The sequence below is a fragment of the Scomber japonicus genome, chromosome 3, assembly GCF_027409825.1.
Source record: "Scomber japonicus isolate fScoJap1 chromosome 3, fScoJap1.pri, whole genome shotgun sequence".
Lineage (NCBI taxonomy): Eukaryota > Metazoa > Chordata > Actinopteri > Scombriformes > Scombridae > Scomber > Scomber japonicus.
Window position 1 is genome coordinate 22131400 of NC_070580.1, and position 140090 is coordinate 22271489.

The 140090-nt window shown below is 39.5% G+C and overlaps 2 protein-coding genes across 3 annotated transcripts; both read right to left on the reverse strand.

The window, feature by feature from the left end:
* Positions 1-503: 503 nt before the first annotated feature.
* On the reverse strand, positions 504-91103 carry kaznb (kazrin, periplakin interacting protein b). Of its 2 annotated transcripts, none has more exons than XM_053315286.1 (10): positions 91086-91103; positions 90819-90976; positions 58650-58857; positions 20934-21041; positions 6479-6670; positions 4876-5012; positions 4406-4576; positions 2780-2960; positions 2488-2621; positions 504-2121 (listed from the first exon to the last, which is right to left on the reverse strand). In XM_053315286.1, exons 2-10 carry the CDS (start codon positions 90930-90932, stop codon positions 1951-1953), a joined length of 1416 nt encoding a protein of 471 aa, XP_053171261.1. In that variant the 5' UTR covers positions 90933-90976; positions 91086-91103; the 3' UTR covers positions 504-1950. The 2 variants fall into 2 exon arrangements, with proteins under 2 accessions (XP_053171261.1, XP_053171262.1); XM_053315287.1 differs by having other exon boundaries at positions 1943-2121; positions 2460-2621.
* A 28273-nt stretch (positions 91104-119376) lies between these two features.
* Positions 119377-133440, reverse strand: prdm2b (PR domain containing 2, with ZNF domain b). The gene is made up of 7 exons (XM_053315547.1): positions 133326-133440; positions 132015-132118; positions 131554-131706; positions 130112-130238; positions 127338-127442; positions 121553-126096; positions 119377-121101 (listed from the first exon to the last, which is right to left on the reverse strand). The coding sequence occupies exons 1-7, from the start codon at positions 133438-133440 to the stop codon at positions 121084-121086; spliced, it is 5166 nt and encodes a 1721-aa protein (XP_053171522.1). The 3' UTR covers positions 119377-121083.
* Between the last annotated feature and the right edge of the window lie 6650 nt (positions 133441-140090).

Sequence of the window (140090 nt, forward strand, 5' to 3'; positions counted from 1 at the left end):
TAGATGTTTTGTTAATTCTAAACTACAGTACTATGTTTAGTGAAGGTGTTAAAATGCCTCAGTAACTATCAGATGATCATGAGGGGACTTAAGACCATTAGGATAATGTTTAGAGACACAGGGATTATTCATAAAACATCATGCTCCTGCCCATTAACGGTCCGTCTCAACACACAGGAAAACACTGATTCATACTGAACCAACAAATCCAGGATGAACTTGTGTGTTTACCTGATTCGTCCCCGCATGCTGACAAAAGTACTTCATGCAAAGTCCACCATCTTTCAAAACAGTTTCCACATAATATAAGTTTTCCAATGGACCTGAGTGATATGAATAATCCCCAAAGTGCAGAAACAGACAGCTGGTAATCACAGATGAGGAGTTACTCACTGGCAGGAGAAATGCCATTAGAAATGGCAGGAGAGGGAAAGACACATTAGACTGGGACACAAGAACAAGATTACTCATGGAACAGAAACGGCCACATAGTATGTATTCAGTTACTAGTTTTATTTTTAAAATAAGATTTCATTTCAATTATATTCATTTTGAAAATGCTAAAACCTCCTTGACATCTGGCTGCAACAACTGCAGCAGATAAATATTTGAAGTTACCTCTGGTTTGTCGTTTTTTAAATAAAATACTTCAATAGATTTAATCTTTTACGCAACATCTCCTAAATAACAAAGCATTTAACAAATAACTATTAGAGCCACATTTGCAAGAAGTGAGGAGGGCTTCTACACAATGCAAAACAAAAAGAGCAAAAGGAAAAAAGGGGGACCGTGCATTCATAATGCAAGGAAAAATAACTTGGTAAAGTGACAGGGCAACACGGGAGCAACAGAGGATTGTGGAGATTATTAATTCAATTGGCAATGAATGGACATCTAACCAAAGCAACACATAGGGATCATGCAGGTGTTTAATGCACATTCCTTCGTCTCATATTGGCACATGTTAGATAGCTCTCTGTAAGAGATGAGTCAGACACAAACAATGTTACGAAGCTAGCGCTAACATTGACAGAGTGATGCGCAGAATTTTCAAAGATGAATGTTTAACCTTTGGCACTTGCACATGGTTTTACAGCAGACAAGAGGTGTGCTGGGAAATGCATTACTGTTTATTTTTGTTTGTGTATTCAAGTCAGTGTAAGTCATTTTTTTAAGAAAGACTGACTCTAAAACACTTGTTGGCAATTATTTCCATCATAAAATTGATCCTTGCCGTCCACATTGTGATATGTTGCAAATGAAAGAAACCTCAAAGTCTAACTGTACCACAGTCAGGTCTAAATATAAAGTGTGCATGTTTAAAACAATCAAATTTGGTGAATTAAACTGTGAAATATCCATTTCTTTCCAAGCCAATCAGGCAATGCCTCCTCTGTCATAATAGGAAATAGGCCAGTTAAGTTTGGGAATAAGAAGAAACTTAGAAATCAATGAAAAGCATGATAAAAGCAACTGTAACGTAACAAAAGCCAAATGACATTGACAGTAAAAACACTAATTTCACAATAACTCCTATTTACATATGAACAGCAGTCCTTCAAGTCTCCAGTTATAAAAAAAACAAAAACAAACATAAAACATTGAGACATTTCGAAGATAATACAGCATAAACATGTCTACACATTATAATAACCCCATGTATATATTTATATGCATGTAAACATATATACAGATGCATACATGTACATCTATAAATATATATCTAATTTACAAACATACAATTTGAGGGTAATATACTGTACATTTATGATAGCAGTCTCTTTTAGGCTTTTCTTTTAAAATTTACACCCCCCCCCCCCCCCCCCCCCCAATCAACCCCACGCACAAAACGCTCTGTACACATAGTTAAAGCTAGGTGGATATCCACACATATTCATACTTCAAAACAAGCACACACACACACACACACACACACACACACACTCAGTATCACCAATCGGCATCCTCCTCTATATAATAATCAGGTGTGGCTGTACCATCAAACAGGCCGGGGTCCAGTGATTTGCGCTGCTTGCCCCGAGCGAACACCCGTGACAGAGATCCCAGAGTCATCTTCTCCTTCTTCTTCTTACGCTTCTGGTCCTCCAGGTCCTCCATGGACTAAACCGGGCAGAAGGGACAGAAAACTAAGGTTAGTAAGGCAAGAGATAATCCTCTCATATGGCTGAGGTAAAGCATTTTGGGAAATACAGTTATTCACTTTCTTGCTGAAAAGATCGATACCCCTCTCTAATATGATAGCAGTATCAATCTTCTCATCAAACTCTGGAAAAGAAAGCGAATGAGCTTATCTCCCAAAATGTCAAACTTGTTTTAAAGTGAGTTAAATGCAAAATAACACCACCACCACCAAGCAGGCAGGCTGACACCCAGCAGGACGACAGGACAGAGGGACAGACACAAACAGGAGAAGACAAAGAGGAGGGAGGTGTGATTACTTGGTCGAGGGGGCCAGGCAGCTCTTACATTGCAGAGGGAGTGGGTCCGATGACGAGGTGAGTTGATGTCACTTGGCGTGGATGAGCGGTCCCCATCGGCCATAGAAGCATCAGAGATGACGGAGGGCTGGCGAGAGTGGCAGGGGCTGATCCTGACCACAGCTGAAGGTGCCACATACACACATATGTACATACACACACACACATATTCACACCCGCAGTTAGTATTAGAAACTTCCAGGAAACCCTCTATTAGTATATTGAGCCTTTAAAAGCAACACCACGCAGCATAGAGAGGCAGAGCAGATGAGAGAGCCTACCCTGTCTGTCAGTTGTGTGTCCGTGATAGAGGGTCTGTTGACTCTGTCGGATGGCAGCCGTCAGTGGCAGATCGGCCTGCATCACCCACTCCTGACTGCCATTCACCACAGGCTCTGTAGGCATGGCCAATGAGTGGCGCTTCGGTACATCTTTTGTCAGGGTGGCCAGAGACTGCTTGGCCTGAGATACACAAGAGAAACAGAAAACAGGCATGAGCTAAAGTTAAAGACAATGTACAATTCACTAATCTGTTACCACCTAAACTTTGTCTGCTTGGGGATATAGAACAGAATTCATAATTGACATGTCTTTAAAATGTCTTTCAGTCATTCATTCAATCTTATGAACCAACTATCCTGAAACACGATTTGTTAATTCTGGAAAGTTGTGATGTATTATTTGCTTCACATTGTTGATGTTTTTCTCAAAAAGAAAAATAACTGAGGAAAATGTTACCACTACAACTACTACAACTTATGAAACAAACACTTCCAACTGCACAGAGAAGCTGCTCTAACACTGATACAGGCTTGTATAACAAAAAGAAATTGTGTTACTAAATACACTGAGAAAAGCCAAACTGAACATTACAGTAATCACAGAAATCACAGAGGAAAGACAACAATGTTCTGTAGTCTGGCAACAAATACATAAATAAACTGAACTAAAACTGTGAGTCGGCTGATAATAACAAAATGGGTCATGAATTATATAGTTTTATTGTTTCGTTTGTTGAGGAACTTGCAAATAGTTTTAAAAATCACAGTTTTAAAAATGAAACTAAACACCTCCTTGTAAAAATAAAAAATAAACATTACAATGAATAAATGGAATAAATTAATTGTGGGCATCAGGATACCAGCCAGAATGATTTTAAGCTGCTGGAAAAATACATTAGCTCCACAAATAAATCACAACAAATACACCAACTCATATCGGGACACAAATTATTTTAATCGTCTTTAAGTTAATACAAAGTATGTTTCTTTGCTTTTATTTTGTTTTTAAATGTCTAATACTGCCTTTATTTTTTCTCCATGCATTCCAGACAAAAAAAGATTGTCCAAGTTACTTTTTTTGTGGGTTGTAAATGAACTTGGGTTGTCTTAAATAAACCAACATAAACACTGATCACATGAGTGTCTACACAAACATTAAAAACAGTAAGATTTTAAATAGAGAGAAATAAGAAGGAAAAAGACGGTTGAATGATATTTTGGAGCTGGGTTGCTTGACAGTGATGTAGCTCTGGCACTGATGTGCCAACAAATCTGATCTGTGATGCAGCTTGATGTGAGGATCTGTGGGTGGTTGTGACTTGCCGAGGGAGGAGAGAGAGATTAATGACACACAGACTGACAACTGTACCTCTGAGACACCGAGACACAGCAACACAGAAAGGAGGCATGAAGTTCTTCCTCAGAAATGCTTTGAGAGAAGGGAGGGATGAGGATATATTGCAGAGGAGCTCACTGCATGTGTTTGAGCTGATAGGAATGCACTGACAGGATTGCAAGCCCACAACTTGTTTGCATTTATGTCATACACACCAGACAATGACACTTAGGCAGCAGACGTGCCCTAGTTAATTCAGAAAAGTTGTGTCTGTGTGCAGGGTGACTCACCATGGTTAGCTCAGCCTCCAGTTCTTTGACCCTGTTCTCCTTCATATCCATCTGAGTACGAAGAATGTTGGCCTGCTCTGTGGCTTCTTTGGTCTGCCTCCTCAGGTCCCACTTCTCCCTCTCAAGCATATCCTTCTCTTTAGCCAGGGCCTTCACTGCATCCTCACTCTCCTCCACAACACAGACACACACACACAAACATGGTTAATCCCCACCAATCTCACTCTGAATGATAAAACAGAGCTCTGAATTTGAGTCAAGAAGCATATCACAGTTATAGTTTCTGTCATAATCTCTTTCAAAACTTTTACTTTTTTCTCCAAACTTGACTGAGGAGTAAAAAACAGTGGATCCATGATGGACTATTTTACTGATGTCACTGCAATAACAGATCAATTGTTGTCAATTAAGTTATAGCCAAACTGGTACTGGATTTTTTTAGACAATAAATAAGCTAATAAATGTGTTACCTTTCGGTGTTGGTCGTAGTTGCGTATGAATTCTCGCAGCTGGTCTTCTCTGCTCTCCAGTGTTGTGTACAGCTGCTGCATCTGGCTCACCAAGTCTCCCTTTTCCGCTTTTAAACGCTTACGGTCAGTTTTCATAGCTACAACACACAAATAAATACATTCACACACCTGGCAGCACCTACATGTGGATATCAATGGGTAATTTAAAAGCCAATTTTACTGTAAAACCTAAAAAAATACTTTCAATATTTCCTTTATATTTTCCTTTAAGCCAAAAGACAAAGCTTGCAACTGCAGCCATGAGCCACTAGGTGACACTGTGTCTTCTGTTAATGGGGGGGCTGCAGCTCATATTTTTTGTTTTGTTCAGAGAGAAATGGCCCAGAGAAAATGATGTAATCTTCTCAAAAGATAAGTGGCACAGTAGCACTTACACATTCATAAATGAGACTGTTTCAGCTGGCATGTGGATACCCTGTTGGAGAGAACACCAACTGGACACCATTTCTTTTAAATTCTCTTACCAAAAACAACTCAACAGTGATGACGCAACTGGTGGGGCTCTTTGCATACAAACATAATAATGATGCTCCCCTGAGGGTCTGTGCTCAACAGAAAGGCAGGACTGAAACCAGTACTTTTCATAACTGAACACATTTGTCACTCAGGAAGCATTCCTCCTGTCAATGTTCACCATCTTCATATTTAACACTTGACATCCAAACCTGTTTTACAGCAGTTACACAACACAGCGTACAAACATGCAGCTCACTCCATTTGATTCTCTGCGCAGAGGTGAGAGCAATGCAAAGTAGTAGTGCTCAATTCAGCTAAATCAACAACATTTTATTTTCATTGAAGCAATCATCCTTGATGCAGAACTGACATATTTTTACTCGTCTCGTGAAGATGGGAAATGTTGGACGGCATAATAGTTGGATTTGTTTTCATACAAGAAATAAAAGCAATCTCATGCTACATAATCAGCATTGCATTTCAGTCTTAATCAATACCACATTAACATTTAAAAGTTAAGCTTCTTTGTCATGATTGATGCATCCTAATTAAAATGAAGTGAACCTGGAGTATACTTGGCTGCTTTTCTGGGGCGACACCCACATCTGAATTATGTTGAAAGACGTATGTTTATAACGCTGTCAGCTGTGCAGACCCTCCCAAAAATAAAATCTAAACATAACAATAACATGTTTATCTCTGAAAATGTCATTTGTGTGCACATACTTCATATGTTTGGCACAATCAAGATGAAATTCAGATAATATCTGATGATCAGAGATGAAACCTAAACAGATTTTGTAGACATTTTTCCACAGTAACATCCTTTTATTGGCCCAACTTTTCTTTTTGTTTGCTTAGGGTAAAGAACAGTAGGTCATCAAATGGCATATAAAATCAACCAAAACTAAAACTATGGATTAATGGCAGATGTCTAGTTATTTTTTGCTTTAGATGTAGCTTCCAGTTACTTCTAACAACTTCCAATTTCCAGGTCTGTATTTGCAGCTGTATTTGCAAGTTAGCTGTTGGAGAGAAATGACTCTGGGTTAGTTGAGCCGACAAGATGGCTTTGTTGGCTCCTGACCTTGTAAGGCCTCCTTGGCACGGTCCAGCTCCTGCTCCTTGTCTCCCAGCTGAACACGGAGCTCCGTGGCGGAGAGTAGATTGGCTGTGCAGCCTCCCTGGGTTTCTTCCAGGTCCTTACTTAACATGTCCTTCATTTGCCTCAGCAGGTGGACCTCTTCTTGAAGCTGGGCCACTTCCTCACGCAACAATACTGGGGAGAAAAACACAAGGTTTTGGGAATCTAGAGAATGCAGAAGAGGAATGAGGAAGGTAAGAGTGGGGGACTGAGGGAGAAAGTAAAGAAGTAGGAGGGAGACTGAGGAAAAGTAATGTAAAGATCAAAATGGTCAAAAGAAAAACAAATGGATACAAGAAAAATCAGAGGGAGGTAAAAAATAGAAAATGTACAAATAGCAGGAAACTGAGGAAGTCGTACTAAGCTGCTGAAATTAGAGAGGGGGTGTGTGATTATGAGGCTCATGATAGAATATAGGCTCAAATCGATACACATCAAGTCTCACAGCTCCCCCCTGAGCTGAGGCCACAGGTGTTTTAGAAATTCAGTTAAATGCTGAGTGACAGACTTGGGACTGAACCTGGCAAGGGTGGTGGGTAAACGAGAGACAACAGACTGATAAGACTTAATAAAATATCAGCAACACATGCTTGAGACGTGCTCCTGAGTGCTGTGTTTTCCATATGCTCATCTGCTGTGAAACGCCCTCCCAACCCTCAGGGAAAACAGGCAAGCAAACAACAATGCAGAATGAACTAACAGACAGGAGCTGGCGGACACATCTGTAGAACAAGATGACTGAAAAGATGAAAAAGAGGAGTTCTTTCACCGCATAGTGAATAACTGAATTTTAGTCCAGTTAGGGAAATCCATACAGGTGGGGGGGGGGGGGAAATAATTTATATAATGTATCATTTATAATGCACACAAATAGGTAAAAGGTCTGTTACAGAACAAAGAAGAAGCAGCTTGGATAATGCTGATATGATTAGCTGATTAAAAATAAAATAGTATCAGTGAAAAAGTAACTAGTAACTATTTTGATATATAATTTAAGGCATTTATTAACTTCTTAAATATGTGCATTTGCTGCTCTTCATGATTATAAATGCAATATATCTTTGAGTTTTGAATTGTTTTGAGACAAAAGAAGAAGTTAGGAGTGGATAACTTGGGAATGGGTGTTTTCCACTGTATTGTGGCACTTAATTGACAAACAAAAATTCACAAAAAAAAAAAAAATCATCAGATGACTCACTCATGAAAGTAATCATCGATGAAGTTGCATCCCTAAACGTGATGACTTATACTTGTAAAATTGTATATGTTTTATTTTGTATGTTAATGTTGCGCCCATAGTGCAAAGTGTTACTGTGCAGAGGAAAGTATCAGAAGTCTTTTTTAGTCATACATAAACATTCACTTACATATAATGTATAATAAAACAAAGTGCAACTGAGGATATCATTGACTTTGCAGGCAACATTTTGGCCTGATGATGGGGCTAGATGAAAATCAGGGGATCACTGAAGTGTTTAGGATTCATCCTCTGGGGATCATGTATTGCTCTACAATACATCCACTAGTAGCTGAGATATTTCAGTCTGGACTGAAGTGGTGGACCGACAGACTGACAGACATTGCCACCCCAGAAGCCACGCTGCTAGAGTGGCTGAAAAATAGTAAAAAAGCAGCGTGTGGCCTTAATTCTATGCAAATGACTATAAGACTTTAAGTTAGACTGTGTAATGTTCAAGTGCAAATGTGCATGCAAGGACGTATATAAGTGTGTATTTAATTCCACGTGTGTCTGACATGGAGAAAACAAAAAGGGAGAAGGTCTCTGCAGGCCTGCAGCCAGACGTTGTGGGGCTGCAGCAGCTCCGATAAGAGAGGAAGGGACAGTCCATCAGTCTCTGTCGACTCAGTTCTATGGAAACATGGGGCTGCTCTGTGCTGCATGTGACAAAAAGAGTTTGTTTCCCTGAGAGAGCAATCTTTCACGCCCTTCTTGTAGCCTAAATCCGCTTATTCATCTGTTTACCTACAGGCTCTCTCCTATATTTGTCGCCGGGAGCCCAGCTGCTGCTTTTCATGCCGCTGGACAGAAGTGTGCATTTTTGAGGTGCTCTGTTGTGCTCAGCTTAATCTTTATCTCCAAACAGGCTGAATAAATTATCATGTGCACTCGCTGTGATGTGAAGGTTAGTCTGCTTTTGTTGTTAGCTGTAACTTAGCACACGCAGTTATGTTTAGCTTTATTTCTCATATTAGTTCTCAACTTAGGCAATCTGAATCTGAATCTCACTTTTTGCACTCAACATGTCTGAATAGTTATGCAGCTCAATATTACATTACATTACACATATATATGTCATGTAAATGTGTTTAGAATGTATTACTAGGGGTATTTACAGTATATTTTGTGTGAACCTGATAATAAACACAGATCCACACATTACTGAGGAGCTTTTCCTTTTCCTCTTTCAAGTTTCCTGTCTCAAATTGGGGGTGAAATCAAAACACAACATTTCCCAGGATCTTCTACACCTCCCCAGATATGTAGCCATTTCTCATTTAAGAGATGTGTGAAGGGACAACAAAGTTTCTTCATTGCACACCAACCTGTGCATCAAGGGCACTGACGAGCCATCTACCTACAGATAACTTTCCTCCGTATACACTGTTTCATGCCATCTTAAAAGCAATTTAAAATGGCAGGAGTAACATAAACACAGCAGCCTATATAGTGTTATCACGGGGGCTCTCTCATGTCTGACCCTTGAGTGGTTGTGCGGAGTGCCTGGCCAAGCTATTAGAGCCCTCCGACAGAAGAGGAGCAGCCCACTCTTCTTCCTACTAAGCAGTGGCCCATTCAATTAACTTCTCATCCAAGCCTCCCATTAGAGTGTCCATCAAAGCCAGCCAGGACCAGGCCATCACTCCCCGTCCCTTTCTCTTCCATAACAGAACTGTCACAAGCCAACCGACAAATACACACACACACACACACACACACACACACACACACACAGAGCTGAGGAGAGAGCGGGCATAGCGGCTCATGATTAGGCTTGAGAGAAAGCAGAGGCAGGTTTTTCTGATTGGAAAGTTGAAGTGGGGACTTGAAATTTGCGGATTGGTGGCCAAAGACCTGAACTAGTCTCCTGTGAACCGTATGCAGGATTAAAGCCCTATTTATATACATGAATTATCAAAGATGTTTAATGTGAGCCATGCTGAATTTTGAGTTTAAAGAGGTTTAATGCAAAGCCCTATTCTATTTTAAAAGCAGTTTCAGACCAACTAATCTCAGTGCCTTAAAATTGGACCCGTCATTAAACAATTCCTTTCCTATCAGGCGATTTTACAGCAAGTGAACCGACAAACTCTTGGAAAGATCCAGTAAGCAGGTTTGCCGGATATTAACCAACAATTTAGATTCTGGCAATCTGATCTAGCAATTTAGAGTATATAGAGTAAATAATACGTATCCAGCAAGACAGCCTTTTTATTTGCCCAATGCTGAGATTTTTGAGATTTCTGACAACAACCGGCACCATCTCTTACAAGGAACTCGAGATAATCCACGAATCTCACTGTAAAAAGTTGTATTTTTATTTTTAATTAAGAAAAGTAATGAATTGAATAGAATTTAATGAAAACTTTTGTCAGTGAGGTCTATGGGATTACAGAATAACCGGGACAGTGTTTCTGGAAAGACACATTGCTGTTGAATTTCAATTATTCAATTATTCTTTGAGAAGCACAAGCATCAGTGAGCTCATAGACAGATAATCACAAAAATCTGGACAAATAAAACTATCTGCAGGGCTATATACCACTAATGCTATGTGATAAAACACGTTTTAGGTTTCATGGACCATAAAAGCAAAATCATGAAAATAACAGGACCATACAACAACCAACTGCTCTGCCCTGGGGAGTTTTGCTGTGCGTGGCTGTCGCTTCTCCAACTTGGTCCCTGACAAGTCAAATCTATGTAATTTTAGTTAGTACAGTGGTTCTGCTTGGCTATTTCTGTCCACGACAAAGCCAGGGGCGATGGTGGTGCTTTCCCTTCCTCCCGAATCTCTCAGGTACAGTAAACGTCAGTTGCATAACATGGTCAGACACAATTGCACATCTTTTGTATGTACTGTATATACAGTGATGTCATAACTGTCATCTTAAGGCTAGGTTTTCAGCAGAAGACTCCTGATATTCAAGGACTTAAGGGCGTAAAAATGTCTAACCTGCTTTCAATAGATTTATCTTCACCTGTTTCATTTACCTTGAAACATCTGATGAACGTTCATACAAATATGAATAGAAAGAGGCTTTCACAAATCGCAGGTGCTTTCCTAACCTTGGTCTAATGTTATTTTGCAGTTGTATCGACCTTGTAAATGACTATACAGCATAACATTGCCACTTACACACACTGCAGGGCCCCAGCAACTGTGTGACAGGCAGATCAGATCTGTTTGTCTCCTCAGTCTGGTTTAACAACTTTAGCCTCAATGAAACAATCATATTAGCAAGTCGCTGCTCAAGTTATGACAGTGATAACTGCTTCAATCTCCTGGGACTCACAGAAGAATACATGTTCAAAGCATTGCCATGTTTTATCTCCATAAGCTTTCATTAAACCGTATTACAACTATTGGACAGTAGACAAACAGCAGAGAGATTTTATTCTGGAGCATTAGAATTGAATGCAATTATAATCACTAGGATTAGTCTTTCATTGTCAGTTTTCACAATAATGTGGTAAACAGAGCCCAGAGTTTTGGTAGAATTTTCACTTTTTTCTTTTTCCCTGTTGGCTCCTGTCGTGTTGGTGCACAGCTATAATATGCTATCTATAAGGTGGATGGTGGTTGTGTGTGTTTGTGTGTATGTGAGAGAGAGGGTTGTGTTTAAGGGAATTGGAGCCAAAGGATGAAAACAGTAATGAGTTTCTACAGAAAGTGCTGAGATATTTTCTACTATAACATTGCAGGGGGGAGGGTAACAGCTATTACAGCAGGACCAAAGGATCAAAGCAACATAATTTAATAGCACATTTCTCACACAAATTACTATGCAGCAAAAAATAAATTAATCAGTAAACACAAGGGCACCTATATCAAAGTTTCCTTTAAACAAAATTATAAGCAATATGACAAAAATACACTGGGGATACAGAGGAGGCTAAAAAAACAGCAAAACAACAAAAGCTTTTCTGTAACTTGCTGATACAGTAGGAGCAGAGCTGTTTCAAACAACCTGAAAAGTCTTTAAAAGGCTGCATCAAAGCCTTCTCATAAGCTATTCTTTCATAAGCTCCTCTTCTTGATAAACTTCACCTAGAACGAACCAATAAAAACATCAAAAACTATTTTCCCAGGACAGCGTCCTACTCGGAGGCTTTCTTTGAAATGGGAAACATTACGTAAGTGTGTACCTGCATTGCAGGTGATTGTGTTGACTCAAACTGTCAGCCTCCCCGAGGGAGTGAGAGCTGTAGCACCACGTCTCTGTAACAACTATGAGTCGATTTGATGACCACTGGATTAAATGAGCTTCATGACACAATAAATCACATACTCAGTGACTACTGTAACTCTCTAGAACATGGTTGCCTTTGAGATTCTTGCAAACACAAGTTATTAAGTCATAACCAGAGTATTTCAATAAAAAACACTATAAACATTACATTGATGTAAGCCCTGCACAATGAAACCATGAAACCAGAAATAAAGAAGGTACCTGGTGATTTTTTTTAAATACCAAGAACTGAGAGAAAGACTCTTAATTATTTATAAGCTATACAAGCATGCTGCACTTAGTGTCAATTAAAAAGTATATGAATAACTGAAGGCAACAGAGGACCCGTAGATAAAGAATATGTGCTTCTTTTACCTGCATGGTTGATCTACATTGAATAAGACATACAATCCCTCTGCAATATTTAATCTGCAAAACGATCACACTATTGCTGGATTAGTTAAATGTCTAGTACAGTTTAAACCTAATCAAGGTTAAGGTTAAACATATTAAAATTAATCAAGCATTCATGAAATGGAGTGGATGATGCAGGCATGAAAAGTCAATTAATTTCACTGCAAAGTCACAGTGCAGTTTAGAAAATGAACACCAGAAGGCAAAACAGCAGCTTCGGCATCACTGACTGTATAAAATATTATCTAAGCAGTTATTAGGACATTCTCATCATTATATTAATCTATGTAGTCAAGTGTCTTCCACTGTTGCTGCTGGATTACTTGATTTGTGTTTGTGTGAGCCTGCATGTGTGCTCACAGCTGGCGATTTCTGCACTGTATTATGAAAGGAACATATGTCTGCTGAGCTCTGGCCTCCACTAATTACAGTATAAAGATCAGATGAGATTGCCCTGGGAGAAGACAGCAGTCTGCTCCAGCTCTTGATTAAACCCATCATCCAGGTAACACAGTAGCCTTGACAGGCAGAAGAGACAGTCTGGGTGGACTGAAATAACCCATACAAGTTATGTGTTGACGAGTGTGCGATAAGCTTCATCGTATTTATAATCTCAGTTGCTTTTATGTGCTTCCTCATATGACACTCTGCCTGTCTCAAGAGATTTACGCTGTACAGGAGAGAATATGTTTAATATTATATGGATAACACTAGTCACCACTGTCTTTTTCAAGGTACATCCTTATGATTCACTCCTCATCCATTATTTCTTCTTCAAAATCTGGCAGCTAACAAACAAAAACAAAAATAGAATCCCCTGTAGTTCAACTCCTCAAAACTTTGTGAAACTCCATACAAAACCTCATATTGGAAAAATGTCTGTTCAGGGTTGGCCCTAGATGAAATATTCTGTAATCTGTAAGGGTCTATATTTACAACTCGAGACAAAAAGGATAGCCCAAATACTTTGAAAGACTAGCATCAAATCTGCACAAAACCCAGACCTGACAGGAAGACAGAAAGAAAGGGAAGGGAGCGAAAAAAAAGAGACAGTGGCTTCACAAACAAAGCACATTCACTCTGTTAGCAGCTCCCTGCTGAGTCTCAATTTACTTGGTAGTTGGATGAGTGGGTGGCAGAGCAGCAGCATACTCAGGTAGGCTGCAACAATTAGGGGCCTTTTGAAAATCATCAACAGGACTTTATTTAGCATTTGTATTGCTAATTTGTCCCATAGTTGAGGGAAGCATTTTTGCAGTAGTGGAATACAGGTTACATACACCAGTCTGGGATGTATAGTCAGATATGACATGCATAAGCTCATACGAAAGGAGATCGGAAAGTACCTGGAGAAAACACTTTATTCCCAATGCCACACCACACCAAGACTCCCAGCGCTGTACTTCTTGAATCCTGAAAAGGCCCTGCATGTAAGGGTCAGCTCCATTTCCCACTCAGGGTTTTACACCACCTCTCTATAATACATATGGGCATAAATAATGCATGCAGCTGGCTCTCAAACCCACCTGACCAGAGTATTCAACACTTAATGGTAATTCATCATGGTCTGCAGACGGAAATATGATAATCTAGTTCAGAACATCTATGAAAATGTACATGCTCTCCTTGAAAACAAATAACATGCTAATATAGTCTCTGAAGTAGATCAAAATAAATTGACCCTTCATTTTGTTGCATATATGTGCGTCTCTGTTGATGTGTGTGCATATTTGTGAGTGTGACCCGTGCAACAGTATATCTGTGGGAGTATACAGTATCTATGAGAACAGCTTACATTAATTAATTGCTTGTTGGTTTACAGTACAACTGGGGTCAGTGCAAGGATGTCATGTGAGGATAGCTGTAATTGATTTACACATCTATTATTCGCAGATTAGGCATGCCGCCAAGGACGTGCCACCAGAAGAGCACTGAGAACTTGGAAAAGGCTATTTAGATTTCATGAGCTGCATTTTGTAAGAAACGCCCTCACTGTCACTTGACACTAGTATTATTCTCTGTGCATGGGTTTAGTTTACATGAAGTGAATTAGCCACAGTTAACCAGGCCATCTTATGGCGGCTCTGGAGAGGAAACCGGAGGTCTTTGATTTATGCTGGCAAACATGCGACATAGAGGTAGTGAAGCACAATAATAGCTGTCCCTCTCAAACTCCACCCTCTTATTTCCTCCAGTTCTCATAGGTGAGCAGCCAATCAATACGCTCATGTTGTTTTGATTCAAACATTTAGTCTGTTTCAGTGCCCCGACTAAGCCCACAAGCTGACACAATTGGCAATTTAACACTTTATCAATTAAATTACAGTGTCATTAACTTGATCGTTAGAACTTGGCTGATGTGAAGTCTCCATAGTTTTAAGTGGAAAGTCTTAGAGGTTTCAAAAAACTGTTTCCCAGTTGTAGTGACGACTTGAATGTTTAAATGGACGCTATTTACAAAGTGGGGAAGACTTCAATTGATGTAACCTTAGAGCTCCAAACATGGTATGAGTCATTTATGTATGTATTTATTATGTTTCATGTTAAGTTGGGAGACTCACAAAAGACAGATTTTTTTTGAATGGCCAAAATGGTCAAAGATGCTGAGATATTATGACTTTTAGTTCCTTGTATGGGTCACGCTCCAAAAACAGTGGCTCAACATCCAACAACAATATTTCATTTGATCTTCCTCTGCCTGGCAATTCTATTTTAAACTCTATGCCCCCAGTTTGTAACTCAGGCTTACTGAGATTCCCCCAATGACATCAGTAGGTTTTGAAAGCTCCAACCAAAGAAAAGACAAGAGATTATGCAACTTTTGTCACATTACTCATTATAAGTGACCTGTAGTGTTATAAGTGTTTGCTCACATAATCATAAGATAAAAATGTACACATGCATAAAGCTGGTTAGTGACGTGTGTTTACACTTACAGTAAAAAGAACGTTTCCTGCCAACATCTTCTGAGTTTTGTTTTTTTCTTTTTTATACAATGCTGATTTCACCATCATCTAAATGTTATGCATGATGTGTTACTCCATTAAAAGCTGCATCCCAAATACACACTCAGCACATTGTATTAATTTGACTATACTTGATTTAGTCTGTTTTAAGTATGAACGCACTACATGCTCACAATCTGCTTAGATTTCATATGTAGAATGAATTTGAGACATTGAGATTCCAGCTTGTGGAAAGTGTGAATAAATGACTCAAACACTTTCCCATTTCCCAGTTTGGAGCTCTCTTGAACTTAACAGAAACCAGTCTCAAAGAGTGTCTATATTCAGTGTCTACGTCTGCTAGACCTGCATGACCAGAGCAACCAGGGGTGGGGTCGACCAACTTGTAAAGTCCACTGAGGAACAAAATGCCACAGGGCCTAGTGTCCCTGTTTTCAAGTCTGCAGTTGGGACTAAACATCTGTCAGAAACAGCAGGATCTGGTCTGCAGAGAACTGGAAATCTTGATGATTAGATACACGACCTCCCTCATGTCCTGGGGCAACAAAGAATAATCCCACAAGCTGCATAAGGTGCCTGCTCTGCAGCTGGAGCTGCTACAGAAGCTTGTGTATGAAACTTTAAAAGCCTTAGTAAGGAATTGTAAAACAAGGCAATAAAACCTGGTCTGTGCTCATCATTATTCAGTGTTACTCTTGTGGAGGTGATGAGAGTAATAATGGTGTCTGATTAGCTCATACAGAGCCTGAAAAGAAATGATGCTTAAAAAAGAAACCAAAACAAAAGAAAACAACTTAGTATATGGAGATGTGCCATATGTTGTCTCTAGTGGTTTTGGTGAAAGAGTACAACAACAAAACTGTGAGTCTGACGCTGAGAGTGATGGTACCATCTGTCTCGTGGAGCACAATCGGTCAAACTCATTATCTTCTGCAATTTTGAGTGGTGACCTCAGGGTGCAAAGTAGATCAGCTGCGGCAGTCATTGTCACGCAAAACACAGTGGGATCAAACTCATCTATATCCATTCATAAACTGCCATGAGCACAGCCAAGAGCGCAAATAAATGTATGGACACACACAGATACACACAAATATTAAAAAACGTAAACATAATTTCTCAAATGCTCTTCAATATAATCTAATATCTATCTATGTGTAACCCTAACCCTAACCCTCTATGAACATATTCAATAATCCATAATGCCTCTTCATATTCTGCCTGGTTCATACATTAATCCAAACATAAGAGTCAATGTAAATTATGCGAGCTTTAGTATGTCTGCTGAGCTACTAAAGTCTATAATACTGCACCATATCTGACCATATATCACTCTATTTATGTACAATGCTTATACAGTAGAAGATTAACAGATTACCATGTTATCCATAGGAACACATTATATCTAGGTCAGCATTTAGATCTTAAGTGAAACAATAATTAAAACTGGGATATGGAATAGATTTGAACACATTTACACTTAAAGGGTAGCATCAGAGGAATAACTCTGAGTGAGAACATATTTAACATGATGAAAGGAGTGCTCAGATTCATTCAGTAGAGTAACACATTGTTAAAAAATACTACATTAAAATGCTGTATTCAGGAGAAATACTTTTAGCAACATACTGTTTATTTAAAGTATCAAAACTGAAAATTATCATTATGTAGAATGGACCCCCTCAAATGTAATATTCTTATATGCTATATTACTTAATATTATTGTTTTTCTTAAATTATTGAGGCATTCAGCAACATTTTAATGTTGCAGCTGCTAGAGGTTAATTGGGTTAATTTGGACTAGTTTACAAACAATGTTTGGGTAGTTTAGTAATTAACAATGTATGATGTTTCATGAAGTGATGATGTGTTTTGAATGAAAACTTTTAATCTGCAAAATAACTAATAATGAACCAAACCAATAAAATAACCTGACAGATAAATGTAGAATAATAAATTGATTATTTCTACCTGAAATTTAGTAGAGTAATAGTGTAAAGTTGAAAAAAATGTAGAGCTACAGCAATTAGTTGATGTATAAAAAAAATATAATATAAAATAAAAAAATATCGACAACTATTTTGATAATCAACTAATCCTAATTAATTTATTGTTCAAAAAATAATGCCAGCTCCTTGTGTTCAGCCTCTTAAAGAATAAGTAAATTGTGCTATAGGAAATTGAAACTGACAGATCAAACAACTGGATTAATTGACAAAGTGTCAGATTAATCAATACTGAAAAGAATTAAAGCTCTTTTATGTCTGAACGTTAGTTTCAGGCATAATAAATTAACATATTAGTACCTCAAAATTGTACTTAAATTAATTCTATGACAAACATGGGGAGGGTTAGGGTTTTACAAATGAAGCAGTTTTGTTGTGATACGCAAATACCTCCCATACAATAAGTGTTTCACACACACATGAACTTGAGCCCACTCACATACCACTGACTCAAGCAGTTTCATGGCCTACACTATACCTCCAACACACACAGATGTCCTCGCCCCTGTTTCTCTTTTCCTATCTGTCTCCACTCTGTCACTCACCAGCCTTCCCCTCCTCCTTCTCGGACCTCATGTCCTCCTCAGCACAGACTCCGCTTGGCTCCACTGTCATCTGTGGTTTGAGCTCTCATAGCAGGTAAAAAAAAAAAAAGAGGAAAACACGCACACGTATACGTACAGACCAGTGCACACACCATTCAAACCAACACACACAATGCACCACTAAAGCTACCCGCTCCCAGCCCTGCTCGCTGAGGCTCCACCCAGACAGGTTACTAGGAAGTCGTCCGTCCCCTGAGAGTCACTCAGCTACATTTCCTGTTCCATTTCTTTCATTCTTTATTCCATTCTCTACTCTGTATGCGTCTTTCTTTCTCTACTACTTTCAACGTACATGATTTGGGACACACCTAGAAGGAGCTTTGACAACTTTCACACCGTCCACTCCCACTTTTCACCCCCCTCTGCCCCCCTTCCCACCACCACCCTCCTTGTACACACAAGGTGGAGGGGGAGGGGAAGACAAACTGTACCTTAGGCCTCAGGTAATGAACCAGGTGAGTCAGTGGACCTCTCACTCCACCTGATGGCCAAAAGCTAGCAGAGGACAGAGTGTGCAATTACACCCACCGACTAAACAGAGAACAATACACCCCTCTGTGTTTAAGCCATGCACTCCCTCTGAGCCCACAATGCTTTTGTAGCCTACATGAGTTTACATTACTCACTTCCTGAATGTGAATGTGTGTTTTGACCAGAGGAGGTAGGAATGTAAACTCTGAATAAAAATGCTGTGTGTGTAAACTCCAATAGAAACGGCTAAAAATAAAATGGGTCATGACAGCGCTGAAGTGATATGAAGTTCACGCTTCTAACCAAATTTCCTTTCAAAAAAACTTTGAGTTTTAGTGGTTTACTCTACACACCAAGATTGGATTATTAACATGAGCTCTCCCATGGTATCTTTAACTCTCCAGGGAGTTACAGTGCACTGCTCTCTTGCTTGTTGCTGAGTAAGGACATTGTGTCACACTGGGAAGATGGGAACTTGGATGTGTGTGGACACGATTACAGAGTAAATAAGGTTAAGTCTAGTCCAGCTTGCCTCACAGGGCTCTTTAGGCCTGACAGCCTAAGGCAGGAACAGGTGGCATGAGGAAAAAACAGATAGGGCTGCACCTGAATTAATTCTGCCTACAGAGCTTAGTCAGATATAAACTTATAATGGATTTTTTGGTTTATGAGCACTTGAGTAACATAAGCAGCATACTAAAGCATGAGTGAGTAAGCATAGTGTGTGTGTGTGTGTGTGTTTGCCTACAAGAAGAAGCTCAGTTAAACTCTTGCATTTAAGGACGTGACAGCAGTTCACATACACAGCAAGCGTGCCATTTGTCCTGCCTGTCAGAGGTTGACATTCAGCGTTTTAGCTCTGTCCAAACATCAGATGTGCTCTAACCAGATACTTGTCACACGAGGCAATGGATCTGTCAATCACACACTGACACCTCAAGGATTACTGTTGGGCTCATTCTCTCTGACTGATCAGGGCTGAGACATACGATTGCATAAATAACTCTTCTATAGTGGATATAATTAGTTCCTCATTAGAAACCCATGCATATATTGCAAGTACACAGCAGCTATAATATTCCATCACTATTATTACAGCTGTTAGAGTTCATAGAGGATAATTAATAGAGCTTTTACACATGCTAATTACACTCACTGATGCATTTTACTTGTCTTTTATATGAATAAGACATTTTTGACCAAATGTAACACTTCATAATACCAAGGTCATGCTGCAGCTCGCCTCTCAGCTACACTGAATCTTATTCACGGCATTGCTTTTATCCTGACAGTTCTTCAGTCTGAAATTTTCCACTCCTCAGTGTCCTTATTCTTCAGCTTAACTCCCTGTATCACTATGTCATTCATTTGCTTTGCTCACATTAAAGCCAGAAGAAATCCTAAAAGCCTTCTTTTTCTACCCTCTGCTCTCCTCGACTGTATTGCTCTTCTCTTCTCTCAGCTGCACACGGTTGACCTGTCAGTCTGCATTATCAGAGCTGGGGAGTGTTGATAGAGAGTTGGGACAGAGAGGCATTAAAATATTAGCTAGCCTTGAGAGAGAAGAGGAGGTGAAAAAAAAGAAAAAGGAGGTGGGAGAGTGACAGCATTGATGGGCACTGAGAGGAGGAGAATGAGTGACTTAGGTCACCACTTTCACTGCCCATTGTTGATGGAAATTACTTGAGGCTTGTCTAATAGTTGCTGAGCGTGCTCTGCCAGCTTCAAGGGACTAGATTGGATGAAAAGATTGGAATTACAATTACGGCGCAGACTTCCTGGTTTGGTATCAGTGCGAGAACAAGAGAGAATAATAGCAGCCATTATGATGAGAAAAAGAGGTGGACAAAGGCTTATAGATTAAGCAACAATACATATGTGATCAATAGCCTTTATGATCAATACCTTTTGTGGAGCGTATTATTACAGACTGGTCAGTTTGATTACCACACACAAGAGATGGAGAGTGACTATTATCTTGAGCTACACAGGCCTCCCTATAAAACATTTTATTCCTCAAACTGATGACAATGATTGGAGAAAATAAGTGGCCTTGCTGCGATGCAATAATTGCACATTACAATACAACTGCAGTGCAATGAACTTCAATAAAGCTCCATTCAGATTAAAGCAATTTGTAAAGTAAAATACTTTTCTCTGGCAAGAAGTCAATCAAGTTTCACAGTCTTATGCCAGCACCTCTACGCTCTGTGTCGGGTGACAGAACATGTTCTTTAGCCGCTGTAAATCAAAAGCCTGCAGTGAACGGTAAGGCCCTCGTGGCTGGGCACCAAGAGCTGTTATCCGATTGTTCTTACATTCTTAGCCTGGGCAGGCCTTTGCTCCAGAGTTAACCTCTCAGTCAAGCTGACAGCTCGGTGTCTTTTAACTGCCAGGATAAATCACTGTGCACACTTCCTACTGTCACCAAGGCAACACCTTGTATTTTCGAGCAATGCCATACCTTTGCCTAGCGAGCAGTCTGGAGTGCCAAAGTCCATCAAGCTGGATATCTCCGTTGGGTAGCACATGTCTGTCACTACTGTCTTCTGTCTGTGATGCACCGATGGATCTGCAGGGGAAATAAATTAAGAGTAAATGAGTCAGTTGAATACATTTTTTATTCACTCATCCAAACTTCTTATTCATCGTCATGCAGCCAAGTTGTTCTAATATCTCAATAACACTGTGTGTGTGTGTGTTTGTGTAGCGTATGTGTGTACAGCCGTGGAATCAGATGATTCATTCTGACACAATGTCAATTCAGCACACGCTTCTGAGCTTTCAGACATTGCAAATATGAATCTTTCCTACATATCCCTGGAGTTGCGATCATCATTTCAAAGCAACAAGACACAAACTGTATTAGTACTGATGCACACTTGTTCCATTATGACACAATGCACAGCTTACTTTTCCATTTTCTTTCAGTTTAGTCTTTTTTTTCTTTGTCTTTTCTATCTTCTAATAAAATCCATCCATTTATGTGATTCCATTATATCCCGCTGACCTATTTTTGTGCTCTATACTAATGACACTGAAGGACTCCTTGGGCTCATCTACTCATCATTTTCCCTCCTTTCATTTAGTTTTTCAAGAAGAAAATGTAAGTGAAAGATCGCTTTCGAAAATCATCAAGGTCTCCCTGTCCACCGCTATTCCACCACCTCATTTTCTAAATGGTTCACCCCCATGTGTAAAGTATGAAATGCTATAAAAGATGACAGTGGTTATTGAAGGCTACAATATCCTCGCTGTGCCAGGGACTGATTTTTGTTGAGTAGACACACCGTAGCATTATAATGGAAATGATTTCCTCCTGAAGTGGACTTTAGATCCTGCTATATTGATCTGAAATCTCCAAACTTCAAGTAATTCTGCTGACCTTGTACATCCTTATGAGGCTATAAATGTTGGATTTCGTGCCAGTTAAAAGGCATGACCACACCTCTGGAATAAGTGCAAATGCATTATGTAAATTAAACACGTTTTCTCGTTTAATCACAAATCTTGTTCATGAGTACAGCGACAGGCGTCTATACCCTGAGGGGTCTTCGGAGCTTTACCATCTGCACAACTACTCTTCCTCAACAATGATCTCATTCTTCTCTTCTAATCTGCATATTTTGACAGTTTCAATTCCATGGCTGCATAGTATTTATCAAGATGATGACCTTCCTCTCTTTTTCACCTCCTCTGTTCTCCTGACCTGTCTACTATTCAGGTGTCGTTATGCTGACCTTTTCTTCTATCTAATATGGAGATTGGAGAGCAGTAAGGCTCACGCTTGGCCGCTTTAAGGCTGCTTTACTTAACTCAAACAATAATTAGAGGGAGATGGAGAGGTGGAGGCTGCTGGCAGTGGGACAAATTCACAGTCAATCTATCTTAGCACTTAGTTGAGGGTGTCAGCTCTTTGTACATTTCGAAATAAGAATGTCAATACATACATTTACGGTCGTAACAACAACGACAGCCACTTTTAACCATAACGAACAATGCATTTTGGATATGTGAGCCTTCTCCATACATGTGTTTCATATGCTTCACCTTGGTACTCACTTGAGCTTTTCACCAGCTTAAATGGCCTCCCACTCCCAAAGGGTTTTGATTAGCTGGGTTCCATTGTATTTTTCAAGAGGAAAACACCCTGTCATTGTGTCTGTGTCGTTGCTGTAAGTATGCGAATGTGCACGGGACAGAATAGGTATATCCCAAGGGGTGAGCTGTATATCAAGCACCTCATTTATGCCTGACTGAACCTTTGCTGTGAGAGGTTAAAGGTTATAGAAATGATGAGGCCTAACTGTGCTGAACTGTCTGTAACCCAACTAACCAGTTCAGGCTGCGCCAGGCTATAGACCAATTTCAGCTAATGCTAAAACAACTTTATGTCTCTTATTATGCTTCATCTCTCAACAAAATTATCTGTTTGGACAATTAAGTCCATTGACTGATATGCTGATATCAAATGAAATTCACTATTAAAGTCAGCTGAAATGAGAAAACTGGTGACCAATTTATTGTTTACATTTTTAATGTCTGAAAGAAAGATAGAAATGTTTTGGCTGATGCTGTATTTCCTAAAATGTCCCTTTAGCCCCCAAGCCTCTGCAGGGTGAAGTTGTTTTGTGTGTTTGACTGACAGTTGCATGTGGTCTGATATTTTGAACTGCTCTCTCGCACTGGAATAAAAGGGCTTTAAATTGAAGCATCTCATTCTTATGGCGAATATACTGTAGATGACAATCAACTACCAAATCTACTTAAAAATATCAATGTGACTTTATGATCTAGTATGTTATGACATGATGAACTCCATCAGACCGAGAACCCTGCATACACACACAGGTGTTTTCACTTACATGAAATCACCAAACCTTAAGGTCTGTGTAAAGTAAGAATAAATATGTGTTCTGAGTTTGACATACCACAGAAAAGTGTGTTGTTAACCACCCTGCCAAATTTGAATGATTAAAAAAATCGCCAAATATATGAAATTAAGCTTCAAAGTTGTGTAAAAATCAGTCTCTTTCTCTGCTCCCAAACGCTGTGGGCGTGCCCACCGAGTTCGCTGAAACCCCCGCCCCCTACCTATCAAAGTCACCACCTCTACCAGAAACATGGATGCTACGTCTGAGCGCTTTCTCACTCAGCTGCTAGGTCGGCGGCTAACTCGGCAGCTAACTGGCTAACTGCAGACTGTAGTAGTAGTAGTGTGCATTGAATGTATTTATACCTCTACAGCAGCAGGGGCGGGTTTATGCCATTTATGACCTATTTAATGTGTTTAGAAGAAAATGTCTGAATTCCCTTTACACGGTTTTTAACAAACTTGAAAGAATAATAGGTGCAACAAATCTGATAGAAAGTTCAGATGTCAATCAAGCAAAGTCTGTTATTACCCACACAGTCCTTAGAGGAGGCCTAACCAGGTATAATAAGTGAAACACCTGTGTTGGTGTGCCATCAGAGTGTAGGACCTAATACTGGTAGTCCATTTTGTTCTGTATTGATTTCATTTTATCAGCTCTGAAGCAAGTTCATGCTGCAGTACTGATAGTCCAATTTCCCAATTGTGTTGTCTCCCATCAGACTGAATAATCTGCAATTTTTAAACATTTTGCAGTTCAATTTAATAAATGACTATTGGCTAACAGAATTAGATACCTCACTTAAAATACTTGTATTCCACCAGTGGTTCATCTTGAGATAGAAGCTGAAATTGAATAGCATATAGAGATGCTGAGTTAACAAACTTGTTATTGGTGACTGTTGCTTGTGAGTCTGGCTATCAGTCAGTGTCACAGTCATGCTGATGGAAGGACAATGACAGGACCACTTTGTACAAACATTTTGATTGGATATATATGTATATAAATATGCAAATAAGGTCTCCATTTATAGAGATGGATTCACAATGGCACGCCTACTTCAGTACAGTCAGAGGGCACCTTAGAAAGACCAGCAATATTAAAGGTGAGTTTTTCTCTTTTTTGATCATCCCTCTCAAGATATGCCCTTGAGAGGGAAGATATTATTTTACCAAACAAAAAAATAAGCAGTTTCACTTGGACTTCAGGGTTGTTGTTTTTTTTATAAATCTATTTTCTTTGTATTTGTGCTAGATAAAATAAGACAGATAAAGTAGGTGCACAACAGACAAACAGGAGATCTCTAAAAAGTGACGAGACTTCATTGCAAACAACAAGGGAAAAACATTACCCTGGTAGCTTCAAAAGGGGAAACAGCCACTAGTTATTAATGAGAATGTTGGGAATGTGTGACTGCAGAAACACCCCCAGGTGGGGTAGGAAGTCAAGAAAGGCTTCATCTGACACAAATTCCCCTCCTAGATAACAGTTAGATGAGGGATGCAGACAACACAGGACATGATAGAGAGGAGACAAAAACTCAGTGGGAGTCAGAGTGGGTATTCAAGCAGAAATAGGAGGCAACTATCATTGGTGTGCAGACAGCTCATCCTTGCCCACCCTCAGCCAACCTTTAATTAGTCTGGCATTCAATCTGTCAGCAGACACATTAATTTCTGTATCAGTCACTGCACCAGGAAAACATCACCACGCCGCTGTGTAGTCACAACACGCTGAAATGCAGTCCTGCTGACTGCAATGACATGGCTGCATGTATCACTCTGAGGGACTGAGACAAGCCTATACAGGAACCAATTGCAATAATTTTCAGTGACTGGAAATACAATGCCAGGCCATCCACTGTGTGTAAAAGAGCAGGCTAGGTTTGAGTGAGTGTTGATTAGTCCAGAATAGTCCCTCTGAAACAGTTGTCATAATGTTCATTGTTTTCCACATATTCTCAAACACTAAAATGTTTTATATTTGCAAAATATTGAAACTCAGTCTTTTTTGTTCCGCAATCATATATTTTATGAATTTAGCAGAGAGATTAGATGATAAAAGAAAGTATCACAACAAAATCATCTTTAAATGATAATTACAGTGGAACAAAAAAAAACTTGAGAGGTTTTATGGGTAAAATTATTCTGTCACAATCTTTAAATGTAAAGCCCTGAAGAAATTAACCATTTTTGTGATGCACAGTAATTATTCCCCATTGGCATGACAATAACCATAGTGTTCAAATTTCTATTATTTCCTCTCATGCATTTAAATTGACACAATGTAATGTGAGAAGAATTTGAAACACTATCTAGATGGAATTTCACAGCAGTGCCGGCAGTGAATAAATTAGCAATTGATGTGAAGCCTCTGGTTTCTAACCTGTGGCGCAAGACAGAGCCAGAAAGCCTCGGCTGGTTACATAAGACAATGAAATTGAGTTCGGTTGAGATATTTAGTGTTTGAATATTTCACAAGGGAGACTTCTCATCCCTGACCCTGACACTCACAGGTCCTTTCTGGTATTATCAGGCAGAGACACACAGAGCTCATCCAAATCCCAGTGAAAAGAGCGATTACATGGCACTCCCACAGCACTATGCTTCTGTACTGGTGGGTTTCATTAACAGCTTTTGACATAATTGACAGTGATAAATTGATAATAAATCTTTCCATATCTGGAGAAAGATATGAAATCAGGAAATTGTTCCAAAAATACTTTGTAAAGCCAGAAATTGACACATTGAAGCCTCCATAAACACTGGCTGTAAACATGTCAAATAATTATTTAACATCAGCAGTGAAATACTTTGGGGGAAAATTGAGTTAGTATTCAACACACTCATTAGCCCATAAGAGAGGCAACAGATAAATTTCTCCTTGGGGACAGATTAAAAGTGAAACCATATACTATATATCCAAGGTCGCCCTGTCCCGTCTCTATTATGCAAACCAAACGTGCAGCCAAAACACCGCAGCAAAATGTCATTCCTCTAACATTTTATTTTGCCTGGAGCTGAAAACTTACAGTCTATTAATCTGTGTTTATAATCATACGTGACACAGTGAATCAATACTCCCTGCGCTCACAGAACATTAGGCCTGAAAGGCTGCTCTGATCCATAGCCTCTGGATGCTGTCTCCATTAAGAGCACAACAGCAGCCTACCCTGAAGAAACATGTGCCAAAAAAAGAAAAAAAAGAAAAGCCCCTTCAGGGACACATCCATTACATCAATGAGGAGAAATTGCTGGAGGAAGATGAGTGTCCAGGGTTACCGGTGTTATGGATGGTGTTGCTCAGCTCAGCAGTAGGTGGTTTTATTGATGTCTAATGATGTCTGAATGAATGGAGGATTTGAAAAAGCAACATATTAAAAGGTGGAGGATTCTGAAATGCACTCACGAACTTTCATCTTTTTCAGTATTTTTTACCTGTAGCTGCAAAAATGTTCAATATACCAGCATTTTAATGTCTTATTAAATGTAGTAAAAATAGAATGGAGAGATTCATGTGGATCATATCAACTGAAGGATTGTGAGCTTTACGTACACATAATTTGAGTCAGTATTCAACGTGAGTAGACAAAGGCATTTTAGAAAAGAGTATCCTAGGAGTCACTAATTCAGAATCACATTCCTGACACTGCCACACCTGTTCAAAACAAGCATGGCTCAACTGTGTGGTTTAAAGACGCTCTGTCGTTATGATAAAACCAAAACATCTGGAGGGCTCAAGAGAGAGCAAACTGCCTAAGTTGATTATTCATAACAATAACATCAGAAAGACAAAGTTCCATAATTGATGTCTAACCTTGGCACCACTATGAGATGTTATAGTTATGCATCATCTGACTGACTCACACTGACTGGTATCATGATGTATGTTTGTTGATGAATAATCAGAGTGGGGCTGACCTGCCAAACAGGAATAGTAAGACACTGGAGCTTGACAATAAGTGATCTATGTACAGTGATTAAAAAAATGTACCCTTCATGCTGGCTATATCCAACAGATGTAAATATATGATAGATATAGGACACTCCATTGAGCATTTGTAATCATTATCATTGTGGCTCAACCAGTGAAAAATTGGAATCCATTATGGCCTAGATAATAAATGTTTCTATGACCCTGGAGGATTATCTACTGTTGGTCATACACTAGTTAATCCAACACAGCCTCCTCAAAAAGCACCATAGTGAGCTCAAGGTTTGGTTGGACCAGGCAGCATCTAACATGGACCTGTCCTCTGCCACAGTGGTGGATAACAACTGCATAACTTTGTGTTTTTTTTCTCCTTTTCACTAGCAGCTATGGTTTTGTCCTCAGAGACACCAGACTGAGAGGCTGTTGCAGCAAATACCATACATTTTTATATTATAGCAATCATATTTCCAAATGCATAAGCCAAGCGCAATGTACTATAGTGTTGCTTTGGGAAAGTGAGACTGACATTTAAAAATAAAATAAGGGGAACAAATTAAAGGAGAAAGATTAAAGTCTGTGTAAAGTAAGAATAAATATGTGTTCTGAGTTTGACATACCACAGAAAATGTGTTGTTAACCACCCTGCTAAATTTGAATGATTAAAAAAAAAAAAAAAAAAGTCACGCTCTTACTCAAAACACACACATTCAAATACATACATTTTAGTTTGTACACAAACACACACACACACACACACACACACACACACACACACACACACACACACACACACACACACACACACACACACACACACACACACACACACACACACACACACACACACACACACACACACAGACTTTATGACTCATGTGGTTGATAGTGTGGGTCACAGCTGGTCATGGCAGGGCATCATCTGGCCTGCCGTAACCCAAAGGCTTTGCCGGACTAGGAAGGCTACATGAGAGCGGATTTAAAGTGAAGATTAAGCAGGAAAATCTGCTTGGAAGAAATCCAGCACCGACACAACATAAAAAAAAAATTCCTCCAGCTCCTTGTGCCAAAGCTTCTCCTGCCTTTGGTAAAAGCTATGATGATGGCAACAGCTGTCCTGGCTTGGGTTTAAAAAAAAATGTCAGAGTATGCAGGAACATTTAGAAAATGTGAGATGTTTTAGCTGACCTCTATCCCTTTAAAAGTCCTTGGAATTGATTAGTGTTCTTTTCACACATGCCAATCCCTCCACGCCCATCCCAGCTGCCACTGCAGGTTCCAAAAGAGACCCTTTCTCTCTGGACTGAGGACAGACTGGGCATGATCCACCCTATCCTGAGATGCAAGAAGAGGGGGGTTGACTTGACTAAGCTTTTTGAAACTGCCCCTTGTACTTCTACATCAGTCTTCACAACCACAAGGTTAATTAACAGTTTGTTACTGAGATAAAAGGTGTTTGCATGGAGTTAAAGGGTTCCAAAATATCATCATAATGAAAGACTGAAGGGTTCCTGTGGGAAAGCAGAGCCCTGTCTCCCAGGAAAACCATCACTACTCATCAAGCTGAATAATACAACACAGTAACATAGCCCTTGGTGTCAGTGGTGCGCATAACACACAGAGCGCAGAGAATTTTCTGTTGGGGCTGCTACAGTATAATAGTTGTAGTAGCATGTGAGGCATAGTTTGAAGTGCTGACCAAGAAGCAACCTGGGTAAAGTTGTGAATAATAGAACTAAGCAAGTCACTGTTATAATAATGATGTTTTGTAATGTGACAATGCTGTGGTTATAGTCTGGTTAGGTTTAGGCACAAAAACCACTTGGTTAGGGAAAGATCATGGTGTGGGTTAAAGTGATCACTTCAAACATGATGTGGGTTAAAGTGATTGATTCCTTAAAGTCGGTAACCTCTATTGTCTTGGCAACACTAAACACTATCGCAGTCGTAGTCACAGTTTTTAAAAAGCTGTCCCGACTAGGGGTTGGAAAAATGAGGCAAACCACCTCATATTATGGAAATATGTTACCTTATACTGTCACTCAAACATAACTATAGGTCGATTTTTGCCGGTTGAATTTTCTTATAGTACAGGCGGGATCTAAAACTAGATATTTGCTGGACAAGTCAGCTATTGACAGAAAGATGGGAATCACCTATGCAGGAACCCACACTGCTAGCTCTAGCAGCCAGCACACTGACTTCAAACAGAAATGAATATCATCTGCCGTGTACAACAATTCAATACAGCAAAACTCAACTCAAGTCTCACAAGTATATCTCTGTTGGAGCGAAAAAGATCAGTCAAATCAGATGGCAACATGATACATGATTTTAAAAGTAGCTATTGTAGTGTGACATATCATGCTCTTGTTATAAACTGCTTTTGCCTGCTAGAGTTGCCACTTCTGTCTGTTACAGTTGCTAATTGCAGGAGAAAAGCAGAGGGAAAACAAAAGCCATGCTGTGCTGCTGGCATAGAGCATAATACAAAAAATAGCCACAAGTGCTCTTCTGATATCTTGGAGCCAACACAGTCTGGAGCTATTAGTCAAAATTTGTTCTTTTGCTGTAATAATCCTCAAACTGGCAGGCACACAATGATCTTAAGGGTCTATGAGATGGGATAAAAATATGATACACAAATTTACTAGGCTATTTTTCTCTATGTCAAATGATATATTTTCTAGTAAAGCAAAATATTTAAAATGAGTAATTAAACTGAATCTTATCTTATTTGGTATTAAAACTTAACAGCTTGCATATGGGTCAATGATGTGACGCCTACATTTTCAGTCCGACTGCATTTTATTCCGTTAGAAAAAGATTTAAATGGATAAAAAATACCATATGTAGTGGCTTTCCTTTATATGTACTCACTTTAAGTTTTCAAAAAGCACAAGTTATTAGTAATTTTTCTGTTATTTAAAGTGACAAAGTATCATGTGGTGCGACCGTCTGGCCATGAAACTTATTTGAAATTACTCCAAATCTATTCAAATTTATTTTCTGCCCTGTTTGGCATGTTTTTCAGAGTGTTTTATAATACTGTACAAAATTACAAACCATTTGTATTTATTTTTCTGTCATAACATATAAACAAACATTGTCTGACGATGATGATTTTATGAAATATCATGTGGTGCGACCATCAAGAAACAACCACTCTGGGACTTTTATGATGAAAATCATTCAAGGGCAGGATGCTGCATCATACACTAGTTTGCCAAGGACCCATGGATGCAACAAGCAGGTTTGTAACTCTTTCTAAAATGTTACATTTTTTTAGCTTTTTAATGGCTGGTATGTAGTTGCCATATTTGGATATCATGTGATATGACCTCAAGAAAACAATAGTTATTTCTACAAATATATATTTTGATTATACATTCCATAGTGACCTTTTGTGGCAAGCTAGCTTGTTTTGTTAAGGTGGTCAATTCTGTGCCTGTAAATTTTGACTGAACTTGAAAATATCATGTGGTGTGACCATTGCAGAGTGTTTTCAATGATAGATATGTCCAAAATTAGACACTTTTATATTCAGTCAATGATTTTTTACATTAATTCCTTTATTTTAGTATTATTTGGAATATATTTGCATGCAATTTGAGTCATTTTTTCTAAGTTCCCGTTTTGTGACTATTACAGCTTCCACTCCACTCTGACAGTGGAATATCTAGCAGGGAACACATTTCACAAACTGACATACCAAGCTTGAATTCATTGAACTCTTCAGAGCAACTCATTCTTTCACAAATGTGTGCAAATGCAGACTGCATGGCTAGATGCTTGATTTTATACACCTGAGGCAATAGGTCTGAATGAAACACCTGAATTCAATGATTAAGAGGTGTATCTCAATACTTTTGTCGATAAAATATATCAATAGTCCAAAGTAAAATAGACTATACACCATAGATTTATGGCATGACTGCATTTCTGTCTCAGCTATGAAGAAAACTGTAGGGAAAGATTCAATATATAAAATTAAGTCAGCTTGATGATGACTAGATAATAAATATTTCTGATCTAAATTATTCAATAATCAAAATGGACTTATTCCATTGTCAAGTTAAATGACAAGTTTGTTCATGACAAAACCATGAATGTGTGCTGCACTTATGTTTTAAAAAATGTTTATGAAATGTTTCAGTTTATAAAAATTCTGCGAAACTATAATAAAACCACTGAATTAATTCTATTTTGTATTAAAGCCATGCTTATTTATTTATTTCAATAGATTTTTAATGATATGAGATCTTTATGTCATTTGGTGCGACCATTCATCATGTGGTGCGACCAACAATACCAATAGCTGTATTAAATTCAGACTAAAATATCACTTTTCTGTGGCAGTAATATTAATCACTGATACAGGATGTTTAACTGAATTGTATTTTAAAATGTTTCAAATCATTTTTAAGCAATTTACAGGAAAAATAAGTCTTACATACATTTAAGAAGGCAACTGTGACATAAATATGAGACTATTATTTACAAAAAATCAAAAGACATGCAAAAAATTTGTTTCTAAACAAATTCTGTTTTGTCTTCTGTCTTCTGTTTTATATTACTCAAAACTTGTAAAGAATATATTTAAGCATGTTAAGGAAATTCATCTATTTTAAGATCATGGTCGCACCACATGACCTTTTTAAGGTCAGTTCTAATTCATTGAGATGAAAAAACACATAAAACACCTAATTTACTATTTTGATGTGAATTTATATGTATTCTACATTCTTAATGTTTGAACTACTGCAATATATATTCCCATTTTTATCATTTAAAAATGTACCTGTTGAAAATCCTTATACAGTACGTCATTGACCCATATACATCAGTGCATGTCATAGCCTTGTTAATCATACTCTGTTGTTAAGATTGAACTTGCTATAGCAATGCAGTGCTGTTGCAACTGGTCAAACAAGCCTTCAAAGTCAATGAGATTAATGCAGGAATCCTTTACAACCAGTGCAGTCCCACTGGTCATTACTCATAGTAATAAACTCAAATTCACAATAAGCTTTAATAGAGAAGGAATGTACTGTCTGAGTGTATGAAATACAAAAAGTCACTGTTATCCTTGGAGGAAGAAATACAGTACATCAACCTGAATTTCATTCCACCAGTGAAGTGATGAATTACCCATTGTGGTAGTGGAGTTTTACAATAATGGTGAAACATTCAGCAAATGAAAAATGACCCACTGAGCCATCCACACCATGACTTCTGCTACGAGCTAGTGTTACAATAGATGCTAAAGTCTTTAAGGTCATTGCCTTCTACCGCATTGCAATACCTTACAGTTCTATAAGAACCTGAATCAGCTTTTCGCACAGCAGTATGCACCGCTCAGAATGACTAATGTCCCAGTGTGAAAGCCCAATCTCGAGAAGGGAGTTGACCACTTATTCCTCTCCTATCGCATCACAGAGCAGTGAAGAGATGAGCTCCAGTGTAGTCCAGCGTCCACACTTACAATCTAAACATCCTCCCTGTTTCATTGCTGCAGCCAACATGAGAATGTAATTAGTGGGATGTCAGTGGAAGTGAAAATTAGCATCTCAGCTAGGTTTTACTAACTCACAGTCATACACACACCACAACACAAACTAGGTCTCTCTTCTTGGCACAATGCACTTTATACATCTACTGCACTAATTACTGAAGATGCCCATGCAGCTATTAACACTTAATTATTATTTACAATGATGACCTCTATTTGGGTTTGTTGAAAGAAATAATGTTCTTTTTGTTCTTGAGCATCTCAACCTGTTTTCAAATTTAATTAATATGGCAGATGTCCAGCATTTATGCAATTATCCTAACTTTAAAAAACACAGACTGGAGCAGCTTGGTCAACTAATTTGTGGAACAAATCATTTTCAGAATGGTAATGCCTGATTACTGCAAAACAACTCCCGAAAAATATAAACACTTTTCCTTTTAGTCTGAAGCAACCATGTCAGACATTAGTGATTAATAGAGGAGACTTTATATTGAATCCACTATTGAACTTTAACCTGATTCTCGTGAATCAATATACCATACAACTTTATATACTTTATGCTTGTATATCAGTACTTTCAGGGAGGCTGTCCACTATTCGGAAGGTTGGTGGTTCTATCCCCGGCTCCTCCAGACCACATGTTCACAAGTGTCCTTGGACAAGATACTGAACCCCAAATTGGTCCTGATGGCTGAGCCAGCAGTGTATGAGTGTGTGTGATTGTGCATTAGATTAAATCTTGATGAGCAGGTTGGCATCTTATATGGCAGCCTCTGTCATCACTGTGTGAATGTGTGTGTGGATGGGTGAATGTGTTTGGAGTGGTTCTAAGACTAGTAAGGCACTATATAGATGCAGTCCATTTATCATTTATTTGTGCTGAATACCTCAGGGTAGAAGGTCCTGTTTGCAGTGAGATTGTCATCTCACTTAAGTAAGGCAGTTTTCTAGTGTTGCTAACTTATGGTATCAGCTACTGTACTTTTGGAAAACTATATTGCTAGTGGAGATGGAGGAAGGATATTTGGAGTTTGGGTGACACAATAATCAAAAAGTGGCTGATGGTACACCACTCAAGTTTAAGTGTCACTTGCCAATCCTGAATCATCTGCCATTTTGACTGGTGTTGCGTTGCTGCTGTTTTAACAACAAACTGTTATTTACTGGCTATTACATGGTTTGTTCTACTCCAGCATGATGTAACTGTGCTTCAAATCCAAATACATTTAACTTTGGAACAAAACCTGCAGGGATACATGTCCCACTTTTTGCATTACTTTTCTAGAGGTCCTGCCTCAGTTGGCTTTCTCACACATTCTTCCCACACTATGCCACTAGTTCGTATGCAGATTCACAGATAACTAATCATTTAATACTTGCTCATTAACATAGTGCAGTATCTAGCAATATGGTCTCATGTATCTTAAAATTTCGCAAGTTAGGAATGTATGTGTTTTATTGTAATAAAGTGTTAACATAATGGGATTGAATAGCATCTCAAGCACAAGCAGGGAGCACCAGTTTCATGTTGGCTAATATAATTTAGCCAATTACCGTGTGGAAACAGAAATCTCATTAGGGAGAAAAGCCAAACTGGAAAATTAAGCTAATGTTCACTAACAGCAGTGTAATGTGAGGAGGGAAGCAATTTACAAACCCAGTATAGGTCATCTAATGTGAAACTTGTATGTCCAAGTTGAAAGGACTCTTGTCTGATGAAACTATGTCCTGGGGAAGATGGCAAAACTTCCTCTGCAGCTGTCAGGACAACTGTCTGATGCAAGCTGGAATTTCTGTTCAAAAACCCCATATAAAACTTCCTTATTCAACATTTATAAAATACGGGAAATATGGTCTGTAAGGATCATTGTGCTGTTTTATCATCACCTTGTTGCCATTCATTTGATTTACCACATTACAGACATTGTCCTTTACATCCTCACTCTACTGTATGTACTTCTGCTACAGGATTTGATGATAATTACTGATAGAAAGCAGGATAAGTGGGCAACAATCCAAAAAGCTCCTCCACCTGTACAGGAAGCTGACCTTTTGTGTGATACTGTATATCGAAAGTGCAGCCAATAGCCCACAAGCTTAGTGGTCCACCGAATGATTGATGTCATCTCATTAGCTATAGGAGTTGAAACTGCTGAGAGGCGAGGTAGGCACTCTTTCTCCATATGTCAGTGTGTACACTCTTTATCCGTCCTGTCTTTTCATGTGTCGTCGCCAACACTGCAATTGTGCAGCTTCTCCTCTCCCTCACTGCCCTCTCTTCCTCCATCATCAATCAACCTCTTCTCAGAGGTTTAAAACCCCCAAATCCCTCAACTCATCTAGTTCTTTCTCTCTTAGGATTTTTTCCTCATGATTATTAAGATTCCTCTCTTGTCCCTGTACTGTAACTCCTGCAGCGATAGATATTCTCTCTCTCTCTTGCTGTCACTGTTTCTCTCTCTGTCTTTACTCCCCCTCCACTACCTCCCCACGGTTGGTTCTGCGTCACTGATCACCATTCGTTCGATCCGCTGAGGCTTCTTCCCAGGAGAGTAACTGCAGTAATAAGAGCAGAGAGGCTCTGAGATGCATACTGTCGGCACCCTGCAGGGAAGTCAGTAACAGAGAGCCATGAAGTCAGAGACACTTAAACATAGTCAAACAGGGAGAGCAGAATGAAAATGAGAAAGTCTACGAGAGAAGAAGGCAAATTCTCAATGCTACAACCTCAAACATCCATTTCTGTTTTCCACATATTATGATGACACCGGCATTCACTCTGTCACACCACTGCAGAGTATCAGTATGGCATTGTAAGTCATTGTGGTTGTCGTCAGAATCAGACACACTGACACAAGAGTTTTGTGCTCCTGTTTCTACCCGAGGCCGTGCATTCTCTAGGGACAGGACAGGATCGACTGGAGACCTTCGCCGGTTCCCTCTTCCCCAACCGTGTTTTCTGGTTAATTAATAAGAAGTCAGCTCATATTCTTGAGGCACCATTTTCTGCACTAAATTTCTGTAGGCAGACCTCTGAAGACACTGCTGAGCCTCTGGCCAACCTCGTACTATAACCTTTTTTTTCCTCTCTTTGAAGAGCCAAAGAAAACCGCTATTTCAACACCAGAGATCAATTTACCATGAAAGTTACAGTGTGAGATTTGTCTGGGGAGGAGTATGCTTACTCTTGTGCGGAGCGGAAGATTACTTCAGAATTCACAGACAGGAAAATGTGTCTTAACTGCCCCGAGGAAATAGCGTAACATATCTCACTGAATTATCTGAAATGTAATTTTATGGGTCAGTGCTGCCTCTGTCTCATCACATCTTAAAAGTATCTCTATAAAAGGAGCCAGTAGTGCTTATGAAAACATTTTACCCACCGATTTTATAAGTAATCCTAAATCTTCTCAAGATTCAATTCAGCTTTTATTTACTCTCAGGACAAAACACTGAGAAACAAGAGCCCTCTTCTATCAATGTCCTAAGCTTAGAATTAAATACAAAAAACCCCACAGAAACAAATGCTCAAACACACAAAGAATAAAATATCTGTAAAATGGAACTTTAGTGAAAGTTCAGTCGGGAAATCTTTTGCATGTTCATGCCTGTACTTTTATTTCCACCGTAATTTTCTTGCTGTCAGTTGAGATGTCAGCTGAGGCCTATCCTGAAGATTTTGAATCTTGATACCTGAAGTATCATCAAGCTTCAAAATCTGTCTTCACCAAGAGCTACAAAATCATGTGATAATGAGTAAATGTTTTTATAAATGCCCACTCCACAAAGCCATCTGGCATGAAAAAGGTGGAAAAAATACAAAATCCCTCTATTTTAATTTAAATTTTGGCTTAAAGATGGTCACATTTAACAATACTGACTCTAGATATGCCAGAATCTGCCTTGCAAAACACTCATTTTGTTTTGTTTGTGTAATGTAAACTTCTCCCTGGGTTGTTAAAGCCACCACATTGCCAGAGACAATACCAACAACATGTCCTTTAGCTACTGTGCTGGTTGCAAATTATCTCAGGAGGCTGGAGCAGCATATCTGAAAGCAAACTGCAGCATATTTACTGTTGGAAACCGTAGCTGAAGCCAGTCTGCAGAACGAGTTTAATAAGCTCCAGACCTCCTTAGAGGTAGATAACAAAAGATAAAAAGGTAATTTATTTAGAAGATCTGAATTAACAAGCGACAGTGATGTTTTATTAATAGGAGGACAGTACACATTTTGATAGAGAGAGAAGCAGTATGTATTAGATCAGCAACTAGTATTGATTCATTTCTGGATAATTTTATCGAATGGTCAATTAGTCCATTAAATGACGAAAAGTTGTGCAATATGCATCTCACAAATTCTGAGGCCAATTTACAGTCACAGAAATAAAAGAAAAGCAGCCCGTCCTCCCATTGGAGCGGGCAAGTTACTTGAAAAATGTGATTTAAACATGACATATTACTTGTTAAAAAATAATTCAATTACTCAACAGCAAAGTAATTAGTTACATATTACTTTACTTTTGTCACTCAGTCCTGCGTCAAACCTCAAAGCCTCCTCACCCACATTTTACATAATTTGCATTTAATGTGTGTAGAAAAAGAAGATGACAGGTTATGGTTTAACGAGCAGTCAAACCTACAGTGTTTACTGACCATCAGCAGCTTGCTTAACAGTGACTGCATGAAGTCTTAATTTCTCAGTGTAGCTACATTGTTCTTCTTAACTGGCTTGCTAACGTTTATTGGTTTATGCCATTTTGAATTACTAATCCATTTGTCTTCAGTGTTTTCATGTCACCTATTATTGTTTATTCTCTTTTGGTGGCAGTTAACCACACACCCCAATTTAGCACACATAGACTAAAGTGATATCAACCATCCATCACACTATCGGTAAGATAGCAAACAAGACAGCTCCTAACCTGTCAAGGTCACGATAACGTAATTTAAGTGATTAATCAATTATAAAAAATGTTAATATTAGTCAATTAATTATTTCACCTTCCATATGTATAGGACTAAACTATGGAAAATGTCAGTTCTTTCATGTTAAATTTGGTTTAAAGTTAATTTCATCCTGTACATCATACTGATACTGACATAGCAATGTAAACTGTATCACAGATTCTAAAAGTAGTGCTTTTTTGCCTCCGAATGATTGAAAGCAACTAAGCAACCAAACAGAACTTCACATCCATTGTTTCTCTTTGGCATACCGTCCTACTGGGGTTGCTAAGTAACAGTTGTTCAGGCAACCTTTGGCTTAAACTTTAATTCTCTCGCTAAAGCATGACTGATGAGTAAAGGGTGGAAGGGGAAGTCACCAAACGATTGATGTAAAGTATTAAAAGTCAAAACTCTTCATGAGTCCTGTTTCGAAACCTCACAGTCACCTCACTCAACTCCCAACTCTCATTATCCTACACAAACAGTCTGAGTTCTCCGCTGCTGCCCTCATTGTGACACTGAAGCTCTCAGAACTAGCTTTGCAAAATCACTCTCTAGATGATTAAAGAAAAACATTTTCTATGGTACAAAATATTTATATACTCACTTCCTCTGCATTTATTGTTTGAAATTTTCTGAGCTTTTACAAGGAGTAGTTTTATAACAAACATTTTTATTTACAGAATATGTCACATTAAACCTAATTGTTTGACGGAAAGCAGTGAATCTAATGAATTGAAGAAAACAAAACATTATTTATGTAAAGTATATAGTACTTACCCACCACTTTCAAAACTAAAATCAAAGGTCATCTTTATAATATAATTAATGATAATTATAAAATATAAACACATAAGGCAAAATGTTGGTTGTCTAATTATCTTATTCTGCCAGCAGTGGCAGATGTGGTAGTGGGCAAATAGCTGCCAGTGGGCCAAATCCAGCCCCACAGCAAATACACTTAAATATATATACCTTCAACTTTTACATACATTTTCACAAATCTATGGTAGATCACCATATCACATACCATCACATACCAATGAATTAAAACTGGTGAATTCTAATACTACCCACAGACAATAAGAGACATTAAAACTGTAGTGGTGCCAATGCTATTTGAACAGTGCATGGTGCAGAAATTAAGTCTAATTAACTTGCCAGACATGACATTTACAAGTGGGAATTCCAGCTGTTTTAACACACCATGACAGATTTGTTCTGAACAATCACATGTAAGGTATAACAAAAACAGTAGATGGTAGAAATGTCTGATGTAATTTTTGACATCTGTTATCATTATATTATATTCTGAGATTAACTAAACAATGCAAATAAGATAAATGAGATTCATTCAAAGATATACAAAATATGTGCCAGATAGTGGCCCTAAAATGAAAAACAAAAAAAGTGGCCTATAGTTGAACCTAATTACTGACCCCTGTTGTATAGCAAGACCACTGGCTCTTGTTTTACAATAGAGTAGCAAAATAAAAAAAGCAGAAGACATCATATAGCCACATCTATAGTTAATTTTCAAAAGTAATTATAAAGAGATAAAACGGATTTTGCTTAAGCTCCTCAGGCGAGTCTTTCCAGCACCTAAGTGCACTGAAATAACGAAGTCAGTGGGTGGTTGGCCTTTCTTAAATTAACCACCTTTCATCTCCCTACCTGATCCTGGTCTAGAAATGTCAAAGCAGCTGGCTGCTGTTGGATCAGCAGGACTGGAGCTAAACAGGCTAATTTGGTGCTTAAGAATGTCAGAAAATGGCATGGCTCTATGGCAAAAGTACAATTTCAATTTCAACACATCTACAGTAGCTAGCTCATTATAACAGTGCAACAGAAATAACAAGATCAAGATAGTTGATAGTGTGAGATTAGCTAATTGCTGGGTTGCTTAGTCAAGAAGCCATCGCATCCACAGAAATAAGAGGTACAAAGAAGGAACTAAAGCCTTAGATGACTCCACATTCACATCCAGTAGCATTGAGCAGCTCTGCATAATGATTCACATTCATCCACTTTCTGTTTCATGATATGTCTGTGCCCCCCAGTGACGCAGGCTTAATTAAATTGAAATGTATCATCCACGCATGTGCATTCACTCATGCACAAACTTACACATACACACAGGCTTTGTCACTTAGAATGGAAAAGAGGCCTTCAGTATCAGATGTCAATGCATTGCAGATCACTAAGTTAAATGATACCATGGTATGTGCACATCTATGCATATTTTCTTTCAAGGCTGTAGAAACACAACCTCATAAATCATAAGTTACTGCACTGCAGCTGCATGACACTCATAGAGGTCAGAGGTGGAGGAGACATGATAGCAGCCGGTGCTGCCTGCATGTTGAGCATCGCTGCATTTCTAACCCTGCTATAAAAGTAATGCATAACTGCTTTACCTTCTCCATTCATCACAGGTTCATGGAGTTCCCATGGTATACAGCTGGGCCGCAACATCTTCACAGCCTTTAAAACAAGAAAAAATCCATATCTGTCCTTCCTCCTTTGCGTTTTCTCTTTCACTCTTAATCTTCTCACTGTTGCAGCATCCGCTTACTGCACCAAGGACCCCAGATGAGGGATGGGACACAGATTATCATGGGAATCAGTCCACGCCCTCCCTTTTTTCCCCCATCTCTCATCAACTGTACTTATTGACTATAGCAAAGGTTACCCTGTACCACCCTGCAATGGTCTTCCCCACCCCCTGCTGGTCTCACCAACCCCACCCCACCCCAATATCTCTCACAATTCTGCTCCACCAGCAATCCCAGCACAGCAGATGGGACATTCCAGTACAGGCCAAAGGCACACATACACTGCTGGCTTACAGTTCTTAAACTAGGACTATCACCCTCCAGCTGTGTAATCAGACAGCTGAAATACACAATATTAGAAAGCTAATACCTTGATAGTGACACAGAGACATATGTAAGGCAAAAGACAATCGTGGTTATCGTATTACAGGATCGCATCCACTCCACTTGGAGCACACAGTTCGGCAGCAACAATGTCCTCACCTTCTCTAATATTTGAACATTAAAAGGAAACACAGTCTGCATTTTAACAGCCACTTCAGTATCTCAGACCCAAGAAATTAAATGACGTCAATACATTGTGTCCCCTAAGAGTACTTAAGCCCGCACTGTTCAACTGCAGAAATCACATAAATCAACATAATGTGTGCTAAAAACACTGTGAGAGATATTGTTTGTTTGTGTATTTACAGTACAAGCACACTGAGCGGTACAACAATAATAATAATAATGATTAATAGTGTGCTCACTTTCCATGATGCACACACGTTCTTGTATTTATGTCATTGAAATTAATTCACTTTTTCATGACAGTTCAACTGCTTTCAACACTTACGTGTTAAATTTCATTTGATATCCTTCTTTTGAACTTTTGTTTAAACATTTGGTTCAGCTGACAGTTCCCACTGTTCACATGCTTACACTTCAGTTCACACTTCAAATGACAGGTCAGATGACATCTCTTTTTACTTTACAAACTGGAATTCATTTCTTTCAGGATTCCCACTTCATCTGAAACTTTCAGCTCAATTTATCATCTACATGACACTTCAACTTTTCTCAACACTTTCAGTCCCATCGAGGTTATTGCCATTTTGACTTCTTTCAGAAATTGTCTTCCAGTCAGGTCACTATTTCAAAAGTTTCAACTGTAAAATTTCAGCAGCAAGCATACGCTCAAATAAGAATTAGAAATACTGCCTTGTGGTTGTGTGCCGCCATAAACCAATCAAGCTTACCTCTATGTCTGTCCAGACTAATATAACATTTGTAGTGAAGACTTTGAAGGATCTGAATAAAATCACTACAGTTCCGAAGTGGGCACCCAAGATTCGTGTCACCAATTCAATATCTGACCAAATATGAAATATGGTCACAATCTGCTGTTCTGTTCCTGGTTACAGCTTTGAGTAATGGCTAGAAAAGTGCTTTTGCAGAACATTATAATGTCAGAGTGAAGTTGACCTTTGACCTTTTGGATATATAATGTCATCACTTAATCATTTGATCCTATTAGGCATTTGTGTAAAACTTTTGCCATAACTTGTGAATGAATTTGTGAGTTATGGCCAAAAATATGTTTTGTGAGGTCACAGTGATCATCTTGACCTTTGACCTTTGACTATCAAAATCATATCAGTTAATGCTTGAGTCCAGGAGGACATTTGTGCGAAATGTGAAGAAATTCTCTCAAGGCGTTGATGAAAAACTGCGTTCATGTGAATGGGATGGACAGACGTACGGACGTGGACAACCAGAAAACAATGTCTCTGGCCACAGTTGTCACCAGCCCAGAGGCATAAAAATCGATGACATTTGAGTATACATAGAGCACAGTCTGTTTCTGAATGTGAGCACATTTTTGAAACAATCAGATATCTGATCGACACAGCTTTAGGTTTGTAGCAACCCACTCAGCCAACCACATGTAAGGTTTCTGTCAGATACTGTACATTAGGATAGACAGGAGCCATGTCTGGAGGAGAGAACCAATTAGTTCTCTTTCAATGCCTTGTCACCTGACAGTCAGCTCATCCACAGCCTGATGGGGGAGCCTCTCCAGCCTGCTCATTCAAACCAATTAAGGTCTGGAGGTGTATTACCGCACACTCATTACCTGTCTCTCACAGTGCTCTGCTCCTCTCAGCATTGCGGCTCATTGGTCCATTGAAAGTCTCAGGGTTTTAACCTTTTATATCATGCTATCTGTTTCATATTGTCTGTCTTTCCGGTTTTCTTAGTGGTGCTCTGTTTCCGTTCCACTATCTATTTGTCTCTTTCTTTTTCTCTCTCTCAGTAGTAGAAGGAAATACAGACGGCAGCCAAAAATATTCTCCCATCAGCAGACCTACAGAGAATAGCATCTGTGCCTGTAAATGATTATGAATCAGTTTGGAAATATGTTACAGTTTAACTTATCATCAGCACAAAGAAAAGAAGAATTAAAGATCGTTCATCAACTTGTGATAATTAGAAATAAGGGAATTCCCCACAGTGCCAAATAAAAACAAAGCAGGGACATCAAAAAATACATAAATGCACAAACACTGAGAAAAGGGGTCTGTGTACCCTCCATCCAAAGCTGTGTTCAAACTGTTTGATAAAAGGATAAATATACAATACATTATTTTGTTTTGCTGTTTTTCATGTGAATTAAAACAAATGGAAATCCACATGCTTTTCCCATTTTCATCTATCCATCTATCTATCTATCTATGTCAAAAGGCTTTGCTTCTAAACATTTTCTCTTCTCTATAGCACACAGAACAATAAAATAAAACACTCAGATGATAGAGTACAAGGGCTGGACTCATGTCACAGGCAACGTGTGTGTATGGCCTTGCTTAAACTGTCTAAACAGTTTATCTGTGTGAGATGGATGACATCTGGAACGATCCAAATTCACAAATTTCCTCTTGCAAAACACACTGCAATCCAAGTAACCATAAACCTCCCAGAAATTAGCTGTAATATCAGAGCACATTTTGACTCAGCACCCAGATGGTTGGAATTCCTCTCCATACATAAGTGGCACTGGAAAGAATACGTTTTAACCAGAGAAAGCCAGTATGACATTATAAGGGAACAAGAGTGAGCAAAAAAAGAGTTTCACAAGAGCTCCTTATGATTAGTTCTTTTTAAGCAGAAGACATAATCAGCATCACATACTGCTGTAGGTCTATGAAGTGAAACCAGCCTCAACATAATACTGTACCACTCTCTGCTCAAGGTACTTACGTATGCCTTTTCATTTATTCATAAAGGCAGCACAGTGTGGCTAGAGCCCATTGAAATCCCCACTGGGCCTGTGTAAACTTGTTAAAAGGTCAAAACACGACTAATAAGGAAAAGTTGCATCGATTAACAGGTATTAATGGTCACTTGAGCTCAACAGTGAATATCAGGACCTCTAATTGAGCCCAGATGGAGCAGCCAAAGAGTCCATATACAGCAAAGCAGGGCCTGTAGAGGGACTTATTGGTCCTGCTTATATAGGGCCCTTTTAATTTGATTTATCTTGTTCAGCTAAGAACATCATATTGTAGCCATATGGTGTGAGCCAGAGAACGATAACACCTTGTTTGTTTGCTTCCTTCTCTTTGGATGGATTTACACTGTGATGGTGTAAATCTTTCACACCAGCCAATTACATATGTAGTTTAATGCATCGGAGCTCATGTGACAGCATACATGCAGAAAATAAGAATATGAAAATGACAAAAGAGCAACTCACACTGTTCATGTAATCTCTGAAGGTAATTAGCTAAAAGCAGCAGGACAAAAGTGGTATGACCACCACTTCAGCTATTTCTCTCTTTCTACAACAACAGTCGTGTTTAACACACCTGTAAATTACTCCCACAGCCCTGCCAGCCTCCCCTTTCTGTCAGCCCCCCCACCCCCTGCTCTAATAACACCATAATGATGCCACTGTTAGTACAGTGCTGAGGCAGTGTGCTTTATGGACTGACCTCAAAATCAATTCAGCAGCACACAGGGTCTATTAATGGAGCTTGGTTTGAAACTCCACTCCTCTCCTCTCCTGTCTTCTCTGCTCTCCCCTTTTCTCATAACCTCTAATATTTATCTCCTTGCCTCACCTCTTCCTTTCTGGTTTTGCTTCAGGATTTCACTGTGGACAGTAAATTACACACCCGACTCTTCTCACTCAGACCGGTCCTTTGACTAAGCAGCAGACATACTGCAGCCCTGTGGCACACATTACCCTCATAAAGGGAAAGTAATAGAGCCTGCCTCAGCTGACACACAACAGCCATGACAAAATGTATCTTAACGTCAGTACATTCTTTCGACTAGGCCCACAGGTAAAATTGAGTCAGTAAAACATGCAGGTATGGCTAATAACTTATATCCTTCCATAGCAGACAAATAATGCTGGTCTTGTTAGAGTCTCCGTTGTAGATTTGGAAATAAGGAACGATTGCAGCAGGGATGGAACTGAGGCATACTTGGGGGTTTGGGAGCACATTCCTGGACAGAGAAAGTAGCCGAGTCTCTTGCAGTGGTTAATTAGGGGAGTCTGTGGGAAACCCCTGAATCTGACCCCCCTGAAAAAAACCATACCACATCAAGTAATGGTGGCCATGTTGAATGGAACTCATTGTTCAGATGCCAGGATGGAAGATTCCACTGCTTGCGTCCAGTCGTCGGAGCTGTCATCCTAACTGCAGTATGAGAGGGCCAATGCCACAGTAATAATAACAAGCCACAGAGGAGGAACAAGTAGAACGATGATAGCAGTTAAAGCATCAGTGGCAAATCACAGATTTTAAAGATCAAAGTAAGTTATAGTTATAAGGAGTAGTCAGGCTCTGAATGAGCTTTGTCATGTCTAAAAAACAACCCTTATGCTATCATTAAGGTTATCTTGGATTGGCATCAACAAAGTTATAACAGAAAGCCTGCAATACAAACTGAGGGCTAGTTTGAAAGTCATAGGTGCAGGCCCTGGAAAGAGGCTCCTCTGCAAGCCTGCATGTGTAACTTACAGTTACCCAACCATAGCACCCTTCCCAGTGTAGACCAGAAAAGGTGTTTATTTGTCTTTCTGTGTTATCCTTGGATGCTATTATCCTGCCTCACATTTGCTGTGTGTTGGTTTGTGGTGATTTGATTAAAAACATTTCCAAACACTTACTGCCACACAGCAAAGCCGGGGTTTGTGAGGTCTGAGGCCTTGGGGCGGTTGCCCACTTTGTCTAGTTGAGGCAGGGAGTGCTGGTGTAGCATCCATTGTTTTTTGGTGCTTGACCCATACTAGCAACTCAGAGTCAGGGTATCTCAGCCTCTACTGCCTCAATACTAAACCATCCTATGAAGTTTTGAATGTTAGGTGGGTCCAAAAATAATTGAGAGCATCTAAAAAGCTTGAGATACACTGCCTGACCAAAAAAAAAGTTGCCACCAAAAAAAAGGTCACACACTCTAATATTTCGTTGGACCGCCTTTAGCTTTGATTACGGCACGCATTCACTGTGACATTGTTTCGATAAGCTTCTGCAATGTCACAAGACATTGCATTAAGTGTTGCATTAATTTTTCACCAAGATCTTGTATTGATGATGGGAGAGTCGGACCACTGTGCAAAGCTTTCTCCAGCACATCCCAATGATTCTCAATGGGGTTAAGGACTGGACTCTGTGGTGGCCAATCCATATGTGAAAATGAAAATGTACTATGTTTAATAGTGAAAGTAAGAGCATTTCGGAATTGAGACTGAACAGCTGTGCAGCCTTAAGAAACCCACTAATCAGTGAGGCTAATCGGAAAAAAAAGCTTCAATTTGGTAGGGAGCATAAAGATTGGACTCTGGAGCAATGGAAGAAGGTCATGTGGTCTGATGAGTCCAGATTTACGCTGTTCCAGAGTGATGGGCGCATCAGGGTAAGAAGAGATGCAGATGAAGTGATGCACCCATCATGCCTAGTGCCAACTGTACAAGCCTGTGGGGGCAGTGCTACGATCTGGAGTTGCTGCAGTTGGTCAGGTCTAGGTTCATCAACATTATATGCCCAAAGAATGAGGTCAGCTGACTACCTGAATATACTGAATGACCAGGCTATTCCATCAATGGATTTTTTCTTCCCTGATGGCACAGGCATATTCCAAGATGACAATGCCAGGATCCATCGGGCTCAAATTGTGAAAGAGTGGCTCAAGGAGCATGAGACATCATTTTCACACATGGATTGTCCACCACAGAGTCCAGACCTTAACCCCATTGAGAATCTTTGAGATGTGCTGGAGACAGCTTTGCGCAGTGGTCCGACTCTTTTTTGGTGGCGACTTTTTTTTTGGCTAGGCAGTGTATACACTGTGCTAGTGAGGTGAAAGGATGTTAATTCATGTACAAGGAACACCGACAAAGGTGACCTAACTGTAAAGTCCACCCAAGGCCATTACAAGCATATCATATTGTGGGGTCTAAAATAGGATCTAAAGAACATTTTAATCAAAATATCACATTTGAGAATGATCCATCAGATCAGAACGTTGCATGCTATTGAATCAATAAAGTGAAACTGTGAATCTCAGTGGAGTGTGAAGCTATAGAGATGAAACTGTCTTATTACTATGCAAGACAGCTGAGATGATATTGATACAAATGATGAGTCTAGCTCAGCAGTAGCCTGCTGGGAATAGTAACACTGATTTTTATATTCTTGCTATTAGTCATAATGGAACCAAGATACTGTAAAGATAGGGGGAATATGCTGAAGAGAGTAAAAGCTGCTGGTGATTTAATTCCTTTTTTTTTTTTTTTGCAATTCACATAATTCTGGATCAAATGGCTCATGGCGATTTCATTGAGATGCCTCTGCACAGATCTATAGTCAATGTAGAATTATTCTTCCATTGATTGAAATAGATTTGCAGGTTTGTTTTTGGTGTTTATGTTTGTTTTTTATGAAGGATACAGATGTGTCGTCATAAAAGGAAAGAATGATTGCAATTAATCGGTGTATATTGGAGGCAAACATGTGGTACGTAATCAGATCTTTTTGTGTGGGAAAAGTGAGGTTGAAAATAGAAACTATTCAGAGGAAGAAAGCAATCTCTCTGATCATTGATCTGACTGCCCACTTGCTGTGAGCAACTTTAAGAGGCCTAGTGATAAAGACGGCTCTTTACATTGGCTCCTCTGAAATAGGAACACACAAACATGCTTCCAACACCACACGTAGAAGCCCTGTCTCCTGGGAGATACTGGTGCCGTACATCTGGTTTGAGGTAAAATTTAGCCAGATACTTATCGCAAACAATAAACACATTTACTGGAATGCATATACACAACCTTCTCAACAGAGGCACAGTGTGTTTGTGTCTATATGCCTGAGAACACCGGGTACAGTAATTGGCGACCTGATAAATATTTGTGTAGAACCTCAGCAGGAGAAAACAGAGACATGCTTTCAACATTAATGCCTTCAGGCTGCAGACCAAAAATAATTCAGGGATGGAGCCCACTTACATGCTTGATGTCAACGTTTCAGGGGGCCTGGGGAGTTGGTGATGATGCGTTAACACAAACATTAAAATGCAATGTTGTGCTGTTTTGTAATAACTCGCTGAGGGTTTTACTTAAAAGGGACCATTAAAAAATAAATGACAAGTAAAGGAGAATTTTGTACAAAAAACAACTTAAATCAAAACAATTAAAGAGGAGTTCGGATCAGCAAAGTGCGATACTGATAAAGTTACCAGCAAAAACAGATCAAGTTTAGTCAGATCCTTTTTAACTTCAATGTCATGCTTTGCCAGGGGGAGGTAATCTCATTTGTGAGAGCCATGTTTTCCCTAATGATGAATTCAAACACTAAATTGATTCATTTTAAAGTAATTGGAAACAACCTGAGCAGCAGCGCTCAGTGGAAAGCCTCTACAAAGTAAACAGTGAGGAGTGTTGCAGCATGAGCCATATGTTGTCTGGAAGAAGCACTGTGGATATATAAGGTGCAAACACACTAAAAATACAAAGCAGTATGAAAATTCATTCACAAATGTATACCAGAATGCTTTTGGCAGACTTGTATTTTGCAATTTTTTATTCATTATCTTTTTGATTCAATATTCAATATATAATTGTTTAATCTAGAATGCAAAATGACAATAGTGAGACTCAGCTTTTTAGAATTTCCAAGGCCCAAACTAACAAATTGCTTGTTTTTTTGGAAAATCAATATACAGTAGCATCAAATAAAGATTGGATTTTAAAGAGCTCTTTATTACACATCTAAAGAGGATCTCCAGTTTAACAATTACAAAGGACATCACCTATTTAAAAGCATTATTGAAGAGGAAAAAATCTTAAATTGGAAAAACCAGATCCAATTAATTGTTTGCATTTGATGTAAGTAATGACTTGAGTATCATGATGTTTATCAGTTAACAATCAGTCACATCTGTTAATTGTTTGAGCACTAATTCTGACAGAACTCTATGCGATGACTTGCACACTGCAATGTAAATTGGCAAACATACTTGATGACTTGATATAAATTAAATTAAATTAACAAAATTATTATATTATAAGGTTTGAAGGGTGGAGCTACCCGAGGGCAATGGAAGGAAATGTACCAAATATGTTGTTCAGGATGTCTTTAGCCCATCAATCTTGTATGGAGCCTGCATGAACCAGATGATCCGGAGAGGCAGCAAAGTGTTCTGCTTATCCTCTCCTCTGCTGGAATGTCATGCTTTGCATCCTTTGGATACAGGGGGGGTGTTCTGCTCTTCAAAACTCATTTTCCTCCATGCCTAGTCCATTCTCTTCTGCGAATGGATTTAAACTACAGCCAAGGCAACAATATGTACGAGCCACAATAAAAAGTCTCCACTGCTAAAGCAATGAGCCATTTTAATAGGATGAGCTGAGACTGTTGTGAAGGCAACCAGGCTTCTCTCCCTCACTGTCTGTCTCATCCTCTCTTTCTGAGAGTTACACCGTTTGAAGTTTGGACTCAATGGGGATTTGGATGATTTAAGGTGAAAACGAAGGTTTAGATGTGTAGAGTGGAGGCATGGGGGAGACAAGGAAGCTGGGTTCTTAAAGTCTGATCATTATCTACGCCTCCTGTTGTGAAGCGGGCACCACAACACCCAGGCAGTGGCCTTGAATCACCCCACTTGGGAGAATTATACTAAACACTGTCAGAACTCATTTTTTTGTCTCAACGCAGACATGCAGTAAATCTTTTTCATTCATTGGCCCAGTGTGTATCATTAATGGAGACATACATCCTCCTTCACATGAGAGTTTCCTGTGTCAGTCTTCACTCAGACACTCGTCTTATCATCGGACCTCAACTGTAGCTCCGTCTCAGAATTTTTTACTACATCAGTAGCATAGCAGAATTAAGGAAATCCTCTACTACTCATTGCAAGTTTCACCATCATGGATCCTCTCCAGATGTACACAATGCAGTAGGTCCATAAATCACCACCAGGAAGTGATACTACAACCAATCCATAAGATGAATTCTCTACTCTGGCATATGGTGATGATAACTACAAGATACCCACGGAAGATATGCAGAGTCCTTATGCTCTCATTTCCTACGGCCCATTTCCTTTCCTGATGAAAAAAACTATAGAGTACTTTCCTGCATGCAAAGTTATGATGAGGGGGCCATGTGAAGGAAATGGGGGAGAAAAGTACTTTAAGAGGGAACGATAACTGTGAGGAATATCCTCATTAGTCAATCCCTCTTTCGACTCCCCAGCTAATAAAAACCACTCTCATAATGTGCTCTTAACCCGAGCCATGACCTAGACACAGGAACTCCATATTAAACACTATCTTCTTCATCAAAAATCATCTGGGAAACAAGGACTGTTCTGAGGCACTGGGAAGAAAATAGTTAAACGAGCTATTTGGCTTTCATGAATCTAATTAGCATATGGAGACACATCAGTCTCACCGATAGAAATAATATCATCTCAGAGGCAGAGTGTCACACCGGAAAGCAATTCGATGCTTAGCGTCACGGTTTAAGTACTCCTCAGTTCTCCTTGAATTGGGTTTCACTGACTTGCTCTGTGAAGTTTCATTTAGATAAAGCCCGCCTGGAAAATTTAAGTGTAGAGGAATGTGTGTTGGAGTTGTACTATGTCTTAGAGTTGGCATCTTTCTTGCAGCTTCCTATTCTAGTTCTGCTCCACTGCCTGACTTTCTGCCCGCTCATTCTCTCCTAGGTGGCAGTTTAAATCATGGACTGCATGGTGATGGCACCACAACCATCTGCCACCTAAACTGAAGGAATGCCATCACCAGCTGGCGTCCAGGACAGCACTTCCGTCTATTCTGCTAATGGAGGAGGAACCAAGTGTGTGCACATCCAGACAAATTATTCAGGTGCACCACAAGAAGTTTTTTATTGCTGGGTCAAAAGGAGTGAGGTATGAAAACTGTTGAGCACCCACTCAATAATTATATTCTCTTATTTTTTTACTTTTTATTTGTTTTTGTTCTAATTTTAGTTTTTAAATTGAGCTCTTACTATTCCTTTATTGTTTTTATTTATTATTATATTGTGTGTGATTATATTGTATTTTAATAACTGTACAGCACTTTGGCTCAACTGAGGTTGTTTTTAAATGTGCTTTATAAATAAACCTTGACTTGACTTGACTTGACTTGAAGCATCATTTTGAGCTGAGGCAGATCTTCCAGATCAAAACGTTACCTCAAAAAATAAATACAGTGGTGGACTGTCTTCTGAAGTTCTAAGCTCTGCAGAATGGAAACTAGTGCAATATTCTCTATTTCTTTATTACTGATTTTTTGAAAGATTGACTATTTTATATGACAATGATTATTTATTATGACAATTTTAAGGCAATTATTTATTTTAAGCTGCTATGTGGAATGCTGCAGAACTAAGTTTTGTTGTATTTATCAGCACAATGACAATAAAGTATCTATTCTATTTGATTCTGTTCTACCATCCTATGCTAACAGACCCAAAACCAAAAGGGTAGTTCCAGGTCTGAAAAAGCTAATGCTGCAGTGCCTTAAAAAAGCATCCTCTCTAATGGCCATCGGGGGGCAACTCCACTGGCTTCAAGAAGAAGTCAGATTGAATAGAAGTCTAGGAGAAAATGGTCCTACTTCTCACATGATTTATTACCTCAGTAAACACTTTTCCCTTAATCACTAGTTTCGAGTCTTCTTCAAACAGCATGATGTTCATTTTATAAATTATGGATCCCATTTAATTTCAATTTGACGATAAAGCAGAGTATGCTTTAGGGCATGGCTATGTCGTGATTGACAAGTCACTACCATGGAGACGACGTTGATGAGGTAACATAACTATGGTATAACCCCAGGTTATGCTATTTCAGTATGTTTTCATTTCTTGACAGTTAATTTGTTGCCTAAAAAAGTCTTGTTTAGTGTTTGGTTGAAAGATCCTCTAAAAATTCATTTTTTTAAGATGGCAGTGGTCAAAATGGCAAACTCAAAGCTTCAAAACAGGAGTCTACAAACAAAAGGGTGACGTCATGGCGGCTACATCCATTTTTCTTTTTATAGTCTATACCCAAGACATGCAGCTTTTATCTGTCACTTTTGACCCTTTGAGAATACTGCAACATGAAATCAGCACATGCCATAATGATTCCTGGTAAACCACAAACTTCAGATTTCAGAGTGATTTGAAACAATACAGGTCAGCTTCCGCTGATCTGATCAGCTATATCGGATCGGCCGATATTTTGCATTTTATGCAATTTGTGAGATCGGCTGTAATGTCTTAATTCGCCGATCTGATCAATGTCGTCATTGTCGTGTTGAAACTTTTTGCAGATGCTCCCGTTGCATAAATTGCAGATGGCTTGTGTTTTATCTGTCTCATTGAAGTTCCACACCACCGACATGTTTGTTTGAATCCGACAGCTAGTTTTGAGCCCTGTCACGATGTGACGGACAATAAAGTTTTTTGAATCTTGAATCATTAGCTGTCGTATTTAAACAAACATGTCGGTGGTGTGGGACTTCTTCGGAGTAAATGAAACACAAGCTATTTGCAATCTGTGCAACACTAAAGTACCTTGTGGGGGAACATCTGCAAAATGTTTCAACACCACAATTTTAATCAGGCACCTGGATAAGGAACACAAGGAGGAACATACCGAGTTTAAGAAACGGAGTGTCGACAAGAAGATGTGATCGGATCAGTGATCGGTTTATTTAAACTCACTAATTGGTGATTGGCCCCAAAAATCCTGATCGTGTAAAGCCTACTTCCTATGCCCCTGTATGAACATGAAAGTGGATATGTGCCATCCAGCTGTCCTCCCGACACTGTAGACAGCCAATTTATGGAGTGGAAACTCTTTTATGAGTCCAAGTCCACACAGTTTCTGCTCCCACTGACAGCCTGCGTGGCTCTGTCAGTTCATTACTGGGCTTGCATTCCATTACAAAGCAAAACAAATAACCACAGAGTCATTATTTATTTAAGGCCATTACCTAGTACTGTAGAACAAAGGCTGCCAATGTGCCAGTGAGTACTTTGAAACAATGTTCAGCTAATAGTACAGATACACTCAGCTAAAATTAAAAACAAATACAGAAGACAAAATACATTAAACACTTAATGAAATCAGTCCTTAAAGTCCTGTAAAGTAACTAAATTACAAAGACTGCAATAAAGGTGGGCTATATTAGTTTAGGCTGCACAAAAATCAGCAGTTCCCTCCTTTAACTCTATCTGCCACACCTCTATTTATTGGTTTCAACTTGCTTTTTGTTTATTTTGATTGGCATGTGCTGTCATATTTTCTTCAGTTATTCTCAACAAATCAATGTTATTATACATTCAACACAATGAGTTAGTCAGCTATGTCCAAAGAAAGTAATACAACAAAAATGTCATCAACTCCTATTTTTGAAGTGGGCACTGTAACCATTAGTTTGCCATCATTTAAGAGGATAATGAGGTCTATAAATCAAACTTATATCAGTCTCTCTCTTTGGAAACATCACTGTAGGCTGCATCTTCTCCAAACATACAAGCAAATGCTCCCACCTACCGGCGCAGGCATTTACATTTGGTATTGGAACTCCAGGAGTTCCCGCTTTGCTGTGATTAGTTATTTAACAGGAGGAAGTCTAGTGAGGAAGAGAGTGGCAGAAATGTTAGGGGAGTGAGGGGCTGCCTCTCCCTGGCTATTGTTTGGACACAGTTCCTCTCACGCTGCATTGACCACAGACAGGGCGTGGCTGTGGGAGGCCAGGCAGGGAATATGAGGAGGGGGGCACAGGGGAGTGAGGTATTCGGGTGGTGGTGGTGGATACAGAGGGAAGGTTCGAGTGCATTGCATACTTTCTCTGCATGTGGACAGTGAACAGGAAGGCGGGTGGTCCCCGGAGAACGTTGACGAAAGAAAGAGTTGGAGTGAGTGGGATTTTGCCCCTGTAGTTTGGCGCTTCATTCCCAGCCCTGCTCATGTGCACGATGAAGTAATGAGAGACCCGGGGCCTCTGACAAACTCAGGCCAGATGGGAAGAGGATTCTTATCCAAAATTACTCAGAGGGCAGCAGAGAGCATTAGAGCCAGTTCAGCGTCTCCACTACAGAGAAAAGATTACCATGGTCTTTTAAGAGAATACTTAACACTGTTTTACAGAAAGCTTTTTTTTTCTTTGTAATCTTCCTCTATCCCTGAATACTGTCATGTCTCAACAGCAGCTATGATAGGGTCGCAAAGTTCAAGGAGCTGCTGGTTATGGAAATATTTCTGGTCTAAATTCCCATTTGAACATCATTTTTAATGCCATTTTTCAATGTTTCGCAACATAAAAAATGAAGTGAATTTGAGTCGTGAGTGTAATAAAACGCCTTTCATATGTCAAGGGTGTCACCAACGCTTAGAAACCCATAGAAACACTTTAACAAAACTGGAGTATGGCCATCAGTTTGAATTATCTAAACTTGTTTCTCAGAAACCATGTTTTTCTCTGTGGTGGATGGTTGTAAATACTAAGATAACAATGATCCTCTGCCACTGTCACTATGGAGAGGAAGCTGCTTACAGGCAAGAATTACAACTGTAGCAAGCAGGGAACCATACACTCCGAACTCATCCAAAACTGACCCTGAATCTGAAAGTGAACTGATTTAAACTGCTGAATGTTTCATCAGGTTCACAACAAAATGTAATCTTTAGCTTCAACTTGCTGTCGGCAATGCATGCAACAGAATTTTAAGCTCTATACTGGAAATAGATGTCTCACAAAAATTACCCTCTACTAAACTAGTGGGTTTCATGTCTGGTACCTTTAACTTTCAGTGAACCAGACATTTTCAACCACAGTTTCTCATCTTTAATATTTTTTTGATGACGCCATTGGGTGAGGTTTCTGTCCATGTAATCCTCGGAACTGCAAGATCTAACATCATCTATAAAGAAAGTGATGCCTGAAGAAACAGTGCTCTGGGACAAGTGAAAATGTATACATACATCACTCCTTTCTCTCTTTATGTTGAGTACATTGTTCTGTCAACAGCATCCAGTGGTCACCCAACTCCTCGTGAGTCACTAACAGATGAGTGATGGTTATGTTTTAGAGAGGTTTGTGGATTGGTATTGGCAGATTCCCATGAGTCTGTGATGAGCACTTTTTCACCAACCAACTGCAGGTCCCTGGTCAGTATAAATAATATAGTATCGTATGGAATTACCTCACATTGATTTTAAAATACAAAGTATTTTCATACAGCTTTTATTGCCTGAGACAAATTGAGTAAAACATATTTTTTTCAGTCAGGTGGACATTAGATGTGGCAGCAATGCAGTCGATTGGTGCCGAAGCATCAGTGTCATTTAGGAATGTTTAACAAGGCCTTGACATCAATGCGATGGATTAAGAGTAAGGGCCACTTATAAAAGGGTGTCATCACCCCAGCAATGAATACATTACTGTCAGTGGCTTAAATAAAAGGATGCAGGTTGCTTACAGCAATCAGCCAAAGACTTTTTCACACAAAAAACATTTCTTGTAAACATAACATGCAAAAGAAAAACAAAAAATAGTACTGAAGTTAATCCTGATGCAGGATGTAGAGACTTTAAGTTTTGGAAAGTGATTTAATCTCTTGTTCCTCACGATTGGTTCAGTAAGGACGCACTCCAAGGCCAACACGAACAGCAGGCTGAAGTGCTGTGTTTATAGCCTTATTGGACATCTGTCAGAGATGTTATTGACGCTCCACAGGGAGGTGAAACACAGCAAAAAATTCTGACATTTGGCACAGAATAATATATTTACAGGAAGTCAGGTCATGCATATTAAATAACCTTGTCTGTGCAGCTGCTTTGATCCAGCACATAGCAGAGCCAACAAATGGACTAACAAACAGCCTGGCCTGGAGAGGGATACACACCTAAAGAACATTTAATCTCCCTAAGCCACTGGTCGCTGACGCTGGCTCATCACACACTAAACTGTCTAACCTGAGAGATCTCTCAGAATCATCTCGAACTTAAAATCTTTATAAAAGAGCTAAGCGGTTCACAGACTCATCTCTCTTTATGCAGGCGAAGCGAGGACTTGGCTGTGTTAGTTTGTCAGTTTAGGCTCTGAAGGAAATGAGGGAGGGTGGAGGACTTTCTGTGGCTCTGTGTGGTTTGATCAGCCTCTCAGTCACCTGACTGCTGGCCTGGCCTCTGGGAACAGGAAGTATGACATCACTGCCCTGACATTCAGGAATGTGGGAATGTCAGGATGCCTGTTAACACTGCTGCAGTGAAAAAGAGGCAGAGAGCGAGAAGGACATATACAACAGATAACTCACTGCAGCTGAGTTCTTCCTTCCCAAAAACCAAACACCAAGCCTGCACTGAGACTGACTTTAGACCTCCATCAAACAAATGAGTCCAATCAAATACATACAACCAACAGTCCTTGTAAATTGCTTATAAAGAGAATGCCGTATTTGTACTGTTTACCTCACAAGTCTTGTGATAAAAGATAACATGATTGCCATTGTAATAACCTCCTCATAACACTATAAACCACTAAATTATATCATGTCTCACAGGTACCTAAAACATCACGCCCCCATCAACCACTACATTTTCAAAAACAGGGCTGTTTTTGTTCTGAACGCCCTCTCAGAGTGAAGAATCTGACATACTGTAAATGTTCAGATACTAGGGTTAGTTCACCAGTCACACAGACAAAGAAACACTAACCAACTGATATGTAACACGTTTCTAAACAGACTAATGTGCCCATAGTCTTCATGCCAAAGGAACATGTGGCACACTGCAATGGTGAGGCTCGATACCATGTTTTTAATAGATTTTGGACAACAACAGAACTCTATGACACAGAGGAATACGATATATATGAGATTTTGGATACACGCACAATATTCGTAAAGTAGGTAAATTCATAGTTGGTTTGGCTCTGAATATGAGATTTGTTAACAATTAGAACAACATATAAAGTTGCCCACCATATCCTTCAAGGCACGTGATATACTGCACTTGCTTGTAACAGCACATACACATGGAAAAGATGTGAGACGAATTGTTCACATATTGTGTGTACCTTGAGGGTTAAAAAGTATCACCATTTTGCACAATGTGAGCTTAACTTAACAGGGCAGCACTCGAGGACATAATGTCAATGAGCTCATGACCAAAAACAAGTGCCAGTATTACTGAGCCCTATTCATTTCTTTTACTTTCCACCGTATTTGTTTTGTGGCTTGCTCAGTGTCTGCTGCTGATCACCTCACGTCCTGATATACTGCTCCCATTCATCTGCTCAATGGGGAACTCGAGCAATTTGGTATTCTACTTCTATAAAGTTGAGGAACTTGCAAATGTTTTTTTTATTGTCAAAACTGAAGCAACAGAAACAGAGATATCCTTAGTTTTAGTCCACAGTATGGATTAAGGTCCAAATTAATTGGATCTCATTGAAATTTCCCATGATGCAACTTGATGGCATCTTTACATTAAACTACGCACACATTTATCAAACTTCAAATTCCCACAATGTAATGCAAGCTTTCTGTTACAAATCTGTAGTCTCTAAACCCGAACAGAGATAATCCTGCTGACGTCATTGTGACATCATCAGGCTTGTTTTCTCATAAGATATATATCTGGTCATGGACAGGAACTTATGCAGCATATGTGAACATTTATAACAAGTATGTGCTCTATACCACAATTCACACAGATCGGAGAATAGGAGGAATCACCTGCTGCAATAACTCCACATGCCCAACACAGGGAGCCATTTAATGGACATTGACAGCAAGCTGCTTGGTATCACCTCAATAACCCCCAGGATTTTAAACTATCCAAGTCAAATGCAGAACACCCCGAGGCCAAAAACCTGAAACATAACTTTTTCACTATTTCAGCATACCAAACCAGCATACAGGCCATGAAGAGATGAATCTGTTTTGTCATCCTATTGACAGCTTGAAGTTAGTCATGACTAATTAGTTTCTCAATGAATTGATTTGATTACTGTTCAGTTCACACAACAGGGCAACAGGCAAACAAGATCACAGGGACTTCCCCCAGCAATGAATTCAATCATTAATGAATCCAAGATGTAAGCAACATAGAAGTAGCTTACCAGAATCTATTTTAATACAGTTTAATTAGATACAGGCCATAGTTTTGTACAAGCAGAATATGATATAAACATGCAACAAATAAAAATATAAGTCATGGTCTTGCAGCGCACCAGCGGTTTTAAAAAGCACATTATATGACAGTAAGCCAGAACTTGAGATTTAAGCTAATTATTTTTGACCAAATGAAGCCACAATGAGAAGTCCCATGAAAACTTTAGTTTAAAGCTCATTCCTCATTCATAAAATCTCTTTCGCAGTTAAATGATGGTGCCATGGTGTCGCCAGCCCCCGTCAGACATGTTGGCATAAACTTCCTGGGCCTTAAGCGTAGTTTGAGACTCCTTGCCAGACTCGGGGAGAGTGCAGAGAGAAGGAGCCAGAGCTGGAAGGAGCCCAGCTGCAGCCTGGGAAACCAAAAACCGGACCAACTCTGGCCCACGCTCTCTAACCCCAACCCCTCCCTCCTAATAACAACACTTCATGTCTGTCTCTTGTTCCCTTTTCTGCTGTCATTCTGGTGCTGAGTTTGGGGAAAAATAAGTCAGTGGAATGATATTAGTCACATTCCTAGGATTCTTCCCACTGCTCTTTTGAAAAACAGTCACACATGTTCATGTTCTCACCCTCACATATAGAGAGGCAAGGCACACACCAACACACACTCAAACACACACACACACACACACACACACACACAAGTACATGCACATGCTGGACACTCACCCCGGTAGTGGAGGCTGTCATCATGGTGGTTGTGCTGGTGGTGGTTCTCCAAGGCAGGGGGGCTGCTGGCGCCCAGCTCTGCCAGTCTGCGGCTGGTGGCAGAGAGCTCGGAGCGAAGGTTGGTTACTTCCTGACTGGCAGACTGGATGGCCCCATCAATCCTCTGTGCCAGCTGTTTGTTGTCTTCCATCATTTTAAGGATTTTCCCCTGAGGACCAAATCCACACAGAGCAGCATGGTGTCAAGTGGTGCATTGAGGTAGGGGTGAAGCTGAGACCCTTTCCTCCTCCTCTCCTCCTCTTAGCCCCCTCTCCTTCTTCTTCTTCTCCTCCTCCACCTGTGCTTTTTCTGTCACAGTTTACTTTGAACATAAAAAAAACAATTAAAAAAATGCCGGTCCCTCTTTTCCTCTCCGCTGAGCAGCACAGAGATGATTTCTACCTGTTACTGCATAAAGAATAGCGTCCGTGTGGCCAAGCACTACACAGTCAGAGAGAGCAAGTGGTAAGGGGGGTGGGAGGTGGGGGGCAAAGGAGAAAGAGAGAGTGAGCGCGGGAGAAACAGAGGAAGAGAGAACGTTAAGAGAGCAGAGAGTGAAAAAAGAGAAGAGGAGAAAAAGAGATGCAGCCCAGCAGGCAGAGGGGAAAGTGAGTGCTCCCACCGAGGAGAATGTGCTGTGAGCAGCTGCTCTCAGAGAGGACCCAGCACACACTGAGATGACATGCAGCCTTTTAAATGGACTGTACCATGTGCTGGAGGACCAGGGGAGAGAGGGGGGATGCAGTTGGACTGAACTGCTCTCCAGAAAGTCTTTAACGAGAGTGTGTTGTGTGTCCCACTCTCTACGGAGTCTGTAATGAGTTAGCAATCGGGTCTGTAATAGGGGAAAAGTACAGATTGTTTCTCTCTACTTCTTTCTCTCTCCGTTTCTCTACACTCAGAACTTGGTAGCAGTATTGCACCCTTTGACAAGCACTTGTCAAGCCCTCTATATCTTTTCACTCTAGCTCCCACTCTCCCTTCCTCCCTCTCACTCAAACACCCGCTGTCTTTTTGTCTCTCCCACCCCCTCTGTTTTCATTCCATTATATATTCATCTCTTTGTCCTGGGAAAGCTCACCCCCACATCGGTTGAAGGGGAAGGGGGCTGGCTCAAGGCACCCAAGGGGAAAACATTTCAACTCTGAGAGCAAACTTAGCAGAGGACAGAGGCATAGCCCTTTAATGGGCTAAACACAAAGAGGAGAGGCCTGCAGAATTACAATCGAGCTGTACCACGAACACAGTGGAGCTTTATTTCTTTGATCAAAAACAGTTAGAAGGATTATATTTCAGCTTATCCGTGGGCTTGACAAAACAAACACCACCATCAATTCTTATCTGTACAGCTGTAAAATTCTATCACACACACAAAATCGGGTTAGACTGTTCATCTTTGCTAAAAACAAACTCAGACATTGCTGAGCCATCACAACTTTCAATCTGCATTTGACATTTCATTTCCCAAGTAAGAAAACACATCCTGACTCTGAGAAAGAAACTGAGGCAGATGAGTGATACATCACTTAGACGCTGTCATCCGAAGCTCGGGTGATAACGGCTCAATGCTCATTGGTATTCACACAATGGCAGAGGGAGACAAACGAAAATGGGACTGCAAATGAGTGAGTCTGACAACCTTATGAGATGCAGGACTTGTCAGTTAGACTAGTGGTTTGTTCACCTTGTTTTATGATGAAACAGTAAACAGGAGCCCATTGGTGTGGCCCCGAGAAGAGTATTACAACTGACCTTCTTATGTACCCTCTAAAGTCGAGGCTCGCTGACATGACCACATACACCATACAAACTTAATAGGCAATCTGGTTCAGATATGGACAGAAAAACATGAACATGTGATTCTAACACCAAGGGAATAACCAGGAACAAAATTGTAACCGCAACCAGGACAGCAGCCATAATGAACACAAAATGTCCCGTCAACACCTAACATACCTGTTTTGAACAAATCATCTCAAAAACATAGAGGTAAAAGCCACATTACTGAAGCAGTTGAAGTTGTGATATCAAGACTCCAGAAGAATAACTGGAAAACCAAACATTTCCAACTCACTAATGGACACTTACACACATGTCTCTGCCTGGCCATTACATCTTTTAAAATTTAGTGACTTGGTTTCAAAATAAAAGGTGTTTTGTCTCCCATTAAGACAAAAATGCTGTCCATGATCCAGGTTTTTGTCCTGAAATATAAATGCATCCTTACTGGACCTTCCATGAGGCAGACATTTACAACGTGGACCTCTGACTAGCCCTGACATACACTGTGAGACTAAAGACATTTTTTTACTGGTAGAGATTTGTCCCTTTAGAATCACTGGTTGAATTAGGCCATTACAGACAATGTTGCAGGTCATTGAGTCGTACTACTTTATGGCAATGTGACAGTATCTATAAATGACTTCTCAATGACATGTTCTGGGATATGTGCTATATCATAAAAAACAAGACCAATTGATATCAATGGCACACTAGTCTACCTAAGGGTCATACGGGTCATACAATTACACACATAAAAGTGAACACTAATATAATTGTTATCATTCACTGCTAATAAACACTGTCAAAGATAATAGTAATAAAACATGGGTTATTCAGCGAGCCTTAAATATTCTGGGGCTTTTGCTTTCTGTTTTTATGCCTAATGGATCCACATGGCACTTTCTCCATTGTTTTTCATAAAATTACACATACTGTGGTAGTAGCTGTGGTCATATAATTAGTTAATCAGTTATTTGGTGGACAGATATAAATATAGAACAATTTTGATAATCAATTTATTCATTTATGTCAAAAAAAAAGCCAAAAATGTTCTGGCTCAAACTTCTTAAATGTGATTATCTGCTGCTTTTCTCCATTTTATATTACTATATATTTAATATTTTTGGGTATTTGACTGTTGGTTGGGCAAAACAAGCAATCAGAGGACATTTCCTTGTGCTTCGAGAAATTATGATGGACACTTTCAGTAAAATTTGGTGACACTTACAAATAAAATGATTAATGGTCAATCATAAAGAAATAATAAAAAATCAACACTTGCAGCTCCATATTGCGTGCTTCTAATACATATTTTCACCATAACAGTGCTTCTCTTGTTGCATACCACTGTTAGTTTCTCCTGCTCCTCCTGTTTCTGCTGCTACCAATGACATACTGTACAAACAGGACAATTATTACAGTTGCTAGAGAAGACATACACCACCACTAACATGTTTGATCACATCACATGTTAGCAGATCATTATCACTGTCTAGACAGTCACATCACTGTCCCCGATTAGTGCACTGGCCCTGAGTTGTATATGATTAGCAAAGACAAATGTAGCATCGCCTGTACCACACAACAGAGGAAAAAAGGTTGTCTCCAGTTCTTGTTTTGCACAGAAGAATCCTATTATTTCAAAGGAACTGGTTTTCTTCAGCATGACAGATACGGCTTCCTTCATAGACAACAACTGCAGTCTGCTTTGAACTTTATGAGGCAGCGCATTCATATGCTTAACTGTGGAATGCAAGGAAATCAATGATTTTAGGGTCAAGGGTCAGGACGTGTCCCAGATACACATCAATAACCACACAAATAGTTTGAGGATGCATAATTGTCTCTAAAATTGGAATGAAAGCATGTATGGCCATGACAGAGACCATAGACCAGCGTAGGGACTTGGTTAACTCTTTTGAGCTCTCTTGAGTAACCAGTTCACCCACCACTGCTTTTGTAGCTCACTTTTTAAACTTGGCAGAGTGTTTGTGTTGTTAGTTTGCTTACTTGTTTGATGTTATTAATGGGAAGTTTAATTAAGTGTGCCAAGGTTGTGCAGTTAAAAACAAGTATTGATAAACAGTCACCATGACTGTCTGCCTGGGTTAATTGAATATCGACTAATTCTCCACACTGGAATGTTTTCCATTTTTTCCCCAATAGCAAAGTGATATAACACCCTGCTTGACTATTTATACAGGTCTTATCAGGGGCCTCGGGAAAATATCCACTCTCCTCAACTCTACCAGACTTACTAATGCCCATCATATACCATGAGAAAAAGGAAAATTTAATGCCTGTCAGGGTGTGTGAGGTGTAAAATTGAAGATTAGAAGGTATATGTTTTTCAAAAGGTGTGTTATGTCACCCAAATGACATGTTTACTATTCTGGGTTGTATGCACCACTGAGCCGATAAGAGATCAGCAACCATGTTTCATAGAGTCATTTCCAACTGGGTGATGATGTGTGAACAGGAAAATCCATCAGGGTGTGAGGAGACACTTGACTCTGAGACCTCAGAAATGTGTCGGTCAAGGACTCTTCCCACATAGCTGCTTCGTGGCACAAAGCGGTGAGAGGAGATTCTTTGCATTTCAAGAAGAGAGTAGACTGGTTTTACAGTAAAATCCAAGACGTGGTGCAACCAAGTGTGCACATGGGGTCTGCAGGAAGATCTCACCTCAAGGCTGTCTCTTAGGACTAAAGCTGTCATACTGATTCTACAGCTTCATTTTTCTCATTTAATGTCCAGTGATGTAGTATAATACAAGATAACAGGAGACATTCATTTTGAGCTGTGCCCCTACAGATAAATGTACATCTAATATGTGCTACATATTTAATATTCTTGTCGTTCTGTTTTGAAAACAACGGCCTTCTATGGCTGAAAATGACACAAAAGTAAAACAATAAAGTTGTAGGTTGGAAAACCAAAACTTCAAGTTGAAAGTCACTAAAAAGTAAAACTGAAGAGCACGGCAGAGTCAAGTGCTCATTTTCTGCAGTGGTGGACAGTAACGAAGTACAAGTAATTCGTTACTGTACTTAAGTAACTTTTTAGCGGATCTGTACTTTACTTGAGTATCATTGTTTTGTGAGACTTTATACTTTGACTCAACTACATTTGGAAGAGGAAAATCTTACTTTTTACTCAACTACTTTCCAAAAACCTGTCGTTCCTTTCAATGTTCCTTTCCACAACATGCATGCATGACCAGCTGCTGTGACAGGTCCAAATGAACGTGCACCGCAAGTGTACCAATCAGAACACATCGTGTGTCGAGCAGTTTTGGCCCGGCCCCCTACCTGGCTACTTGTCCCAACTTGCCTTCTCCTCCATCCATATCTCTATTAGCATTCATTTGACAAAGTTTCGCTGTCCAGTAGCCTGCCCTGCCAACACATGGAAGTTAAAGAAATATGTGTCTAGTGTGGTTTTCCCCCTCCCTATTAATTCCTAATCAGGTGATTTCCATTTAGTATGATGTGCTTATGATAATTTCAAAATATATCAATACCAGATATCACAAATGGAAAACATTTTGTTTTCAGGGTGGTGTTAGTGGGCTTTTTAACCTTAAATGACTTGATTGAGTGTATAAAGGACATACCAAGACATTGGAACTACATTACACCAAATTACTTTTACTTTTGATACTTAAGTACATTTGAAGCCAAGTACTTTTATACTTTTACTCAAGTCGACATTTAAAGGGAGCACTTTCACTTTTACTGGAGTAATATTTTACACTAGGTATCTCAACTTCTACTCAAGTACGTGGTCTGTGTACTTCGTCCACCACTGATTTTCTGTTGTGTGAGACCTTGTTTACAACACACATTATCATTTGATTAAGTGTTTGAATAAAAATATGGATTATGGCAACTTTAAATATCTCTTTTTGCATTAGGTCATTGCTAACAATGTTGCAAATATGTGGGCAGGATTGCACTATGGCACCATTAAATTAATATTTTTATATTTACAGAATTAGCCACAACAGACACTGTCCTCTTGTTTTGACTTTTAAAACAATGTACTATATCACATTTTTCAAAAGCACAATGTAAAACTATGATAGAAGATTTTGTATGTAGTATACTGTATCAGAGTTGATTAAATAGATACAATTAAACACAAAATTAAATGGTATTTTCTCATGTAAAGTAAATACTTTAATTGATTAATGTTAAACATCATTATTTATGATTAGAGCAGATCTGAAATTGAAATATTTGAGGTTTATTCCATGGTCGAGTAATTATAGGCCTCTTTCCTTAATTTGCACAGCGAATGACAAACATTTCTCCTCCAGGAATGAGGCCCCTTCAACAAACGAGACTCTTTGTACAGCACGCTGCAAACATTAAGGTTGTTTATATAGTATATTCCAGTCTAAACCTTCACAGACAGCAGCTATGAATTTCTGAATTTCTGTGTTCAGTATGCTGTAAACAGAAAGAAAACAGCAGGTTTCATGATATTTTATTTCAGGAAATAAAGGATGTTTCTTTGCAGAGTACACTGTCTACAAACATCAAAGAGTGCACAAGTTCTGATTCTTTACTTTTGAGGCAGGTTAATTGACATTTGGATTTAACTTTCGCCCATTCATTGTCAGTTTAGTATGTGTTTGTGTGAAGCAAAATCAAAGAGAAACAGAAAAGTGTTGCATGAAAAGGATAATGAGGGAGAGTCTGAGTGAGTGTCCTTGTCAAAGTTACAAATTCAAACAAGTCTTTTCTGCACGGCTAGCTTTTGCTTTGTTTTTTCCCCACTTGTGACGAACAAGACACTTGAGACAACATTTGCAAATTTAACACCAGTTTTCCAGTGCAGAAAGGTAGCATTGATACATTCTCACATGTGCTAACCAGGTGGTTGACTCTTGCAAGGAACGAATAGGTGTAGCTAAATACCACTTGTGCATGGTGTAAAGTGAGTTAATTTTGAATCTGATCATCAAACCATCATTATAAGCATGCATTACTGAACAGTGAAAAGAAGAAAGAAAGAGAGATAGGAACTCTGAGTTTCTGCTCGATACAGCTTTGGTTTTGCACACACAGAATACAGATTTCACAAATGCAAATGTCATAGTTGGAGGAGGACAAAATGGATATTTATGTCTGTGACAGTCTGAGACAAGGCCTTTGCCCCAAGTGGTGACACACAGGGACAGAGGGGCATTGATGGAGTAAACAGTGAACGGCAGGGAGCGGAAACTCAACTCTCTCTCTCCTCCTCCCTCTCTGTCCCTTCCTAATGATCTCCCTTCACTGACTTTCTAGTTAGCTGGGAACTTGGCCACGATGTTAAAAATCTGACGATGTGGAAATCATCTTTGGTTTGACCACATGGTATAAAATACAACACAAAAGACAATTAAGGACAGGCATAAAAAGCAAACCCCAACAAAAAACATGACATTAAAAGACACAGATGCATGGGGCTTTGTGCAAAATGTAGTTGATAAAAGAGGCAAAGGAAGCTATGCATTGAGTATTCTAATTAAATTTTACTGGATCAACTACTTGGACAGTTTCATGAGTCTCTACACTGTAAAAAAAAAGTTTACAAAAACTCAACATTTCAGGACAACTGACTGTATTAAACATTTGAATTTTTAAATCCAACTAAAGCTAATTTACCATTGGCCCAGCCATCAGGAGCAATTTGGGGTTAAGTATTTTGCCCAAAGACACATCAAAATGCGAACTTTAGGAGCTGGGAATCAAACCTCCAATCTTCTGATTGTTGAACAACCGCTTTACCACTTGAGCCACAACCGCCATAAAGAGTATTCAGGCTGTGCATATACACTCACTTGTCAATTCATCAAGTCAACCTAGATAAAACTAATACAGTATAATACAACTGGCCTGCTTTAAATCTTCCCTTCACGAGGATTAAAATGTTCAGTTATTATCAAATCCGTTTGAGAGAGGTGTTGACTTATTTTGAGGTCATTGTGGAGGCTGTAATTTGTGGAGCTGTTGAACTACATTAGTTTTATCAAGGTGGACCTTATACTGTACATTAGCAAGTGAGTTTATAATATCAATATACACAACTTTGCATGTGAACCTTTATGGCAAATGAGAGAGGGCTATAATTGGTATAAGTACAAATTTGAGTTTTGCCAACATATTTTCTATTAAGGCCAACTTTACACAAGAAACTTAATACAGGTAGTTGAAGCAAATAATATGATATAGTTTACAATGCCACTAAATATTTGTAAGTTTTGTCTTTATAGTGTAGTGCTTGTTACTTATAAAAACTTTGTTCTTTGTATTATATTCATTCTTGCTGCAGTCAAGGATGCCAAATACATTATATTACTACATTATCTTCCTTTAGCCATCAAAAGATTGAAAAAGTTGCAAATTCTGCAGCATACTGAGTCTTTGTTGAACACACACACAACCACTTGCCGATAACAGAGGAAAGACTGTCTCCAAAATGAATTTCAGCCATTCCTGATGTAAATATCAATCCTCTGAAAGGCTGTGAAGACTTCTTGCTGCTAAACAACAAGCAGCAGCTCACTTTGTCCTGGTTTGCTCATCATCCAGCTGAAATGCAAACCCAGACTACAGAAGTTATGTCAGGGGTGGGCTCATGCTAAAGCTTCATAGTATATTTGATTTGACTTTCTGGTGTGGGTTCCGCCTCAAAACCACCCCAACTTAGAAAGAGAGAGGGGATAGAATTGAGTAATTTTACAGCACAGGATGGCCCCCACCATCACCCAGATCCATCCCAAAGCTCATTTTTCTTGTTTCCCACCATACCAGCCCTTTAAACCAAGCTATTTGTCTAATATCCAGTCAGCTTCTGATGTCATCATGACACTGTGAGCTTTTATCATCAAATGCTCATTCAGACTTTCAGCAGTTTACTATCAACAGGTTGCTGAATAATCCTCATCTGTGACTTAAACTTTGGCAGAGAAAAAAAACTTGGATCCCGGATGCTGGCATTTGGAGGCTATGATCAGACCTGGAGAGAAGCACCTATTATCCGATGTCAATTTCAGCACATCTGTCACCCAAAGTCCTCACCAAGTTCCACTCCAACGCCTTGCAGCCATGTCCTTCTATCATCTCTGATAGTCTGGTTATAAAAAACAGTTCGACAGCCTCTCCACTTGGATATAACAGTTGACAGAGTTGCAGATGAAATGCAGTGCCAGAGGCCTTGATGAGTATCAAGATAAAGGTCTGTCTGGAGCATTTGAAAGGATAGAGGGTGCAGGGATGAAGGAGGGGGTGTGCTATTACCTTTTAAGGCCTACAGGATGTGAAATAGATGTCTGTTGATGTAGAATCAAAGTGCAAAAAAAAAATTACATTCCTCCCCTCCACTGAGACCCATTTCACTTCTTGCCTCATTTCCCCTCGTTCTCACTTCTGCCCTTGTTGGCTGCTTCTTGTCATCGCTTCCTCTCCCAGTGGTCGCCAGAATCCACTGCTAGGCCTCAGTCCATTATGTCTGCACATCCCCACCCACCATATTTTTGCCCTCCGACTGAAACACGTAGACGTGCAGAGAGGAACATCGCAGTTGTCTCTAATGACATGCAGATCATGACAAGCTCACAGCGTTAGTACAAAAGGTGCATGTTCTGCATGTAGTGTTACAGACTTAGCTACTATGCTGCTGTCTAATTGCGCTCCTCACCCCTGTCATTGTTCTCCTCTCTCTTCTGCAGGAGGTTCAATTACACAGTGATGTTGAGAGACCAAGAAATGAGCCTTTAGCTCACGGGGGAGATGGGAAAGATAGCTGACAGTGTTATAATCATCAACATAATTAAAGTGTCATTTAAATGAATCCAAGTGAGATGGAATCATTGGGAGTAGCTAGAGGCAGCTTTATCACAGTCTTAATCCAAGAAAAAAAAACACAGGTTATAACAATTGACCAGCTGTTCAATTGTATAAAGGAGCTGTCTCTGGGTAATGCTATGAGAGGATATCTCTCAACATAAAACATTTTCTACAACACGCAGACAACCTCATTCAATGCATCCTTTCCTACATCCATCTCTCTTTCTTTTCTTTCCTCAGCAGCAAAGTGATTTTCAGACAGCAACTGCAGTGGAAATCACCCTGACAAAGTTCTCCCTGTTGATTTATGACATACGGTTAGTTATTTATTGCTAATCATGGCAGGCTGCGGAGAGCACGTCAGAGTACACCTCCTGAGGGCCAGCCTGGGATAGAGAGATGAAGGGGCAGTGCTGCTACCCGGCTTTTACTGTGAATATTGTTAAAGCCACAGACTTGATCTCACGTTAATAAAATAAAGGAAACTCATTGAAAGTAATAGTTTGACATTTTGGGAAGTATGCTCACCTGCATTTGCTATCTCGTGGAGAGTTAGATGAGAGGACTGATAACATTTTTATATATTTTTGTTAAATGCAAGCCTACAGTCAGCAATCGATTAACTTAGCTTAAAGGATATGGCTGTCAATTTCATATTTTTCTTTATGTCAACAAATCTCAAGTGCTATTTTCAAGTATTGTGTGTGTATCCAAAGGCTGAAATATCGTATTCCTTTGTAATGAAGTCTTGAGTTCTACTGAAGTAGAAGTAAAACTGAAGACACAACAAGCTAGTGAAGCTCTGTTAAGAGAACCACATTCACACACATGCACAGTGGCATCTGCCTTACACAGAGCTATTCTCATGAGACTGAAATCATGATTGTTGTTTTAAGTCTTATTAGTCTTATTAGTAGCGAACACTTGTAGAGTGACAAGGTATGGTGAATGTGCGTTAGCTTAGTATTGCCTGAACAAACATAAACACAAATACTCATACACCACAAATATAATCAAACTCACCCTTTTACATTCGTAGGACAAATGAAACCTACAATGCAAACACACTAAAAACAGGTAAATATCAAAACACTCAAAACAATGTGGGCTTTCTAACAGTTGGTATTGCTCTGCACATGAGATTTGCTGACAATGAGAAAAATATAGAAGCTCACCAGCCATATCGTTTAAAAATACAAAGAATGGAAATTGGGCTAAACTATGCTTGCTCTGTCCAAAAATAACAAAATCAAGTACCTCTAAAGCTCACTAATTTACACTGAATATGAGTGAAAACTCAAAGTGTGCATCTTACAGGGGATGTGCGGGACTATCTCCGCTAGCTTAATAGAGTAGATGCCTGCTCTGAGGTAATAAATAGTCCGGTATAGAAGTAGCTAATTGTTGTTGTTACACTTTGAGTTCTGTACAGATTAAACAAATGAGATACAATGTGTTAATTTGTGAGCTTTAGATGTGTTGGCAAGTGGATTGTGTTACCTTTAGACCTTTAGAACCAGGCTTGCTGTTTACCCCTGTTTCTAGTCTTTGTGCTAAGGTAAAACAACCAGCTGCTGACCATAGCGACATATTTATCATACACATATATAAGTGTTATGACTTGTCTCATATAATTCTCTGCCAGAAAGCAAATAAGCATATTTACTACAGATGGACAGTAATGACTTTCACGGAGCTAATGGTGAGGCAGAGAGGCTGCTCTCCACTGCTGGAAACAAGACTGTGCACGCAAACTGTACGCTGCACACCACACTTTCCCCAACCTTTGTCACCTTTGTCTCAAAAAGCTCCAGGGAAAACCCTGATTTAACAATGCGGTGCTGTAGTAATTCATTATCCAAATCATTTCAATAATCAATGACTTGTCGATAATTGTTAGTTGTAGCCTTAATATTAACTTAATAGTGAACTATTCCTTTAAGTAACCAAGGCTAGTGAACAGCATACAGTAACAGATGCCATGCAAACCAACTACACTGCAGTGTGCAGTGAAAACACTGCACTGTGGCTGAGACTGGAGAAAACCACAGCCAGGTTTATGATAGCAAAGCAGGCAAATAACTGACAGACACATTTAGGGAAAAAACAGTGCTGTGCAGTACTGAGGACAGATTAGTCCATATCTGATGGAGAGCTGTTTTCGCACAGTTTATTGATAAGGAGCTTATCCCCTTGTCGGTGTGTAAAGGCACATCTGCAGAGCCTATTGGTTAGAAGACTCATCTCACTATCATGTGTTCCCACTCTGGAGGACAGTTCCGATGAATAGCAACACTAGAGACAATGATCACTCCATCACTGCTTTATCGCTGTCCTCATGCAGCTACTTTGTATGCATGCCAATATGTTCTACACTTTCTCCAGTTTCTTCACTTCTAAATTACATTCTTGGTCCACTTCTTATGAAAAATCCATACTGCAAGTTTAAAACATACTGTACTGTTGTCCAATGACTGTTGCTGTAATGTCTATATTCTGTAGGAAAAAACAATAAGAATAAGAATACTTTTAAAACTGATAATATACTGAACTGAATTTTACAACAACAACAGTGGTACCAGGAGAAAATATACCCATGAACCACAAGTTGCCATATACTGGGAATTACTATCTTTATTTGCTAAGGCTAATACTACAAGATATGAAACTTGTTGGAACATGTTGAAAAATGAGCAACAAGGGAAGCGGAGAGAAAAATAAATAAGGCAGACAAATGGAGGGGCACGGAGACAGTGTGAGCGAGAGGAGGTTGGAGCAAAAACATGTGAAGTTGCAAAGTCATTTATTATATTTCAACATTTATCTCTGTGAGAGAGCCGAGTTATCACAGGGACTAAATTGAAAGACATTCAAGCGTGCAGTAGAGAGTCAGTAAAGGGAACACTGATGACCTAACCCGGCAGAAAGTCTCTCAGTATTCCTGGCTTAGCATACTGTTCTGCATGGAAAGCCTATTCATGCACATACATGCATCACCCTCACCACTCTCTCTCTCACACACACACACACACACACACACACACACACACACACACACACACTTGTACTCACATACATTTGCACACACATATATACGCACACACAGAGATAGCTCAAACATTAAAATGCAAAGGCAATTAAACACAAGCCACAACAGTGGAGAAGATGTGCCAACCTGAGAGCAGGACTTTGATTTTTTTTAATTAGAGCAATATGGCTGACTCATCCACAAGTATAATTGAAGGAAAGGAGGTTCCTGCTGAAAACCTGCTTCAGACTACAACTGCAGCTAGAAGGTACTTTACATATGCTTTAGTGCAAATGGCAAAGTGTTTATGCAAATGTGTTTGGAGAGACAAACTGTGCTGATGAACTACTTTTGTATTATGTCTTTTATTTAATGGCTCCAACTTATTCATATTGTAAATGTATGTGATTTAAATGTGTTTAATAAGCTGGCTCCTGCAGGAGCTGGGAATTGCATTAATCTGCATGCTAAATTAGTTTGTCTGAATCCAAAAGTTGTCTGGCTCAGGGAGTTGAGCTCTTGTAAGGGATTATAACTGGGTATTAATACTAAGATCCATGGAAAGCAAAATAATGAAATGTTCCTTTCTCTTTCTAGAAATTTTGCATGTGGGCATGCTGAAAAAAATGAAAATGCTCCAGAGTATTTACCCAAGCAGTTTCCTTGCAGACATGTCTCTGTGCATTTAATGTCCTTGACGATTTAAAGGGGACATATCATGCTTTTACTGCTTATCTGTTATTTATACACTGTTGTGATGTTGGACAGCTATGTTAAACATGGTCAAAGTTCCAAAACGTGAGGTTAACGTTTGCAGAAATGCTCCCTCCCTGCAAGACAAAAGCCCAGTCTTCAACCTGCCCTGAACGCTTTGTTTACTGACATCAGCTCGTTGCACATTTTCCACTTCTATATTATATGTAAAACGTGTACAGATTTATTTGAGACTAGGACATTTTAAAGGGGCTATATGCAAAATACAGCTTTATTAGCTTTCAGGAATCTTATTTTTGCTATGTAAACAACTAGTGGTATATTGACATCTGGAGTAGAGAGTCACGTGACACGCCCTCTGTGTGTGTTGTTCTGGAGCCTCTGTTTTGGAAGCCGTGCCCAGCAGCGCGTTCATGTTAGTGTATGTGAAACACCTCCTCCTCTCCTCCACCGGAACCGTTAGTCCACTCCCCCTATATAACCGCTGCAGCGAGGGAGGAGCAGCGTGCACCTTTTGAAAGCTACTGGAAACAGAGACCCGGGTCAGGCTCGGTCTTTCATTTCTGAGGCGGAGAGCCCTGCGAGAGGCAAAAGGAGCTAGAGCTTCTTCTTTTGGACCGGTAAGTAACTTTATGTGTATATACAGTCACATATCTGTTTTAGTTAGTGTTAGACTAACGTTAGACATAATCTCACATATCATGTTCATTAAGTTGACAGTCTTAGGACAGGCTAACGGTCAGGCTCGAGCTGTTGCCTCTTTAATATTACATATATTTGAGGCTCAGCGGTGACAGCCACCTGAGCTGCAGCTCGGCTTCATGATGGAGCGAGCTAGCATTCAAACCATAGACTGTATAAAAGAAATGGACCTAACATCCATGACGTCATCCATTGGTTTGTGGACTGCTGCTCTGAAGCCAATAGTTTTGAATCTAGGCAGCGCCATCTTGAAAATTTCAGGTGCATGCCGGGAAAAAAAGAACACGGATTCTACTTATATGGGCATGAGGCAGAGTCATGGGCGGAGCCAACGGTGGAGCGGGGAGGTTGCGATTGGTTGCCAGGGCTGGATCTCGAGGACATTGGTCAATCAACCTGTCAATCATGACGTAGCCACGCCCCAATGCATACCCTGCTTTATCGTCAAATAGGGAGGCCAAAATTTCACAAATGAACACCAAACTGCATTGAAGAAGGCTTTAAACTAGCGATTGAGACCATAAACACATTTTGAAAATGTTTACTGAGGTTAGAAATCAAGTGAGAAATTGGTGAATTCTCTATTGACTTGTATAGAGATGGAAGTCCTTTTGAATACAAAACGGTCGCCCCCTGGTGGCCTTTTGATGGAATGCAGCTCTAAGTTACTTTCGCGTTGGCCTCATTTCAGAGGACCGGAACTCCCCACCTGATTCAAACACAAAGTAATATAAAGTGTGTGTGTGTGTGTTATACTGGCGGTAGCCACAGCCACAGTGAATGAAATGGTTATACGGCAGCCTCTTAGAGAAAACAGCTTGGTTGGACAGCAACCGCAGCTGCAGAAGCAGGTCCCTGGAATATGTGATCCGGTGTGTGTCAGGAAGACTGTATCCGCTTGATAGACAGAGACAGTAGTCCATAAAGTGCAGCAGGAACACCGTAATCCACAGGATCCTAGTGTAATCCATCCTCCGTGTGCTAACTAGCACTAGCCTCGTTAGCTTCCGTGCTTCACACAGCCTCCAAAATACCCCAGAATAGTCTTTAGAAACAACATAAAACACATAAAAAAGATTTTAAAAAGCTGCTCGTTATGCCACCGGTCACCACATGAGCAGTGACCCAGAAATCATTTTTAGGACTAGTGGTGTGAAAGCGCCCTTAGAGTGCTTTACATGTTCGCATGAATTTGAGTAAATATGCCTGTTGTCTCGCTGTTTGTACACTATGTGTCTGTTAAAGTAACGATAGAGTGAAGCAGGAAGGAGGATGTCAAAAAGAGTATTTGTTTATCACCATAGCTTAAAGCCACAATCAGAGGCAGTTTGTTTACCAAGGATAATCATTTTGAAAGAGGACAGACTGCAATTCTTCAAGACCTAAAAAACACCTTTCATTACACAAGCCTTTGAAAGCTTAATGGTCACTCTGCTTGTCCCTGAAGAGGCATCTCATGAGGTACATACACTGGGGAATACAGTCAAGAGCTCTTACAATTAAATACACAGCTGGTACACTCCTTGTCAGCAACTGCATCACACTGGATAAATATATGAAAAGTCCTCCACCCTGACCCTGCTGACACATGTAAACTCTTATTAAATATACAAAAAATACCTTGTAAACAGCGTTGCCTCTGCGTCTTCTTCTGCCTGTCAGTGTGTGGAAACATGAAGACCACTCTGCACCCCACTGATATAAATATATGTGGATGCTTCTACTGTTCATTGTGCAGTTAGGTTTATACTATTAAAACACTTTGAGGTTAGGTTAGCAAAATATAGTGGTCTGGTTAATGTTAGGAAATAATCCGTTTTTAGTTAGGTATTGAAAAATGAACGTGTTCAGTTAGTCAGTGTCAACTTTTTCCAGCATTTTACCAGGACCAACCTTGACAAACTGCTTTGAGTGCCTAAACATATCCTAAAACCAATAAACATGTTGAAGTTGCCACAAGCATACTATACATTGTAGAGAAAACAAATGAAAAACATTGTCAAAAATTTATTTTGCAGATATGTTCAACAAAAACATTTCCTCATTATGGTGACAAAACATTAAACTTTGCTCATTGTTCATTCAACTATATAAACATATGTTTATGGAGATGGGGCTGCGTCTATTTATACAACCAACTTCTGGAATATATTGTAAATACATGACACTTCTGGAATATATTGTAAATACATGACACACATGACAAATTAATCAAAAGCCAATCTCATGCCACAGTAAATCATCCATTTCCAACTGAAATTTGAAAGTCTTCTCACATGAACTTAACTTTCCCTGTTATCATTCCAGGACTTTAAGAAAATCAAAGGAAGCAGTGGGGTAGAAGGAACTGGTCCACTGGAAGATCATTTTCCAAACATTTAGCCTCCAAATCAAACATGGCTTTAGTACGACGGCGTATTAGGGCCATATACAAAAAAATAAAAAAATACTTACCTGGAGGAGGGGGGAATATTTTGAGATTAAACATGCAAGTTTGCGAGAAAAAGTCGCAAATTTGCCACAAATAAACTCACAAATTTGCGAGAAAAAACTCGGAAAAAAGGTGTTTTATTCTGCCAAGCAATCACCTCACTCTAACACTGGAGAGAAGTGGCTCGTGCATTATGCTGCCGTGGAAGAACTGATCTAATTGTACTTTTCAGTTGGGTTTATCAATAAAGATATACTTGTGTAACTGAGCGTTATACTTAAATAGGTTATAAAATAAAAACACAGAAGCTCCGCTGCTTGAACAGGACATACACTTCCGTTCTACTCCTTCAAATTTATGTGAATTAAACTGGTATATTCTCTGACATTGTATGGGATTTTCTCTGAAACAGACCCAGTTTCTTGCAATGTCTTTTTAAAGTCTGAATGCTTAGGATGATATGGTGATTCTGGGCTAAGATAACAAACACATGGTTAGAGTCAATTTATGTTTATTGAGCACGAAGATGTGATTTTACTTTGACGGAGTAGAACCGAAGTGAGTGTATGTGGATGTGCAGCAAATGACGTGTGATCAGAAAAGTGAAGAGTAATAAATGTGTGGCCATCCTATTCAAGCAGCAGCTTCTGTGTTTCAATGTTATAACTTATTTACGTATAACACTCAGTTACACAATAACCTTACCAATAATTCCCAACTGAAAAGTACAATTAGATCAATGCACAAACGACTTCTCTCTAGTGTTATAACATGAGGTGATTGCTTAACAGAATAAAATACATTTCTTCTGAGTTTTTCACTCCCAAATTTGTGAGTTTCTTTCTCACATATTTATGACTTTTTATTCTCACAAATTTTTCAAGTTTTTTTCTCTGAATATTCCCCCCTCCTCAAGGTCAACCTTTTTTTTCTTTTTTTTTTTTTTTTTACATATGGCCCTAATACGCCGTTGTACTTTAGCATGCTATCTTTCATGGTAAACAAGCAGAATTTAACTTGTTTCAAGTTATGACTGAATAAGGATACAAGACTGAATTAAACACTAAAGATTGAACTTTTGGTGGGGGGAAAATAAACTGTCACAATCCAAAATGATCCAAAATTATGGAATTATTAATATTAATAATGAAGTTTTCTTACTATTATTTTTCGCTAGCACACAGACAAGGACATTTATCTTGCAATGTTGATCGTTGTGTTATTTGTGACATTTTCATTCATCTTTAAATTATCAAATTTAGACCTCGGTCTTGACTACCTGGGTAAGTTACAATGTTTAGAGACCTTGCCTCCAAAGAATAACAATTATAGCCATTTCAAAAGCACCTGCCTGGCAGTTTATGTCAGGGTTGCAAGAGGACAAGTATCACATTAATACAGTAGAGTTCATTAAAATACCATCTGCTCCCCCCCAAAAAAAATCACAAAGCTTCATGACAGAGCAGAATAGCTCTCCAGGGAGTTGTAAAAAATGTTCAAGATTCAGTAATCTGGCAACAGCGGTATTAGAAGATGCATGATTATGCATGCTGATAGGCTTTCGGCTGAAAACACGTTCTCACTGAAGCAGTCAAACTGCAATAAGTGGAGCATCCAGGCGGAGCAGAGTGCACAGTACATGAACAAATTCAACAACAAATGTAGAACTAGGAGAACGTAAGAGGATTCAGAGTAGGAGTCAAGGAGAGTAATCGTAATCATACTCATGAATAGTAACAAGGCCAAGAAATAACAGAACAGCACATTAAGAACATGATTCATTACACAAGGAGCCACATGAGGCACAATCAAATCCAACTGCTTCCATTTTAATAATAGGCTTATAAAAACATACTGAAATTGGATTTTCATTATGAGTGTTTGTGTTTGACATTTCTGATCCTATTTCCTGCATTTTACATGTTGCCCTTGCTTCTTCAGTTAGTTTTTCCTTTTATTGCTCTCGGCATGATATACTACAGCATAATGCATCCATAGCACTATATAAACAAATCTAAATGAGTTAAATATGAGAGGAGTCTCCACAGTTTTAAGGATTTAAATCTGTATTATAGTTCAAGGTGTAACCTTCCTTCAGTGAAGGGAGTGAAAGATTATATAGACTTTACCTGCTGAAGTACTACATTCATTCTGCACCAAAATAACTCAATCAGAAAAGAGCTGCAGAGACAATACAGTTTGGTGGATAAAGTAAGATTTTCTTGTCTTGCATTAGTGGGAGGAAAGCCAGCTACATTTGAACCAGTCATTCAGTCTGTTATTATGCCCTGAGGTCTCATTTACTTGAATTAAGAGAAAAACAGCCATCAAGGTGAGACTACCGCACATTTTCAACACAAATCAGAGCTAAAAGTTGAAAGAATTTTCAAGGATCAATTGTAATTGTAATCTTAATGCAGCTTGCTGCAGCAGCTGCCTGCCTTACAGTACTCTGTCTTGTTCCACTACTCTCATTACCATAAAACTTCTAAATATCTAATTATGATGTTTGTTGTGTTGTTGTCTTTACAGTCAACAAACACTGCCAGCACTGGACAGACACACAAGGACATACAAGGTAGCATTCATTGTTCTTAATATGTCTGTCTGTTACCTTTTTGAAAAGGTGCATCTAAACACCTGAGATAGTCCTCTGCAGACACCACGAACAGAGAAGAAGTCGGGTCCAAGACACTTAACACAAATGTAGCCTACGAACAGTGCACATGCAGGTGAGATACTGTATATTAGAGTACACTTCTTCAACCTGCATTAACTGATTAGCTCGTTGAAACATCATTTATCATTATCATTACCATTTATTTGTAGTCCTGTTTCTGTCCATCACATGAATGGACAGATATATTCCCCTTTATTTAGCTTTGTTTTTGCTCTCTATCAACTCCTGTAGGAAATCTCTCTCTGTTAATGCTCCATTATGCTCACCAGAAATCCCAACCTGCAAAAAGTCGTTTCAGGGAGCTCCGTTCCAGGGTGCGTGTCGGTCCGGTGGATGCAATTGGTCTAATAAGCAGCAACACAGAGCTATCAGGACGTTTTACTCTCACATGCGCTGCATTGATAGTCACACAAATACACACACGTGCGCGCAGTAACTCTCTACAGCGTATTCGATCCGGATTCCGGGAGATTGGATCTCATTTGCGGGCATCAAGGAGCCGCTATCAATACAGTATATGGGTGACTCCCGGAACTTCCGGGACAGCTACGCAGCCTTATAGCCTTTACGCTGTGCTCAGTGTGCTGTGTGAGAGGGGGAGTGGCCAGCGGCTAGAGTGCCAACAGCAAATGTGTGCTTCTTTTACCCATGTATCTATATCTTTTACATTTCTTATCCAAACAACATCAAACTGGGCACTGCACTTACCCGTGCCTGTAGCAAGACACCTGTCACGTTTGAAATCAATCGGATGAACAGTTCGAGAGATATGTGAATAACAGACAGACGTTCCCTAGATAGATGTTGGGTCAAGTAGCTCTCCTGACATTACACACTGTTATTTTGATACGTTATGATTTTTAAAAAATGATTATAGCCACTTTAAAAGTCATTGAGAAATTTTGAATGACTCCATAAGGGAATTATTTAATGTGTTTCCCTGGTCAGGAAAAACATTAAATAATCAGAGAAACAACACAATCAAGTGTGGTCTAATCTGATGGATTTTAGCCATTTGTCCTTATCTGATCTGGTGTGTTTGTATCATGATCACCTGGTGGCGCACTCTCCACAGGAGAGCTGAATGGTGAATCACTGTGTCTAGACCCATGAGGCAGGTGTAATGTCGGGTAAAGGGCTAATCCTGAGCGCCAGTACGCAGGACTGGTGGTCTATAACACCCTGCACTTCCTGAGCCTGATTTACAAGGTGGGATTAGAGCCAAATCGCCTCTCAGTTTAATATCATTACTCCAGATTACATGACCAGATTACAAGACTGTGCCACCAAACCATGAATGCTGTCTGGCTGACACAATTATCATCAGAGGGAACAAGCTTTATATTTCATATCATGAGATAAATTGTTTCTGGGTCTGGGTGTTGTGGTATGTTATGTGTTGAATTAGTATATTATTGCTGTAAATGTATTGTTTTGTGATCTTGGTGACAATCTGTAGCTACAACATACAATAAAACGCCCAGAGCAAGAAAATAAAGATTAAATAAACTCCAAAACAGTCATTTAAAAAAGCGTATATAATTTTTCAAGTCTGTCTTAAAACAATAGTCAGGTCCCCACATTAACAGTGAAACAGGTTACAGGTGTTGCTTGCTATAATTATTTCTTCTGTTCAAACTGGCTATTAGAAGATCACTGTCAACAGTGCTAACAATGTAAGTGATTGGGACAAAATCCACTCCTCATTTGAAGCTAATATGTCACTTCAGCTTTCTGGGCTAGTCAAATACAGTGCATTTGTTTCACAGTTACAGTCTTTTTAGTAAATAATTCCCTCTTTGTGGCTTGACGGACAGTGTTCTCACGTTAAGAGAGAATTTGGCTAGAAAAATTATTTGATTTGACTAATTTAGATGATTGTTGCCTTATATTAGCTTTAAATACAATTTTAAATACATTTTTGCATGTCCCCTGCCACTTACATTGAAAGTACATTATGAAGGGATCTCTTAGTGGCCAGTATGAACAGGAGGAATGATCACAGCAAGAAACATTTATCAACACGCATCAACATTCATATTCATATACCTGACTACTGTTTTAGGACAGGCTTGTTTTTTTCCGATATACGTCATTGTGTTTTGTTTGTTCAAAAATATGAGTTAGTTTTACAAAAAAGTCTTAAACACTGAAATAACTTCATTACAATTTTAAACACTCAAGGTGCATCATATCAAGCGGAATTTCACACCGATAACAGAGTAGATTTTCAAAGAAACATATGAACTAAGAGCACTCCAAGTCATCTGTGGTCAAAAAGGTGCTTTGGTCAAAAACCTGGAAATGTGTGTGTTGCTTGGAAAAGAAAAAAGGTGTTTGTGTGTGTGGAGCAGCTCTGGGCCAGATGCCCGCCTGGCCCGACTCTTCAGAGCGATTGCTTCTGGCAGGGAATCAGATAGAAGGGAGAGCCATTTATATTTCCTGCACCACCCCACAAGCTGTGGAGGCAGGGAGCATTTAAATCTCGTCTAAGGTCAACAGGGAACTCAATGGCTTTGATAACAAGTATCCCAGCTTTGATTCCTCACTCGTCTCTGCAGAAATTCTGCCTTTGATGAGAGCTTGTGCAAGAGGGTTTAGTAAACAAGACGAGTTGGATGATGGCGAATAACTGTGTTTTGGTGGCTGAGATGTCATTTGGAAGAAGTTGAGATAAGGGAAACAAAAGGCATACCAATGTCCCTTCAGGTCACATTAATGTCCCCACACAGCACAGTTGTATACACAGCGGCTGATGTTTTCTCATGAATTATTCAGTCCTGTGGAGGGGACTCCAGCAGCAGCACCACAAGGAAACTTACCTAAGGCTGACTGATAAATAATGGACTAGTGGATAACTTTGAGCTTTCTTCTCTCTGAATGCGTCAAAAAACAGAATGAACTAGATGGTGGGATCGCATATCTGACGTGAAAAATCTCTCCAGGAACTGCACGTTGTCTGTGGTTGGCAGAGAGTCACTGGAGGATGTGTGTAGCCACCTCTGTGCCGACTCTCAGACTTATGCGTAAGCAAGCCAAACACTTATACACACCAGCCAGACAAAAACAACCCCACAACAAAAGGGCTTCAAAGAGTACAAACACTGTCTGTCACTCAAAAGGGAGACTGACAGAGAGAGGGGCGTTTTCATATCACCCAAACTCCTCTGAAATTGAGGTGAACACCTTTGATCTGCAGAAAGATGCATGTAGTGATCCGGATCAGCTTTGTGATCTGGTGCGTTGGGTTTCCATAGAAACATACGCGCCTCAAAATGCCAGACTTAAACATCCTGAACTGCATCAACAGATGGCTTCTTGAAAGGCTGAAGGATGATGAAGTCTCACATTCTGGCATGCATCATTTCATGTGATGGAGGCCATATTGTCATCTCAAAATATCCACATTGAAAGCTTGATCCACTGAACGATACCTTCTTTAGGCATGAAAATAGCATTTGTTTGATTGGATGAGAGATGATGTGTAATGCGTGAAGGTCTGGGAATAATAGAAAAATGAATGTGTCTGCCTCATGGCATTTGGAAAGACTACCTCATCCTTCATGTCATATCAGAATATATAAATCTACACCGTCATTTTATGCCTGTACTTAGTTTTGTCTAATCATCAGCTGTGACAGACGTGTTTTAAAATCTTCCCTGCAGTCAGCTCCAATACAATCATTTTACTCATTAATCTTTTTTGTGTCCCTAGCGTCTGAGTGGGTAGAAATGTGGAGAATGGTGAGAGACAGCTACCAGCTGAAACTGCAATTCTTAAAAAAGAGCAACCACAGCTCTTTGTAGTCCGGTCCGCTTCAGCTCACACTGTAACATAAAGAATGCAACATTGAAATGGATGTAAAGGATTTATTTACAATATAGTTAGAAGAACAAAAAAACAAAAATTGTCAAAATGAGGCATGAGATGAAAGCCTCCAACAGATTCAGGTAATAACTGTTTATTGTGTTCAAACACCCAAAGACACACATAAAGAGGATGCCATAAATGATAACCTACCTATCGAGCAGGCAACAAGACGCAAAATGGCTAAATAAAAATAACAGAAATCATGGATTGATTTCAGCAATCCCTGGACCATCTCTGTCATCGTTTCCCTGACGACATCTCGCTCTCTCTCTCAGTAGTTTATCAGCTCATTATGTACCAGATATGAACTGATCTATTGTGTCACCAACAGCTGCAGGACTACCCAAATCACACTCTATCATTAATTTAGCCTCCAAATCTATTTTACTTTGAGCTCAGGCTCATATTCCTCGTCTAATTCTTCGTGGGTACGGAGCAAAGCTTTCAACATACATTTTAACAATATCCTGAGCACTACAAACAACTTTCATATTTAGTTATTTTAGCATGTCTTATACTTATTTGTGCATTCTTCATATAGCATTCTGAAAGTTTATGTATGGTAACCCATCATCTAACAAAGGCTAATCATGATGAGCCAAAAAGCCTGAAAGGCTTGAGAGACATGGCCAAGCTAGCACTATGGCTACTGTTGGTAAAGAGGCATCTTGCAGAGTTGATGCACTTTCCCCAAGTTCTATGAAAAAAAATATGACAATAATTGAAACATTAAGCATAAAGATACACGACCATTGGCTCTTTACAGTCTGCTAGCTTGCAAAATACCAGTCATATTGATGACCTAGACCAGTCTGCTCGGGAATGGAGCTTATCAGTCATGGCCATGAAGAACGCATACAGTCAGATGTGTATAGTTTAAAGGAATAATTCTTGAACTTGGAGGGCCTCTGCCTCATTGAAATTGAGGAAAGCAAAGAAGGGAGGATCCCACAACAATTCTGTGCGACTGTGCTGAAGGAGATACTGGACCTTGAGGACATTCCACATTTAGTTCGTGGACATCACACACTGGCACCAAATCCCCAAGGAGTGAAGCCCAGACCACTCATAATCCAAGTGTATCATGGAGTTGAAGATCACATCCCTTGCATTTTGAGTTAGAAGCTGCCATCCTACACAGGAAAATTTGTATCTCTTCCCTGATTTCACACCAGAGGTGGCCAAGAAGCGAGCTGCCTGTAAAGATGTGAAGCTGCTTCTGAAAGATATTCCAGATGTCTAAATTTGGTGTCTGCTTTCTGGCTAAACTGCATATGATGCTTCAGATGGAGGAAAAATCCTTTTAAGATCCTAAACTGGTCATGTCCTACATACAGGAGAACATCCTGCCACCACGGTGATAATGTTCAAATAAGTGACTCACTATCGCCCTTGGTGTACAAAGTGGTATTATGATTATGAGACAAGACAGTCAAGGGGCCACTCTTACATATAGCACCTTTAATGGATACATTTTTTTGAGTATCAATTTAGAAAACACTACAGATTAGTCTTCATGTTTATTTATTCCCAACATGTGGCCAACCACCAATCTCCCTCATGGACAATGCAATTCTAATCCAATACACTTTTTGTTAAATTCTGCAAATATCTCCTTATGGTCCACTCATTCTGTGTGTGAATTGAAAAATCTGGTGTTCATGCACAGCACTGGCTCTGTCAATGGCCATGTTAATACAGTGGTCCGCAGTGAGAAACACTATTCCAGTCAATCAGCAGGGGGCATTCATGCTTATACACAGGATCAGATTAGCTGTCTGTGTCTCCAGCACCTGTTGAATGATGGGGGAGGGCAGGCGAACTGGAGAGAGAGAGGTCGTGGGCAATTCACATAGAAAGTGTTTTCTCACAGTACAGATTTGCTTCCATTTTATCAAATGTATGGGGGGGGGGTACATTCATTTGAGTGTTTAGTTCAAATATCAACAATTTTTCTCCAGAATGATTGACTCTACCTAGAAACCAAAACAGAGGTTAAGGGGATAATATCCAGGCTTTATACAGCTATATTTGATATTGATGATGACTCATCACTATCAATGAATAAATGAAACCAGAAAAAAAAAGATTCATAAACCAATATATCAGAACATCAGGGGTCTATAAATATTCTTTTATTTGTGCAAAGCAAGAACTTATTCAATTTAAGATTGTACACCAGCTTTGTATGTCACAGGTCAAACTTTCAAAACTTTTCCCTGTAGTTCATCCTACCTGTGACACATGCAAGCAAGCTCTTGCCAGCTGTTATCACACATTTTGGTCATGTCTCAACCTAAGAGCATTCTGTTCCTCTATATTTGAAGTCTGTTCAGAGATTATAGGCTGGACAATTGAACCGTGCCCTTTACTTGTAATTTTTGGTGTACCATTAAAGGATCTTATGCTGACAGCTGAACAGCATGGCCTACTCAGCCCTTCTGGCAAGGTGTCTCATTCTTTTGAATTGGAAGAGTGACCACCCCTGCCTCTCTCCATCTTTGGCAGGTGGATTTGCGAGGTCATGCGTTTTCTCAAAATAGAAAAGATAAGGCACACACTGCAGGGATTCAATGTGAGATTTGATGTAGTGTGGCAGTCTTTCATTTCCTATGTGGAATGTTTAACAAAGTCTCTTACCTCTTGAAAATGGGTACTGCCTTGTACATGCAAACTATTCTGTGAACTGATGATGTTTTTTTTTTCTTTTTGCTGTTTTTTTGTTGTTGCTGCTTGTTTGATCATTTTATATATTTTGTTGTCCTTTCATTATGTTTGTCATCTCTTCTGTGACTGTACACTGTCTATGCGCAAAAAAATCAATAAAAGAAAACACATTGACAAAAATGTATAATTATGATGAGAATTTAAAAAAGATTATGCTTTTTGAAACTGTGAGGCTGCTAAAAAAGGGTGGAGGCTGTCAGTAGAAATGCACATTAGAATGGTGAGTATGAAGTGTTGGTTATCAATTAGAAAAAATAATAAGGCTAACAACTGTTTAGCAGATAATGTTTACCACAGTCACACATTTGCAAACTATTACATAGTTACAGTTATTAGGATTTATCATCTAGATAGATGTTGTGGAAATCTGGACCAAATTTCATAGCAACCATCCAACTGTAGAGACATTTCACTAAGAAATAAAAGTGCTAGAGGAAAATGAGGCACTCACCAAAGTCAAAAGGGTCCATGAATGTAACCAATGAATTTAATGGCAACTCATCCAATAGTTGTTGACATATTTCAGTCTGTACCAAAGCAGTGGACTGTCTGACCAACATTCACAGTGCCAGTGTGGAGATGTTAGCATGCTAATATGCTATACTAAATATGGTAAACATTATACCTGCTAAGCATCAGCATGTTAGCATTGTCATTGTGAATATATTAGCACACAGGAAGAGCATTTAGCTCAAAGAACCAATGTGCCTGAATAAAGCCTCACATAGCTGCTAGCATAGATGTTGGTGTCTTGATATTAAAGATTTTTTATTTCTAACCATCTATTTGAGTATTTTTTACATCATCACTTCTGATTCTGTGATTTAAAGGAAAATCTTGCCCACAATGGGTCAATCAGTTATTCGCTAATAAACCTCTAGAAATCTCTGATGGGCCCTCAGGTAAAATAGCCTACTTCGGTTGATACAGACTCAAACAGACTGACTCTCCTGAGGCGCTGTTCTGTTTGAGGTTAGTCTACTGACCTGCAAAGAACTGATCCGTTGTCCCAGAGTGAGAAGAAGACTCTGACTTTAAATTAATAGGCAGTTAGTATTGTGCATTTTTAGAGAATTATGGTGAGCAATGTCTCCACTGTCATGCCATCATCAGGCCACTATTGTAGCCCTGCTGACTTCTCAACCAAATGAGCTAATGCAATGCAATGTTCCACTACATCAATTCACTGCTTCCACACCCACCGAAATGCATTTGATTAGTCACCCCACCACAGCAACAGGGACATAAATAATTCATCTGTGCAAATGACAAATGAGGCAATCAATTCTGGGACAGCATTCAAAGAGAAACTGTTCAAATCCCCTCTAAATTAATTTTCCACCTTTTAGTGGCCATGGACTTGAAATGTTAATGCTGAATTCATCAGATGACGTTTTTACCCTTTGTTTCACAGACAAACTAAACTATCAGGTGTTAAAAAATGTTTTCAAGAGATATGCATAACATACACAACATCAATTTATTAATTCTTCCAGCCTAGAAAGAAAAGTCTTGATACATTACTGGCAGCGTCAAATACTGGACATCAGGGCATCTTCGTTAGCTACCTCACCTACCTACCTACCTAAACTACGCTTCGAACGGGAAATTCTTTAAAACAGGCACCCAGACCTGAGCTAAAAGACTGGAAGAGGAGGAAGACTGGATTAATTTCATATTCCATCTGATAGCAGCAATGCTACTCTCCATGAATGCAAAATCCTGTGGATGAGAAGAGCTCCTCTGTGTGGGATGAAATCACACTTGACTTTGACCTCTGAGACCAAAAAAATCTGATGCATAATATTGTAGCATGAGTGATGATAGGGAGTCTGAAATCTCACTCCAGTGGACTGGTACAAACATGGTGTTTAAGTACAAAGACTAAAATGTTTGTGGCATTTTATCAATTCTAAATCCAGATGAAAACTCACTTATTGAATCTGAATTCTTCTGAATCTGACGTCAAAGTTATAAGTAACTAAGACTCAAAGACCTCCATTCAGCTTTTGTTGTGTGAGAGGCAGGAAAAAGTGTTTGGTGGCAGCCCAGATCATTCTTACGACAACTATAGCCTGATAATGACACGAATAAGACAAATAGATAAGATACAAAATGTGGATTAAACATAATGTGTTTTTATATTTATTTATTACAAGCAACTACTGATTGGCTTATTGATATAATATTCTTGAAAGTTTGACAGTGAGACTCTCAAGATAATTTCTCTGAAGAAGAGTTGTTGCTCTGTTGGTCTAGTTGAACTACAAAAACAAGCAGTCCACTTATGGTTATTACAGTATTACAGAATAATGTGTTTTTCCCTCATAAACTATTTTAGAATGACTACCAAACCAGACAAAAGTCAAACATTTTAACCTAATGTGCAGTCACATTACATTTCCATCTCATGAATATTCGCTCTATTTCCCATTCACCTCTGTTGACACCCGCATAGTAGATGACTTCAAGTAAGCATTTCCTGTTCAACATTGTTTGGCTTCAACTGAGCAGATTTGCACAGTTGACCAATCAAAACACTGTGTTTGGAAATAAGGAAGTTAACAGTCTAGCAAGTTCGATCACATTATTTAGTACATACTGATATATTATCAGACTAGAAACTATAGCATTGCACTCAAACTGTTCACACTGTGATTGCTCTAAACAATATCAGAAACGTGACATCAAATCTTTTTACCACTGATCTTTTTACTCTATAAAGAATATACTTATCATAGTATACTATTTTAGATGTTAGATACAAAAATATGACATTTTACTATTCCTTTCTATTTAATAGTAACAGAAGATGACACAATACATGCAAGGTCAAAAATAGATTTGATTGCTGCTTTTTTAGTCTCAAGGATTCTTCTAGAGCTGTCTAGAATTAACTTTTATCACCTGTGAGCAGCTCCTCTATTTCCTTTGTGCATTACAATGTGGGATAAAAGTGTCCATCAACAGCACATTCAAAAATCTACCATATTTAATAGTGTCACATTTCCCATGTGAACAGAATACTTCAAAACGTGCTTAGAATTTGTATGAATTTGGGACAAGGACCCAGTCAGGGACAGAGAAATCTCTCCTTTGGAATTTGTTATAGCTTTGGAGTAAATAAACATATCACCATAGCAACTGTCATTCACATGTCAGTATCCCATTGTGATATGTGTTGTCCACTGACAGTTCAGAGCAACAAACCCCGGGCTGACAGAGGTCTCCAACTGACATGCTTTTGAAGAAGAAAAAAAATGGGGAACATGTAAAGGTTGTGCGTGTTCTGTCTGACACAAACAAGGCCAACAGGCAAAGAAATCTGTCATGCTGACTGCTGTCTGAGAGCTTCACTTAACATGTAACTACGGGCAAACTCTTTTTTCAAGAACTAATTCTTGGTGTGATAATCGGATCTCTATTCGTGGTTGAATTTCTCATTCATCTTTGACCACCCAATGCTATATTCCTGAGTAACAGAAAGACTGACTTCAGGCTAACAATGTTTCACTCCAGTGGCTTGCACACCACTGAGCTAAGGTGAAAGCACTGGCCTTTTGCTGAATTACCTTCTCTTTAATCAATGACACTGCATCAGAGAAAATATCTCGAGGAGAATAGCAGGGGACTCAGAATCCATCATGCAAGTCTGCGATGGTGCTAATGGATGCCCCAAATGCATCACTGTGTCAAGATTCATCCAACACCCATCACAACGTAGAGGGAATATAAATAAGAGGACAACTGGTAGGAAAAAAAGGACAACTGGCGGACAACACGCATCTACAGCACAGACAGACGAAAAGATTTACTTTGCAATATTTTAAAAAACACTAAAAACACTCATTTTTGTCTTTACAATGGATAAAAAAAAGTTCATAAAACTCTGGAATTAATTCTAAAGAAAACGCAGCTAAGCTCACTGGACAGAAACAAGCGTTTCCTCTCTGTGGATCCTGAGGATTAACAGAAAAAATATTTCACAGTTCAACTGTCAGTTGTTCACAACATCGCAGAGGTTGCCAAAGTTTTCACAGTGCTGGACTAGTTGTGTGCAAGGGTGAAGGTTTTATTTCAGCTCTAAGTCAAACACTAACTGGATTCAACCCTGTGTAGCAAGTCACTCTGACATTCTGTGAGAAAAGCAGACACATTCTGAATCACTGTTTTTCTCTTATACTGGCATCTCTGCTAAAGCATGCCTGTTTTAGAGAAGAGTAGTTAGCGAAATAAGTGGTCAATGTACAGTAAAGATTTAATTAGGACAAATACATTTGACTGTCAGAAAAACTCCAGTTTATTTTTATGCTGTTATGTCAGTTTTTTACTAATCTAACTAATGTGTCAAATGACAGAATTTTAGTTTCACAAAACCTGCTATGTTAATCAGGAATTTACACTCAATCCCAGAAGCTTAAAGGCAGACCAATCCGCAGACTGAGAATTGATTAGGATAATGACGACACTGAACAGCACTGTGTTTTGAATCTGAATCTGTCCTCTCAAACTCAGTTGTTAAAGCTGTTGCATCTGAACTCAAAGTCCAATGAAAAAAAGCTCAACATTTATGTATATTTTCTTTACTTCCCTTTACTTTTACTTTTCAAGCAACAGGTCAACAAGCTGAGCCTCCAAGCCACTGTATTATGGAGTTAGATTTGTGTCTTTATTACATGCGAGAAAATAAATGATCTGACAGAAAAAAAAATGTTTGAGAGAAAAAGTTATCACACTGATAGCAAAAAAACTTATACTAAAAAATACTTCTGATTTGTTACTCTCTAACCTGTTAGGGCTAGACAGTCATTCCTATGATGGGAATGATTTTGATTACCAACTTGCTCAGCTAGCTACCCTTCGAGTTGTGTGTGTCATCATCTTACCGGAGTCTCCACGCTCAACTAAGGCAGCGCATCTATGCTGGTGAATCGACAATGGTGTAATGATTCCGTTGGACTCCCAAGAGGATAGGAACGCGGCCCCGCCCATGACATTATTTTCACAGCGAGAGCAAGATCCTGACACGAGAGCAAAGAAATTGCATTGAGAGCAAAGACTTAGGTTTTGAGAGAGGAAAAAAAATGTTTTGAGAGAAACACATTTTTTTGGAGAGAAAATGTTTTCACACTGATAGCAAAAATATATATATTTGAGAGTTTAAAAAGTATTTTGAGAGAGATTTTTTTTCTCAGAAATAATTTTAAAAAATTCAAATATATATTTTTTATGTTCTATCAGATCATTTATTTTCTCACTTTTCAAAGTGAAAGCAACCAATGCTTTCACACCATCTTAGCGAGGTAACCAGAAAATTGCGTGTTTGAGGACGGATTATATTTTCACTTACAGATATGAGCGAGAAAGTTTTTTATTAGGTGCAAAAGAGAAGATTCTTGCCTCTTCCTGTCACCTTTATTTGACAGATTTTGCTGTTATGTGTGACTTCATCTTCTGGTCATGTCTAAGATCATTCACAAAATACACTGTGGACTTTGTAGGTTGAGAAACTATGGCAGACACGTTATTGCCTCACCACTAATCTCGTACATTCATGTCATTAACGACACACAGGGTCAAACATTGATTTCTGACAGAGACATTGCAGAGAACTCAACACATAGGAATTACTGTACCTTTGCACAAAACTGTGTGTTTCATGTATAAGAATCAATAAAAACAATAACAATAGAAACCAACAACCTGCTTGAATATCTTTCACACAAATTTGGACCCAATGCATTTTTTTGATAACAGCATGGCTTAGTTCTTGAATCAGATTAATTTGAAAACGAGTTAGGTGATTAGTTTATGCAAATATGATGTTTCACTGTTAAGTTATGTTTGGCTAACATAAAAAACATAATGCCTCGAGCACATTTTTCTACTCAGGCGCAGGAAGAGTTCATGTCATTTTTCAGCATACAGTCTGTCAGCTGGTTACAAGCAGATCTGATGACACCGTTAAACTGGTCAAACTGGTCAAACTGGTATTGAGACTGATCAGGTGCTGACTGTCTGTGTGGGACAGTTTATACTTCTGTAAATCTAAGCTGTGCTTTAAAAACATCAGTAGAATTGAAATATCCTGTATGTCTGAGGTGGAGATAATTAGGGATAAATCCTGTTTTCTGATATTAAGTGACCTGTCCTGCTCTGTGCACCTGGAACTCACTGTTGTGTAACAATAATTAGCAACATAATTATGTTTTTCTCTATCCCAGAATTGCATTACATTTGCATTACAGTGATAACTTTCTTTGGGGATGAACATTATCAGTAATTTCTCTTTCTAAAATCAACAAATTCGTCTTGAAGGATAGGCATGTAGTGTTGAGTGGGTGGAGGCTGTACCTGAGCATCCATGAGCAGGTGTCTCATCAGCGTCATGGACTTCCTCAAGGTGTCTCTCTCGCCTGGCATGAAAGTCTCATCTTCATCAGGCAGATTACATGGTCTGGTCACCATAAACTGAGCGATCTGATCATTCAGGCTGTTGAGAGACTGGACCGCTGCAAAACAGGCAAAATCGATTTAGAGCAGAGAGGCCTCAAACCATGTGACAACACACTCATTCAAAGAAAGAGATGCACAACAACTCTACTACTTATACACAACAACTACTGGGAATTTTCTGGATCAGACTTGTGTGATTTGAGACACTTCAATCGTTCAGAGCTGACTTCTACTGCTGTCCACAGCTGGCCTGTTTCCACTGCTTTCCTCTTCAAAATAATCCCTCTTTTGGACAAAAGGGGCATCATTAGGCTAAATCCATTCCCAAGACACAGAAACTCACATTCACTCCATCATATAATCCATTTTTCATGGAGTCAGTCTCAGTAATAATGCTATTATGTTTTTTTTTCTTTTTTCTTTTTACTTAGTGGCTATTTCAACACAATATATACTTCAGATACACACTTTTGTCTCTAAGAGCTGGCTCGGACATTGCACACAGATCTCCATTATGGTCTTTGGTCAAAGAGTGTGGGTGGTAATATAGAAATGTTTGCTCAATACTAAATTTCACTTAAGTTCCACACAGTCAGCAGAGTGATAGAAGATATTTTGTCCAAGCAGCCCACCAGATGCTGAAACATATATAGTAAGATAGAGTATGAGTGTCAGAGCTCATGCTGCAGCTTACCATTATTTTCATAACCAATTATTCTTTGTCTTCTGTTTTTCATTTAGTTAATTAAAACTACAGGCAGCCTGCCAGTGAGCCAATAATTACTCAAATAAAGTCATGCTGTCCAAACTGACAGAACTTCTGAATTCCTGTCCAGATCCCAAAGTTTGTGAGGGATTGATTGAAACTTTTATTCCTGCAGGAGAAAAACAACAAGTGCCCTGTTTATCTAGATATATAAATAATAAATCTGTAAATAGATTATAAGATATAACATTGCCACCAATAGTAGCAACAGGAGACAAATAATAAGAACAAAATCTTTCACATTCAACTGGTGATATATGTTTCTATTTCTATGATTGAGGCAAACTGTGAGAAACGTATTAATGTGCAAAGTTTCTAAAGATACCAAAAATTGCAGGTTGAAATTTGTAGACGTGTATAAAATGAGACACAAATCTTGGATTAAAATATTTCTCTCAGTGTAGTCATCATTTATCTTCAACCGGAGGACACAATATAAACATGACACTATGAAACAACATTATTTTTTTCCATCTTAATTAGAGAAGGAAAAAGAGGAAAACTCTATGTTAAGTGCTTATATATTGAAGTAAATCTAAAACTTGAAAAGTAGCCATCACAATTTCCCAGAGCAAAATAGGTGACAATCTTAAAATGTTTGTTTTTGTGAAAACTTACCCAAACCCCAAAATATTAATTATTGTTTTTTTGAGAGGGATGAATCAGTAGATGTTTGTATTTTAACTGAGAACTGACTTAAATAATTATTTAAAAAATCATTGTCTATTAATTACACAGGAGTCTAATGACTCACAACTTCATTGACACATCATGTCAACATTACTCACTATGGAGTGTATGTGAAGGAGGTCAGGCATTATTTCCTCTCACACTCACACATCAACAAGCAAACTGAGGTCAATTTGGGCAAGAGTGACAGAGGGACTAAGGCAACTTGTGACTCACTGACGACAGCCAAGGTCAGCTCTTCAGCAGAATGATTAAAGATTTATTGCACACCTTGCAGCCCTCTCTTGAACTGCAGGAGCAAGGAAAAAAGAGGCATGTTTATGATCACACAGCAGCCCTGCAGGCAGCGCGGCATACATCAAATCAGGGGAGGAGGTGGAGAGGATAAAATGTTTACAACGGAGGTTGACGATTGGATTCTAATTTCACATTCAACATTTACAAGGTATACTTCTCTGCCCCAAAGATGGGCAAACACCTCAGGTAATGAAATGCTGCTGTCGAAAATGACATGCTGTCAAACTCTGAGAAGAGACACACCCTCTCTTCCTCTCTCTGCCCCACTTTCACTTTTTTATTCAATGCATCCTGTCACACACTGTGGTGCATGATGGAGCGGACAGGTGGCTTTCAGTAAAAGCAATGCTTCTTTGACTACCCTGAATATGTCAACATACCATATAACATACCACTTGCCACAGCTCCTGGATGAAGCATCAGATTACAGAAACAACACATGATGCTGACATTTGAATTTGTTGGAGCAGTTATAAATGATTGCTTCTCATTCATGGAACAGTCAATTCTGAAACTCTAACATTTGACAGCAGTTCACAGTCTGGAGGTGTACATCTGCAAGTCTGTACGTTTAATATTCATATGCTTTTGGAGCAAGCTAAATGAGGCAGCAGAAGCATTGGGATGATTGCACACCCCCATCCTCTGCTGCAAATACTGTATATATGTGAGGAAATGTCAAACCTTGTTTTCGCATCACTGATTTTACAATAAACAGTGTAAGTCATCCAAACGGCCTGGTGAAGCTGACCGTGCTTTAATAATACAAGCGACATTAGATAAAATATCAGAAGAAGAGTTTTGATGAGAAAAAAAAAGATTATTGAATAATAGCAATTTCCTTTCAAGAATAATTGCATAAAATGTCTCTTATCACAGAGTCTTTCATAGAACTTTTTATGGCTATATCCTTGATTCTGGAGTATTTTCTAAGTGCACATTCAAGATTCCCCTTACCAGATTCATATTTCCTTCACATCTGTATTTTTTGATAACATGTACAATCATTGGAATCAGAGGGATATTGTATTTTTGTGATGAACACTCCCACACACAGGTGGCCCAGTGCTGCTGGTGACTGTGAGATGTGGACAGCTCATTAGAATCGTTGTAGCCACCCACAGGAGCAAAACAACATCAACAATGATCTCTAATGAGGCATGTCAGTGTTTTGTCAAGCCTGTTCAGTCCTTGTGAAAGCAGAATATAATGTGCACAAGAAAAAAGAAGAAAAAAAAAAAGAGCTCACTCATAAAATGCAATCCCTCCTCCGGGAAAAATATCCGTTACAGTTTTTTTATATGATTGTTGTTAATTTGTGAAATCTTACAAAATATGATCAAGGGAGGTTTTTTTAATGCAGATGTTTGCAATACACTCAAATATATTCAAATGTGTTTTCCCAACAGGAAGTGTGATGAGAAAAATATTATAAAAAAAGACTCTTCATGCTACTGCTGCCTTTCGGGACCGCCGGTTACAGTCATAGAGTTGCAATAGTCAGTCAGCTCTGCCAAGGCAATGTGAGGAAGCTCCAAGAACTTCACACTCTGAGCCCGAAGGCCCTGAATTGGATGAAAGGATGGAAGAATCTGAGGCAATCCCAAGAGAAAGAGAAAGAGAGCTACATTTCAATTACACCAATGCCAGATAAATACACAACACAATCTTGTTGAGGGACAAAAGCTTGCACTGAACCCAAGGCATTGGTATAACACCACTCTCCCACTCTCAGGTTAGAAGCTAGTGAATGCTCATTTTGAAGCTTTAGAAAACATGCTGTCAAGCTAACTGCACTAGCATGTTAACAACTGTTTGTTCTAACACAAGAATTTGGGCAGATCAATTATAGCTTACCAAACTTTGCTTTGCATAGACATAACTGAATCCTCTCTGAATCTGACAGCATCAACACAAGCCTATAATGTTGTTGTTTGTCCATTGTTCTGCATCACTGTCTGCAGGAGGGTCCAATTCAGTTCCCGCTGATTGTGTGTGCATTGCAATTTCCGAGAGAAATTGGATACTTTTTCTCCAAAAGAATACTCCGAAAACATCTCCGGTTATCAGGATACAGTGTCTCCAACGCTTTTAAAGGAAGCACACTCTGCATTGCGAGCATGTTATAGCATGTTCCGTGAATCTTTTTATCTTTATTTCTGGCGAATGCTACCACACACACACTCTATAAATGGCAAATACTTGATATTGCACTCCAATGTCACGCTCCCACACACACATCCTCAAAAAGCATTTGATCCTTTCCCTCTGGCTAGTGTCCACTAATTTCTGATGCAGAGCAGATGGAGGCTTTTGTGTGTGCAGAGCTTTGTCTGCAAAGCTGGGAATATGTGAACATGGAGTGCATAATTGTGACAGTGGATTTAGGAGATTGACCTCTGTGGAAAACAAATGGCATTGGCCCTGCATGGCTTTTTACCATGTGGTCACGTTCACCCAGAACTGAGAAATCACAAAATCTGCCCAAAACAATCAGGCAGACAGGAGCCGCGGCAGACTGCCAGACATCTTCTCGTCTCCACTCAGTCCACGGCGAGCGAGAAGATCCCTTGAGTCCACATCACGCTCTCATTTACTCAGTTCCCATGACAGCGTGTTCTGTCTTGTTGATACTAAACTGCATCACATCACATGTGATCAGCATCCTGACACTTAAGTTGATTCAGTTAGTGCCAGAGATGAATGCGGCACATATTTATTGTGCATACTTGAAATGCTGTTTACTGCATGTTAATAAGCACCTTCAAACCGCTGCCACTGAACAATTACGCATGTGTGAAACACTGATTTACTTACTGTAGGATTTTAACTTTTGTGCAACTAATAGGTAAGCCATATCAAGAGAGTCACGTCACTGGCTGTCAACTGTTCAATTAATTTTTGTTGTAAATCATAAAACTGGAATATAATAATAAAATAAAAAACATGGAATCTCAGTTGATGTTTTACTTAACATTAAACTCATGTTTTCAGAAATCTTTCAAGTTGTACAACATTTCTCTGCATGAGGTGACATGATACATGATTTATAATCTCTATATAAGTTACCTCTTTCCACACTTTACCTATGAACCAATACGTAAATGAAATATCTGTGATAGCAAAGAGAAACATGTTTAGTTTTCTAGGGTGCATGCAAACACTGTATTGTCTCCAGCAAAATTCATGCTTTCAAAATATTTCATTTATCTAATACATGGCATTTTTATAACACATTTTACACTGCATGTACATGTACATATTCATATCATATTGTATTCCTTTTCTGGACACATTTATTCTTTATTTCATTATTGTCCAGGACATTGATTACCTTGTGAGGCAGCTGGATTTGTGAGATCACAACATAATGAGAACACGTGAAAATCCATCTTGTAAGGCTTCAAGTTATGGGCTTGTGTCCAAACTATCAGTGGTTTGGACCAATCACTGTTGCAAAACCAGCTGCCTTGCAAGGTACGATGATGATAGATGGTTCAGTCACCTGCCAAGTATTTTTTGAAAGTGTGCCTGCCCTTTTACCAAACAGATTCCATGGAGGACTTCTCAGATGGTTCTGTGTAAACCATCTGGCACGTAAGTTAGGACATTGAGCATGGATTGAAAAAAAACTATTAATGAGCCAGAGTTAGTCTAATAGGTCACTTCTCAGATGTTAGGAAGCACCTCTAACTAAATTAGGATGTTACCACATCACATATAGTATATACGTAGCATTATATGTAATCTTTGTCTCTGGTTATCCTGAAAATAGTCATCCAAATTAAGTCCAAAATAAGAACTATTTATTTTAAATTATTACTCATTACCGTAAACCTGTAACTAATGAAATATTGAGGATTGTTAAATTTAGTTTGAGCGTATCTATTATAACAGGCACAGCTTCTCCAGCTATTACGGTAAAAGTGGAGTGGCCCTCGGGAACTCACAGACAGCTGTACATAGTGAATCATCTCACATGACACTAATCAGCCAATCAAATCCGTGCATTTGGACACGTGGAGAGACTCAACTGTCAGTAAGATACACACGGAGAGTTAGTATATGTTGAGATGTTTTGTTATAAAGTTATTACATGTGAAATTAAGTTTATTTATGTAATGCACTTTATTTTAAATTGCCATCTTTATCTGATATAAGAAAAGAAAATGTATTTATCTTATTCTTTTTATTTATTTTATTATTTATTTGAATCCCACAAGTTCAGTGTAAATACTAATAAATGAATTCTACTGTATTTATTTGACAGTTTACAATCTACCCACTAGACAGAGATGCTGATATAACTACAATGCTACTTTGAGGTATACTGAAAAATAACACATTTTAATTGAATACCCCTGTTTTAGAGGTTTCAAGTTTCTGAGTTAATACTGGGGTATTTGGGGTAAATAACCTTGTTTCTCCTCCAACAGTTTCTTACTTTTCTTTTCTGCTCTTCAGTTCAGAAAAGGGTTTCTGCATAATTTTGACTGCAGGGATTTGCTCACACTCATGCTGATGCCACACGAGCATCAGTGAGGTCACAGCTGTGTCCCAATTCATCACAAAGGTCCTGTGTGAGGTTGAGGACAAGCCTCTATGGAGACCAGATGCCAAGCCACTTCTTTACAGACCCCACTTTGTGCAGGGACACTGTCATGTTGAAATAGGGACAGGTCTTCCAAACATGTTGCCACAAAGTTTGATGCACACTATTGTCTATAGCTTCGTGAGACAATATTCACTTCGACGAGAAATATCGTTGCGTTTTCGGCGGGCAGCCCTGGCAGAGTCCAACCCTCACTGGAAACAAGTCCGACTTATTACCAGCAATGCAGACCAAGCTTGGCCCGCCTTCTTCGGAATGCCTTCTCCAAGTCCACAAAACACATGTGGACTGGTTGGGCAAACTCCCATGCACCCTCAAGGATCCTGCCGAGGGTGTAGAGCTGGTCCACAGTTCCACGACCTGGACGAAAACCACATTGCTCCTCCTGAATCCAAGATTCAACTATCCGACGGACCCACCTCTCCAGTACCCCTGAATAGACCTTACCAGGGAGGCTGAGGAGTGTGATCCCCATAAAGAGCACACCCTCCGGTCCCCCTTCTTAAAAGCTCTCCCGGAGGTGGGAGTTGAAACTCTCTCTGACAGGAGACTCTGCCAGATGTTCCCACCTCACAATGCCTTTGGGTCTGCCAGGTCTGACCGGCATCCTCCTCCACCATCGGAGCCAACTCACCACCAGGTGGTGATCAGTTGACATCTCCACCACTCTCTTCGCCCGAGAGTCCAAGACATGCGGCCGCAAGTCCGACAACACGACTACAAAGTCAATCATTGAACTGCGACCTAGGGTGTCCTGGTGCCTGCTGCCCCCAGCAGAAAGAGGGAATCCCCAGAGGGAGCACCCTCCAGCACCCCTTCTAAGGAATCCAAAAAGGGTGGATACTCTGAACTGCTGTTTGGACCGGCAGTCAGGATCCGTCCCCCCCTACCCTCTCGTATACCAGGGTGAACTCCAACATACAGGCAGCAACTGAAGATAAAAAGATTTAAAGAACATATAGATCAAAGACTAAGTTCACAATCTGAGCCAGTAATAATGTGTTTGGTGATTTTCACTTGAAAAGTTGTCAAGGTTAAAATACCGTAGGTTTGAAGATTTTAGAGATCCTGGCTCAACGGCATTCAGTGATCACTCAGAAATATGAACATACAATCTCCAATATTATAGAAATAATGATCTAGCAGTGCCACATTATGAGTCATTGAGATAATTATTCATTGACGTGTCTAAAGCCATACTGATTCTTTAAATTTAAAATGATATTGCATATTATATGAAATAAAGATTTCAATGCAGGAGCTAACAAACTGACAGCTGTCTCGTGAGCAGAGTCACAGTGTTATAACAGAAAAACATACAGAGGTTGATACTGAGCTGAGGGTGAATTCACACTGTGTAATATTTTAATGTGAGAGCAAAAACTGTTGCTCAAAGAAATGACTGATGTGGATAAAAGTGATAACTTTACCTAAACTAATATAGCAACAATACAATAATACAACCAGGGTTTAGATTCTGACCAACAGTAAAACTCTGTGAAAGATGAGGAAATGAAACAATGTGTCTGACTCTGTAGGAGGGAGGAGACAGAGAGAAACTCAGGGAAGAAGAAAACCTGTCAGTGAGCAGGCTAGGTTCACAGAGCCAGTTACCATGGTAACTGACCCTGAGTTTAAGTTACCTCTCTGTCTGGAAACTGAAAACCCAGTTACCCTCATCTTAGGGTAAACAAATTCAGAGTTTTCACTAAACCTGCTTTCTGGAATACCATCTTAGCTCCAAAGGTTAAGTAAACAAACAGTAGTAGTAAGATTTTACTGCTTTTCTTGTTCTTTACTCAAAGAAGCTTTTCAAATACATCAGCCAAAATCTGATCCGACATATAGTATGCTAGTGGACAATGTGAACACATGGAACAACCTTAACGAAGGCTACAAAACAGACAGCTGTTTGTGGGCATTTGCATTTGTCATCACAAGGATGAAGCAGAGGTAACTGTACACATCGTGTAAAATGCTCAGAGCAGGCTGAAGTCCTAGCTTTTGATTTGCTGTTAGTACTGGAACTTTGGCAATGTTTAACCTAGACATCTGGCATTATAGCTGTATAAAAATAACTTTAAACTCTATACCAGTTTATAATGAAGGCTTTCTGTTCAATCATTTGAAGTCTGCAAATCAAAGCTGGGAAAGCACTGATGACGACATCATCAGGGTCATTTTTTCAGACTTAAAAAAGCTGCTCCAAAGCCACAGAAGACTTTTACAACTGTAAACTTATCTCAATGTGTAAAAGAACATCACTTTTTGATTTCTGTACTTGGCAGTAAGGGGTATGAAAAACATAACCTCTGTTAGCATGTGTCCATATACTTATGACTATATAGTAAAGCACAGCACAGACTATGCCTCACATAAAATAAAATAAAAATTCATGGTATGAGTTTCATTTTGACTTTTCCAAGAGTAGTCCTATATAGTCAGCCATGGTAAAAACCGTTTTAGACCCCTTGGGGATGGAGAGACCTGTATCTCACTGTGTCAGCTGGCTCTACATTCACAAGTATGAAGCTCCAGTGTTGAAGCAGAAAGGGAGGGATTTAATTTTGCCCACAGCAACATTGCCACCAACTGGTCACTTTTATACATGGTACAATCGGATGGAATGAAAAAGTACCACTCTCTCAGCCCTTTTCACTGGTCTGAACAGCTGTATTTTCCTAGAAGAGAAGCAGTGACAATAACTACAGTTATGTAGGACCCTTCAAAACATCTGCCTTTGCCTCCCCTAAATGAGGTCATGAAGTTATCTCAGACGAATTAATTAATTAAATATCGGAATTTAATAGTTAAATAAAAAGTCATTAATTGATTATAGTCAAATAAAGAATTCTGTTTCATTCATAATCATCTTTAATCTATTCAACAAGTTGCACTTTTGAAAATTTAAAAAAATTAAATTTCTCCAAAGATTAACAAGATTTATCATGAGAAAAAGATCATCCCTGCTGTCTCCAAAAGCTGATAGTGACATGTAATTAAAATAAAGTCCTTAACAGTACAGAGAGAGCCAGGGTACAGTGCCACACAGGTTTTGTATAACTTTGATCAGTGTGCCACCTAGTGAGAAGTACAAGAGATCAGCACTGAGCATACCAGGTTTCTCTTTCTTCCTTTGAGTCAAGACTCAAATCTCCTATGGCCCTTTGATAATCTGCCTGAGGCAGGTCTTCAGCACCTGATACAACCACTTGGAGTATTGTGACTCTGGCTGAAAGTCCTCCACTTAGTGAAGACAAACACACACACAGGTAATTCATTCACTCATAAGGAGCAGCTCTCGTTGATATCAGCTGTAATGGTGCATGTAATGGCAGAAAGGGCAAGTAGCCGTGTCCGATAAAGGTCAGGGGCCAGGAGAGGGACTGTTTGAATGATTTACTGTAAATTGATTTTCAGTGTTAAGGGTTAATTAATGTTTGCATCCACAATAACTCTTTTATAAGAGCTCAGTTCACTTACAGAGAATTAGCAGGTAAAGACAGCACAGAAAACAGGTAATTAAAGGTAAAATCCACCCTCAGGTCTTCTTACATAACAATCCTTTGTTATTGCTCTGTGCAGTCTAAGAGCTACTGTGTGTTAATTTTTATTAGTGTACCCACTTTACTGCACCCTGCTCATCTACTTAACATCAGTTAGACATTTTCAAACATTCCCCTAATCAATGTAATAAGAAAGGGCATGAACATTAAGCTGTGGATAGAATGTGTAGTTGAAAAATGTTTTGGTGACAATTGAAGACAAAAGTACACTTAACAAAACATGTTACTGCTTTTGCATTGTTCAAGGCAAGGTGCATTGTTAATAGCTGTTTTCAACAGCAGTCACAAAGCATGGAAATGAGCTTAAGGACAAACTTTGAAGATGCGACTGGCAGACAGAAGTGAAGAAGCCTCTCTGCATCAGTTGAGATAAGGAGGAGAAATAAGGCTCCCCCCGTCTTCTACAGAGTCAGACTAAACATTGCTTGTTAGAGGAGGCCTGTGTGAGCTCAAACATGGCCATTCAAAATCCAGAGACTGCATGCTGGAGTGCCTTTTGAGAGCCGGGGCTAAAGGCAGCACCGGTGACAAGGCTGCAGCCAATTAGGACTGTTTGTGAGTGTCTGTACCTGTCTTCCAGGGTGAATGAAAGTGGGTCAGACCTGCAGCATATCTCTGTACCAAAGGACAATAGCACGTTGCGCATGACTCAAAAACTTGAAATGAGACAGGTGTGGATTATATAGCTGAACTTCAAATTTGCTCTAATATGGGGTGATGGTTCATCCTCATTATCAGCCATGATGCTGGAAATTCCATTTCAGAGCAGGTTTCTTATAGTAAATGAGCTACTCTATGTTCAGACTGCAGGTTTTATCACTATCATTCATTAACATGTTTCTGTGCAGGTAAACAACTCTGAGAGTTCAAAGGTGTGTCAACACAACACATTAGCAAGTAAGACATTCATGTGTGCAGAAAACTGTTGCTGCCACATTTTGTGGGGTCTTTTCCCTTCTGTCGCACATCAAACACTCCAAACTGTGCTCTCTCTCTCCATATTCACATGGCCGCCACTCGTGAGCTTGAAGGGGAGAGAGCTGAGCACTGTTTAATGATGCTGAGCATGTCTCTCCATGTATATGTCTGTGGAGGATAGCTCCAACTAAGATGACATCAGAGTTATGATGCAGAAAACACTTGACACACATGCTGGTTTGATGCAGTTCAGACTTTGTCAGCCCATGACGGAGCCTGTGCCTATGATCTAGATAGATAGATAGATGGATAGATAGATAGATAGATAGATAGATAGATAGATAGATAGATAGATAGATAGATAGATAGATAGATAGATAGATAGATAGACAGACAGATAGCCTTTATTTTCCCATGGGGAAATTCGTTTTCAAAATCTGTCAACATCATGCCCAAACACCACCAAACATTGAACAATATACATACACACACACACTACTAACACCACCAAACATTGAGAAACATATGAATACACACACATTGTACAAACACCACTAAACATTGAGCAACATATAAATACACACACATTGCACACACACCACCACACATTGAACAACAAACACTTATGTCACACTCAGGTATGATGTAAACTTTGGGTATGTTTGATGTCTCTAATGTTAGCTCCACTCTGACACTGTCCACATGTTCGGTACGACTCACACAAGGAGGGTGACTAATATTAAAAATTCATAGGACTTAAACTTGGCACAAACTAAATCTATATTTTAAACTCTGGTACAAAGGTCAATCATGTAATACATTACAGTCTCATAGGAAAAAGTGCCTGCACAATGAAAAGAATTGAATATAGCCTTTAGATGCAAAAAAGACTCAAATTATTTCATGTACAAAAGGTGACAAAATGTGAAAAAATATAATAAAAAAGCTTTTGTCGAAAGAACATTAAACTCATAAGACTGTCGTGTTCAAATTTGAGGAAAGTGATACTCTCCATGTTTAAAGATAAAGGGGTTTATTGACAAAGCAAAGAATTGACAAGACAAAGAACACAGCTGCGGACTCGATCTACTTCGCTCTAGAGTTCCACAGAAAAAGCCCTGAATGTATATTTACAATCTCTTTTATTCAACTGCAGTTTGGGTCTTGTTCTGATTCTTGCTAAATTATTGGTTAGTTCTCGTTACTGTGGTTCTTTTTGGGGGTCAGCCAATCAGCTATGGGCTTGTCATAAATTTTGGCAGTTTTCTGTGAAGAAGTCTAGAATTCTGATCATTCTATCTTTTTGTCTTTCGCCTTTTAAATGTGTCTATGTGTCTGGGGTGGCTTCCTGCAAAGGTGCTTACTGCTGCGCTTGGGCTTCCTATTAAAAGGTTTCTTCGCACCTGCAGCTCCGTACTCGCTCTACTCAAGACGGTGATCTGCCCTTTTGCAGTTTTGGTAACTCTTTATTCACACTTTTGACCTTCTGCCAATACGTCTTTTTGGCGTAGGTATGAACTTTCTTATCTGCATTACCATGTCAACACCCAAACTGACCGTGATTAACCATGTCATGTCCATGTTCAGCATCGGTTTAACACAACACTTGATATTAAGGTTTACATAACTTCACAAGACCAAAGAACTCTTTCTTTTAAATTTCTTCAGGAATTTACATGCAGAAGAAGAGGTAAAGCAGAGAGGAGAATTGTGAGTATCTTTAGCAATTAAACCCCATTGTTACATCATCATTTTATAGGCAAGTCATGTCATGAGCTGTATAGGAATATGTCCTGGTTGAAGTCCAATCATCGGTGGTGAAAAAGTGAAAAAAAAAGATTAACCCACTGGACCCATTGCAAATTTTAAAATCACATTTAATCAGCATTATTTGCAGTCAAAGATAAAGTCAATGTTTTTAATGTTTTTTAAAAAATGTTTAATGTTTTTTAAATGTTTTAGTAGTTCTGTATTATCAAAATGAAGAAAAAAGGACTTAAGGACTTTTGCATCAACCAGCTGCGGGGGGTGTGTTGGAGGCTTGTTTAATTGACATCAACTGGCAGGCTACCAGTGTTACACCATATGGAACAGAGTCAAAGTAAACAAAGTAAACAAACTGCTTTAGCTAAATTATGGACAGACTGTATTGCTAACAGGGATTTTAAAGAGCAATGGCCAAACCAGCATCTAACTGGACCGAAGTGACATTTTCATGACATGACATCTTAACATGCTGTTCAATGTGCTGCAACTAAGCAACTAATTGGCTATCCAGCCTGAAAATTGATGTTAGTGGTGCACGTTTCACTTGGATTGACTCCCTGCTTTTTTTGGTTGCTCATTCAACAAGCTGAGGTGCAGGACAAGACATGTTCATGTTAGTTGAGAAGGAGACTTTGGCAAACTAAAGACCTTTTCACACCTGAAACCCTGAACCAAGGTTCATGAACTTTGATCCAGCTCATTTTGGTTGCACACTGCAATTATGAGAGCACACCTAAGAACTTGACATGCCTCCTTCCTTGTGTACGTTTTTTCCAGTTGACTTTTTCTAACATTGTCAGACCATAATTCAATTAAAAACTTGGTCTTCTCCTCTCCCATGTGCTACAGCGGCTCTTTTCTTTCTTTTTCCATTCATTTCACACTAGAAATGAACCGAACCATGGTTAGGTTTAATCCAGACCAAGACTACCTCTTTTCATCTGACCATGGTACTGATGTTTGGTCCAGACTGGACCATGATCCAGGTGAAGTTTCCCACCTGTAATTTTGGTTCAGCTAAAATTGATGAGCTCAAATTTAGCTAATGCGGGTTGTTGTTCAGAGTCTGTTGCTCTGGTGTTGTGTAGTTGGATACTACCAGGCTCAGTGTGACCATCTTCTCTGTGATAGAACCCAATGTTATCACTTTGCTATATCAAAATAAGGACTCCAGCTGCATAAGCAGATGATGGAAAAGCATTTCGTCAATGTAATGTAAAACTACTGTGGGGGGCACCATCATGAAATCAAAGAATTAAAAAAATAAATCCCTTTTGGTACCGTTTTTTTTTCTCAAAGGAGAACATAGGTCATATGATTTACAGAGCAGATTCATTGCTGTAGAAGACAAAAAAGGGAGTATAATTTCAGTTTAAGGTCTGACAGCATCGAGATGATTGGTTCACAGGGGTCAAGGTAAAATTGAATGGGTTGAATTGAAAAGCGTAGATGCCCTCTGCCAGTGGAGTTAAAAGAGGAAAAGGAAAAATAAAAATAAAAAGTGAGTAGACTTGCACTAAGCTTTATTAACTCATATATTTATATTTTTTGACTGTTTTCTCAGGTGGATTCTAAAAACTCACATATGAAAAAGTTAATTTCCCACTTTAATTCTAACTTGGGTATTTAAGCATTCAAATTTAAATCACTTATTTTTGCTACCTACTATATAAAGCCTTACTCCACTGGTGATATTTTGCTTTACTTTCTGTTACCTTCTGAGTCCAGCCCAGGTAGTCTAGCTTTGTTATTATAATATTTTTTCAAAAGTCCAATTAGCCAATCTTAAATCTCACTGTGCTTCATATTCCCAGTAATGAGGCTGGTATTTGGTTAAGGGATGTTGCCCTGTATTTAAGTCTTGTTTTTAAGTGTCTTTAAGATTCACACTGGTTTAAGAGAAGGATGTTTAGTTATGGGATTTTATTCTGGTTGCGGTTAAGTGGCCAAGGCCGAGGCTGTGGTGCCTGACAGGGTGTAATGCTAATGGAGGTGAATCACAGTTAAAAAACGAGATACTTTGGAAAAGCCCAGATGATTTTGTCAGTCAAACCGGTGATTCTGAATGCTTTTTTTTAGTCACTCTTCAGCAGGCTGAGATCGGAGTGAGAGGTATTCAACAAATTGAAAGAAGCGGATTCACAGCTCAGCAGACTTACACAGAATTCACCAGAGACATTTATAAGAGCATTAAGTGTTTGACATGGGACCTCAGTAAAGGTGTTGACTCTGGTGAGTTTGGTTTCAGTAACAAATCCTTAAACAAAAGAGGAAGCTATTGTAATGTATTATGACAAACCAGTGGCTCTACACCAGCATTAAGATGTATTACCGAGGGGCATACGTACAAAGCAAGAGCATGATGTCACTGTGGGTGCTTATTGGTTCACACATGGACATAGAGACCCTTCCAGCTGTAGCTATGCAATACAGGACAGACAGTCTTCTGAGTGAGTTTAACATTGAGCCTTTTTCTCATGAAGTGTTGCTTATCATGAGCTCTGGTTGATTTAGTGCACTATTGATCTGGCGACTTCAATAAAATCCAACTCTGACGACCACTCTCTGTAGGCATCTTAAGAAACCCCTCCTCCCTTTGTGGTGTAAATTGATGGAAAAGCATGTGTACAGCTCAACTTGCAAGCATACTGTGTCCTATTAATGGGTGCATGGTTGAAACACAGCACTGTTCATTAGCTTTTATACAGTCTAAACACCACTGAACTTTATGTACTTTATCTAAAAAAGAGTGCTGCTCTTTCTTTGTTATAATCTATAGGAATAACCTTGAAGAACTATGAACACGCAGGGTCTATAATTTTACTCACTGGACAAATGTATGCATTTATAGTTGTTCATATTTTCTGGTCATTTTCATGGAGTCAATCCAAGTGAAACTATCGTTCTCTCATTGTAACATTGATGTACATGCAGTGTCATTCCCATCCTCAAACAGCGTGCCCTGCATGTTAAAGAAAAGCACCCGGGAGAATAGCCTATATTTCATCACCACAGGAGCGCCTGCACTAACTACTGATGCAAATTTATACCGACTAAGAGCACAGCAGATTCTTCCCAGGATTGCTCTCTGCATCACAGTGCTGTAGTGTAATGACTGATAAGAAATGGGATGTCTGATAGTATTTATGCTCTAGCCGAGGTGTATTACAAGGCTTAAACATTTTTTTCAGATCAGATACTTTATGTTAGCTGCTGTGAGGTGACAGTTCTTCAGCTTAAAAGCCTAAATGCCTTACTTGCATGGTCAAATGAATTGATCAATTTGCTTATGTTTTGTCTATTTGCATGTGTTTTCTTAGGTTGCAATGCATTTGCCCTTGTCGGACACCTTAAAGAATGCCTTCTTTTTTTTTCCCCGGGCAAAGTGGGTCAGCAAAACCATTGGGACAAATCTAAGTACAACACTATCAAGGGTAAGATGGCATACAAGGTCTCTACATCTAACCAAGTTCCATTGATATAGCAGTATGTGCTCATATTATGAATGTTGGTTTTTGATTGAATCTGTTATTTCAAATTACACCGCCTCTCATCTGCCAATCAAATCAACCTCAATGTGGATTTCGTTTGAAGTTATGGTTGCATTTTATTTCCCTTTACTGCAGAGTTTGTTAAAATCAAAACATTGCAATTTGAGTTACGTAGAAGAACTTTTAATTAGAGTTTGACAGTAATCAGTGTTCTGTTGTGAAGTTTACACTGCTTTGTTTCAATTTATGTTTTCAAGGCTTTTCAGCTTTACTCCCCAGTTTAAAACATGTGTTAGGAAAGTAATCAAAAACTAATCAAATGTAATAAGTTGCATTGCTTTGATGAATTAATTAAAATAGTTGCATTACTTATTACTTTTTAACAGGGTAACTAGTGATCTGTGACCCATAACACTTCAAAAGTAACCTTCCCAACACTGCTGCAGAGTAGAGCTGAACAATTAAGGGGTTTATGGTGGGCAGAAAAGGAAAATAAGGCCAACTGTACTGAGTGCGATGAGGCAGATGTGTGGAGTAAGCAGACACTCAGGCACAGGGTTCAATGACGCAGAAACACGACGGGACGGCACACTGGAAACAATTCTTGAGGCTGATGAATCTATGAGGAAGATTTTTCATCAGGGCAGCTTAGAGAGTGTTATATTTGACTGTTGTGCATCTAATTAAGTTATATATGTGTGTGTTTTTACTGTGCTAGAAAGTTCAATCTTCACACAAACTTACAGTTCGTGCTCAGACACACACTAACACATATACATCCACACAATAACACAAAATCCCACAAATGCACACACTTAACCATACAGTCACCAAGATGAGCAGGATTAGCTCCCCTGAGAAAGCTGCTGTTGTTCATACCTCTCCTGGCAGCTCAGTGTCTGCAGAGTAGATCGAGCAGCGACAAATTTAGCTGCTTTAAAGTGGTGGAGATGAGTGACTATTAAATCCCGGAGATGTGTTCGCTGAGCGCATTCAGCTTATGTGCATCCACTTTAAATTTAGCAATAACCTCAGTTTTCGAAACTTCACTTTTTTATGAGTGTGTGTATGTGTGTGTCTATCTGTGAGAGAGAGATAAATAGAGACAGGGAGATTAAGAGAAAGAGAGCGAGATGAGGCACGGCAGTTCAAAGTGCGGGAAATTGTGACAATCCTTTGAAACAATGCAGAAATGCCTCAGAAAGAGAAAAGCACTTCGTTTTCAATAAATCCTGTCACAGTCTGTTCTGCTCTTCTCCCGCTGCTGGTAAATTTCCATTCACAACACCCCTACTCCACTCCTGCTAATCAGCCACACCCAACTCATCAATTAACGCTGTTCACCTGGGCTCTCAGCAGCACCCCATCTGTATCAAGCCAGTACACACTCCTGTTGTCCACTCACTCTTTGCCAGATCGTCATTTGCAATTGCTTCATGCCAGACCCTCCAGCACTGATTCCTTGGTTTTGACCTCTTCTCCTCGTGTCTTCCCCTGTAAACGCACCAGCCTTCTGTTCCTGACTTTTAGTATTGCCTGTTCCTGTTTGCCTGTGGCTGTGTGGCGTCCCTCGACTTTGATCCTGTCAGGACAGCCCAGAAACTCCAGCTTGGTCAACCTCATGTCCATGAGTGCATGGGATGCCAGCCTGCATAGTGTTATAGTGCATTTCACTATAATTGCAAAGTAATATAATAATATTACAATAAAAGGATATAGTACAATTATCAGATAGAATGTGGGAGCAGTCCCTTGTTTGGAGTGCCATCTGCCTCACTGCATGGGATGTTTCTTGCCATAAAACCCATAGTCAGAGTCTGTGAGGAGCACCTGCATGCAGAATGTATAATGCTCTTCTCATCAAGTGACTGTGAGTAACTGGTCAGGAGGTCATGAAGCTCAGTATCTCCACTCAGTGAAGAGACTCCTGTCAGTCTAGGAGATGTTGATCTCCTTTCAGAAAGCAGACACGTGGATTCTGAGAGGTAACACTGAACTAATGCTGTAAGTGAACTCCTATTGGTTTATTGACCATCCTGAGGGGAAGTGCACTAATGAAGATACATGCTATTCCCTGTCATGGAGAACTGAAGGGGCATATGCAAGTAAATGCAATTATACACAACGACTCAATACATTTCAGCACAATGCAATATATTCAACATAGTCCTGATCGATTTTTACCAACTAATAATTGACCCTAAACTGAAACAGCACATTTACAGCAGTTTGCGTAGAATTACGCAGTAGCTCTGACTGGCCTGAGGCTGAAGCTTTAAGTAGGGATGTGCTGACTGGCAGATACACAAGGACTACCACTGGAAGCTCTACTGAGTTTCTCAAATTCAATATGAGGATAAGAACCGAGAAGGCGATCTAAATTATGCCTGAATCAACTCTGACAGAGTGATTTTCAGTGCTGCTGGGTATACCCAGGGACTAAAATCAATAATGTAAGTAAGGATATATAAACCAGAGTGAGGGATGTATTAGGCCAACTACAAATTCAGAAGAAATTATTTAAAATATATGACTGGACCTTCGCCATGAAGAGGAGCAAAGTTTATCATATCTGGCAAAATTCATTTAGCACTTATGGGATTAGTTTCAGAACACACCTGCACTGAAAATGACTCTATCAAAGAAGCACTTAAAAGAGCCTTTCTCTTTGTGAATTATATTACTATTAGGTTTGATGGCCGGCAGCCCGGGGTCTAATAGGGATGAGTATCTTGGCTATAAGCAAACACCTTGACCTCCCTGAACAGAGACGTGAGGATGGCGTCACGCCGGAGGGAGAATGAAGATATTCAGAGTTTATAGGCCTCTGTGGACCCCTTGGACAACTGCGGATAACCTTACACTGTGTCTGTCCTCACATCACTGTGGTCCAGTGGAGCAGAAAGGTGACTGAGCGCTGCACTGTCAGGGCATAGGCATTAGGGCAAGGAGGAGCAGACAGAGCCTGAGCTTGCAGGGATTTGTGCAAACGCAGTGATCGTGTGTTTCTTTTTTCACGTGGCTGTGAAACCTTGTACTTTTTGTTACTGCAGACAGTTTGAGGGCAGAACGTAGGACAAAATGTTTATAAAATTAAAGGACAGATAAAGGAGGGCATTCTACCAGCAATGAGCAGGCTACATAAAGAAAGCCAAGATGTGGTGAATAATGCATGGAGTTCTCAAACAGCAGTTTCACTTACCATTTGCTTGGGGCACAATTATACTTGTAGCAAAGATGCACAAAGGAGGGAAAAAAACGCTGTTAGGGACAAGAGGACAGTCTTGCTACAGTTTTGTTTTAATATATGTGGTACATGTAAGTATTAGACTAAGGAGTTCATATTTCCACTGCTCAACACTCGAGGAAGAGGGTTTTGTCTCTAAAAAAGGAACATCTTTATAATTTCTAGGTGCAGCTTTGCTTGTACGTTAGCTCTTGTTCTGTTCATCATAACTTCATTTTCTCACAAATATTTTTTTTTTCTGGGAAAAAATTCAAAGCCACTTAGCATAAAACCCAATTTCAGTTCAATACATCAAATCACAACAGCAGCCTAACCAGCACTGTGATTTGCATATCTGTTAGATTCACCCCTCTTTCTTGTGCATCCAGTCTGACAACTAACCCGCTCATTGTGGTCCAATCAAACAGAATTTGCATGAGACAGACTGGGTATATACATACACATCGCAGCACAATCTGATGAGGCCTTTCATGACAAAACGGATGCAGCATTTTCAGGGATTAGGTAAGAATTCATTCGAAGTTAATATAGTTTGTTAATTTATTTTTAACATTTAAATATAGGTGTTTCAAGAGTACTTCTTTATCATTATCAGTAGATTATAATAGATGTTTAATAGTTACCATTTCAGGCCCCTAAAAACAATTCAAATGAAACAAGCTGAGAGCGGGGGGAATGGGTTTGATTGAACTGCTCTCAACTCACACACATATAAGTTGCATCGCTTTAAAGGGTCACAAGCAAAGATGTGACCCACTGAAATACACTCTCATAACAGCTATAGTTCCCCTTTATATTATAACTGTTACACTACTTATTTTGATCATCATTAAATTTCAAAAACTTTCACACTTCCACACAAAAAGTCTCAGCTGTCACCCATGATGTGATAACTGCCACAACCTCCTAACTTCACTTCATACTGCAATGCCCTCCAGATAAACTCACCCAGCAACACATACTGTGAAACATGTACAGTGCACAAATGCAGATGAATACAAGGCCAGTGTGTGTACAATTTAGCGTTTCTTGTGATGAAGTTGCAGATTGCAACCAACCGAATATCCCACCCCTTCCCAGCATGGAGAACCTACAGTGGCCATGAAACTCACAAAAAACACCAAAGACCCTCCCTGGAGCCAGTGTTAGGTTTGTACATTCTGGGCTACTGTAGAAACCTATACAGATATAAACATAACAGATATAAAGGGTTCATTCTAAGATAACGAAAATATAACAATTCTTATTTTCAGGTGATTAAACATTCTTATGAATATTGTATTCCATTTCGGCCAAGTCAGTTTCGCTAGATGTTACCAAATTATAAATACTGCACCTTTAAAATGCTGCATATATTTGGGCACTAATACATTATATGTTTTATTATGAGTTTTGTATAGTGTGTTTTCATATGTACTGTATTATTTGTGCATAAATTCTGAGAGGGTCACACTCTCTGCTCACCACAAAAACATGAAACCAGAGAGACACACAGCAGATCAGCAGCACTCCAAAACCACTCATTTAGTTAAGATGCTTCCAGTATTCTGCTGGTCTGAAGCAGAATATTAATCAGGGCCCTGCAACCCTCTAACAGTGATATCCTCTTATCAACACAGTATTAAGTCCATGGATACAGTCGAACAAAGCACATTATTTATAAAAGGGTGCTCTTGTGCAAAGAGAGGGTGAAGAATATCAGCGAAGACAACAACAATCCTCTGCACTGGATTTTCTTGTTTATCTTCTCAAATAACTCCTCGTATGAAACGGCTAAATAAATCCCAGCAGATGAAATCCTGCAACGGAGCTTATTAAGAAACACGTATGTTAAAAAAAAAAAAACAAAAAAAACATATTCAGTTCCTCAGCAATTGACTGAGGTGTTTCTAATATTAGCTACAAATTGCCGTCTTAGCTCGGTGGTTGTTAATGACACTTGTCTTTGCAAGTGGTAATGATGGGAAACAGGAATGTAAAACTCATGTGGCAAAGTCAACATATGGGATGCAACTCTAAAGGTAGTTTTATTTGGCCTGAGCTCTCCTCATTATCTTTCATAACACTGTGTGAAGAATCACTTTGCATTTATGGCATCAAAGGCATTGACTAACTTCTCACAGCAAGACTCTATGAGGAGAGATACCAAGCCAGATGAGGGAGGATGCAGCTGACACTTTCATTCTGGAGGCAAGTCAATCTCCCCCTTTTTTCCCAGGAGAAATATGTATTCTGACCATGTGCATTACATAATAAGATATCACTGAAGTATGCCTCATTTGCAGCGGTTCAAGGTTGTATGCAATGTTTCTGCACCCCTGAAAATCTTGATGTATTCAGTTTTTAATAATTCAGCCATCAGTCTGAGCTCTGCAGCATCTCTGATGTTGTCTCAGTCTGTCAGATTGAACTGCACTAATACTATGCACCTGCACTATGAATATGTTTCAGCAAGAAGTGGATTTTGCATCCCACCATGAAGATGAACTCTCTATAATAACCAACTGCAACTTTACTATTCAATCATATTGCTAAAAACATGAAGAAATCACAATCTTCACAAATGTTCTCAAACCACAACAATAAATAATCCAGATATTAACAATCAAACTCTGATTCATTTCATTTCATTGAGTCCCACATTTATCTGAACAAGATTTACTTTCTGTGTCTCAGTTTTACAATATTAAACAAGTTAATAATATCCAACCTGCTCCTCAGCAACTTGCTGCACAAACAGAAACATCAACCACTGTCACGATCATATAATCCATGTTGACTAAAACAAATACCTTGAAATTATTTCTTCTTGCCCTTTACATAAGAACACGCATCATTGAGATTATTCCCTTACTGAACAAAAATAACCCAGTTTCTCCTTTTCTCTCCAAAAACTCCACGCTTTATTATAGCAGCAGCCCAGGAAGATTTTAGCCATGATAACCTTTTAGTGCCTTAAAAAGAGGTTTGTTGCGCCTCTTTGCATCAGCTAAATTAAAATGGCAATAAAATTGAGGATGGGATCGGGGAGAAATGCTAAGGGTGGCGATCAGTTACGCTGACATGCAGCTGGCTAATAATTTGTCAGGAGACAGGAGGTGTAATTGTGGCTACTCACTGGCATGCATGAGCTGTCCCTGGCGTCCAAACACCTGGGAGAAAGTGGCATGGCTGCAGGTGAGGGTGTCCTCCATAGTTGTCCCACTGGCACACGCTGAGGAGAAAGGGGGGGGGGGGGGGGGGTGGAAGAGGAGATAAGGGAAGGTCAGCAACACTGCGTCACGTTAAAAAAAAAGCAGAGAGAGGCAAAGAAAGAAGAAGAAGAAGAAGGAGGAGGAGGAGGAGGAGGCTTGCCTTCTGTTGTAGAAGCTGGTGTGTGATCTCTGGTGTTGACTGCTCTCCTCTGGATGCGTCCTGCTGCCGCTGCTGCTGCTACTGCTGCTGCTGCTGAGGAGTGAAACACAGCCCCTCACTGCTCACACCAATATGAGCAGAACTGCTCGCCACACAGATTATGGGAGGGGGTGTGCCTGCCTGGTTGCCTGCTTGTCAGCATCTAAGTGTGTGTGCGCAAGGGAAAGTTATCTGAACGTGTGGCTGTGAGAGCATTTTAGTGTGCATGTGTGAGGGAGAGTATACAGGGCGGTGAAGCTGTAGGCACACTTGCTCTGCCAGCACTCTGATCTTGTGCTTTGTCTGTACGGACTGACAGTCCTCTGCGGCTGTGTTGAAGAGTGGAGCAAAGAAGAGGGGAAGCGAGTGGTGAGTGCAGCGTGAACAGCAGGTAAAAGTCAATCCTTCTTCCTATTCCCTCTCCACTCTGAGTGTGAGTAGACAGCAGCGTCTGTCCTCTGGGCACAGGATGGGACTGTTGTTTTCTGATCTGTGTGAGTATGCCCACTTTTCTCTCCTCCCTCTCCCTCCTCCCCTCTCTACAGCCCTCATTTGCTGTGCCTCAGCAGTAACATCTCTCTCTCTCTCTCTCTGTCTCTCTCTACCCCCCCCCCCCCCCCCCCCCCCATCCCCTCTCCTGTACTCCCTCACATCTCTCCACCCCACCCCATGCAAATCCCCTCGATCCATCTTAAAGCTTGGGCCGCTGCTGGGAAACAGATTCTTCATCTTCCCCCACTGCTGAGAAGAAAAAAAGGAAGATGAGAAAGTGGAGGAGTTGTATAAAAAGTGAAAAGTAGGGCTGGTAAGGCTGGTGGTTTCCAGAGGCTTCATCTTTAAAAGGAATTGTAGAAAACTGCTGAATATAAAATAAAAATTAGCTCATACTCAACTGAAAAATACCTCGAATAAACTCCTACTTGACTCACTATGTAGTGCTCTGAAGCATTGCGCCATGAAAAGTGAGATTTACTGCAACATTTGAAAACAACGTCCACACACTGCAGGAAATAAGTACATGAACGTGTAGTAATAAAAAATTAACAATGCCATGAGATCAAATGAGCATGTTACAAAACCTTAAAATACCCTCTCAAGCCTTGGAGGCACAGTTAGCCTGTATTCTGCCCATTGTGCAATGGTTGGCATGGAGACCTCCACCACAGACAAGACTCTGACACAGTTACTCCAAAATGTTTGAACACTCAGGCCATCTCTGCACCGCGTAACCTCTCTGCAGCGTGTAGACCAGCTCCTGCATTAAACAGCCGGTTTCCTCCTGTGCAAAAAAGAAAAACCTTTGCCAGGAAGCCCATTGTCATGGAGCCATCTCTCACACCGGTGCTCTGCAAGGCGAGCACACCGGGGACCTGACCGAAGCACTCACTCACATCCTTGCATCACATCCTCCTGTTTTGAAAGGAAATGGCAGGACTCTCAATGGGCCACAGTGGGAGCCAGGAGGAATGCTCGGCTCACCGGTCGACCTAAGCAGGTGGTTCTGCAGGTGAAAAGATAAAGACATTGAAAACCATCCTCAGCATTTAGAGCATGAAAGCAAATAACTAACCTTAAGTATGTTTGCTTCAGAGCAGGTTAAGCAGCTTCTAAATCGAAATCACAAAGTCAAACGAACAACATGTGGCTGCATGCAAACCCACTTGAGATCTGCAACATGCTATGGTCAAACTGAACACTAACATTTCACAAACAAGAGGGCTCGATACGCGGCTTCACTTTCAACTCTGAGAGACTAATGCCCAGCAGAATAAATCCCCTTTCCATTTTCATCAGCTTTAAAGCCATTCTCTTTGAACAGGAAGTACAGGCACAGTGAGATTTTTAGAAGGCTGTGTATTGTCATGTATCAGCAGCTGTCATTCCCTCCCATCGTGTTCCCCGTCAGTAGCAGCTATTCACTTGAATACAAATAACCGGTTTAATATCAGCCATCTAGTCTCATCCAGATTCTTTATATTCAACCAGACCTTTTGCTGTAAAACAGAAACTCACATTTTAAAAACTAGACTTTTACACTCAAACAATTGGTAAATGAAAAGATACTTAATTGGGAACAATTTTGATAAATCAATTAATACTTTTACAGGCAAAAATGTCAGTGTTGTTAAACATCAAGCGAGACTGAAGTTGAAATAATGTGATAGGCTAGATGTTGTTTTTTCCAGGCCTTAAATGCAACATTACAGTGACATGATTGTTATTAAAAATGTGCATATAAACAAAGGTTTATATATTGTTTCTGTCATGTTAATGGCACAATTTATCTGAAAAAGTAAAAATCCCCAAATTAACAGCAGTAAGTACAATAAGTCATCAAAAAATACAATTACTGATATGAAGTTTAACATTTAAACATTTAGTAATATTTGATTTTGTAAGTGTGTACCATCCTGAAGTTGTATGTTTTTTCACAAATATATTCTGGTTCTGAACCTTCCGCATGTGGTAATTGAGTAGCAATCCCCGAAAGCTGCCTCAGTGCTCCTCCACATCCTAAATCAGCCTCTCCGGTATGTCGTAGTTTATTATGTCAAGCCAGGCACAGAGCTGCATGGAATTGCATTTTTATGAATCGGGCTGAAGCACCATACACAGCAATCAAGAGAGAGTGCAGTGATATTTCACCCTGACAGCATGAGTATGGCCCTGCACTCGACCAAGTGCCCACCCCTCCACACACACACACACACACCCAAGTGTGTGCAGCTATCCTTGTTGGGACATTGCTTTGACTTCTATTCATTGTTGACAGCCTAACCAAAACCCTAACCCTATGCTTAACCATAACCAATTCATGTCTAATCTTAATATGAATTCACACTTTACCACTAACCTTAGCTGGGACCTCAGAAATTATGTTTTGTCTCATTAGAATCGAGCTTTGGTCCCTGTGAGGACGACCGGTCCTGACAAAGTCAGTGTTTATATCAGAAAAGGTCCCCAAGTTAACATAAAAGTGAATACACACACACACACACACACACACACACACAAATACACACTGCTGAACACCCATAAACTACAGCTAGCCATAAACCATACCATCATGGCACCAGGGCAAATAAACACATCTCCCCATCCCACTGAATAAAGAAAACTCTGTCCTGTGGATCAAATCCAACATACAGACTAGTTCTAATTCATAACCCCATCCATCAACATAATAACCTCATGTGTTATGGGAGGATCCCGTCAACAAGACATCACAGTTCTTTGGTCAGTCCGTTTCCAGTGCTAGGAGCTGTTACACACAGTCTGTCTGGTGGGCTTGATAGCTCATTAATGTACATGAGGGTGACGGATGAGGTCTGGACAAAAATAATCTCAGCAGATACACACAGGCCACATGAGACCTTGAAAGGTATTCATGGACACACACACCTTCAGTGACAGTGAGATGCTGTAATATGTGCTGCTGCCATAAAGCATAACAGAAATGTAACACATTGAATTGTTATGAATAATTGATGATTGTGAGCATCAACAAAACAAGATTGTTTTTTATTATATTTGTGTAGTCTTACTATGATTTATGAATGTAACACAATTAGAGTGCCCTTATGCATAGTGGTACCCATGCAAGGAAACTAGCTATGTTTACTTACAGTGCAATTCTCAAGTAGGCCTACTTATGCTTTATTTTAGGATTTTAATGTTCTGCTACTTTATACTTTTATTCCACAAATATCTGGCTTTTTACTCCACCACTAAATCTGACAGCTACAGTTATGCATTTGTTTGCAGAAATGTAAAATGTATGAGCATATACAATATGGTGTACTATTAAATATAATTGATTTTCTGTTAAAGTTTTTTTTCTACGCTATGTAGGTTGTGTTTAAAGCACAGTGTTCAATAAATGGAATAAAACACTGCATTTTTGTACATACATTTTTGCACTGTGTGCTAACCAGTGCAAAAAACCAAATATCAAAACATTTACCAAACTACCATGTTAGACTCACACAAAATGAAGCTACACCGCAGAGGTATGGATCTAAGGTACTGAATGACTCACATATCAACCTCTCTGACAAGTGCACCGCTCCCAAAATAGATACAGATCTCACAGCAACTAGAAAGCTCACGACCATGGTCCCCTGGTAGCTGCTTGCTGACCTGCAGAGTAAATGCAACAACTTCAAATATATTTTATGTTAAATGCTACATTTGTCAAACTGCAATAAAATATAAACCAAACTCCTACCAAATCTTTATAATGTGGCTTGTCGCTGACAGGTTGTAAGTGGAGAAGACAATCAGAAAATGTTATTACAGCTGTGGTGGCAGGGACATCTATTAAGACACAAGACTAGGTCAATACCTAGTATATGGCTGGGTCATGTATGAATGCACAAAATTGTGGCAAATTTGATGCAGGGACAGTCATTGGTATGGGTTATAATATGAATTCATCAATATTAAATGTTCCATCTGCAGTTTTCTGTAGTGGTCTCAGTATTTGTTGTTGAACTTTACTGATGTAGCATCACACGTCATAGTTAAGCTACATTTACAATGAGCACTTATTTACTTAAGTTGTCTCAAGGCTACTGCTGACTAACTCCTACAATTGTGCAAGGCCTGGTGCTTTGGACATTATTTGTGTCTTTGCAGTAGCACGCACAGCAGAGACTTCCACGAGCAGCTAATTTCCAGTTATTAATATTATTATTATTATTATTGTGATTTATTTAATGGGGACAGATACAATATATATATAGACAGGCTAGAACAACTCTCTGATGCAAGTATCACAATGTTTATAGCTAATGCTAATCTGCAACGCCTGTCCCTGTGAGGGCTTTTGGTAAGTAAGAGATGAAAACATTTTAAAAAACTGAAAATAAAAAGTAAAAAAGAAAGTAAACCAAATACATCAGCACAATAAATACAGTAGCTATAGTAGCAGAGAATAATAAAGGAGACAACCTTTTTCAGATACGAGTCATGACAAAGCCCTAACTTTAATAAGGATAAGATAATTTAATCATTCAGTAGTACTCTTTTCAAATGTAAGCACACCAAAGTCATTTCGGGGAATTGTGTGACTCTCAAAACTACTTATCCACTGTTTTAGAGCTGCAACCGTAACTATGGAGTAATCTATGGAGGGGCCTTCTGTAATTATTCACTGGCACTGGTAAATGTCTACCAAGCATTTCTCTTGGGAGTGATGTCAAATTAATGTAAAGTATTTAGTCCTTAGTAGTATCCAAGAGCAGCTAAATATTCTGTTGGCATGATCAGATAAATAAGGAATGAGCTAGAGTGGGACCACTGTAAACTCCTAGTACGTTGAAAACTGTTTGCGCCAATTCATTTTGAAAGAGCAAAAGTCAATGGAAACTCCCAACGCTCGCAGGCAGACTAAATATGCAAGTCAATCAGTCTGGGACAGATGCATTTATACGCCTGTTGCAGTCCGGCCAAAGTCTCATGAAATAGGCGCAAGGAGTCAGAGACACTCATGAGTGCAGTTTATCACATGTTCCTATCCTACAACCTCCGCAAAGTTGACTTTTTCATAACCAGTTAACTTTAATAATGTGGAGATAGATTGCACATTAAATCATGAACAGATCAGAGCAAATCTATCATCCATTACATCTCTGTTCTGTTTATGCACACCGCTTGCAGAGCTGGATATAATTGGGAACCCCGTGAGCAATAAAAACTTTACACAAATAGATTTTTTTTCTTTTTATTATGTCAATTACAGCAATGTTTTAGTTGAGGTCATTCGGGATTTTTGTCTTTGTTCATCCTTAAATACATAATCTTGATGCTGAAAGGCAAAACATGAAGAATTTCCTGTGGAAATATAAATTAGCTTCAAATCATATTGTTCGAATTTACTTTCCCATAACACGCTACAAGTGTTTGAGCACTGCCTGTTTGTCTGCTATCTCAGTTGTACAATTGGATACAGTCAAGAGAGAGAAAGTGGAGGGGGCACTGGAGAATATAAACTAAAAATAGGCTTTTCCTTGGTATGGACTTAATTACATTTTCATCATCTACAGTTTTACCAAAGACATTGACTCAATGAAACAAATGTCCTCAAAGACAGAAATCGTTCAGCGATGTCACACTGGCATGACTTGAACAAAAATGACACAGGAAGCAACTTTTCACAAGTCCACTTATAACTGACAAAAAAAAAATACTGCTGCCCTCAAACTTTTTTCAGATTTGAGTCATGATCATGCATTTTGGCATAAAAAGTTGATTCATGTGTCACTTTCATGTGTCAAATTGCTTATCAAAGTCTCGATTTTGTTGGCAGAAAAGCTGTAAAAGTATTATTTTTGATGAAAGATTTGCACTACTTTGGTACAAATGACCAGTGTCTACAGAGTGCAACAGACCTGAATACATTCCATTATTCACCGTTTAATTAAGCCAATCTTACTGATCAAGCTAGAAATTTTGGCAGTTTGTTTTTAAAGTGCTATAAGAACACTGGACTGTATGAGTGATATTCATTTCTTTTCATGACAGGCATTATTTTAAAAAGGAGACAACAGAATTCCCATCATTTTACTTAACTGGAATTACCTGCTAACGTCAAATAAACAAAAACAGTTATGAGAAAGCGAGTAAAAACATGACATACTTGAGATTGAGACTGGAGGAATAGCTGTCAGGCCGCACATCCAACCATAACCATACACATACTTACCACACACACATATACAGTGTTCCTGAGGACCAATTGTTGCAGTAAACAACTGCCATTTTCATTTTTGTTTCCCAAACAAAAATAGGCCAATAAGATATATTCTACAATATAATGACTACATAAATTTAAATCAAACATACATACTTTGCAAATCAATGTATAAACTGAAGTAGGTGCCTGTTGGGAGAGACATGGAAATTGGCTTAATCTAGATTATACTCTATTCAGCACATGCATTAAGAGACTCTGGAAACATCCAAAAATCTAAACAACCAAATGGAGAAAATACGGAACGAAAGAATAAACAAGTTTCCCTAACCCTAACTGATACATGATTGCCATTTGCAATATATCAGCTTTCCAACATAACGGAGCCCTAATATTACTGTTTTGGGTCAAGTAATGACACGTATTGTATATATTAACTCATTGCCATTTACAGTTTCTTTTTCCTCTTTTTTTCTTTTTTGCAAGGCTGGCTAAAATCGAGGCTCAGTTCAGTTCATAAAGATAGATGGAAGAATAAGAAGAGTTCCCTCCTTAAATCCAGCAAGGCAGTTGAGATAAGCAGGCTTCACTTGAATTGAGTGAGAAAGCCCACCACAGAAAAAAGGTCAACCTCAGTGCTGTCAGTGCCTTGATTAGTCCAGAGCATAGCCTGAGAGGTGAGCACCGTATTCCCAGGGACTGCTCAACAATGTCAACATGGCTCACTTCATCAGCACCTCCTACAAACAAACAAGACAAACAAAGTTAAGCAACACAGAGCTGTGTAATGTCTTACTGCTGTTACATCTGAAGTGGCACATTCATCACTAATTTGTTCATTAAGTCAAAATGTCCAGCAGGACATGTCTATGAAACAGGATGTAAAGATTACAGGCCAAAAAAACACCAATTTTATAAAAAACACCACAGATTAAGCGACTTCATTTGCTTTCAACTGACTAATCGCTGCAGCTCTAATAGGTTTTGAGCTGGACATTTTACAGTGGAAAAATAAACTAATCATTTTTGAGGTTCTTGTGCAGTGGAGACACTGTTTCTAAACATGTCTGGTCACAGTAATACAGATATGCCTACAGTAAGCTAATACTGGCCCGGTTGATTTATTGGTCTGGCGCTAATAAATAAATAAGTGTGACACACAAATGACAAAAGCGCAGATCCATATCCTACCTGAGTCTCTTTTGGCTCTTGAACTGGTGGTTCCTCAGTTTTAACCTCAGCAGAAGGAGCTGCGTTGGCTGTGTGTAAGCTCCTGGTGACTGGACCACCAACTCTCTCCCTTGTTCGAAGGGAGAACCGCTCCTCTTTTTTCAGCTGTTGTGGTGGTGGTGATTTGGCTTCTGCTAATCTCTTGGGTGCTGCCTCTTTACCCATGCGCTGCATTCTCATGGCTGGCCGTTGTGCAGTGTCATTGGGAGTGTCTGGAGCTGTCGGGGTGGGAGGTAGAGACTGAACTTGGCCCTTCTTCCTTTTTTTGCCAACAGACAATGGTGCTGGGAACGAAGCAGGCCTCTTTAGTCGGCCCAGTGCAGCAGCAGTTTTTCCTTTGCTTGCCAGGGATGGTTCAGGGTCTGTCGTGCCAGAGCTACGAGCTCTGGTCTTTCCCAAAGGTTTACGCTCTGGCTCTGTCTGTGATATTTCACTTTCAGAAGCTTTCCGCCTAAGATTCATGTTTTTATCTACCGCAGACCCTGCTTCTTTTTTCACCTCTGCTAGACCTTTTTTGCCCTTTTTTGCAACAGGCTTCATGGGACAGCTGACTGCCATATGTTTACTGAGACTCGCGGGATAAGTAAACTCCCGACTGCAGTGGGGGCAGACGTTAGAGGCCTGCTCTTCTTCAGATTTAATGGTAGCCTTCTTTGCTGTAGTGGCAGCTTTATTTCTTTGTGAAATAGCCTTCTGGACAAGCTGGTTTTTCTTCTTATTGAGGGCACTCATTTTTGTTTTACCAGTATCTTGATTAAAATTAAGTCTCTTTGGCTGACCCATTCTACGGAAAGGACTCTGGCCTACAGCAGCAGCTGAGGGTGACACAACCCCATTCAGACACTTCACTATTTGCTTGAGGGGGATGGGGTTTTTCTTGGGAGTGTAACGCTTCTTATCACTAGCGTTGGCACAGGCTAGTATGTGCTGGTGCAGTTCGGGCATGTTGTCAAAGCTGTTGCCGCACTTGGTGCAGCGAATGGCAGTGCTGAACGTTTGTGGTATGTTGTGGGTGGTGAAGTTTGTAGCCGAGGCCACAGAGCCAGCATGGGAACGGCTGTGATAGGGGAAGGGTGGAGGTTTATAACTGGGGTAGTGTTGATTAATGCCAAGGCGGACGTCCGGACCCTTAGGCTTCCCTCCCTCTGACGCCATGATCTTTATTGTAGTGTACAGCTCCTCATTGGGGTCTTCTGCTCCATCCTCTGCATGATCACCATTAACATTAGGCTCATTTTTTATTAAATCTGAGTCATCGGATGGAGCAGCTTCTTCAGATATCTCTGGTGCTGGTGTTGAGGGACTGCTTTCCTCTTTGGCTCTGGATGGATCTGTGTAGTTTTGTGGTCTGAGCTTGCCACGCTCTACAGAGGTATGTGTGCATGTCTCATTTGGATGCAGATCCTTCTGGTGCTGCTGAAGGTTACAGAGAAATGCAAACTCCTTGGAACAAACTGAGCACACAAAAATCCTGCCCACTCCGTGTAGTGTTGTCCGGTGAGCAAGCAGGGCTGGGGCTTCACCAAACAGCTGCACACAGAATTCACACTTGAAGGGCCAATCTGCAGCATGCTCTGTAATATGCCCACTGAGCTCTTTCATGGAGTTGAACGGCTCCTCACAGACATTACACACAAAAGTCTTGCAGTACGTCGAGTCGACTTCCTCTGCCTCAGAGGGTTTGTCAGGAGCAGCAGGCTGAGGTGAAGAGTCAACACCATCCTGAGGTGTATGATTCATAATGGACAGCTCATCTTTGCCGTGCTGAGGCTCTTCTTTTATCCTAATCTGAGGAAGAGATTGTGGATGCAGAGACGGGGATGAATCATGTGGAGGAGGCGGAGATGTTGAGGATGATGATGAGGATTCTGGCTGAGATGAGAGAGCAGCAAAGTCAGAATTCAAAGATTTCTCTGTTACGGAGTCGGAGTCTTTGTTCATTTTACCATTTAGCAGACTGTTGCATGTCATCGTCAGAGAAACATCATCTGTAGTGGGCAGATCTACTGATGTTGGCTCAGGAGGGCTTGGTGTCGAACGATAAAAGGGATCTTTAAGTGGAGTGTTTGGAGAGTCCAGTGGCTCAGAGATATGGTTATTTTCCTCGTCTTTGTTTTCTTCAGCTGACAAAATCTCCTCTGAGTCTGACAAGTGTTTGTGCTCAACCGATCTTGGAGACATTTTTGGCGAGAGGACAGGAAGAGGTGCAGAGGAGTCTGAAGGCTGAGAGAGAGGTGAGCTTGGCATTGCTGGCGGAGAGGGTATGGTAGGTAGTACAGGGGGAGGCGGTGTTGGGGATGTGACGCTGGAGTTGCCGGGTGAAGAGGGGTTCATGGTGACAGGGGTCAAAGAGGGTGGAGAGGGGTGGGCAGACTCTGATGCAACATTTGGAGAGCGAGAGTGAAAACAACTAAGGTTTGCTAAAACCGCAGGGCCCTCCTCAGCTAAGGTTAGACCTACATACTCATTCATCAGCACCTTTTCAAGCATGCTGGTGTTCGGCTTTCTCTTTTTTATTAGTGGCTGTGGTGCTGGACCTCCCTTTGAATCGGCCTCTGCGTTGCTCTTCCGATGCAAGCTTAAATCAAGAGCTGAATCCCCAAGCACCTTGTTCACAGTGTCACTTCTCTTGTTGACAGCGCTTGACAGGTCTAAGGGCTGCTGATTACAGGAATTTCCTCCGCTACTAGAGGGTTGGCCTTGAGTATTATTTCCAGGGGGGCTAAGGGTGTCCCTGTCATCTTTGTCCACTGCGCTTCCAGAAGGAGACACACTGAGGTTTTCCAGCTTAGGCACCTTGAGGGTGTACGAGCTTGCCACCTCGGCTTTACAGCTTTCTGCTTTACATGTGGGACTGAGCTGCGGAGATGATGGGGGAGAGGCTGTTCTTCTTTTAAACCTGCCCGAAGCCCCTTGTAGTGATGTGACTGACTGCGGGGAGGCCAGTCTATGGCTTTCTGTTAACAGAGCAATGGTTGATTTCTGAATGTCTTGGGTCTGAAGGAGTTGTTTCAGCTTAGGCGAGAGATAAACCGTTTTCTCTCGTTGAAAGGCTGATGAATCTGCGGCTTGTTGGAAAAGTCCGCCTACTAGCAAGTTTGATGAAGAAGATGTAGAGGATGATGAAGATGATGAAGAGGCTGTGAAAGACGCTGTTTCTGTCTCCACTTTAAGGCTGGGAACAAGTGGGGGTGTAGAGGTTCTTCTTTTTGTTGCTGGCTGGCCAATGCTGGAGACCTGCTTTGTGGCACTGGTTCTACCCTCCACCTTCAGTGCTTGACTGAGCTGATTTGGGCTGATTAGGACTGTGTCTAGACCAAACAGAGCTGCATTTCTGGAGTCTACCTCTATCACCTCACAGGTGCTAACTGCACTGGTGGAGACAATCTTGCCATCAATGTAGAAGCTCAGATTCTCAGAGATGTTTTTGGATATGTCAACTGCATAATCATCCCTGTCTACCTCGTCTTCTGTGTCCGCACTGGGCACATAGACAGGTGGAGGACTGGTGCTGGGTGACTCATCAGGCAGCTGCTGTTGCTGCACTGATGCCTCCTGCAGCAGCATGCCTTTCCTGCGAACCCCCTTTGGTAACAAGTGCCGTTCGTGTATTCTGCGTTGGTGTCTGCGCATGTTTGTGTGTGTGCCAAATGCTTTATTACAGTACTTGCAAGGATGGAGCTCTTTAGACTCCCCGTTCTCATCCAATATGAAGGGACGGTCAACATGAGGTCCCAACTCCTTTCTCTGTATCTCAGAGTTGTGCAGAGGTCCTCCAGTAAACTGAGCCCCTATGGCAATATAGTGACTAGTTGGGCTGATGCAGTCAGGACTTGAACCATCAGTGTGCACCACAGGACTGTGTAGATTGGCTGTTCCAGCCAGGGAGCCAGGCCTTTTCTTGGGCCCGCTTTCATGCCTTCTCTCATGCCGCCGCCGCCCCACCTGTGAGCCAAAGGATTTACTGCAGTACCGGCACTTGAACAGTTGCGTTTGCTGGTGAGTGATGGCATGAATGTGTATGTGGCGCTCCAGACCCTGTCTGGTGGAGAAGTGCCGTTCACAGTGCTGACAGGGATATGACTCTCCATGGAGATCACCTTCAAGGTCACCATCAGGATCAGGTTCAAGGTCAAGATCAGGATCAACCTCCAGATCTTGTCCTGGAAGCGAGGAAGATACCAATTTTACCTGTGACTCTTTATGGCTTTCTTCACTGCAGCTCAGAGAGGAGGCGGGTTGCCTATTTTGCATGGAATCAGCTAAAGACGAATGTTGAGCAGTTTGCTGTTGTACTTCATTTGGAACCTCCAAGTCATTTACATCCTCCTCTTCTTCTTCTTCTTCTTCCTCTTCTTCTTCCTCCTCCTCCCCATTTCCCCTGTCTGTCGTTACTGCTGACATGTCCTGCACACTTCTATGGTCAGTGCTTCCCATGGGATGGGTTTCCTGGAGTTCCTGTGAAGGCCCTGGGGTTGATGACCTCTCATCCTCCTCCTTCAGACCTGTAAACAATACCAAGAGCATTAAAAATCAGACACATAAAACCATACTTTCCTATTCTCACTCCTTAATCATAGGCTAGTTTTCAATGCAGAAAAGACCAAGGTGGACATGATATTCTCCACCTCCGCCACAGACTCGGACTATCCTGCCGATAAATCTCTTGCCATGTAAGATGAACTCTTGCTGAGCTGCCTTGATTTCAGACCATCAATCAAGATTCATATTGAACATTTGACTCAAAAATGAAAAATCAAACTAGGCCTCTTGTATAGAATCTTCTTTCAACCATAAAACTATTGTGCAGTCAACCTTCATGCCTGTCCTTGAACAAGGATATATTCAGTATTGTCATGCTGTCCTGTGTATCATAGTGCATTACAAATGACACATTTCATATTCATCATTGTTCTCTGTATCAAAAGGCTGGTTGTTACTTACATTCAGTTAATAAATAACTTCACCTCATTTTATTCATCTATAAAGCTCTACTGTTCTAGCTTCCAAACTACCTCACATCTCTTCTCTCATTTAAATGTAGTATCTACAGTACAGGATCCACTAATTACTTAACCTTAAATACCCCTCATGTACACATTAAAGTTGGAAGAACTGGTTTCAGGTACTGTGCACCTTCTAAACAGAATGAACTACAAACTGGCCTCGAACTTGAGTCTTATATTCCCCTTGAACATTTTTAAAGCTTTATTATCTGATTTTTTTATCATTCTTCTGTTTTAATTAATTCATTGTTTATTATGTACTTGTGCTGTTTCTGTCTGCTGATTATATTCTTGTTTTTTAAGTGTTCCTTGTTCTCAGGTCTCTCTTGGAAAAATTAATTTTATCTCAATGAGACTGCCTGATTAAATAAGGATTAAAAAACATTTCAAAAAACAAACATAACTTACACTCTTTTAAAAAAATCATATAACTACACAAGACATGTTCAAGGACAGAGTGGATCATATTTAATGATCATGAACAGGTAGATTTAGTTCTGTTATTTTTGTGTGAATTTGTATATTATCTTTATACTCATGAGGCTGAATGTACATATTTGTTTAATTTAAATTGTTAGATATCATCTCCAGGGACATTCCACGTAGGCTATTCATATGTGTATGAAGTCACAGTAATTATACGAGGGATGGGTCATATACAAGTCCTGATACAAGAGTGAACCTGTTCACTCATTCACAATGTCTAAACATTTATTATCCATGACAATAGGTCAACTTACCGTCTCCCCCATCCCACATGTCCTTGAAAGTAGGTTTGGTTCCACTTGTTTTCTTGAATTCACCCAAACCAGCCTGTCTGGCTCTTTCCAGCAGCTTTCTTCTCACTGCAAGTACAAACAAACACACACACACACACACACACACACACACACACACACAGACACACAAATGTGTATCAGGTTTGGCAAACACAGGTTTACAAGAAAGTGCATGTGTAGACAATGTATATTTGTGTGTTCGCCAGTGTTAGGTTTTCTCAAATATTTAATAAGCAGAATCTTCCTCCACAAAGCACCAGTATGGCCGGCATAAAATGAGATTTTACCACAGTCACTTAATATGTTCAGAACATTTTAGGATTTTGGTTTGGTTTTGGTTAAGATCAACTTTGGCCAATTAGCATGCTTCAACTAAATTACCACAAACTAACTCCAGTGACAAGAGAATCTTTCAGTTAGGCTCCATTACACAAACCAATTGTACAGATATATAATGTTTTTTCTCTCAACTTAAAAAACATCTACAGATTTTTCTTTACAGATTCATATAGTAGACACATTTCCTTTTTAAACCTTTTGTGCTTTCTTTACTACATGAAATCATCTGGGTTCATGTTCCACATTTTAAAAAGGGGCTTCATGTAAAGTTACATGTGACTGCTTTTAGAGGTCATTAACCTTGCAGCCTATTCTTATGTAAACATTTTGTTTATTATTACAGGCTTGTGTGCATCAGTAAAAACAGTAGATAAATACGTCTCAGGCTATGTTTAACATGACTTTTTTGAAGGTCTAAGCCTGATCTGACTCAAGAGGCTTCCCTGGCACCTTGTTATCAGTGGAGTGTGTCCACAAAAAGGTCATCTGACCTGGCCTACAAAGCCTAATTCATACCAGAGAAACACATGCTGCAGGTCAGTCATCTGACCAGCATGGTTAGAGGCTGCTAAAGCTACAGCAGCAACACAACGACTTTAACGTGTGTATCATTTAACTGCAGTAGCATTTAAGAAACCCATCAAACAGCTCCAGCTTTTTCCAGGCTTTGTTTACTTCAATTCAGCAGTCAAGGCATCACATGTCAAACACATCAACTCTGAACACTTCGGTTAGGCAACATGCATGCTGTTTGATATTAAGAAGACGCAAATCAGATAACTTAATCGAGGGTGCGGTTCAGTTCAGAGCTACCAAAGTCATCAACCATACTGCAGCATGTAGAGTCACACATATGTTTAAACCAGCTATTCTCACAGGAAACAACACACAGAAACAAACCTTTAAAATGATGACAAACAACATGTCACAGACCAAACTAAAGACTTGCAGCGTACAGTCCTCAAATTTGATTTTCTACCCTATTTAAAGAGACATTTCAATGATTCTGGGGACCAATCACACTTTCTGTACGTTGCCTGACTTTAAATGATGCAATTACATCCAACAAAAAAAGTCATTTCGAAATGACACTTGCAAGCATCTAAGTATCACAATGTCTACACTGAGCTGTTATAACCTGTGATATTACACAATAATGTTTCGGTAGAATTTCTTTACCACACATGACGCAACGCCACATTTCCACCTCATGCCATAGATTCCACTGTAAGAAGATCAGATAGGATACACTAAATGTATATTTAATGATCAAGTTGGCCTCTTTTGTGTGTGGTCCTTTACATAGAAACACCACACATGATCTAACTGTGTTTTTATGAAAACACAATGTCCTAAAGTTCATCCTGACAAGTGTACCATTACACAACTAAGATGTTTGTTTCCTACAAAATGAGGGGCTCAGTTAATGGCGCATTATTTTCTTTATTAGGAGCAGAATTCATGTTTTAAACAAGAAAATCAGTTATTGCACATATGTAGCAAAAGTTAGCGAAATGGCGTTTCTGTCTCTTTGAGTCTTTGTTTTGATGTCTTACCTACCACAATGTTAACCCAACCAAACCAGACAATAACACTATAATAACCTTATTATACTGTATGCCAGCTATCTTACCAGATCCGATCGTAATAACAATAATTATGATACTACACTTCAGACAGTTTGCCATCTGCTCAGACTGCACACCGAGATGTCCGTGCGTTCAGACATTATTAGCCTTTTAGCCTCACAGCTAGCATGCAACACCAATTCTGACAACCCGACGAGCTGGTTATTCTGGACCCAACACGACGAGCAGGGTGATTTTAGACACACTCTGGGAGATATAACTACTATATTTTAGGTTGTTATCCAATACCTGCGCTCCAGTTTAGCCGACGGTCGGATAAGGCAGCTGGCTAGCTCACATTAGCTAACCTGCTAGGCCATCATCAAGTGGAGAGGCTCGCCGATGGATGGCTTTCATGCTTTAGGGACTCAAGGAAGGTCACATCCTCGACACCGACCCAGAGGAGGAGGGAAAAGCTGCCAAAAAGTTACCCAGACCCTCCTTTAACAGTTAAACTAGACATTTAACATGAACCAGGAGGCCGTTTTGGGAGCTAAAATCTGCACGCAGCGACGAGTTTTGAGGTCGGTTGTGAAAGTAGAGAAAAGCCCCACACACATACACATATACACACACACATCGCAGCCGCTAGCCGCCACTAGCCTTCCTTCATTGGTAGCTAACTAGCTCGCCAGTTTTTACAACTTCCGACTGGCGAAGAGGGGAGAGAAAAATCAATTCGTGGCTAACTTTTTAGTGGTCCCGCAGCTAACGACAGCAGAGAGCATAAGCAGAAATGTCATCTCGTTTAGGAAAGGCAGGCCTCACCTCGCTTCGCCCTGGGTGATTTTTTCCTGCTCAGACTGCTGGCTCTTTCTTCCTCCAGTGCAGCTGTTATCTCAGGGTTGTCTTCAACAGTGTACCACACCAGCAGCTCCTCTCCTGGCCCGATAGGCTGCAACAATGAAAGATGAGGTCGGCCACCAATCACAACCCGGCTTGCTGTTAGGCAAGGGGGATATTTGGGCCACTGTGCATCTAATCTGTCTTAAGAGGAGGAGGGGTGGGGGGGTGTATGGAATTTAACAGGGTTTTTTAACCATAGTCTACAGCATATATACTCTGTTTGGCCCACATTTTGGATAGTAAGCCCACATGTCAGAGATGTACTGTAGTAACCATAACTCAGTTTAATCACCTTAAGCAAACGTGCATTTAATCTTTAAAAGGAGTCAGGCTTCACAAAGCATTACCACAATAAAAATAAAAAAGACATTTAGAATCTTACTTAAGTAATTGTGCAGGCATACTGGCAACAAAATGTACTTCCAAGAATCAAAAGTACTCATTATGCAAAATATCCCAATTTAGATTGTTATATCTATCATGTGTGTTAAAGGTAAAGCTATTATTCTGAATGTATCTAATCTGCAATGCATATTTTATTAACTGATCAGTTTATGTATAAAATATTGAAAAATAAATGTAGCAGAGTAAAAGTACGAAGTACTATAAAATGGGAACATTCAAGTAAATACCTTAAAATTTTACTTGCACGCAATACTTGATTACATGTACTTTGCTGTATAAAATATTGACCTGTAAAGTAGCTTGTAATTATAGCTGGGAAATAAATGTAGCAGAGTAAAAGTACAAAGTAATATAAAATGGGAATATTCAAGTAAATACCGTAAAAATTGTACTTGCACGCAATACTTGATTACATGTACTTTGTTATATTTAACCACTGCAAAGCACAAATATGCTCTATAAGACAGTTTTAACCAACTTGCTTTTGCAGAAAATGACTGCAGAGAAATTGTACGCACACTGAATTTTCAACCTAGAAAGTCTGTACCAGATGTTGGTCAAAACATTGTAAATTTCTCTCAAAAAGCAACAAATATATTTGGCCATATAGCAAATTTTGGGTACTTAGCACAAACTACAATAAGTGAACAAACAGCCTTCAACTGGGCTGCACTGCAATTCTGGAAGGATTTAAATTTAAATTATTAGCAGATGTGTGTTAATAGGCCAATGAATCTCACAGAAATTCGACCTTAAACTTAGTCATATTTTTTCATTTCATGCCAGTATATCCTTACATAGACTATCTTTGTATATTCTTATTGTATTTCACAGATCATAACAATGTGTGTGTTTTCATACCTAACAATCCAACACCAGAAGTTTTTTAATTCTTGCACTTATTCACCATATTTCAGTCCATGTACCACTATTGAACAGTGTGAATAGGTTTCTCTTACCCTTAAAACTTTGTAGTAAATAGCTCTGTTGATCTCCAAGGGGAAAAGATTCTGCTCTTCACTGGAGTGAGCCCAGTTCACATAGCGCAGCCAGTTCCCCTTCATGGGGTCTGTGGCATCAACGCACATCCAGCCCCGTGCTGGGAAATATATCTACAGGACAGCAAGGTAGAAATATGATGTTTTAAAACATTGTATGTTTCTCCAGAAAAGCTGAGTATTTGTCATAGAAATGTAATGACATTAACAGCTTTTTCTCTTTTTCCTCAAAGTTGTGCCTTGAAAATGTCAGAAGTTTATGTTGATTCATTGCATACCTTTCACAGCTGACTAATTTTACAGCTCTATTGAACTCGAGGTGTTATGGTTGATAATAAATGTAGTTGGGCTCATTTTAGCTGCACACACAAAAGGTGGTGATGAGTGTTTTAGGGACAGGATCCAACAGAGCAGTAACGTACCTCCCACATGTAAACATTACTGGTCACCTGGGACCTTTTTTTCTTCTCTCCAACAAACGGGCCAAACCTCTTGCCTTTAGGAATGAGCTGCGTTGCCCAGACACCTGAAAATAAAAATGGAGGACTAAACATCTCATACCTGCCATATTTCAGATTTTTATCACTAAATGTCTTTACATTTTCTGTGTAGTATGTAGGTTTACTGTGGTGCCCAAAAGATTTCCTGGACTGCGTTTTAACTTTAATTATATGACAATGATGAATATTAGTCAGTAGTTTCTATGGTTCAAACAGTGTTGATGAATGCGGATAATCATTTACTGTACGACTGGACAGACATCAATCCAGAGCACAATCAATTTTAGAAAAACTTTTGAATCAAGAATATGGATCATGAGGATTTGCATGATGAGGCACATAATAACCCTGACTGTAATAACTTTTGGTTGTTTAAGACTATTTTCTTGATATATGATGATGATGATGATGATGATGATGAGTTGTCCAATTTCTATTCAATTTGAAAAAAATGTTCACAAAAATATTGATTAAACAACCCTAACCCTACAAACAAAGTTTGTAAAAGGCTGTTTGATTTCCATTACTGACAAGTGTTGCTATCCTCTTACTCAATTTCTCTTTCTTTTGTTTCCCTGCATATGTATGTGTCTCCACATACCTCCTCTGAGGCTCATTGTGGAATAAAGACAGGCTACAGCATGGTTGTTCAGCAGCTTTAGGAATAATTTATCTTAAAAGGCTCTCTACAGAATCAGTGTGTCTCTGGCAGAAAACACTAAATTTGATTTGAGATGTAACTGCAATTTTACTTCACTTTTATTTACACTCAGAACCTCAGAAGTATTTTACAGAATAAGTGCATAGTTGTTCAGCTTATAAAATATCATACAATTTTGAAAAATGTCAATCACTGTTTTCCAAAGCCTAAGGTGATGTCCTCAAATGTCTTCTTTTGTACCAACCAAATCACAGAAGACAAAATAAACCAGAAAATGTGGACCACCCATCTTAACAAATGACTCAAAGTGATTAATCGATTAGCAAATCAGTTTCGTCAATCAGCTATTCAATTAATCTACAAATCTTTGCATCTCTACCTCAGAACTGTTAAAAAAATTGACAAACTTGAAAGTTCTTCATTTTGCTTTCCAACCTGGTCTCACTGTGGTCCAGAATAATGGACTGCAGGAAGTTATTTTTAGAGTTGTACGTTCTTGTGCAGTGCAAGTGGAAATATGTTGTTGAAGTTGCAGTTATCGAAATAGACCACAGACTTACTTATTTACTCACCGATACGGCTTTGATTGATAGCAGAAGGTCCAAGACTCAAACAGTCAGGCAGACCTGTCCACATGTGGGCTGGAATTTCATCAAGAGTTTCCACTGTCCCACCAGTAATGGCCATAACCTCAAATAGTTTAAAAAAAAAATTATATAAATTATATATACACACATATACATACATACATACACACACACACACATATGTGTGTGTATGTATATATATATATATACACACACATAAATATAAATAAAAAGGCTTAAAATAGTACATAATAGCTTCATTTTATCAATCAAATATTAGGTGGGTTTCAACAAGACAGTGGGCACCAAGTCGTTAGCACGTGAACTGTAATTAAATGTAGAGTAGATGATTACAAAATGTGCAGCAACAGGAAGATCTCAAAGTGAATTAATTACCACAACAGGAAATCCATTTCAACGAGGGAAATACACCAACCATCCAATACCAGTTTCCTTTAAAGCGTTAATACTTTTGCATAAAACAAAAACATTTCAACTAATAAAAAACATTTACTAGCAATTATTTAAATAGTGAGTCTGTTTTGCCAAGTTCATGACAACAGACTGCTGTGTCTGTACTCCACCATGGACTTTTGGAAAGTTGTAAAATGCAAATTTAACCACAGGTGGACATCATAGTGAAGACTGACTGCAACTACTGATATTATTATTTTGTCTGACCAAAAAGACCAAATCCCAAATATGCTCAATTTACAATCACACAACAGAGAGAAAAGCAGCACATCTACACATTTGAGAAGCAGAAACCAGTCAGTCATTTGCTTGGAAAATTCATATTTTCAGGATACGTTTCTATCGATTCACTCGTCCATTTCAGCTATGTTTGCATTTATGCACATAATATGCTTTAGTTGGTTGCTTTTTGTCCCAACTGGCAGAAAGAAAGACAATTGTTAAGAAGCACAATGAGCTGCTGGCTTGTCTTGTGGGCTGGTCACTGCATACTAAATGAAAAAAATCTAAAATATTCCACACACACTCTTCACTAGCAGATATTTTGATAGATTATATGCAATATATTTATACTTAAAGACTTCATGATGTCAATATCATTCAGAAGCAGATAAATGGCATGGTCATGTATGACAATTCATCTCATTGTCTTGGTTTGTGTGCCTCCAGTTAAGGCTATTTAACACCATCCTCAACAAAGGCCTGAAAAATAAATAAATTAACTTTTAGTAGCCAGTTCATTTAGGTTCACTAGATTTTTTTTCTTACTATAATCCGCTGGTGCTTGAGTTGTGATCAGACATTTTTAAATCCCTCTTAAATTCAAGCAACAAACGGAGCGAGAGATTTCAATGTGTGCGTAAAGCGGATTTAACGCGTTTAGTCTGCGTTCATCATTTAAAAAAAGTTGTCCAACATAAATAAAACAGACGCATATCTATACCGTGCAGCGCCCTGAAGGATGCAGTTTATTGTTTCCCTTGTAGGCTACTCGTCTGCTGCCCTTATTCTTCCCGATGCCGGCCGGAAGAAGGTGCTTGGAGCTTTTTTCTCCTTAATGCCGCCTGTCGTAGGGTGATTTTTGGGTTTAGGATACTCATACGCGCACTTACCTGCTTTATGTGACCGGGGACTTGTGATCTTTTTTATTTTTTTGGCTCTACCTGCTTTCAATCTGCTGAAAATGGCGGATGGAGGCTTGAGTCGAAAGCTTCAGTAACTCATTCGGATCGTGGTGTAGAGGAGTTGGGAGAGGCAGAGCCGTGCACACACACGCAGCGATGGGGCAATAATGTTCAAGTCAGGCTGCAAGCAGGTTTTTCTGTAGACAAGGGTCCCTGATCGCCTCTGCTGCAGGCAGTGACTCAAGTCTTGCAGCCTAACATGAAACCATGCCAATTAAGTACCTTCCTTAGATTCATCAGTGTAGATAATGGGCCTGTAGGCTGGTGCCATCTGTGAATCCATGTATAGCTTAGAGGAACACTATAAAATACATTTTAAAGAAAAGCTGATGGAAAAAAAAACGCACTGAACTTTCCTTTTTCCCCCATCAACGAGATTCAGAAACACCTGCTAATGTGATTTACTGATGCAGCAGGATTTGAGGTCAAATGAGTAATTTATGTGATTTGAAAGTAAACCAGAGGTCAGTTTGGAAAAAAGCTGCTTTAGGATTTGGTGCTTGAAATTTAACATTTCCTGTCTTCTTAAAAAACACTTTTTATGCAGGTGTAAGGAATTGTATAACAACAAACAGTGTCTCAGTTCACAAAAAGAAAAGTGTGTTAAGGTATGAACTCATCAGAGGTCAGTAAAAACCTTGTGCATTGAATAAATAAAAATATTTTAGGAATTAGTATAACAAGAGGTGGATATGGGTAAAATGCTTTATCACACTATCTGTAATGTCTCGCTGTTGATGTACAACTTCATACAGTATATTTTCTGGACAGTCAGGTGAGAACTGCTACTGGGTAAGACGGTAATGTTAGATTTTGATAATCCAGTGAATTGGATTAACCAAATAATCAAAGCACTTCATCACATTGATGCAAAAACTCATAATGCAATATTGCCATTAAACAGTCCTGTTCACTGAAAATTGCACAATGATCTAATAATGCATTAAAGAGATAGTTGCCAATGATGTGGTAAAATGACAATAACATTATATTGCTCCCCTCTTGGCTCTATTGAGAAATACAAGAAATTACTATAATTATTTTAATCACATTAACCATGAAAACACCTAAAACCAATTGTCTCTAATGTTAGTTTCAAGACTGGCAACATGGCTTCGTCTATGGTGTTCACAGGTGTAAGTAGCTTCTTTTGTCCACTGTTCTCCGCAGAGGTTGAGAGCTCAATAAGCTTCAGTAGCATAAAGTTGCTTTTAAGCAATGTTGTTACCTTCCACATAAAGCTGTCTCATCAGTTTTCAAAGGACAAACTAGGTGATCATGACTGTTTTCGTTAATACATTTCCTGTCTGCAGCCACTAGAGGCTGCTGTGCTACCATAAACAGACCTTTCCCTCTCAGACGGAGATTAACTGAATTTATATAATCAGGACTGATCAGGACAAATATATTTAATTAATGCAATTTTTGGAAAAAGTCAAAGCAGTGCTACATCTGACAAGAATGTGCTGGCTAAATTGTAACACCATTGAGCAGATGTGTGTAGAGGATGTTTTTGCACAGTGAACAGTCTGAACTGTGCAAAAGAAGTGTCTTTACATCTATTTTAGGTGTGTATGTTTACGTAAACCTTACAGCAATAATGAGCAACACTATATTTTCCCTGTTAATGATTATTAAACGTGTTACAACTTCTTAAGGCGTGACATCACAGTTAGCAAGAACCCGTCTGGCACACAGTGCACCTGAGGGCGTTCAGCCAGGATTTTAATATAAAATGCATCTTCTGTTCACAGTTTTCCATTTGTATTCATTCCAACACATCCCACTAACGCTATTAGACAAGAGGAACCACACTGTGGGCCTGTCATGTACATGCCTCCTCTGCTGCTCTAATGGCTGTAACCTCAGTGCTTAAAGCATCCCTCAGCCCTCAACCAGGTGTGCTGCACTCAAACAGTTCAAAATTCCTGCACCCCCCATATGAGGATGTCCATCAAACACTAGTAGTCTTAAACTAACTGCATTGGATTCCCTTTAACTTTATCAAACAAGAATAAACAGAAATATTTCATTTCCACCAAAGAAACCTAAAAAATCCTCAAGAAATAATGAATGTCAGAGCTTCACCTAACTCCATGTAAATATTGAAAACTTGAACTAATAAATAAGGTCTTTGGTTGCAATTTCAAACATGGTGATCATTTGGCAATCATGACAAAGACATACAGTATAATTCATAGAGAAACCTTACTATGATTTTGGCAAACATCTGAACTATCTAAAACTGTTGAGCATCATTTTTTATTATACACAACAAAGCACAACACAACATTTAAAAGGAGAACTTACTACAAATCCAGAATGAAGCCACTATGTAATACACTCCGTAAGAGATTTGGCAATTTAAGGTTTGACTTACTGGTACGTCAAATTATATTTGTAATTGTTTTAATTAGTGCGTCTATGTGTCGTATAAAAGCAATTAGTTCTCAGATCACTCATGATCTAAATGAGACTTCCTGAATAAGTAAAAACTTCACAACTATGTGAATTAAAGTGAAGTATTTAAAGGACATGCAGTGAGGTCCAAAAAGTCAAGATACTTCTGTTTTACATTTGTTTAAAATGTAATACTATTTTTTCATTACAATGATAATATCAGCTTAACAATTTGAGTGAAAAGTTGAATATTTAAAAAGAAGGTGAATTTCAGAATATCTTATTATTAGTATTTAGTATTTAGAATTCCTCCCATTTGCTTTAATGACAGAATGTACTCGAGCTGGCATTGACTCCACAAGTTTGTGCAAAACTAGATTAATCATGTTATTCCAGCATGATTTGAAATGAGAGCTTCATGTGGTGTCACAGACCACTTGGCTTTCTCAGTTTTTAAGTGGCCCCATTAATGTTCAGTGGAGCTGAGGTCAGGTGACTGTGGAGGAAAATGGTCTTCTTAGGTCTTCAAATAGTTCTTGCAAAGCTTTGAGGTGTGTTTGGTGTCATTATCCTGCTGCAGTATGAATCTTTCTCCACAAGTATGCAAACCAGAATGTGTTTTATGTCTCTGAAGAATGAAGTGGTACTTCAGCTGGGTCAGGGTGGAGTCAATTCGGTGCAGGTCCAACTCCAGAGTAGACAAAACATCTCCATACTTGAATATTACTCCCACCATCTGACCATACACTTTTCTTTCTGTTACTGCCATAAATCTCAAACTCAAATTCATCAGTAAATACAATTTTTTCCCAGTCATCCACTGCGAAATGCTGGTATTTCTTGGCCCTCCCCGAGCATTTGGCCTTGTTTCCCCTCCTGAGAAGTGGTTTAGAAAACACCTACTCATCCTCTGAGACCACTACAAGACGGCCTTGTTTGACAGTATATTTGCAGATTGGAGTCTTGCGTTCTTTATTTAGTAAATTCTGTAACCATGATGAAGGTACTTTTCTATCTCTCAGGGAACTCAGCTTGATGTATTAATCTTCTGATGGAGCAGTCACTTTGATCTGCCTGCTCGTGATTTGGACATAACTGCTCCAGTTTCTGCAAATCATTTAGAGTTTCATGCACTGCAGGCTTAGACACATTTAGTTTAGCCATGATGTGACGCTGAGAAAGCCCCTCTCTGCTAAGAATAACAACCTGACTTCTGACACTTTCACTTAGTTCTGATGCCATGTTTCCCACTATCACAATGCTTAGTAAGCAACAATCTGGAAACTTGGGGCACAGCAATATTTATAACAGGTGAACACTGGCTGCAAGTTGAGTTACTTGAACAAGCCTCTGTTGAATAAATCAGCTTCACCTGAGTGTAATCTGACTGCATGCTTCAATAGAAAGGATACAACTCAGAGGGCCCTTGTAGCCAAGTGGTTACAGTGCATGCAGTATATCAGCAACGTCCCTGATTTGAGTCTGGTAAGGGACCTTTGTTGCATGTCATACCCATTTCTCTCCACCCTTGTTTCCTATACGCCATTCTGCCACCAACTGCCCAAAAACAATATTTAAAAAAGAAAGGATACAACTCAAGGAAATCTGACTTTTTGATCAAAGCCACACATTTGCTTACAGTTGATTTCTGATCTGTAAATAGTACAGAATCTTACATTTTCCTTCATTTTACAAGTCATAACTTCTTGCGTTTTTAAGTGTTTCTGAATCCTCAAACTTTTGGACCCTACTTTATTACCTGCTGTAAAGTTATGAGAATCTGAACGCCTAGGCAGGTCTTGTTAATCTGCATTTATTTCATACAGACTCTGGGGTTTAGACTTATGACAGGCACAATACAAACAGGTAATAGTTACAGTGAGATATACTTACTGTAGTTGGGTGCAGTTTTAAAAAAGAAAGCATTTTAAAGCTTCCATTTGGAACACTGTGTCCCTGTTACCATCCTAAAAATATTTAGAGTATGCAGTATGAGTTGTAAACATATAGCTGGAGCTGCAGCATGCCAAAATGTGATTGATAGGAGAGAGCTGTGTACTATAAGTATGACCCATGAGGCTCCTGGAAATGTGCATGCTGTATGTAAAGAACATGTTGTGATTAAGGGCTATGTATGACTATCATTCCACAGTTTAAATTAAGTAAAGAGACACTATTAAGAGAGATAGGATGTTTATTCTCATGTGGTTTCCATCATTAGATCAGGTGTGTTTCTGAGTGTCCAGATGTAGAAGAAACTGTAGTACAATGATTTCATTCAGTGGACTTTCTTAAACAAAGATCCAACGTTGTGAAACGTGTTCTGCTCAGAGCTTTAGCTGCTCCATATTTCTCCGGACAGCTACTCCAGTTGTCAGTTCTTCTGTGTCCTGACTTCTTAACTGAATTAAGGCTTCTAAAGTATGTCAAGGACATAGTACTCGCTCTAAATGTGTAAAAGATAATTTGTACCCCATGGCAGGTCTCCTTAATTTGCATTTGATTCATACAGACTCTTTTAGAGTTACGACAGGTGCAATAAAAAAGGCAACAATTATAATGGATACACTTACTGGACTTGGACGCAGTTTTAAAACAGAAAGCCATTTAAAGCTTTAAATTTGGACAACTGTGTCCCTTTTACTATCCTAAAAGTATCTACAGTGTGCAGGATGAGCTCTTAACATATAGC

Coding starts and splice junctions, on each gene's coding strand:
- kaznb (XM_053315286.1), bottom strand. CDS start 90,932: ATGGTGACCAGACCATGTAATCTGCCTGATGAAGATGAGACTTTCATG. Junction 21,042..58,649: donor TGACAGCCTCCACTACCGGG/GTGAGTGTCCAG, acceptor TTTCCCCTGCAG/ATCCATCGGTGCATCACAGA. Junction 6,671..20,933: donor AGACTGCTCGCTAGGCAAAG/GTATGGCATTGC, acceptor TTTTCTCCCCAG/TATTGTTGCGTGAGGAAGTG.
- prdm2b (XM_053315547.1), bottom strand. CDS start 133,440: ATGGCCATTACTGGTGGGACAGTGGAAACTCTTGATGAAATTCCAGCC. Junction 131,707..132,014: donor GTAATGTTTACATGTGGGAG/GTACGTTACTGC, acceptor GCTGTCCTGTAG/ATATATTTCCCAGCACGGGG. Junction 130,239..131,553: donor TTTACTACAAAGTTTTAAGG/GTAAGAGAAACC, acceptor TCATTGTTGCAG/CCTATCGGGCCAGGAGAGGA.